At 44.2% G+C, this 143,419-nt stretch overlaps 8 protein-coding genes across 9 annotated transcripts; 5 read left to right on the top strand and 3 right to left on the bottom strand.

Annotated features, from left to right (window-relative positions):
- Nucleotides 1-6,575: 6,575 nt before the first annotated feature.
- LOC133916330 (omega-3 fatty acid desaturase, chloroplastic-like) lies at nt 6,576-9,926 on the bottom strand. Its single transcript, XM_062359952.1, has 8 exons — nt 9,281-9,926; nt 9,085-9,174; nt 8,913-8,979; nt 8,713-8,805; nt 8,419-8,604; nt 8,222-8,302; nt 7,141-7,278; nt 6,576-7,044 (listed from the first exon to the last, which is right to left on the bottom strand). The coding sequence occupies exons 1-8, from the start codon at nt 9,760-9,762 to the stop codon at nt 6,856-6,858; spliced, it is 1,326 nt and encodes a 441-aa protein (XP_062215936.1). The 5' UTR covers nt 9,763-9,926; the 3' UTR covers nt 6,576-6,855.
- Nucleotides 9,927-21,001: 11,075 nt separating this feature from the next.
- LOC133914374 (phosphoinositide phosphatase SAC8-like) lies at nt 21,002-24,769 on the bottom strand. The gene is made up of 12 exons (XM_062357490.1): nt 24,663-24,769; nt 24,054-24,140; nt 23,888-23,965; nt 23,283-23,347; nt 23,047-23,145; nt 22,843-22,915; nt 22,274-22,382; nt 22,122-22,194; nt 21,931-22,024; nt 21,484-21,564; nt 21,267-21,333; nt 21,002-21,126 (listed from the first exon to the last, which is right to left on the bottom strand). The coding sequence occupies exons 1-12, from the start codon at nt 24,759-24,761 to the stop codon at nt 21,002-21,004; spliced, it is 1,050 nt and encodes a 349-aa protein (XP_062213474.1). The 5' UTR covers nt 24,762-24,769.
- Nucleotides 24,770-43,582: 18,813 nt separating this feature from the next.
- LOC133916329 (protein PMR5-like) lies at nt 43,583-45,953 on the top strand. The gene is made up of 5 exons (XM_062359951.1): nt 43,583-44,465; nt 44,568-44,739; nt 44,823-45,001; nt 45,082-45,240; nt 45,407-45,953. The coding sequence occupies exons 1-5, from the start codon at nt 44,137-44,139 to the stop codon at nt 45,735-45,737; spliced, it is 1,170 nt and encodes a 389-aa protein (XP_062215935.1). The 5' UTR covers nt 43,583-44,136; the 3' UTR covers nt 45,738-45,953.
- Nucleotides 45,954-47,520: 1,567 nt separating this feature from the next.
- On the top strand, nt 47,521-50,297 carry LOC133916328 (probable xylan O-acetyltransferase 8). Of its 2 annotated transcripts, none has more exons than XM_062359948.1 (6): nt 47,521-48,041; nt 48,195-48,483; nt 49,138-49,309; nt 49,398-49,597; nt 49,709-49,861; nt 49,964-50,297. In XM_062359948.1, the coding sequence occupies exons 1-6, from the start codon at nt 47,918-47,920 to the stop codon at nt 50,295-50,297; spliced, it is 1,272 nt and encodes a 423-aa protein (XP_062215932.1). In that variant the 5' UTR covers nt 47,521-47,917. The 2 variants fall into 2 exon arrangements, with proteins under 2 accessions (XP_062215932.1, XP_062215934.1); XM_062359950.1 differs by having other exon boundaries at nt 47,915-48,041; nt 48,155-48,483.
- A 23-nt stretch (nt 50,298-50,320) lies between these two features.
- Nucleotides 50,321-54,105, bottom strand: LOC133916327 (asparagine synthetase [glutamine-hydrolyzing] 1). The gene is made up of 13 exons (XM_062359947.1): nt 53,938-54,105; nt 53,394-53,532; nt 53,161-53,259; nt 52,886-53,027; nt 52,472-52,662; nt 52,208-52,369; nt 52,039-52,119; nt 51,618-51,839; nt 51,413-51,547; nt 51,244-51,324; nt 51,069-51,155; nt 50,854-50,961; nt 50,321-50,754 (listed from the first exon to the last, which is right to left on the bottom strand). The coding sequence occupies exons 1-13, from the start codon at nt 54,015-54,017 to the stop codon at nt 50,527-50,529; spliced, it is 1,755 nt and encodes a 584-aa protein (XP_062215931.1). The 5' UTR covers nt 54,018-54,105; the 3' UTR covers nt 50,321-50,526.
- A 34,764-nt stretch (nt 54,106-88,869) lies between these two features.
- LOC133916326 (xylan O-acetyltransferase 6) lies at nt 88,870-94,420 on the top strand. Its single transcript, XM_062359946.1, has 4 exons — nt 88,870-90,108; nt 91,747-92,127; nt 92,206-92,364; nt 93,596-94,420. The coding sequence occupies exons 1-4, from the start codon at nt 89,336-89,338 to the stop codon at nt 93,966-93,968; spliced, it is 1,686 nt and encodes a 561-aa protein (XP_062215930.1). The 5' UTR covers nt 88,870-89,335; the 3' UTR covers nt 93,969-94,420.
- Nucleotides 94,421-111,175: 16,755 nt separating this feature from the next.
- Nucleotides 111,176-113,277, top strand: LOC133916325 (probable protein phosphatase 2C 32). The gene is made up of 3 exons (XM_062359945.1): nt 111,176-111,840; nt 112,018-112,356; nt 112,613-113,277. Exons 1-3 carry the CDS (start codon nt 111,355-111,357, stop codon nt 112,958-112,960), a joined length of 1,173 nt encoding a protein of 390 aa, XP_062215929.1. The 5' UTR covers nt 111,176-111,354; the 3' UTR covers nt 112,961-113,277.
- Nucleotides 113,278-132,577: 19,300 nt separating this feature from the next.
- Nucleotides 132,578-135,172, top strand: LOC133916324 (mitochondrial succinate-fumarate transporter 1-like). The gene is made up of 2 exons (XM_062359943.1): nt 132,578-133,128; nt 134,431-135,172. Exons 1-2 carry the CDS (start codon nt 132,673-132,675, stop codon nt 134,962-134,964), a joined length of 990 nt encoding a protein of 329 aa, XP_062215927.1. The 5' UTR covers nt 132,578-132,672; the 3' UTR covers nt 134,965-135,172.
- The last annotated feature ends 8,247 nt before the right edge of the window (nt 135,173-143,419 follow it).

The raw sequence follows: 143,419 nt of genomic DNA, 5'->3' as shown, positions 1-143,419 counted from the left end.
AAATAATGCACGCGGCTCATTTATTAACTCATGTTAAGGAAAATCTTAACATGCAAACACATATTTTTCTTGTATAGGGCGTTTCTTAAGAGGATGTTTAAAATTAGTTTCATTTCATTTAGAGTTTTATTAATTTATCCATGATTTTTACAAAGTTCACATGCATAAAGTGAATAGGTTAAGAAACATCATGTAATTAATTTTATCATGTCTACTATTATTTTTCCTACATAAAATATAGTATAAGTAAACTAATAAAGGTGGTTTCACTAATTTTGAAGGCGTGATGGGTTAATTATGAATTAATCTAGTTACAATATATTTACACAATCTTGCATGTTACAATAACTATTTCATGAGTTCATACATTGTTAAAAGATATAAGATCATGTTAGAAAACTAACAAAATTAGTTTCATGATTTTTTATTAATAAAAAGTTAACTATGCATTTAACTAGGTTTATCAAATACATTTTCTCATAGAAAATATTCAATTTTTTATGATTATAAATACTTTATCATGTAGATCATGTTATAAGAAAACCAAAAAAAATTTCTTCACTTGATTTGAAGCTCAGATGAATTAGTTATTAATTTTACAAGATTGAGTTATTTTTGTTTATCTTTTTGTTGAACTTCACTGAAATTCGAGAAAACCGTTTAATAAATCGGAAAAATAGAACGGTTACCGATGTATGTGGTTAATATAGAAAAACTAGTCGATAAATCGGTGAATTCGTTCGATTATCGGTGTAATTCGACGGGTTACCGAATGTTGATTCAGTCGATTTTTCTCTAACTCTTAAATTTGACCGAATAAATTTTGTACAAATTCTTACTAAATTTTAAACAGTTCTAATGATAACCGTGACCAGTTTTTAGGTGCAAACGATATTGTAAAACCTTGGTCATGGCCGGTGCATCATACCTCAGTGCGTGCATAATAGACGCACGCACGGCACGGGGATGGAAATGGCGTCTCCTATCGACCGTTTCTGTGTGCACACGGGAAAGGTCCACTTTTGGCAAGCAACGTCCATATATGGCAGCAACAAGCTCGCTCGCTCGCTCGCTCGTACTGGCCTGTCCTGCGCACTGACGTACGTCTTACGCCGCTCGTGCATCGGCGCAACGTGACTGGCCGCCCGGTTGGTGCCGCCTCCCTTTCATGCCCGCCCACGCGCCCCGCCCGGCTGTCTCCGCCCGATTCAGGTGCGCGGTGCCACAGCGTAGCTAGAACCGCAAGGAACGTGCGCGCACCCGCGCCCGCGCCGCGTACGTGATTTGTATACATGCCGATCGATCGATCGCAATATCAGTCGGTGATGTGACGCGATGCGCGCCGCTGGCTCCGTCGCTCGCCACTCGCGCACATAGGCAGCAAAGCAAACGTGCGGCGATCCAGCGGCCACTCCACCGACCGGCTGCCGGACTGGCGGACTCTCCCCGTCTCGCTCCCGTGCCCGGATGGGTGGGGACCCCCGCCCTGTCCCGCCCTGTCCGATCCAAGATAGAGTCAGATACGACGTTCCGATCGAGGCCGAAGCCACCACAGTCTCAAACACCACGGTGATTAAGGGACCAGTGCAGTGCTACAGCTAGCGCCACTGCCGCCACAGCGTTACATGGCTAAGAGTAAGGGCAAATGTATAACGTCCAAATGGATAGTAGGTGGGGTCATTATGTCAGTAAGTAATAGTTATTATAATTGGCATAATATACATAGTTTTAAGTTAGATTTTAAGATAAAATAAAAAACATCAGCGCATCTACGATTCCGGAGTGAGTATGAGAAAGAGGGTGAAATAGTGGGAGAGAGAAATAACATTTTATTTTTTGTTATTGGGTCATAAGCTTATTACCGACAGTAAATATTTTTTATTTACTATTGAGTTCTACAATATTTTTAACCGAATAGTAAGATCTTACTTTCTGTTTTTTCTTCACATTGTGCATGCCCTAAGGGACTACTTCGTGCTACAAAAGATTGTCAGTGTTACACCAGCAGATCCTTCAAATTTACAGATTCGGATACTACAGTGTTACGGTACTGTAGCGTTGCTGTAGCAGTATGGTTCACAGAGGATCATATTGGGACCGGAGGGAGGAAACACCGTTGGTACTATTGCAGTACTGTTTATAGAGTCTGACAGCGGGACCAGAGAGAAAATGAGATAGCTGTTGGGTATGAAGAAATAAGGGATGCTATAATAGTGGTAGGGAATACTGTAATAATATTTTTGAGAATAAAAATTTGAAATAGCTACTGGAGATAACCTTAACACCATCTTCAGCAGCTACGGTGCGACTGTAGCACCGAATAGAGTAGGGGCTGGAGACCGATTTCCAATGATACAGTACTTTGCGGGGCACTGTAGCACTGAATAACTCCTCTGAAGTTGGCCTTAGGGGTTCATTTTCCCAGTGGGTCGACAGACAACTCTAAGACACAGACATCACGATGTGATGCGTGTGTTTTTTTTTTCCGTCAGTGACATGTTCATACGCACAAAGGGAGATAAATCTTGAGATAGACAAGCATCTGGTTCTGACTATACAGTTTTCTTTCTTTCCCTTTTTAGTTTAAGGAAGAGCCATACAGGCCAACCTTTGGTCGAAGATGGCCAGGTAGCAACTTTGACATAAGAAAGTACGTTGGGCCCCGTTTGAGCCCAGGTTAGTGGATACTGGATAACAGGCCTGGTGCGTGCGAACTAGTAGTATTTAGTCTATAGTATGTCCCTCGATTATTACTCGAGTATGTTTATCTCTCCCGATCTGTAAAATCAAATATTCCAGCTCCTTTAACTATTTAAATCAATATAATTTATTTTTTAACTGATTTTTGATGATAATTTCATCCTACGTGGTAACAACTCAGCTTGTCATGTTTTGCTGATGTGGCATCAAAAACTTCAAAAAAAATCATAAAAAATATATAAAAATCTAAAAATACTAGAGACAATTCCAACACCTTTTGTTAAAATAAATTAAAAATAATTTTCTTTGCATCATATTTCATGGTGAGGAACCTTGGGAAAAAAAGAAAAAATGTACTTTAAAAAGCGTGTAGCTCATTTATTAACTCACGTCAAGAAAAATATTAATATGTGAACACATTTTTTTTTATGTAGGGTGTACTTTAAGAGGATATACATAATTAGTTGAACTTTATTTAGAGCTTTATTAATGTCTCCATGATTTTTAAAAAGTTCACAAGCATAAAGTGATTTTGTTGGTTTTTTTAAAATCGATAACTAATTCATCTGAGCTTCAAATCAAGTGAAAAAAAAATTCCTTGTAACACGACTTACATGATAAAAGTATTTATACTCATAAAAAAGTTATATATTTTCTGTGAGAAAATGTATTTGCTAAACCTGGTTAAATATATAGTTAAATATTTGTTAATTCAAAAATTATGAAACTAATTTTTTAGTCTTCTTTCATGATTCTATATCTTCTAAAAATACATGAAATCATGAAATAGTTATTATAACATGCATGATGGAGTAAATATGTTGTAACTAGGTTAATTCATAACTAATCCATCACACCTAAAATTAGTGAAACCACTTTTATTAGTTTACTTAAATAATGCTTTGTGTAGGAAAAATATTGATAGACATGATAAAGTTAATTGCAGTGCTTTTTATTAACATGTTCACTTTATGCTTATGAACTTTGTAAAAATTATAGAGAAAAATTAATAAAACTCTAAATAAAGTGAAACTAATTTTATAGATTCTCTTAAGGTACATCCTACACATAAAAATATGTGTTTGTATGTTAATATTTGTCTTGACGTAGGAATTAATAAATGAGTTGCACGCTTTTTAAAACATGCTTTTTCTTTTTGCGAAGCTTCCTCTCCATAAAATATAATGCAAATGGCATTATTTTTTAATTTTTTTACATAAGATCCTAGGATTGTCTCTAGTATTTTTAGAAATTTTTATAATTTTTTTATGTTACGTTAGCGAAACGTTGCCAACATGATATATTGAGTTAGTGAGTTATCACCATATAAGATGAAATCAGTTAAGAAGATAAATTATATTAGTTTAAATAGTTAGATAAGATAGGATATCGGGTTTGGCAGTTTGAAGAGACAACCAGCCTCGATCAATAGTTGAGGACAGTACTGTAGAGTCCGATTGAAACGATCAATTTTACAGGTTTAGGGCCTGTTTGTTTCCAGCTACTTCTGGCTTCTGCTTCTGTCAGAAGCCCAGAAGCCAGAAGCCAGAACAAACGGGTTTGCTGAGAAGTGACTTCTGAAAAAACCAAAAGCTGCTTCTGAGGAAAATGAACAAACGGGTTTGCTGAGAAGCTCGCTGAGAGTAGCTTTTTTGAGAAGTTATGTGCTGAGAAGCCAAAAATTTATTGTAAAAGCCAACAGCATATTTCCAAAAACAGCTTTTAAAAAAACCAAAAAACACAGCTTTTCAAAAAAACCAAAAGCAGAAGCTCAAACAAACAGACCCTTAGTCCTTTGGGAAAGCCCAATAGAAACGGCACAGGCTGAGACTTCAGAGCTGCCCGGTTGTGCTGTGCCGCTGGGTCCGTGGGTCGCCCTGCTGGGCCCCGAAAATTACCTCAGGACCTCCTCGGCGACGTGGCAAGGCAGCTAGTTGGTCTTGATCGCTCTCGCGCGCCGTCCTTAAAGAGGCGGAATCCTCAACTGGCAAGGGATGAGAAGGCCGTCGTCGCTTCCATTTATAGTTATAATTGAGTAGCTGGCACATTTCAGTGTGTGTACCTAAAGCTCGTCAGAGATTGACACGAATAGGAATCCATATGTACCGAGCACAATGAGAGAGAGAAAAAAGGGACAAAGCAGGCGAGAGAGTTTTGCCGTGCCCCGCACGCTGCGTGATCGTGTTGTGTACTTGCGTTCTGCTTCATGTATTACCCAGGCTAGGCTTCGTCGCCGCAGGCCTCAGCAATGAACATGCACCAGGAGAGGCTAAACAATAGGGCGGTACGCTGCGCGCTCGTGTAACCTGGTCCACGGAAGGAAACAGTAAGGAAGATTGCCATGCTTCCAGCACTGGAGTTCTGGTGCGGAAAAGGGCTTTGTGTATAGACGTACTCTGTTCTGACGTCTCAAATCTAACCTGATGTAAACGGGATACGGGTCATGAGGAAATGGGATTACGAGAAGGACGGACTGTGGGAGAAGCGAGGAGACATGGCTTTTGAAAATCGGAGGAAAAGGGAAAAGTTCCAATGGCAAGGACCAAAGGTTTCCACGGCCGGCAAGAAAGGCAGCGATACTAAGTAAAATGTTCACGAGGATTTTATATTAATTGGAGAGGAGCAGAAAGAATTTATTGAGATCCATAATAGAGTCGTGCCACGATTAGATTCAGCTGATAAGAGTTTTAGGATTAAAACACGAGAAAACTCACTGAGATTCTTAGAATTGGATCTAAGACAAACCATCATTTTAATTGTCTTTTTATGATATTAATTAGGACAAAACATGATATAGGATTACTATCCTAAGAGGTCTCAAAGTGTATAAAATCTCGTGTCCTACTCTTTGATACGCACAGTTGATGACCATATGTCCATATTTTAAACAAGTTTTTGCGTAATCCATTTTATCCATCGCCGACAGATGTAATTCTGAAGTTTTTGCTTTGAATTCTTCACACAACACTTTACAATGCTTGAGAAAGGAAATGGGAAAAAATAATTCAAGGCAGTCGCTGTCAAAATTGTTAAACACGAGTTCCATGCAGTGAGACGGTAAGTTCAGAATTCAGAACACAAGTAAGACGAGAAGGTTCAGATCTACTGCCAGTTGCCGTGGTATTATCAGCGCGAACAACACATGTCAGACATAAGATCATGAGACAAGGAAAATTGCAGTGAGAATAACTGCTTTTATATGTGCCTTTCCATGCTAGCATAGTGTTCATTTGCAGAATAAGAAATGATCGGCCCGGCGCTTAAAGCTCACGGCTCCTGACGAAAACCCCCAGACACATGCACGTCATGCAGAAAACTAAACCCATGGACATATTAAACCGGCAAACCAAACCAGTGGCCGACGTAAGAAACGCCAAATATTACGCAAGGCGTGTCCCGCCCAAATGGGTCACCATGCCCTTCAATTCGACAAGCACTTGCACCTCCATGCTTGTTTCGGAGCAGTGTTTCTGGCATAGTGCCTGTTACTCTGAAGTCTGAACGGCAGCCACAAGATGGGAAGATTTTTCAAGATCAAAAAGAGCGCTAGACTGAATCCAAGCCAATCGTGCAAACGACAGGACCCAACTTGGAATGGATCCCACTAGGATTCAACAGGAACCGCAACCATTCAAGTTCAGGAGGACAGCAAAATCGTGACAGCGATGGGGCCTTTCCAACTGCCGACAACGATCGGCCCTTCTCTTCATAGCCATCAGATTTATTTTTAAAAAAAACGATTTTCACGAACCTCTAGCACCTTGAGTATGCCAACGAAAGGCATCTCGCTATCGTATGATCAGAGGTTCATGTCATACTCAGGACAGCTGAAACATCAGAGGCACAGTAGCCTATGTATGTAACGCAGTCAGAACTTCAGGTAAGTAAGCTCTTTTTTCTTGCACTCTTTACTGTAATCTATCTTGTCCAAAGAATCGTATGTTTCTTACATCAGATGTAACATATACCCTATCTTCAATCATTGGAAGGAATTACATATACCCTCTTTTACAATGATTAGACTTTGCCAGTTACATTCTTGCTTCGAGGTTCAATGGACTCGAGAACACCAATCAGAGGTCCCAGGAGGCTGTTCAGGTGTTAAGGCACAGCCTCCTGAGAAGATGAAGAGTAAGCTGCACGCTATCGTGTATGTCAATCAGAATTTTGTGCAGAGGTGTTCGTTTTCGAGTCAGTTTGGTAGTAGACAACATCTCCGGTATCGCTAACATAGTGGTCTTGCTTTAAGCTTTGTGCTAGCACCCTAAATAGGTGGAATGGGAGAGGACCTGACTTCTTTGGCTCTTTGTAGTACTTGCCAAGCACAGGTTTTGCTGCCTCAGTCTGCAGGTTAGATCCAAAACATGACTTGGTATGGTTGTTCTAGCCAAAAACACTTAGAAAGGCAAGATAGGGGGGGGGGGGGGGGGAGACTCTTACCGCCTCAATGAGATGGTAATGCGGGATTTGAGGGAAAAGATGATGGATGACATGAGTTCCAATGTCATGATGTATATTGTTGATCAATCCATAGTCCCGATCGAGCGTCGTCAGTCCTCCACGCAGATAACTCCATTCCTAATAGAGCAAAAGACAATGTGGTATCAATAAGCAATCTGTTTTCAAAAAGAAAATCAAGATAAGTAACTATAAATGAACAGCATTTGACAACCTGAAAACGAAGTGAAAAGTATTTAATAGGCTGAGCTAGCATTATATCCGGTAGGCGACAAAAAAGGAAGTTGCATCTTTTCCCCTCAAAAAGACAAAAGAAATCTATTTCTTTGTTCTATACTACTATAGCATCCTCCAATTCCAGAAGGTGACGAAAAAGGCTAGACCTTTGATTTGTAACATCCACCACTAGGGTTTCTCTGATTTGAGGTTTCATGGACACATTTGCCATTTGTGCATAAAGTGATTCCACATCTTGAATAATTACCACATTTGTATATATCAGCAAAAGCAGATAGGCTAGGAAGCTGCAGTAAAATGGTGTTATGGACAACAGCTGGTTATATCCGATATAAGTCAAAAGGAGAGTAAGTCATTTCACATCTAATATTTGTGGCAGGGTGTGTTCTAACGTATCTTTCATTTTTAGGGAAGGATGTATTATGATTCTGCAATTCGCCGACATTTGTTGGTTGTATTAATCGTCACTACACCTATTATCTTTTCAAGCAAGACAGAGAATTTGCATCATCGCTAACATTTGCAAGGTCCTATACAGAACAAGTAAACCTTATCTTCTGCTATTAATAGCAGCGTGACTTAGTTGAGGTAATACATTTAATAGCTTCCCACCCAACCAAAAATGGACAGTACATTGGTTTTTTGAAGATTACACAAGTCATCCTGAAACATCAAAAATTTGCAAATCTTTTTTTTCTCGAATACGCAGGAGAATTGCGTATCATTTCATTAAAGAAGAAAAAGAACCAAGTACAACACCAACTCCTCCCCTTAACAGTTTAGTAACAAAAATTTGCAAATCTGCTTTATTAATAATGATACTCACCTTTCCACGGTACCAGGGAAGCTTGTCTTCGTGGCCATGATGGTGCAAGTATGTGACCATATCCAGCCACATAACGAATACCTGCACAAGGGTTCACCAGAGGCAACCACATAAATTCTCCAGTACAACACACCCCACCTATACAAATTATCATTTTGCAGGAAGTGAGCATGTTATAGAAGAAACATCACTCTTACCAAGTATGGGATGGCATAGAGCTTTAGCATCTGAAGAGGCCCCATCACAAAGGTCAGACCAGCTAGAATACCAACCATGGCCAGCCAGGATGCTGTTGATGTTACTATGTCCTTCTTTTCATTAGGTTGGAACAGATCACTGCTCGGGTTGAAATGTGATCCTGACTTTCCTGGACTCCTTGCGAACTGGACAAACACACATGAACCCGCAGACAGGAATTTAGTACTGCTACCACATTACAGGATAAAAACATCAAATTCATATGTCATTGACAGATATGCACTTAGCCTCACCAAGTATAACGGGAATGCGAGCAAGGGGAACGGCATGGTGAACCGCAATTTCCGGGTCATAAAGTCCAGGCTGTTGTACAGCCTCTCTGGTAGCTGCAAGTTATCACAATACAAGAAAACATCAATCCCAATTCATCAACATGCATCATCTGCATAATTCCCAATGAACCCACACAAAGACAAAGTAACAGAACAATTACCGGGTGCCAGGACTCGTCCTTCTCGACGTGGCCGTGGTTCTGATGATGCGTCCTGTGGCTAATCCTCCTGCAATTCCATTCAAAGACAGCGCCTTTCTTAGCATCAACGATATTTCGTAACAGAAACTAAGAGTCTAAGAAGCATAGGAAACATAGGTAGTAATCATCATACCATCCGTGGTATGGGACAAGAATGGAGGAGTGGAGTATGTGGCCGACCACGCTGTTCAGCTTGGAGTTGTTTGAGAAGCTCCCATGTCCACTGCAAACACGAAACGCACGTATCTGGCAGGGTCAAAAACCCGATCTTGAAGCTAAAACTCGCATAAAAATCTAATCTTCGGCATGGCATGGTGTTCGAACTGTACCAGTCGTGCCCGAGAACGAAGAGCGCCCAGAACATGGTGCCCTGCGCGGCCCAGTAAAGCGGCCAGACGAGCCAGCTGTCCAGGCGCGCGGCGGCTGCGGCGAGGCCCAGCACGACGACAACGTCGCGCAGCACGTAGCTCATGGAGCGCCAGGGGTCCTTGACCCAGCAGTGCTTGGGTATGGCCGCGCGGATCTCCGCGAGCCCGAACGGCGGCGGCACCCCGGGATCGAAGTCACCCTCGGCGCCGTTGGCCGCCACCACCTCCTTCTCCTCTCCCTGGGGGGAGCTCCTCTTGTCCTCCTCAACGGCGGAGACGAGGCGGGTGGGCGCGGAGACGCGGAGCGCCCACTCGCGGTGGATGGCCGCCGCCGCGGGCCTGCGCGGCACCGCGGCGAGCGAGGGGGGAGCCGGCGCCGCAATGGCGCCGCGAAGGCGGAGCGGCGCAAGGCCGCAGCACTCGGAGAGCATGAGCCGAGCCATTGGCGACGGCTCCGGCGGCAGCAGCAGGCAGCGAGACGGGTATACGGATGGGTGGAAGGCTATTGTCTAATCTAGTCCACCACCGTCGCCGCCGCAAGCTCGCACGGGATCTTTTGCGTTCGGGATGGGGTTGGCTTGCGGTGGCCGGGCTTGGCAGGCTGAGCCAGGTTTTTTATACCGGCGCGCGAGGGAGGCGGCCTCACCCGTGCCGTGTAACGCGTCTTGGGGCGTCATGATGGAGCATGGAGCACGCGGTGTGGTGGACTCGGACCGGGACCAGTGCCGAGGCTGGATGGGTCGGACGCGAGCCGAGCACAGAGACGGCCGGGGGTTGGCAGACACGTGTGAATCGTTGCGGTGTGGACATGGCAAGGGGGCTTCGACGCTGGACGCCCTGATTTTTAATTAATCCGTGTTGACTCGTTTAGTGATGGGAATTAGTTCGACTAAAAAGTGGTCGTGCAAAAGCCGTGCGCTCGTGTGGAAATTGAACCATGGCGATGCGTATTTCATTCCACCACTAATAACTTAAAGAGCCATGTACTATTAATTTGGCTGCTGGCTTCGTCTCTATATGTAAGCATGCTTGCCTCGTTACTTCGTTACAGCGTGATGTCACGCAGAGGCAGTCAAGGGAATTGTTCCAACTCACTGTTGTCGACCGACCTAATCGTCTTTTTTTCGTTTTAAGTCTCCTCGTATCATCAGAAGAAATTTAAAGAACTCGAAACGTAGCACATGCGGAACTATAGAAAGTGTCCGACTTAGCCCATGCTACCAGTCCAAGTCTCTGTAGTCTGTACCAGTAGTATTAGTGCTTGCATTAATGTTTAACGAAAATATTAAAGCTATACGACCTGTATAAATTATAATGCATGTGACTATGTGAGGTCGTATGTGCAGGCCCCTGCTGGAACCGTGGAGGCGTGGAGCAGGCGCGCCCACGTAACCGGACGTGCTTGGCGCTCCTGGCTCGTGGGCTCGTGACCCCCGCAGCGCCGTCGATCAACTGATGGACGGTGCCACGCTTAGATATTTCCGCTCCCAAGTGTCCCAAGTGGTGGTCGTCGGCGCGCGGTGCGGCCAGTGGCTCAGTGCCGCGAGGGCAAGGCTGACCAGCCGGGCCCGTGACGAAGGGGAATCTCGGGCAGATCGGGGCCTTTTTCGGCGTGATGTGGGCCTGTGGGCTCGGACCCGGATCCTAGTCGGTGGCCGCTAGGGTCCATCGGCCGCCGACTCCTCCTCCTATCCCTGCATTGCGCATGCGTTCGTGGTAGTCTGGCAGAGGTGCGGTGAAAGTTCACTGACCGCGACGACGACAACCTCGGTTAGGATATCGACTTTGCGCTGTGCACTTGTGCTGTAGCCCAGGCTAGTGGCAGCAGTGCACGGCACCGTAGCAACAGCAGAGCAGAAGACGACGCCCGCGCTCTCAGCTTCGCGTGGTCGGTGGTGGAACACGACATGCCCTGGCCTGGCCACCGGGGAACGGGTGCAGCACTGCAGCTCCATGTGGGCCGTAGCGACCACCCCAGAGATGGATGCAGTGGAGGCGCCGGATTTCGTTCGGATGGGGCTCGCAGCTCGTCATTTCGCCAGGATTCAATTCCATGTCCAAACAGGAAAGGAAATTCTATATAATCCTTCATAAAAAAGACTTTCATAAGATCCTAATCATATCGTTTTTTTATCTAACAGCTGACGCGTGCAGATGAGAGAAGAAAAAGGACACATGTTATACTTGAGGTAAAAAATCTTTTAAAAGATCGTGTCTTATAGAATTTTCTTCCTTCAAACAAGATACAAACAAGATACATGGGATAGTGAAAATACTAATGTTACCCAACAGTGCGGGGGTGATCCAAGTGCTGAGAGTTGGGATGTCAAGTACCGAAGTGCCAAACTCTTCCAAAGTATCTCTCTTTTTATTTATTTGAGGGCTAACTCTTCCAAGGTGTTGGGGGTGTATGACTGTTGGACGTAGTGCTGTCGCGTTCGTCGGGCTGAAAATTACAGTTGTTCAAAAACTAGTTCTGCCATGAAACATCTTTGTTCATTCTGTTTCTTTTGTTTCAATCTAACTAGCACGTATCGATCCTGTCGAGCGAAAGAAAACTAGCATGGCACAAGCTAAGCAGCAGGAGTGCAGGACCATCGACCATTTCGATTAGGAAATTGTCGTTTCTTTGGTAGCTTGGCTCTCTGTGGAAGATCTTTTCTACTAAACCAAAGAGAACCGTGAGGGTTCAACAGCCCAGATGCATGCACACTATTGTAGCACTAGTAAGTAGTAACATCGCATGCACGAAATATGGTTTTCAATTAGGTGGCATGATGGTGATTATGGTCACACTAGTGGCGTCAGTATTACTAACTGCTGGAGGAAGGTGGATATAGAATTAAAAGCGCGCCAACGGCAGACGCCGCAAGAACGCCAACGGGAGTGCACTCAAAAATTTTCCACCTCTGCGCCAACGGCAGACATCGCAAGGACCATATCCACTTCTGTTAGACGTATAATATTATTTCCGTTTTCAACTTCATCCAAACAACGGAAGGTCTTGCTGTTAGCCATGAGGAGAAGGCCGCTGAAATCTTTCGACACTTCTGGACCATCCTAAGTACCCCGCAGATGGCACTTTAGGCTTTATTTGGGATGCCATAGGCCTTCCAAGCCTGATCTCTCATCGCTCAAGTCTTCCTTATTGGAGGAAGAGATATGATCAACCTTTAAAGCTTCTCCATTAGACAAAGCCTCTGGACCAGACGGATACACGGGTTGTTTTTATCGGCAGTGTTGGGACCTTATCAAAGAAGATGTCATGGCTGTAGTTCACTATTTTTACAGCATGCACTCTCATCACTTTGATCGCATCAATGGGGCTTTTATCTCTCTGTTGTCGAAAAAAGAAGGAGCATCTGAAGTGGGGGACTACCGACCGATCAGCCTAATTAGCACCTTTGTGAAGCTCATCTCCAAAGCTTTATCTCTCCGATTGGCCCCTTTCTTAGACAAGCTTGTCTCCATGGCCCAGAGTGCATTTATCAAGAAGAAGTGTATCCAAGACAATTTTCTATATGTCAAAAATTTAGCGCGGGCTTTACATCGCAAGCACAAACCGTCACTTCTGCTCAAGTTGGATATTTCTAAGGCCTTCGACATGGTCTCTTGGTCCTATCTCCTGGATCTCCTTCAAGCACGTGGTTTCAGACCCCGTTAGCGGGAATGGATGTCTATCTTCGCCACGGCTTCGTCCAATGTGCTCCTTAATGGTTCCCCTGGACAGACTCTCCACCACCGCATGGGCCTACAACAGGGTGATCCACTTTCCTCTTTCTTGTTCATCATTGCCATCGACCCGTTACAACGCCTTTTTGAGATAGCAATAAGGATTGGCTTATTGTCTCTGATTAATCATCGAGCTGCAAGGATGCAGCTCTCTCCCCACGCCGATGATATGGCCATCTTTTTGGCCCCCATCAAGGAAGAGCTGGAACTAACTGGTCAGGTTTTGGAGCTCTTCGGCCAAGTCACTAGCCTGCGAGCAAACTTATCCAAGAATTTTGTTGCAGCTATTCAATGTGATGAGATAGACCTACAAGACATCCTGGCAGCAATCCAAGTCCCCCTAGTATCTCTTCCTTTCAAATACCTCAGGATGACACTATCTTTACGTAAACTGTGATAGGTGGAGCTTCAGCCGCTACTCGACCCTGCCGCGGGTAGGGTGGCAGGCTGGAAAGGCTGCTTTTTTAACCCTGCCGAGAGGGTGACTCTGGCAAAATCTATGCTCACTGCTCTACCAATCTACATCATGACTATCCACCATCTGCTAGTCTATGTTCGGAAGCGACTGGCGAAAATAATACGTACTTTGGTGTGGGCCAGTGCAGAGGAGGCTAATGGTGCCAAATGTAGAGTTTCATGGGATCATGTTTGCCGGCCGAAGGATTTAGGCGGACTGGGTATCCTCAACCTAGAGAACTTCGGTTGTGCCCTCCAACTTCGTTGGCTGTGCTTTACATGGACAACTCTAGAGAAGCCTTGGGTCGAACTTGAAATCCCTATGATGACATGAACTAGGCGCTCTTCAACACTCTCACAACTATTTTCAGTAGGCGATGGATGTACAGCTGACTTTTGGAACAGTTACTGGCTACAAGGTTCCTCTCCCCGGAACATTGCGTCGGACCTCTATATGGAGACCCGGCCATGACACCGCACTGTTAGCGTGGCATTGACCAACAACCAATGGATCGAGGACATCAGAGATCGCATCACACCTAATACATTGCCAGACTATGTCAGGCTATGGCAAGCCTTGAGGGGACTCATGCTAACCTCTACTTCGGACACCATTGTTTGGCGGGGTCGATGATAGGATCCTATTCTATACTCGATCTGCTTATCTAAGTCAGTTTGAAGGAAGCTCCTCGGTCGACTTTGTTCCTTTGGTATGGGAGCCATGAGCACCCCCATGAATCAAATTCTTCGCCTGGCTCCTAATCAACCGACGGGTTTACACGACAGATCGACTGCTTCATCGAGGATGGCCAAATTCATATTTATGTCCCCTTTGCGTTCGTAACCTAGAGACCATCGACCATCTTTTCATGGACTACCCCTTCACGACTGACGTGTGGCATGCCATGGGTGATTGGTCCAACCTACCAACCCTCGCACATGGTGCTGCGCACAACTTCCAACGATGGTGGGAACAATGCGTCCTTTCTACGCCTCAAGCTTCCTGGCGCAAGCTCAAAAGCCTCATCCTCCTCACTCTGTGGTAGCTGTGGAAGGAAAGAAATCGCCGCATCTTCAAAGACAAATGCACAGCCCCAAACGCCATCAGATGTCTAATCAAGAAGGAGTTCAATCTCTGGGCCTTGATTGGCACTCGACTCTTTTAGTTGGGTGGATCACCTTATATATCTTGTATAGTTAGATAGATAGAGAATTTTCCTTTTGTTTTGTTTCTTGTTTTCCTTTAGGTCCTTGTACCTGGCCTTTTTTCCCTCTAATGGATGAAAACACAGCTCTTCTGCTTTTTTGTCAAAAAAAACACAACAAGTTCCTTTTTTATATTTGTGTATAGGTAAGAAGTGACTAGATTGCATGAATCGATCAACTACTAGTAGCAGGAATAGTGTACGGACACTTCCTGTCATGAACCAACTGGATGCACTAATCTTGGAAGAAAATTAGGCGTAGATAGCATAGATTTGAGGGAGTAGATCGGATCTAAATTAATCTAGGATTGAAGTCGTCAAGTATCTCCTATGCTAGGGTCTTGGTGCTTGCGTCGAGCTGCGTATACGTTGATCTAGCTTGACTTCTCCTCTCTAAGGGTCTAGGTCCCTACCTTATATAGGACTGATATACCGCCTCCTATCTAGCTATAATTGATATAGAGAGTCCTTCACCTTGTTCATCAAGACAAAACAGATAGATCCGCTCGAGATACTAGTTGTACTTGGGTTGGGTAACCAATCGAGACCTTCATAGTATACACCTTCTAGATTTTTGGATGCATTAGGTACCGCTGATTTGGTTCTAAAATATCCAGAGTTGTTAAGTATGCGTGCGGTGTACCCTTTTCCATATACGATGTGTTCCTTATGCGTATATACCCTATAGTTAGATATTCAACACCCTCCCCCATCAAATTGCAGGAAATAGAGACATGGTGTGGGTGAACTGTGATACCCCCCGCCCAGAACGCGTGCCAAATTCCTGATGAATAGAAAAGAATGGCGCATTAGCGAAGTGGGGCATACCCTTGACTGGAGGTGGATTGGGGAACAACGATTCTCCTAAATCCTTCCCCTGATGTGATGAATCGAAGCCATGGCCGATTGGCCCCAGATCGCCCGCCTCGCGCGCTAATTGAGGATCATCTAAGTGCTTGATGTGGGGTGGCAACTGAAGAAGAGGTGGTCAATTATCCGATTGCGAGCCTCCCTTGCCACCAATGATGAACAACTGCACTTGTTCACACAGTTCCATCACCTTGCCCTGCAAATCGTCCACTGCCGCCTCCATCTCTGGCTTCCAACCACGAGGAGCTTCACCGTAGGGTTCATGTCCTCCACCGTCTTCAAGATCGCCGTATTGGAAGCCTTCAACTCTGCCAGCACCTTTGCAATCTCATTCACCTACTGCTCCATCTCGCCTTCTTCTTCCGCTCGCGCGTCAGATAATGCGGATGAGCGAGGTATTTTGGTTGATCCGCTAGGATCGAAATAGCTCTGGTACCAAATATCACAAACCAACTTGATTCACTAGTCTTGGAAGAGAAGTTAGGGTAGATAGCATAGATTTGAGGAAGAAAAAGCAAGAACCGTCACCAGAGAGCTTTTGGATTTAGAGAGGGAATAAAGAGTTCAGGTTTTCCACACTTTTCTTCTCTCCCTCGTCAAGTCTCTTAAATCTCTCATTGGGTTACATCTTTTGGCCCAACTCGGGCTAGCCAACCAAGCACTGGGCTTAAGGACCCGGTTCGATGTCCGCTGATCTGTCTGTCGTCACGGTCCACAGGCCCGGTAGTAGCTCCGTGACACTTCCGTCCATCATTGTACTAAGTCCTAACATTAAGGTCAGTACGAGTGAAGGCCAGAGCGCCTACCCAGTTGTGTACTAGCTAACTGCTTCTAGTGAGGTGATAGCTAATATCCCTAGCTTGCTTACCGCCACCGCTCTCCCTAATCTATCCCTAGAGAACATTGCCCCACGGTCATTTATATTTTGTGGACGGAGAAGGGGGTTAGTTGGGGTGGTAGCATCACCATCACCATCACCATGGCCGGTGCTGCGCCATGCGCTTCCTGCTTTGGTTGGTTTGGTCATGCTCATGCATTTGTCCTTTCCGCTCGGATGGGGACCTGCACCAGAGGCCATTAGATCCACTAAACATGGGCTAATAAGAAAACTTAATTTGCTCGCAAACCGCAGCTGTGGCCGGCAGCAGGGCACGAGATCCTCGTGGCCAGGCCAGCGTCTAGTCTGAATCAATTTTGGTCCCCTTCACGTTAGACCAGCTGCTGCTGCTGATGCTAATCTAATACTAGGAGCTAACCAACCCACAGAATAAAGGAGATCGCGTCGCCATTCTGCCTAATTCACCTCGTGCTAATAGTAATGATCTTAGTTTTTTACGCAGGTTGCAGGTCGTTTTTAAGACCAAATTGGTCCCTTTTTCCTACTTATTTGGACTTTTGGGTTAGGTCTTGGTCTTCTTCACATATAATATCGCTCCAGCCTATAAGCGTTTGCGCATGTTTATCAGACTCGTCCTTCTTCGCTGCACTGAGAGTTATCGTTTGCCTGCTTATGTTTGTTCAGATGAAACCTGGGCTGCCGACCGGGATGAGAACGAATAGTGGACATTAATTCTGCAGACGAAAGCTGTGCTGCCCATGACGAGACTGGGCTGGCCCAGATACTCCGTACTCTCCGGGACCCATGTCGTACCAACGAACAATCTGCATCGGACTGAGATCCTCTATATTGGAGAAGCCAATGCAGAGAGGCTACGGTCCTCTGCATTAAGTGAACGCGCACAGTCCGATCAAAAAGCAGGAAGCCCAGATCATGCGCTACAGTAACCTGTGAACAACAGATTATGCCGGTACAGTAGATCCTAACACTGTTGCTACAACATTTACTACAGTAATATTGATAAATTAATGCAGGGTACTGTAGTTATTGACTCATTACATTGTTCATACAGTGATTCTCTGCATTAATCGTAATTAAGACAGAGGATCCGTGTCCATCTGCATCCAAGTCTGAGAGCGTATGCAGACGAGATTTGCTCCATTGCCCCTATCGTGTCCTCTCTTAGCGCCACCCATTCTGGACAAGGCTAATTCATGGACGCTCGGTGTAGAATTAGCAACTTTTGAAATAGCTCCTCTCACATTTCCGTTTTTAAGAAAAATTTTCTATCCTGTGTCTTTTTATTTTTGAAAAAAATTCTGAATAAGTTATTAACAAGTTTTCCGAATAAATTAACGAGAAAATTTTTGAGTAAAAGGTTATAAAAAAAGTTTGCTCAGAAAATTTTTTAAAGAAATTTTTTTAATTTTTTTTTCTAAAAATCAGAAACGGGCTCACCGAGGAGGCGCGAGCAGAGCACAGCAAGCGAAACAGAAATTGCGCATACTACAGGCAGTTTCACACTTTCACGTACCGTCTCCTCCTAGTTTCGCAGTACTACTGTTTAGTTATGCTTCCCTCTCCCGGAGCATCGGAAAGCTCCGGCAAGTGAGATAGACCGGGCAGACGTCAACCATCCAAGTCATGCATGCTGAATACATACATACACACCAGGTCATGCAACCTCTTAAATGCAGGGTCGGCAGTAGTATGATCGATCAGGGTAGTAGTGTATCTATCGTTTGATCGATCATTCACAATGCTAGCGGTGGTGGGGTGCAGTGAAATCAACTGACGGGCAAGACGAGCAGATGATCAGTGGGGTGCTCTGACTCTTCATGGCTTCGTGGGCTGCGCAGGGTACGTACGTTGAACAGGCCAAGCGACGTCCAGTGTCCACACGCGCGCACAGATACCGCGGAAGGATCATCGCTTCCACCATTTCTTCTCCATGTTTCTCGAGATCTGCTGAGCAAGGGAGGCGAAGTTTTCTGCTTCGCTCTCCAGCTCGGCGGATTGCTCGGTTATTTCTCTGGTGAGACACAGAGGGGAGGATGACCATCAGTCGCAATGGCTGCTGGTGGGTGCTCGTAATTGAACATGGGGAAGACATGCGCTACTGCTTAATGAAAAGGATGTGAGTTCTGAAGTCAAAGAACACATAAACTGAGTTCATTTACCGCGAGTTTCTCCTGCCGCTGCACGAGCTTATCTTCCGCTGCAGCCGCTGCTGCAGCAGCGTCCTGCAATGCAATGCTGATCAAGTTCGGTAAATCAACACAAAATGAGCAATTTAAAATATTGGTGAGACTGTAAGAAGGAAAAATTCCCCTTCGAATTTGTATTTGGTGAGGATCTCTTGCGTGCTTTTCTTCCTTGGCGTCTGAACGTCACTTGTTCAGTTGTTCCTTCAAATAGTCTCCCTCTCTCCAACTCTAGCAGATAGCAGACACTGTGGTTAGTAAAAGGGGAGCCGTAACATATCCTTCAACTGCTTGAAACTGTTGCACAACCTGTCTTGCTCTTCTTGTTCAAAGTAGATGTGGATGATGATGTTGGTTTTGATGGTGCTTCGTCGTCAATCTTGATGTCATCTGCATTGGATTATGCTTGGCTAAGTATGCGCCACAGACACACACAGAGAGGGAAAGAGAGAGAAAGAGAACCAACTGTCAATTCTTGTGTTGGTCTTGGTCCCTTGTTTCCCATTGCCAATTCAAGAAGATAGCGCCCTGGGATGTTAGCTTAGTTTTGCCCAGTGAAACTTTCTTTCAATTATGCGTTTCCTTTCTGATCCTGTTATGACATGCCCAAGAACTCCAGCTGCCATATCCTGCGTTACAATTTCCATGTGAAGCCAAGATAGAGAGTTGATGCAGGGGAAAAGAAAAAAAAAACAGAGAAGACCAAATCATCAAATAAAGCTCAACCTTCCACCTCATCTTGTTTTTTCTTATCCATAAGATCACTGCGTTATTAAATTTGTAATTGGTTTTAACTCAAAACTACTATTTGCTTGAAACATAATGGATCCACATCGTCCAAAAGACCAGCGGTGGCAGAAATCATTATAAAAGAGGAAGAATGCACATTCAGATCCGATTACCTGCAACGGAGGATGGACACGAGGCAATAAGAGAAAGACAGCTTTGTTCCGAATTGTAAAATGCAACAAAAACAAAGGTCAGCTTGAGTTCCTAATGAGGGATAGCAGGCAAAGAGATGAAAAAAATAGGGGTATTTTTTTAGCTGGTCACCACATTTAACCACCTTGAAGTGTGGCTTGCCACAAGGGGTTGGCGCCCTTATTTTTGGGCAGCGGGATTCTGGCCTTTTTTTATTTGAAACAAAATATAAAATCAGAAGGAGTCGAACATAGAATTGCACGCTGAAAGAGGGACGAAAGTTGGATGTTAGTTTCAGATCAGCAAATATTCGGAGCTCAAATTTCACTGTGACTGTCATCATTCGGTATTGAGGTAAAGAAAAAGGAAAACCATAGCTGATTAGAATCGAGCACAAATATTTGGACAGTACCAATATCGTCAATCATAGGAAAGTCTGCCTGAATAATCATAGCTGCTGCCCTACGAGCAGCCGGATCACAGTGGCAATCATCATGCTAAGAGATTCACTAATGATGTGTTTAGTTGTCTGAATTTACTCTAGTTTGATTCGACGAATATATACAATCTCAGGCAAAAGTGTATTTAGTTACCAATATCTATTGTTCCAGTTTGATTCGACGGATGTAAATATACATCTTCAGTCTGGCCTAAGAGTATCCACAGTCTGACTCGACGAATGCAGACTCTGCATCCGCTCATATAGACGAATCCACTTGTCAATATCAGTAAATCATCTTCATACGAGAAACCAATCACAATCTTAATTTTTGCATTCGCTTATACAGCCTTAGATTCGGTCATCCAAACAAAAATTCAACTCAGCCTGTCCAGACAGATATGAGCATGTATTCGCTCATATAGGCGGAACCACTTATCAATATTATAAAACCATCTTTATACGAGTAACCAATCACACTCTCAACTCTTGCATGCGCTCATATGGTGTCAGGTTCAGTCAAACAAATAGAAACTCAACTCAGCCTGTCCAGACATATACAACTGACCAAATACATTCATTTTCAACAAATATAACCCCGCTCTATCTGCTTATACGATGCAGCTTTACAAAATCTCGTTTAAGTAATCAACCACACCCTAACACAGGTTCGGGATTATGCAGGAGCCAGCTGTGAACTCCTGGCCTCTAGGCTGTGCAAGCAAGGTAGCAGTACAAATTTGTGAGGTGTAGTTTTGTATTCACGGATATCTATTGAAGACGAATAAACTCTGGTCAATCTGGGGTTTCAATGTAACTTCAGTTTACCGGACAAGAACGTCAAGCTACCAAGAGGTCAAGGAAACTGGACTGTTAGTTAACTGTTTACAGGACCGGCAGGCCAACCTGCCTATTTATTTAATCTACTCTGGCAACGAGTAAATTTACTTTCCATTTTTTAACCTTCAGTTTCTAACATAAAGATTGATATTAAGAGGAAAAAAAAAAGATCAGGTATTAGATCAGACTACACAAACGGGGCCTAGAGCAAAACTGTTTTTCATTGGCTTTCACCAAGGCTACTACTCCAGCTGTCAAGCCCGCACAGATAATGGAGATGAAGTATTGTGCGTTCCGTTCTACTACAGATGAGATGTGACCATGAATATAAGATTCCCGATTTGTGCGATTTAGTTTTTCTGAGAGCATACAAGCACTACTCATGCAAGAAGTACACTATCGACAACTTCTGAACTCTGGTGACAACTATCAGCAGGAAGACCTTGGCTAAGAGTGAAAGTTGTTGCAGTAATCCCTCCAACAATGGTTGCTGAAGCCACAGGAAGGTACTGCAATCCGTTTTCCCAAAAATTGCAGAAAGGTGAGAACAGAAGCGATTACATGCCAAAGCAGAGTTGTTTAACCATACAAGAGTGGCAATCGCCATCAGAGAAATGAGAAGGTCCAAAACTAAGACAGGCAAAATATTTGTTAATTACCGAAGCAGATTCAAATCCACCAATTTGAAAAGGTCTGCCTTGGCTGACTGTATAATAATCGCTAATAAGGTCTAGAGCATCCTGAAGATGAATAATGAAGCAAAAAGAGGCACAACCTAAGCATAAATTCGTAGAATGGAAACTGCAAGATTGAACAGAAGGGTGTTGGCAGGAATGATCTTAGAATGAAGCACAGGGAGAGAATTATATTATTAATTGAAATGGATATAAAGTTGTATCTGAATCAATAGATCTCACGGTACATCCTTAAACATGGAAAAGAGAAATGATGCAATGCGCACTTGCTACATCGTGTGAAGTTTAGTTAGCGCTCCAACGACTGAAGTGCGACAGAAGGTCAACAAGAAACACACTTAAGAGGATTGATCACTGATAGGAGTAGATCAAATACTGAGAGTAATATAAGAACTTCAAGTTACCACTTACCTGTCTCATTCCGTCATGAAAATTATTCAAATAATATCGTGAAAGAGCACTCGTACCATCTTTAATTAATCCAGGTAATGTCTGCCTTCCGTATCTGTGTTATCTCCGGCAGTTGTAATGGAAGTTAGCCAAGTTACACACATAGTACAGTTGATTCACGAATTATTGAGGTAGGAAATGCTAGAAATTACCTCACTAGATCCCTTTTCAAAGCATAAGAACCAGCATACTCCAAGCTTAGCTCATCACCGTGCTCAACCCATACTGTCAGGCATGTAACACAAGATATGTAGAGAACTTCCTAATTATCGACAGTAAACATTTCACCATAAAATTAGCTTACATTTTTTTAATGTATCATTAATGTTTTCAGAGAGAGAAATGCTTTCAGATGATGATAATGCTCCCATCCGCAGCAACTGTGAATCCAATGATTTTCTTGCAAGGAAACTCTGTAAAGCAGAAGAAAAGGTGTTCCAAAGGAATTAATAACAATGATACAAAATGATAAATGCCATTTTTCATTGGTACATTCTGAAAACACCATCATTAGCATTACATCCAGCTGCATGCTCTGTTTAGACCCGAGAAACTATTGAGCACAGGCTACATCATTCCCCTGCTGGCTGCTTGCCGCCTTGTTATGCAAAGTATTGTTATGTAGAGATGCTCGTAAGGCAGAACTATTATGTTAGGACATAGTGGCATAACCATTACTAACATGTAACTGAACGAAATAAATTTAGTATGGAACTTTGCCCACTAAGAGATCATCATGGTAGCCCAACAATACTGAAATTCAAATTAACAAGAGCCATACACATCGGCAAATTAGCAAGTTGGATTGTCAAGATAGAAGTACAGAGCTACATTATTTATCAAATTGAATCGCAGAAATAAGATGGAATAAACATGTGTGCAATTGGACCTAACTACACCGATTTGCTCCAACAAAATCTCTCGTTTGGAGTTCATAAGAAAATATCTGCTCAGCTGGCCCAGAAAAGAATCAAGATCAAATTACTTGCCACAGTTAAACCTTTGGTTGGAATAAATCTTGAAGTAGTACGATCAGGGACAAAAAGTAAGCATGAAATGTTGGACATATAAAAATACCCTTGTTTCTGAATAACTCCCTCATTTTGAATGTAGAGGGCTTGCAAATTATCAAAGTTCCCTCCACGACAAACATGATGGAAATCAAAATGCACATACCTGCAATAGAAGGGCCACATCCAGCATATAACTAATAAGTTTTATGAAAATTCTAGTCACAGGGAGATGGTAATCATTTCATCACTTGTAATATCAGAAGTCAATAGAAGTAAGCATTTCCAAGAAACACAAGTAACCTGACACCAGGAATTTTGTCCATTTCAGCAGCAAATGCATTGCTTAAATTTCCTTCATCACCTCGCTACAAGCAACCATGAATTAGATGAACTGTCGTCTGTCCTCAATGGCAAAAAAGAACTGTTTACGGCAGGAAAACAACCTCCAGCCCAAAGTGCACTATGCTACGAGTACAGGCTTCCCTACATTTCGGTTCAAACAGAACTTTGCTCTGTTGCACTTTTTAGTTTTTTCAAAGAAAAAAAATCACACATATGACATATCCGCTTTTCCAGGAAGGAAAGATATTGCTTTAAACAAATTATCTTTTGTTTCAATGTTCATTTACTAATCTTGCCTGAAATCAAGCTAACATAGAGTTGAATGCCATAGCAGTTACCAGTTAGTGCAAACTCAATTCTTCCCATTGAACAAAACTAAAAGACCACATAGACTGTGCTTGATGCTATGCAAGTTTGTTAGATAGTTCATATTTTAGCCAAACTGCAAAGTTGAAACTAATTAACATGCCATAAATAAATATGTTTTGCTTCACAAAACCTCATAATACTCATTTGTTTAATCAAATAATAGTGCATTACATCAACATGTATTGAAAACTTACTTTATCAGTCAAATCAATAACAACTGTATCGCCATATCGTTGTGAAAGATCAAAAAAGTGGCGTTGAACAACTTTCGGCTGTGGGTAATAGTAGTTAGAGAGAAGTCAGCAGACTGTTTCAGTATGTGAGCCACAACAGATGTAAATAATGACAAGAAGTTCCTACAGTTCCTTCATGTTCAATAATGCTGAGCCGTAGTTTATAGCTCAAATCCACTATTTGCTCCCAGAGAAGTGGAATGGAGCCTGGAACCTAACATGGGAATGAGTAAGCTTGTAAAGCATTGGAAATGGAACACATTATAACTAAATGACATTCTAAGACTTACATGGATAATTTAATGCTTATCTATGATATGTGCTACACATTATGCATAATATCAATGAAAGAAATAATAACTACCACGCATATGGACCAATTTCATACTTAATCAAACTAGATGGACACCCACGGCAATTTCTAAAAGTCCATTTGAACATAAAGTGGAAAAACTATTGTGTCATACTGAATTAAGGGAGAGGAACGGTCCTTTCATGGCCGTAACTATTAAGAAAAAAATGTGACCAAAATTCATTCTTGATCAGTTTGACTAGCTACGATTATTTTAATGATGTGGTCTGATGCCATTCTTCCTCTTGGGATCGACTTTCTAAGTTTGTATGACATAGCATTGATAAAAAGAAAATCGGTTTCAAAACTAATAATAGGCTGTATTTTGAACGTATCATGATCATCCAGCAACAAAAAGTTTCATTCATTATATCATGAAGCCACCTGTATAAATGAGGATGTGAGACCTTCGTCCTCAACCAACTGTTCTGTTTCTACAAAATTTGCTGTGGCACCTTCAAGATTTGCACCCCTTCTCCACATTCTTGTACCTGGCTACCTGCAATGAGTAAATGATGATGCATTACAATCTGGAAGTATCACTGGGTTCTTTAAGTTACTTATGTTTCAAGATGTGTCAGCAAAAAGAAAAGAAAAAAAGGAAAAAAGAAAAAAGTACAACCTAGACGCCTGTTGCATCTCCTTGAGAACAATGTTATTCTGACAGGTGTGTCCTTCAAGGCAAAATGCGCTCACTGAAAACGTAAAATAGTTAAGGATACACCAACTTCCTTAACTAGACATATGAGTTTTATCGCTACTAACAGCTTCTGATGTATTTATAAAGCATCTAAATCATACTTTAGGAGAGTCAGCCCATATATATACTAACAGCAAAAAGATTAAACTACACACAAGGATTACATTAACACATTGCAATTTTTAAAAAGTTATATATCGTAACAATTCGGATAGCAAAATAAAGAAGCTAACATTATACATGGAAAGCAAGTATACAGTACACACCATTAAACAATAATTTTTGGATATTTCCTTGTATCAGTGTGATGATGAACTCATCAAGCTGCAACAAAATATCCCAAAAAACAAGTAAGAACGTGAACAAGGAGAAAAAAAATCACAAATACATATTTCCAATCCCTTCATATATGATTACCTTAGCTTCAATAAGCTCCTCTTAACAAAGTTTTATTCCAAATAAAACGTGGATCAGCCTGAAAAATAAGGTGAAAGAATAGTGAGAATGAAATATTACTTTTGGTATACTGCATGATTCATTATCTGAAAACTGTTAGAAATATCAACTTGTATTCCCGGAAGACACTAGGCTAGTATATATACACATGTATAGGTAGCAATGTGCAAGAAACCTCTTATAGTCTGGGGATATTACACAAAGCAATATATATATTTAACACCCCTCCCCCCTCTCAAACTCATGGGGGATCAACCACACTGAGTTTGGAGAGATAGAATCTGTGTTGACTTGTACTCTGTGCCTTTATGAAGAAATTGGCCAATTGAAGCTCGGAAGGAACATACTGAAGAGCAATCACCTCATCATGTATCTGTGTCCGTGTAAGAAGCATCCAACGAGCAACAGGGTCCCAACACCTATAGCTTTTATGATCAACACTGTAACCAAGAAAGACACTCAACAGATTAAACGATCAACTTGGTATGTTCATGGGGGACGAGAAGAACGTAACAAACATAGTCAAAAAGACGAAGAGATGAGTAGTTAGGAAGACATCCACATAGACGCTCAAAAGGAATCCTGTCTTTGAGAGTTGAGGAGGGTTAGATATTGACCAAGTATGTGACAATGGAGACCACTTTAGCTAAAAAAATGAGACGAAACAGAAGAGGCAATCATAAGCACATAAGCTGTCTGAAGGAGATGACGATGCTTGCGCTCAGCAACCCAATTATGAGCATGAACTCCAAAACAGAAGAACTGAAACAACGTACTCTGTTTAGCAAGAAAGGAACGAATATGCCCAGAAAAAAATTCTGCCAGCAGAGTCAACATGAAAAACACGAATAGGAGTGTTAAACTTAGTGTGAATCATAGTGGCAAAGCACTTACATATAGATACCACCTCACTATGAGAAGACATGAAATAAATCCAGGTGTGACGACAGAAATCATCTATAAAGATAATATAGTAGCTATGATCCTCTTTCGAAACGAAGGGAGCCAGACCCCATACATCTAAGTGAACAATATCAAAAGGATGTTGAGACATTGACTCACTATGAGGATAAGGAAGCTAAATCTGTTTACCAAACTTACAACTCTGACAATCCAAGGACACATCTCCTAAGACAGACCCTAAAAGACCACAACGAACTAATGAAGATAGAAGCGATCCACAAATATGACCAAGATGATGATACCATTGCTGGAAGGAGCCAATAGTTGAGGAAGCAGAAAGACTAATGACGATAGCAGGAGAAAGATGAAGCAAGTCAAGCTTCCATAGACGCTGAGAATCATGGCGCTGGGTGTTAGTACCAACCAGAGTACCCGTGCGACGATTCTGAACACAGCAAGAGTAAGAATCTAGGATAACACAACAACCATGATCAGTAAGATGACCAGCAGACATGGGTTGCATGGTGAGTTGAAGAACATGAGCAACAAAAGAAACGCTAAAAGAAGATGTGCTAAGGGTGCCCCGACCAGGAACAGAAAGAGAAGTACCATTAGCGGTAATGGTATGAATAGGAGAAACAAGAGGGTGAAGCGAAGACATACTAGAAGAATCAGAAGTCATATGAAAAGATGCTCCTGAGTCAATAATCCAAGGAGAAGTGCCTGACTGTGTATAAGGTGGTCTCTCAGTGATGAAAGTGCCTAGAGGGGGGGGGGGTGAATAGGCTTTTCTGAAAATTAAAACTAAAACAACGGATTAATTCTGCCGGATACTCCGGTGAAGGTCGGATACTCCGGTCTGGTCCGGAGTATCCGGTCTAGTCCGGAGTCTCCGGTCTATACAGGAAATCTAGAACAACTACGAATTAAAGCAAGTAGCTAGAATCAATAGTTGAAGCTAGGTCTACTGGATATCACAGAGCTAAAATAACAATTAACACTAGCTAGATGATCACTAGAGCAATTTGTATGAAGAATCACAAATTCACACGATTAAGCAAATTGCACAAATAACAACGCAAGATTTTATCCCGGAGTTCGGCCACCTCACAAAGAAGTGCCTACGTCTCCGTTGAGGAGCTCACAAAGAGCCGGGTCTTTTCCAACCCTATCCTCTTCTAGCGACCACCAAGATCAAGCTACAATTTCTTACTCAATTCGAGGATGATTACAAACTTTCCGTGGCACTCCACAAAGTTTGGGTGCTCTACGGGCGATGCCTTGCCATCTAGAAGCACGAAGCTTCAAGAGAAATGATCGCAGCGAATGCTCGAGGAAGAACTCAATGCTCAAGTGGCTTTAACTCTCTCCAAACACAAACTCATTAAATTTTGCAAACTTTGCACTAGAGGTGGTTGGAGGGTCTTTGAATGCTCTTAAAGTGCTCAAAGAGTCTAGAGTTCACCAGCAACAGCAAGCCATAAATGCCATGGGGTGTGAGAGTATTTATAGCCCTCTCTCAAAAACTAGCCGTTAATATTCTGTCAGAACTGACCGCAGTATCCGGTGAACACCGGAGTATCCGGCCCTAAATCCAAAAACGGCGTCAGAACGTGTCAGAACTAGCCGTTACAATTATGTTAAGTTACCGGAGTCTCCGGTGAACACCGGAGTCTCCGTTCCTGATAGGGCTTTCAAAAAGACTAAGTCCGGAGACTAGTTGGACCCTCCGGCCTCTCCAGGTACTGGAGTATCCGGTGAACACCGGAGACTCCGGTCTTTTTATCAAAAAGATTAAAAGCTAACCGAGACACCCCTGCTGGAGTCTCTCTCGGAGACTCCGGTTAAAACTTATCCTCTTACCGGAGTATCCGGTGAACACCGGAGACTCCGGTCTTTTTCAATTAAAATAAAGACTTAACCGAGACTCTCTGGCGGAGTCTCCCTCAGAGACTCCGGTCTAAAAACCCATAAATTACCGGAGTGTCCGATGAACACCAGAGACTCTGATCTTTTTCCAATAAAAATAAATCGGAACCGAGACTCTCTGCCGGAGTCTACCTCGGAGACTCCGGACTAAATACTGAGTACCGGAGTATCCGGTGAACACCGGAGTATTCGGACTCAGTAAACTTTTGCAGAACTAACTCGGTGTCCGTGGGTGAGTGTGCCTCTCAACTAGTTGGTTCTAAGGGATATTTTGAGCATTGAGATACTAACCAAGCAATCAAATGCAACCCTCTTAATAGAGCGGCTATCGTAGACTCAATTTCAAAAATAAAAGAATTTAAATCCTATTGAGTAGTCTTCGTTGATTCTCCTTTTGTTTCGACGGGCGTCAAATGTCAACTATCTTTTCAACTAATACTTAAACCTGTTCATAACTTAGATAAACATATTAGTTCCTTAATCGTTTTGTCATCAATAAGCCAAAACCCACTTAGGGGGCCTAGATGCACTTTCAATCTCCCCCTTTTTGGTGATTGATGACAACACGATTAAAGCTTACAAAAAGATACATGAAATAGGATTTTGAATTCTAAAAGATATGGTGAGCTCCCCCTAAATATGTGCATTGGTTTAAGCTTGAGTTATACACAAATGCACATATTCAAGATTTAAATTCGCAAGAGCTCCCCCTATATCCTAGAATCCGTGGGATACAATCTTAAGTAGACAAAAATGCTTATGGCAAGATATTGATCACACTTAACTTAAGAGAGTACAACAATCATTACACTAACATAAAAGTCTTACAAATTTAAATGAGCACAAAGTTCATCACAAACAATAGTCCAATTATCCAACAACGATTAAGGATTAAACAGAGTCCAAAGCTAGAAAACTAAGGAAACTAGGAAACTATGAAATGGATAACTCTCTCTCCCCCTTTGGCATCAAGCACCAAAAAGAGAGAGAACCTAATCACTGCTGCCATCTTCATCATCTTCGGCGTTGTTATCATCATCTTCTTCATCATCACTTCCCTCAGAGTCGTTGCCAAGAGTGGCGTCGGAGGAGTCATCTTGCGCTTGATGTTGAGAGCTCTCTGCAGCTGCTTGGGCTTCATCATACCATGCCCAAGGGTTTTCAAACTCAACTGGTGCACTCTCCGCTTCATCCGAAGCGATGGGTGAACAAGGTGGCTGAAGGTTCATGGAGGTGTACATCTCTTTCTGACGCTTCTTCATTTTCTTTAAATGAACACCTTGCTCCTTGATTTGAGTAGCATTGTGAGTGCACACTCTGAAAATTGCTTTGAGAGCGCTTTTGATGAACGATGACCCTCGAGGAGGAGCACGTCTCGAGGCAAACTGTCTTGAGCTGGGAGGAGCACGAGGAGGTGATGGCGATGGAGAAGGAGCTCGGATGTTCAAGGGTCTCATCCAATAGGGTTCATGCTTCACTTCCTTCACAAAAGTCTTCCTGGACACTCTCTCAATGATAGACATAAGGTAGGGGGCGTATCCACAGCTTTTGATTGGCGACTTGGATGTAAACACAATCTCTTCCCAAAGGAAGTACGCCACACTGAAGGGAGCATGGTCATTAGACATAGCGGCGAGGAGGTTTCTGGAAATACTCTGCACAGTTGTTGCATCCCCACTCTTAGGTGCCAAGGTGAGTCGAAACAGGGAGTTTAAGCAACGATAGAATGGTCTCATCCCTGTAAGCTTTTCAAACTCGACTCGTCCATGATTTAGATACATGAACCACATTTCTTCCAAAGTCAGTTGATTCTCATTATGGATTTGATCTTTGGATGTATCTCGAGTATCAAGATGGAAGTGATGAGTGAATCCTCTGAAGCTAATTCTGTACTTAACTTCTTCTGTCATCCAATGCATGACGGGATTCTCAGATCCCTCAAACCACACTGTAGCATAAAACTGTGCGATAACTTCCTCGCACCAATCATACCTGAAAGCCATTATATTTTGACTTTCTTGCTCTCACAAGCTGCAATGACCTCATTGAACACGGGATCATCTTTCTAAGCCATATAGTTCTAGTCAATCCATTGCATGGGAGTAATTGTCTTCTTCTTGGCCAAGATCACCGTTTCATAGAAATCTGCCTGAAAATCATTCCAAAACCGATGATCTGCAACATTTTTCTCATAATCATATGGGTTGTTCAACCTCTCACTGACAACCCTGGATACATGCTTTATGTAGTTCATCGTTTGTTTTGGAGTGTCGAAGATGCTAGCAGTTCTCAGAGGCCTATGGAGCTTTAGTGGTCCAATAACTTCATCAGCCTGCTCTTCTTCCTCATTATCCTCGGACTCAGACGAGTTTTCTGTAGCAATGCCTTTGCCTCTCTCTTCTCTAGAAGGCATTCCTCCTCTTCCCCTTCCCGCTGTCACTTTAGCTAAACCCTTTCCCCTAGCACTTTCTCGACCTCTCATAGCTTGACTTTTGGTCCGACATAAAGTCACAACATCTCTTTCATATTGTTCAGTGGATCCCTCTTCTTCAATGTGAATACCTCTGCCTGAGGCCACTTTGCGGACTCTTTCACTGCTTGCGTGCCCACTTCCACTATCTTCGGAATGTGCCGGTGCTCTTGCCTCTTGAGTGCGAGGGTCACTCTTTTGTTTCTTCTTCCTCTCGAAAGTGTGACCCTTCACAAAACGATCTTTGGCCATTGCAAATAACCTGAGAGATATAGAATGAATTGTGGATATGAGGGATACTGATTAAAGGGGTGCCGCTGAAAATCAGGCAGATACTACTCCGGTCAGTCCGAGAAATCTCCCAAAACCTAGGGTTTTGGAAGATTCGGCCGACAAGAGTTGAAACTGGTTTAGGGATGAGTCCTAGGAAGTTCATAGAGCTATTCTACCAAGGAAAAACGATCCTAGACAAGGGCATTGATAGATCGGAAAGATTTGGGGAAAAAGTATCTTTTGAGCAAAAAATCCTCCGGGGACTTTGATGAATAGGGATTTCCGGAGATTCCGGCCTTGAATCCAAGTGAGAAACTATGCAAATCTTGAAGCTCCTTGGTTGTTTCTCAAAAATCGCCGGAGAGAGAGCTTTTGGGAGAGAGGAGTTGAGAATAGATGAAAAAGAGGAACTGTTCAGGCAGGGGGTTATTAAGGAGATCTGGAGACACCGGAGACTCTGGTGAAGACCGGAGACTCCGGTCCTGATACTATACCGGAGACTCTGGTGGAGACCGGAGACTCCGGTGAAGACCGGACTATCCGGTAACTGGAACCAGGATAGGAATCAGCTTGAGCAGTGAACAGTGTCAGGTCCGGATACTCCGGTGAACACTGGACATCCCGGCACCTGGGACTGTGACAGAATAGATTGAAAGCTGAGATTTGGGGAGGAGTTTTTCGAGGAGAGAATCGATGGACATAAGGACTAATTTTCTAAATGTGATCAGCCAACAAGCATCATTACATAACTATGATCACAAATTGCAAATCATGATTCAAAGATCAAAGAGCCAAATAATTTTGAGAAAATCACTCAAAAATGCAGTTTTCGCAAACTCCTGGCTAAGAAAGCTACAAATCTATAACAAGCAAATGTATGCAACAGTTCAAGCAACTTTTCGAGAATCTAGGATATTTAATTCACTTCTCAACTCGCAAAACCTTTGCTCATCTAGTGGCTTAGTGAGGATATCGGCTAGTTGTCTTTTGGTTCTTACATGGCGAATATCGATATCCCCTTTTGTTGCATGATCTCTCAAGAAATGATGTCTAATGTCATTGTGTTTGGTTCTTGAGTGTTGTACGGGATTGTTGGCTATTTTGATGGCACTCTCATTATCACACAAAAGTGGAATTTTGGATGTTTTGTGGTCATAGTCTCTTAGAGTTTGCCTCATCCATAGGAGTTGAGCACAACAAGCTCCCGCGGCAACATATTCGGCTTCGGCGGTAGATAGAGCTACAGAATTTTGTTTCTTGGATGACCATGACACTAAGGACCTATCCAAGATTTGGCAAGTTCCCGAAGTGCTTTTTCTATCTACCTTGCAACCGGCATAATCGGAGTCCGAATAGCCGATAAGGTCGAAGGATGACCCTTTAGGATACCATAAGCCAAGGTATGGTGTATGAACTAAATATCAAAGAATCCTTTTAACGGCCATTAAATGATACTCTTTAGGAGCGGCTTGAAATCTTGCACACATGCACACACTAAGCATGATATCAGGCCTAGATGCACATAAATAAAGCAAAGAACTTATCATGGAATGATATACCTTTTGATCCACGCTTTTGCCTTCTCCATTGAGATCAAGATGTCCATTAGTTTGTATGGGTGTCTTGATTGGTTTGGCATTCTTCATGTCAAACTTCTTGAGCATGTCTTTGATATACTTGGTTTGGCAAATGAAGGTTCCTTCCTTGAGTTGTTTGATTTGAAATCCAAGAAACAACTTCAATTCCCTCTTCGTGTCATGATCCTACTAAAATCTTCACAAAATTGTTGATTAGTAGAACCAAATATAATATCATCGACATATATTTGGCAAACAAATAAATCATTATCAACGTTCTTGGTAAAAAGAGTAGAGTCGGCTTTGCCTATTTCAAAGCCCTTTTTGACAAGAAAGTTCCTAAGGCATTCATACCATGCTCTAGGAGCTTGCTTTAGCCCATAGAGCACCTTATGGAGTTTGTAAATATGTCCGGGATGCTTGGGATCTTCAAAGCTGGGCGGTTGCTCCACATATACCAATTCGGAGATTGGTCCATTGAGAAATGCACTCTTCACATCCATTTGATATAGCTTGAAATCATGGTGAGTAGCATAGGCTAATAAAATACGAATTGACTCGAGCCTAGCTACGGGAGCATAAGTCTCACCAAAATCTAAACCTTCGATTTGAGTGAACCCTTGAGCAACCAAGCGAGCTTTATTCCTTGTTACTATCCCATTTTCATCTTGTTTGTTGCGGAAGACCCATTTCGTCCCAATCACATTTTGCTTTGGCCTTTCCACCAAAGGCCAAACTTCATTTCTTTTGAAGTTGTTCAATTCTTCTTGCATAGCCATCACCCAATCCGGATCATCAAGAGCTTCTTCTACCTTCAAAGGCTCCAAAGAGGAAACACAAGAGTAAAACTCACAAAAATTTGCAATTCTTGAACGAGTAGTTACCCCCTTTTGTATATCACAAAGTATGTTATCCACGGGGTGATCTCTTTGGATGGTTTGATGAACGCGTGGGTGTGGCACTTGAGATTGGTGTTGAATGTCTTCCACTTCATCATTCAAAAAGTTATTTGGGTCTTCAAAGTCTTGATTTTGGTCTTGTGGTCTTTTGTCGTCTTGATCTTGAGTTGATGTTGATGGTTCCACTTGCATTGATGAAGATGGTTGATCTTGATTAATTTGAGCCTCTTGAACCTTTTGTTGCTCTAAAGGCTTGATTTTGCCAATTGCCATTTTCTTGATTGCTTCGCTTGGTAATTCTTCGTCACCTAGCATATTAGGATGAACTTGCTCCACTTGGGAGCCATTAGATTCATCAAATGTTACGTCTCTCACAATTTCAACGCAACCGGTGGTTTTGTTGAAAATACGGTAGGCGTAGGCATTTGATCCATAACCAAGCATAAAACCTTCATCTACTTTTGGAGCAAATTTTGAACTTCTAGCTTTCTTGTTTAAAATAAAGCATTTGCTACCAAAAACCTTAAAGTAGGAAACGTTTGGTTTGGTACCGGTTAGAAGCTCATATACGGTGTTGTTCAATATCTTGTGTAGATACAACCGGTTGATGGCATGGCATACGGTGTTGATTGCTTCTGCTCAAAATTGATCCGATACCTTGTATTCATCAAGCATTGTTCTTGCGGACTCAATTAGAGTCATATTCTTCCTCTCGACCACTCCATTTTGTTGAGGGGAGTAGGGAGCCGAGAATTCATGCTTAATTCCCTCTTCATCAAGAAACTCTTCAACTTGTATATTCTTGAACTCACTTCCGTTGTCGCTTCTCACTCTCTTGATCTTCACTTCGAACTCATTTTGGACTCTTCTTACAAACTTCTTGAAAATAGCTTGTGTTTCACTTTTATCATTCAAGAAGAATACCCAAGTGAAACGTGAAAAGTCATCAACAATAACTAAACCATATTTGTTACCTTCAATATTTATGTAGGTAATCGGCCCAAATAAGTCCATGTGGAGGAGTTCCAATGGTCTTGTAGTTGTCATCACATTTTTCACGGGATGAGATGCTCCAACTTGTTTTCCCGCTTGACAAGCACTACAAATTCTATTTTTCTCAAAAGAAACATTTGTTAGTCTTAGGATGTGTTCACCCTTTTGAAGTTTAGACAAATTCCTCATGCCAACATGAGCAAGTCGGCGATGCCAAAGCCAACCCATGCTAGACTTAGCCATCAAGCAAGTTTTAGGCTTCACTTCATCCGTTGAAAAATCAACAAGATAAAGTTTACCCTTCAACTTAAAGGTGAAAGCTATTGAGGCGTCTTCCCTTCTAGAGACAATCACACCCTCATTTGTAAAAAGACAATTATAACCTCATTTGTAAAAAGACAATTATAACCTATCTCACATAATTGGGATACAGATAATAAATTATAATTAAGAGATTTGACTAACAAGACATTTGAAATAGAATGATCATTTGAGATGACGATTTTACCTAGGCCTATTACCTCTCCTTTTCCATTATCACCAAAAATGATGTTTTAATGAGGTGCTCTATTTTCTTCAAAAGAAGAAAACATACTCTTTTCTCCGGTCATGTGATTTGTACATCCACTATCAATGACCCAATTTGATCCACCGGAGGAGTATGCCTACAAAACAAAGTTATACCTTTATTTTAGGTACCCAAATTTATTTGGGTCCTTTAGCGTTAGTCACAACCACTTTTGGCACCCATACATTCCTTTTAACAATTCTATCTCTTATGCGGGGACCAACATAGAGAGCAACCACTTTACCACGGTGGTCTCTCTTGAGCATATATGAGGCATAGAATGAACATTGAGGTGCATGAGCCTTTGGTTGTCTCGTTTGAGCCGTGTGATTAACTTGCTTGCCTCCTTTGACAAACTTGAGGCATTCCACTCCATTCAATAGCACACGACCATTTGGCTTGCTCGTGTATTGGTCAAATCCAAGACCTCTCTTTTGCTTGTTGTCCTTGGCTTGGATGGTCTTGTAAAGTGCATCTTTTGATTTATAAGTTTTGATGCATCCATATTTGACCAAGGCATTTAGCCTCTCATTCTCCTTTTGTAACGCTTGCAAGAATTCAACATTAGTTGTACAAGCATTTATATCAAAGTTGAAACAACGAGAGCATCCATTGCTAGTAGATGCACTATATAGTAAATTTTCTTCACTAGAGTTGGATGAGCCTTTCTTAAGAATATCAATTTGTGTTTCAAGAGTTTATAATTTTCATCTAAACAAGATAATTTCTCTTGAAGCAAGAAATTGTTACTCTTAAGGTCGGTAATTGAGGAATTGGCTAAATCATAATCATTAGACAATTTCTCAACTTTTTCCTTCTTTTTAGCAAAGAGCTCCTCGAGTTCAAGGTTTCTCTCCTTTTCAAGGATGAGCAAGTCCTCTTATCTCTCGAGGGTCTCTTTATGACTATCTATTGCATCCATTAGCTCCTTTATTTTAGCCATAATATTTTTATTCAAACCTTTGAACAAGTTTTCACAATCACTATCATATTCACTATCACTATCTAAAAACTTGGATTGAGATTTACTTTGCGGCTTTTAGCCATGAAGCACTTTGGGGAGTCGTCATCATTATTACTCATTAAGAGTGATTTTCTTGGTGTAGGCTCATGAATGGTAATGGTGGTGACTCCTTCATCATCGGAGTCAGAGTCGGAGTTTGAATCCCACTCTTCTCCAATGTGTGCTTGGCCCGAATATTTCTTCTTGTGCATCTTGTTCTTGTCCTTCTTGTATGGCTTGATTTTATTGTCTTCTTTGTCCTTTCCTTTCTTCTTGTTCGGACAATCGGCTATGAATTTTTTGAATCTTTTCACAAAGAAGGCCATTTCTTCATCTTCGGAGCTTTCGTCTTCACTTGTACTTGATTCTTGAGCTTGCTTGCTTTTGCTTGCCTTGAATGCAACTTCCTTGTTCTTTGAGGTTGAGCTTTGTTTTGCATGAATCTTCACTTTATTTGCTTCTTTTTCCATAAGCTCATGAGCAACTTGAAGAGTATCCCAAATTTGCTTGGCTTCTTCAAGTCTATCCATTTTATTGAATTCTTCTGGACTCAAAGCACTAAGCAACACACTTGTGGTTTGAGCGTTGCGATGCATATTTTGTTCTTCACTTGAGGTGAGCTCTTAATCTTCCTCCGGCAACTCAAATACTATGCAAACAATCTTTCAAATACTAGGATGAAGAGAGATTAAATGCATTTTTATTTTGTGCCTCCAAGCGGCATAATGTGTACCATCGAAGAATGGTGCACGCCCGGAAGGCACAGAAATATAATTGCTTGAAGAATTTAAACAATCATAATTGAAAGGAATTTCACTTCCCTTTCCTTTACCATTCCCGTCGTCACTCTTTGATGGATCATCTTTAAAACCCCTCGGACTTTCGGATGTCAACATAATAATTTCCTCCAAACGGTGAAGTCTTATAGGAGGTTAGGCTCTGATACCAATTGAAAGTGTCTAGATGGGGGTGAATAAGCTTTTCTGAAAATTAAAACTAAAATAGCGGATTAATTCTGTCGGATACTCCGGTGAAGGTCGGATACTCCGGTCTGGTCCGGAGTATCCGGTCTAGTCCGGAGTCTCTGGTCTATACTGGAAATCTAGAACAACTATGAATTAAAGCAAGTAGCTAGAATCTATAGTTGAAGCTAGGTCTACTGGATATCACAGAGCTAAAATAACAATTAACACTAGCTAGATGATCACTAGAGCAATTTGTATGAAGAATCACAAATTCACACGATTAAGCAAATTGCACAAATAACAACGCAAGATTTTATCCCGGAGTTCGGCCACCTCACAAAGAAGTGCCTACGTCTCCGTTGAGGAGCTCACAAAGAGCCGGGTCTTTTCCAACCCTATCCTCTTCTAGCGACCACCAAGATCAAGCTAGAATTTCTTACTCAATTCGAGGATGATTACAAACTTCCCGTGGCACTCCATAAAGTTTGGATGCTCTACGGGCGACGCCTTGCCGTCTAGAAGCACGAAGCTTCAAGAGAAATGATCACAGCGAATGCTCGAGGAAGAACTCAATGCTCAAGTGGCTTTAACTCTCTCCAAACACAAACTCACTAAATTTTGCAAACTTTTCACTAGAGGTGGTTGGAGGGTTTTTGAATGCTCTTAAAGTGCTCAAAGAGTCTAGAGTTCACCAGCAACAGCAAGCCATAAATGCCATAGGGTGTGAGAGTATTTATAGCCCTCTCTCAAAAACTAGCCGTTACTGTTCTTTTAGAACTGACCGGAGTATCCGGCCCTAAATCCAAAAACTGCGTCAGAACGTGTCAGAACTAGCCGTTACAATTCTGTTAAGTTACCAGAGTCTCCGGTGAACACCGAAGTCTCCGGTCCTGATAGAGCTTTCAAAAAGACTAAATCCGGAGACTAGTCAGACCCTCCGGCCTCTCCAGGTACCGGAGTATCCGGTGTTCACCGGATACTCTGGTCTTTTTATCAAAAAGATTAAAAGCTAACCGAGACACCCCTGCCGGAGTCTCTCTCGGAGACTCCGGTTCAAACTTATCCTCTTACCGGAGTATCCAGTGAACACCGGAGACTCCGATCTTTTTCAATTAAAATAAAGACTTAACCGAGACTCTCTGGCGGAGTCTCCCTCAGAGACTCCGGTCTAAAAACCCATAAATTACCGGAGTGTCCGGTGAACACCGGAGACTCCGATCTTTTTCCAATAAAAATAAATCGGAACCGAGACTCTCTGCCGGAGTCTACCTCGGAGACTCCGGACTAAATACTGAGTACCGGAGTATCCGGTGAACACCGGAGTATCCGGACTCAGTAAACTTTTGCAGAACTAACTCGGTGTCCGTGGGTGAGTGTGCCTCTCAACTAGTTGGTTCTAAGGGATATTTTGAGCATTGAGACACTAACCAAGCAATCAAATGCAACCCTCTTAATAGAGCGGCTATCGTAGACTCAATTTCAAAAATAAAAGAATTTAAATCCTATTGAGTACTCTTCGTTGATTCTCCTTTTGTTTCGACGGGCGTCAAACGTCAACTGTCTTCTCAACTAATACTTAAACCTGTTCATAACTTAGATAAACATATTAGTTCCTTAATCGTTTTGTCATCAATAAACCAAAACCCACTTAGGGGGCCTAGATGCACTTTCAAGTGACACAAAAGAGAGTAGCAGAATCAGTAGAACCTATCGATGCAAAGCCATAGATAACAATCAGGCGACGAAGCAGCGTCACAATCTCCGGCTGAGTGTCAGTCGAAGAGGTAATCGAGGTAGAATCACTAAATGAATGTCAAAGATGCTTCTTCTTCCAGTAGCAATTCGGCTCAACATGGCCCTCCTTACTGCAGTAGGCATAGCGAGGGCGACTAGCACCACTTGAAGAGGGCGTAGGTGGTGAATGAATCGCACGAGGAGCAAGTGGCGGTGTAGTCATAGGCGTAGCAAGTGGACAAGCAGCCGACACTAAAGGAAGTGGCAGTAGTCCAAAACCACACAGACGAGTCTTCTCCGAGTGCAGCTCTGTAAGAGCATCCACAAGCATGACACGAGGATGTCGAGCAAGCAGCTAAGCTCGACGCTGCTCAAAATCCGGACGAAGGCGAGTCAAGAACTCGTAGAAGTGTCAAAAATCACGTTTAGCACGCAGATCCAAGCAGCACTGACAAGAGTGACAACTAGCAACAGAAAGAGAGTCCAACTGATGCCACACATCCGACATCTGAGCATAGAATGAATCAATTGTGGCATCACCCTGCTGAAGAGACTAGTCCTGACAAAAAAAAGACAAATAGAGAGTATCCCAACGATGAGTCCACATCTAAAATACAGTAGATAACTCAACAATCTTAGAAGAAAGCATGTGCTCCACACAAACAATCAGAATATACGATACACGAGCATCATCATCCATCCACTTAGCACAGTCAAACAAACGATCATGGTACAGCTCCAAAGTTTCCTGATAGGCAGAGACAACCTTCTAATAGGCAATTGTGGTGACGTCAAAAGCTTCTTTGTCTCCTGTGTCAATAGTCAGCTATATGAGCCCTGTCGGAAAGGAATGTTGCCACATAGAACACCCCAAAGATGAAGCCCGCGCATGTGGACGTGCATATGCTACACGAAGTCCTGGTAGTTGGCACCATCATAGATCACCGAGCACCGAGAAATTGAAATGATGCTCGACAACATCCTGAAGAGGTGACGAACGACAGTGATAGCGCAAAGGAGAAGCGGCGGTTGACGGCGAGGGCGCAAAGGTAGTGGCGCGTAACAGCAAGTAGCAACAAACGATGGCGATAGCTCAAAGAAAAGTGGCGAGCTGTTGTAAAAAAATTGCCTTTTTTTGCTTTTTTTTGGTTCGGGCTATGTTACAAAAGCATGGCTCGTTTCAGAGCCGCTCAAACACAACCGAGAGACAGCGACGTGCAACGGGCTCCTAGCGGAAGATACGCGGGGGGGGGGGGGGGCTCAGAGTACGGGCTCCTGACGGGAGCTGGTAGGAGAGGAACTGATGGTCCAGTGGAAGAGGCGGTTTCATAGGCGAAGGCGGATCCACCAAATTGATGGCCAGGTCAGGACAAAGTTGGTGCAAATCAGAGTGAAGCGACGTGGATGGCGACTTGGCACGTGCAGATCCACCGCAGTTGACAGCAGGACAGCACGGCAGACAAGCTGATCGGCTGGTGAATAGAGGCAGCAAATGAAGGAGCCGGCGGGAGGGAGATAAGTCGATGGTAGGAAACAAACTATATTTTTGGGCGAGTTACTACGTCCTTGAGGAAACATAGCTCTAATACCTTGTTAGGAATAGCAACTTGTAAATGAACTAATGGATGAGTTGGCCAATGCTAAGTGGTTTAGCAAGTTGGATCTTAGAGCAGGATTTCACCAAACCTTGCTTCAGCTAGGTGAGGAATACAAAACTGCCTTCCAAACCCATAAAGGCCATTTTGAATTCAAGATCATGGCCTTTAGTTTGACTGGTGCTCCAGCCACCTTCCAAGGAGCTATGAATGCTACCTTAGATTCCCTATTAAGAAAATGTGCATTAGTGTTTTTTGATGACATCTTAGTTTATAGTCCTACACTTGAAGACTATCTGCCTCACTTAAGGTAGGTCCTCCAAATACTGAGCTAAGATTAGTGGAAGATCAAATTGTCCAAATGTGTTTTTGTCCAGAACCATATCACATATCTTGGCCATGTTATCACACCAGATGGTGTTTTTACAGACACTACAAAGATCCAACCTATCCAAACATGGCCAACACGAGCTAATGTCAAGGAATTGAGAGTCTTCTTAGGCCTTGTTGGCTATTACAGGCGATTTGTTAAGCACTTTGGTATTATTAGCCATCCCTTAACTGACCTGTTGAGCAAAAATATATTGTTTGTTTGGACTCCTTATCCTGATCACGACTTTCACACTTTACAAGCTGCCCTTGCTTCTTAGCATTACAATATTTTAGCATGCCATTTTGTGTTGAAACGATGCCAGTTCTACTAGAGTTGGGTAGTGTTGATGCAATCAGGACATCCATTGGCTTATCTCAGTAAGGCTTTGGGTCCTGGCAACCAAGGGTTATCAACCTACGAGAAGGAATGTTTGGCAACCATTCTTGTTGTTGCCCAGTGGAGGTCTTACCTCCAACTTGGTGAGTTCATTATCTCTACTGACCATAAAAGTATGTCCCAGTTAATTGAGCAACATCTTCACACTCCCTGGCAACAAAAGGTTTTCTCCAATTTTATTGGGTTGCAATATCGCATTATATACAAGAAAGGTTCTAAGAACCGTGATGTTGATGCCCTTTCTAGGAGACCACACATGGAACTTCATTCTTTGGCTCTATCATCTGCAAAAGCTAATTGGTTGGAAGATGTTGTCCTCAGTACAAAATAGACGATGCAACACTTGTAGTGATCGTTCAACTGGTTGTATCCCCAACATCCTTACCCCATTTCAGCCTTAAGGATGGATTACTCCGCTATAAAGGTAAAATATGGTTGGGTTCTAATGTGATTGCAGCCTTGCACACTAGCATTGTGGGAGGGCACTCGAGCATTCAAGTCACCTACAAATAATTGAAGCAGCTGTTCTATTGGCTTGGCATGAAAAACGCCATCCACAATGTGAGATTTGTCAGCAAGCTAAGCCCGAACGTGTTGCTTATCTAGGTCTCCTCCAACCCCTTCCAATTCCTACCCAATCCTGGCAAATTATCTCTCTAGATTTCGTGGAAGGACTTTCTGCATCAGGATCTTATAATTGCATTCTTGTTGTCGTTGAAAAATTTAGTCATTATGCGCATTTACTCTCATTGCGGCATCCATTTTCTGCTGCACATGTGGCTACAGTATTCTTAGACAACATCTATCACCTCCATGGTATGCTGCAATCCATCATATCCGACCGAGACAAAAATATTCACTAGTTGTTTTTGGAAGGAACTATTCCATCTGACAAACACACAGTTGCGGATGAGCACATCTTACCACCCGCAATCCGACAGGCAAACGAAACACGTGAACCAATGTCTCTTCATTGTTTCATCCATGCCTGTCCTAAACAATGGAAAAATTAGTTGTCTCAAGCTGAATTCTAGTATAACACTAGTGACCACTCTGCACTCGAGCATTTACCGTTTGAAGTTCTTTATGGCCACCCACCCAGGTTCCTCGACCTTGACCCATCATTCTCAAGCACTGCCAGTGACCTGGAATCATGGTTGAAGGAACGTGAACTCATGAACAAATTGATTTACCAGCACCTACTCAGAGCTCAACAATGGATGAAGCTTCAGGCAGATAAAAAACGCTCTAAAGGCGTTTTTGCAGTGAACGATTGGGTCTATTTGAAGCTCCAACCGTAAGTGCAATCTTCAGTGGCAACTCGTTCCAGTCACAAGTTGTCTTTCAAGTATTTTGGCCCTTTTCGAGTGCTGGCTCGCATTGGATCAGTGGCTTACTGTCTGGAGCTGCGGCCTCAAGCTCCATCCATCTAGTGTTCCACATTTCACAATTAAAGCATGCAGTCGGTTACAAGCCTCAGGTAATTGCATGTTACCACCTGATGATTCTGCCATATGGATTTCTTTATAGGTTCTGCAATGTCGGTTCATCACTCGCGATGGAGCATTTGTTCCCCAAGTCAAGGTCTGTTGGTTGGGGCTGGACGACACACTTGCTACATGGGAAGACACAACAGCACTCAAGCAATGATTTCTCTTTGCTCCTACTTGGGGACAAGCAGGTCTTCAAAGGAAGGGACTGTCATCACTCCTTTGTCACCGCCAGTAGCAGATGCTGACACAGAGACTGATACTGAAGATGGCGGGAAGGATCGAAGCAGTTCGCGCGCTCGTCGACCAAATGCTCGTGTCGCTGGGCTGAAAAGGGTTTAGGACAGGTCATGTGTGTCGGCTTAATCCGTGTAAGAGGTGAGTATATGTAGTCAAGTTAGAGTGGAGAAGGAGACATCAAAAAACAGATATAACAACTATCTTCTAAACCTTATTCCTCACTTGAAATACAATCCTCCTCCTGTTCCTGCCCAATTCTTCTCCTCCTCCGATCCAGAGATGGTCAAATGGGTCACTCGGGCCGGGTCGGCATGGGCCCAGCTCGGCACGGCTCGGCTACTATAACGGGCAGTACTATGCCGGCCCACGTGCCTCTCTCTCGGCCCATGGCATGGCCCGTTGGTCACCATGCCATGCCGGGCCGGACCGGGCATGATTGTGGTCCGACGGCATGGCCGGCCCGACGAGCAGGGGCGGCCCGTCGGCACATTCAGGCTGATAAAATAAAAATATAGAAAATATATAGAAAATAGATAAAAATATGATAAAACATAGAAAATAGATAAAAAATAGCTACAAAATTAAAAATATAGAAAATAGAAAATAGCAGGGCTCATTCGTGCCGGGTCGGATCGTGCATGGCTGGGTCGTGCCCGTATCGGCCCGGACTGAGCCGTGTCCGTGCCGATCCAATCCATCTCGGCTCAGACCATGCAGTGTCTAAGCCGTACCTATAGTGTCGTGCCTCGAGCTGTCCAGAATGCACCACGTATATAGACATCTTTACTCCGATCCTCCTCCTGCTCATACCGATCCAGCAGCTAACAATCCCGTCCTGTTTTGGAAGGTCTCAGAGACCAAGACATGCTGCCTGCCTCGAACAGACAAACAAGACCATCCTATAACCGAAGCTGCGTGCGAATATAAAGATCCTATATCTATAAACGCACGACTTCCAAGGCTGAAAGTCTTTCCATGTACCTACGACGGCGTACACCAAAGGGCAAACCGGCAAAGGCAACGAATCCGTAGATTTCATCCCTTACGCGAACTCCAGTCGGTCGGCAAATCTTACCCTCACATGTACCCCATCGATCGGTCTCTTGATAATACTCTTCACCTCCACGAGGAGCCGCGTAATCCATTGCATTATCCGCACAGCAGGTCGAATAATTAGCGCAGCTAGATTGCTTGCGGCGGCGGAGGATTACTCGTAGCTGTCCTCCTGATTACTCGACCTGGTCCATCGATTGATTGAAAACGCGCCTTTGCCTCCGCTTTCCTTCTCGTTGCCATGATACTGCCCTTGTGCAGGAAGAGTGCCGTCCTCGCCGTTGTGTTGTCTTCCTCCGTCCTCCTGCTGCACGCCTTCTCGCTGCGCGCCTCGGCGCTCCCCGTCGGGCTAGCGCGGCGCCACCGGCGTGACGCCACGCCCGGCCCGGCGGGTTGCGACGTCTTCAGCGGGAGCTGGGTCCTCGACAACGACGACGGCTCGGCGGCGTCAGCGTACACAGGGTACAACTGCCCGATGATCGACACGGAGTTCAACTGCCAGCTCTACGGCCGGCCGGACTCCAAGTACCTCCGGTACAGGTGGAAGCCGGCGGGCTGCGAGCTCCCGAGGTACGTACGTCAGCGTGGACCGTGCCATGGCGACACGCGTGCATGCCTGCAGCTCCAGAATTTTATGCATGTGTTGTGATAGTAACTTGGTAATTCCACTAGGTTTGATGGAGCGGGCTTCTTGACGCGGATGAAGGGGAAGACGGTGATGTTCGTGGGGGACTCGCTGGGCCGCAACCAGTGGGAGTCGCTCATCTGCCTGCTCCACGCCGCCGCGCCACAGTCGCCGGCGCAGCTCGTCTCCGCGGACCCTCTCTACACCTACAAGTTCCTGGTATGCATGTATATATATTCAAATTACGTCAAAAGGTTTCATCACGCATTGTTATAGAATTTCCCTCACATACGTGCGAGGAGGAGTACGAGGTGACGTTATCCTTTTACCGCGCGCCGTACCTGGTGGACATCGACGTGGTCCAGGGGAAACGGGTCCTGATGCTCGACGACGTCTCCGAGAACGCCGAGGCGTGGCGCGACGCCGACGTGCTCTCCTTCAACTCCGGCCACTGGTGGACGCACACCGGCACACTGCAGGGGTACGCACATACGTGTTCGCCCAGTTGGTAGAATCGATGCTCGGCAATTTGCTCTGCATTGAGAATCTGCGTGCGTGCAGGTGGGATTACATGGGGGAGTCTGGGCGATACTACGAGGACATGGAGCGGATGGTGGCGTTCCAGCGCGGCCTCACCACCTGGGCCAACTGGGTGGACCTCAACGTCGATCCAGCCAAGACCCGTGTCTTCTTCCAGTCCGTGTCGCCCACACACTACAGGTATCTCTGGCTGCCTATTCTGCACCGATCTCGTTCACTCACCCGTGACTCCGTGGAACGTGTCTCTCTGAGCACTGCACTCTCACGTGTGCGCGCGTCGTTGTTTTTCTGACATATAATTGATTAATTTTGTTTGTTTGGGCTATTCTGCCGTGGGCTCGATCAGCTCGAAGGAGTGGCCCAAGCCGGTGTCCAAGAACTGCTACGGCGAAACGGCCCCGGTGGCTGGGCTCAACTCGACCTCCAGCCAGGCCTCCGGCCAGGACCAGGTGATCCAGGCCGTGCTGCGGGGCATGAAGAGCCCCGTCCGTCTCCTCGACATCACGACGCTGTCGGCGCTGCGCAAGGACGCGCACCCGTCGGTGTACAGCGGTGACTTCTCGCCGGCGCAGCGCGCCAACCCCGGCGCCGGGTCGGTGGACTGCAGCCACTGGTGCCTCCCCGGCCTCCCGGACACCTGGAACCAGCTCTTCTACACCCTCCTCTTCTACAAATAGTTAGCTAGCTACTGTTGGAATGCCAACTTTATTTTATTTTTTCGGTGCGTGTAAACTATCTTTAGTGTGACGTGATGATCATGGGCGTTTACAAGTGGCTGGGGAAAATGTGTATGTCTGTTGATATTGAAATGCCAAATTGTGGAGCTCACGTTATACACTATATGATTTGTTGCAAATGGGTGGATCAGTTTGTGATAAATGTGGTTCTTTTTAGTCCATTGTTTTAAAAGACTTCTTTTGGGAGTTAAAGAACGTTATATATGCACTACTTCTATTCACCTTAACTGGTGATCATCGAGGAGTTGACCTATTTAAGCGGTTGTAACATGGCAATTTAAGGTGCATTAATTTTTGTTGTTACCGACAGAATACTCTTGTTATTCGGTTAGCTTTAGTGATTAGTGGTTTGCCTTCGATTTGAAGCGGGTACGTACCAAATGCGACAGATTATTGCGGCTGGCGTTGTTTATGACATCACGATCGGCTCTTCTTTTTTTTTTTTTTTTTTTGCGGAAACGGCTGATCTGCTGAACTTTTGCAGTGCTCAACTGATAAATGCAGAAAGGGGCACACGTTGTTTTCTTTTGCCGGAGTAACAGGGTAATTGATTCTTTAATTAGGTGCCGAGCAGTTCTAATTTCCTTGTCGTGATCATCGCTTGCTTTCTATGGAAGTAGTATTCATGTGCAATCTAGTCCTAGGTTTCCATAATTCTCTCAACCTACCTCTCGTTCAAATATTGCGTGACTGACATCATTTAAAGAATCTCGTCAGCGATTTGCCCACATGGTCCGATCAAGCATATTCCTGCACCCATTTCACCGCTGACATGTGCCCAGATCATATTATTCGGAGTTCTGATGCATGATACATGCAGGTTGTCCAGCATTAAAGATTTTTGAAAGAAAAAAATGGATGCATGTAGCAATCTTCATGGGAATGGCAACTGTGCATAATCTGGTTGCAGCCTAAAATATTACTCCTGTACATACTACATCAGTTTCTCCGTATTGAAGTTTGTAATGATGAACCCGAATTGCTTGGCAGTGAAGTGTTGTTGTCCGGACTTCGGTTTGCCAAGAATCCCATGAAAGAAGAACTTACCGACGTGATGCGCCATCTGTCATATTATAATGCTCCATCATAAGATCGACGGAATGTAGAATGGGCCCTCTCAGTAAAGCATCGAAACAAACAGCACACCAAGATCTCACCAACAAACTGGTCAAACATCTTATCAAAACTACATGTATTCAGTATTCTTTTCTAGTTTTCTATCTCCTGCTCATGCATGTTGCAACTGTCAGTCGAGCTTACAAATAATACACTGTACTTCTCGAGTATGACCTTTGCCTTGCTCTCAAATTGGAGTCTACGAAAATGAGTAACCTCTCGATTAACTTAAGCTCAGCGAAGTGTACAAAAGACTACATGCTAATTACGAGTTAAGTACATGCATGCAGGCTGTTGCCCCTGTCTGGTTAAGCCTACACAGGACAGACGATGCTACCCAAATACGGGCAGTATCTGTTGCCTTCTGTAGCAATGATACTACTGAAGGAGTACATGCAAGATTCGATGAGCTGAGCTGTAACTTTCGCAGCATTCCATCTGAAATGATGCTGCCCACTGAAAAAGCCAGACACCCAGAAGGCCAAAAGGCAGTTTATGTTGCAAGTGTGGAGCACACAATTTGTTGGAACAGTATCTAGCTTCAGCAGCTCTTTCTTTTAAATGGATACCCATAGAGCCTTTCCTGAAGGAAACCGTGAAGGGAGCACACAATTTGTTGGGCATGATCTAAGTGTGGAGCACACAATTTGTTGGTACAGTATCTAGCTTCAGCAGCTCTTCCTTTTAAATGGATACCCATGGAGCCTGCCCTATATTAGCTTCAGCACTTTTGGCAATGCAAAGTGAACAAAAATGCTCAGGTTGGCCGCCTCAGCTCAACCCCCAAACGTTGCTTTTGCTTCACGCCTACTCAAGTTAGCAGACGAAACAGTTAAAAATCAAGTGCCAAATGCACCTGCCCTGCCCCCACAGCGCAACTGCATCCGCCGCTACTGCAACTATACTAGAAACAGCTGCAGCGGCAATAACTTAACATCTCACTCCAGTCACCCTGCAGTCTGCAACGAGCACTGCTGCCCTGTCTGCATGCTCGTAGGGACGTCATGGTTCAGATACCTGCGATGAAGCGGGTGAAGGGGCGGGCCCCGCTATCAGTGGTGGTGGCGATCATCGGCGGGCTGGCTCTGGCGGGCATCATCTTCACCGAGGACCTCCGGTCACTCACTGGTACATGTGTTCTAGGACGCTTTTTCTCTTGCTAGCTGCAGCTCCTGAACTGCGTTGCACTGCACATATGCACTTGCGCCTGAGCCTACCATCATCGACACTTGGTGAAACAGTGTAAGCGTTTGAGCTTTGAATGGTGCATGCTCTCTTCAGAGGTCATGGAGAAGGAGAAGGAGAAGAAGAGGACGTCTCTGCTGGCCGTGGCGAGGTCGACGTTGACGGGGCCTGAGAAGGTGCCGCCACCGCCGGCCAAGATGGCGTTCGACCCGAGCCGGTGCAGCGTGACGGAGGGGTACTGGGCGTACAACAGGTCCAAGAAGCTGCCTTACACGGACCAGACGTGCCCGTACATCGACAGGCAGGACTCCTGCCAGAGGAACGGCAGGCCTGACAGTGACTACCTGTACTGGGATTGGCATCTTGACGGCTGCAGTCTCCCAAGGTCAGCGACCACGTACTCAATTTTCAGTCACGCATTAAAGTCTTGAAGGGTGTTCTTGGCTTTCAAAAAGTAGTGAAGTGTAAGCTGCCAAATTTGCAGCTTAATTAGCTTGGCACCGGGCAGGAATAATTCATCGGTAGGTTGGGCTTGTACCTTATTTTTCTGCACAGTTAGATATATTCCGGTTGAAAGTAACAAATGAAACAATGTAGTATATAATTTCATGTCCGAAAAGATTTGGTTGTCCTGTGATCAAGGCATGATGCTAATGCAAAGAGACTGAGCTAACTCACAGACACAAGCGTTTATAAAAGAGAAATTTTGAGTTTTAGGGCATCGGTCGACGCTGTTGTTTATACTAACACTGATTAAGTTTCAGTGTTTAACCTCTCTAGTAACGTTGACCTAAAATGTATGGAGAATGTATCGACTTTGTTGCTGGCTATGTATGTTTTTTTAATACATTTTTTGACGGAGTGTGTTGGATCTTTATGGGCGACTATGAGGAAGTGGGCTGAATTTAACTCTGTTGTAGGTTATCCCTTCCTTACTAAAGCGTCCTTCTTTTTTGGAAATGGATCGGGCTACTTTTAATCTTGCCCACATTTGCAATTCACCACGACCGCTAATAACCGTTGGGCTGAAATTTTGCAGGTTTGACCCGGTGACCGTGCTGGAGAAGCTGCGGGGGAAGCGGATGATGTTCGTGGGCGACTCGTTGCTGCTGGGCCAATGGCTCTCCTTCGTTTGCCTCGTCAACTCCGTCGTGCCCCACACCGCCCGGTCCATGGAGCGGAGCCCCACCCTAAACGTCTACACCGCCGAAGTAAGCACGTAACCAACCAGCCGAAGCGTGTCGCAGGCACCCGTGCTTAACACAAAACGGCCCATGCATGACAACTTACTTTGTGCAGGAGTACAACGCGACGATCGAGTTCTACTGGGCGCCGTTCCTGGTGGAGTCCAACTCCGACCGCAACATCCGGCTGGGGGCCGACGGCCGGGTCCTGCACGTTGACGCAATCGAGGCGCATGCCAAGCGCTGGAAGGGCGCCAGCATCCTCATCTTCGACAGCTACGTCTGGTGGATGACCGGCAGCAGGATCAAGACAGTGTGAGTGCTGAGTTCACCGGCTCGCATGCGGCGTCTACACACCTAAGTACTAATTAATCCAATCGGCCGGTGTGATCGCTGTCATTCTCTGATTAAGTAATTGACTTTCAGGTGGGGCTCGTTTGGGGACGACGGGTACGAGGAGCTGGATGCCTGGGTCGCGTTCCGGTTAGGCCTCAAGACATGGGCTAACTGGGTCGATTCCAACATCGATCCCAATGCCACCAGGGTCTTCTTCATGTCCATCTCCACCACGCACATGAGGCACGTGCAGCATGCTCATCTCGACCATCGACTCCATTCCTGATCCAACTGCTCATCAATTAGTTTGACACGCATGCATCTACGACTTGTGAAAAATTTCAGGAGCGAAGACTGGGGCAGGGAGAGTGGCATCCGGTGCTACAACGAGACGTGGCCGATCACGCAGAAGGGGTACTGGGGCAGCGGCTCGGACCGACGGATGATGGAGGTGATGTCCAGTGTGCTGGGCCGGATGAAGGTGCCCGTGGCCATGCTCAACATCACGCAACTCACGGAGCACCGTGTCGACGCCCACGTCTCCATCTACACTGAGACCGGCGGTGAACTGCTCACCGACGCGCAAAGGGCCGACCCGCGGACGTACACGGATTGCATCCACTGGTGTGTGCCTGGTGTGCCGGACACATGGAACCAGATCCTCTACGCGCACTTGTAGTTGTATCTCGCAGCAGTAACAAAGAAATTAAAGGGAGTATTTTTAGAACGATCCATAGCTCAATTCATCAAGATGGAGTTCAAGTCATCACTCCGGCACACATGCCTGCTCGCAGTCTCGTTCGCTCACACACATACGCTAGTGACATACTGTACAACACGTAAGAAATAGCACGTGCCACCGCGCCATGGCTGCAACACCTTACTGGTCTTAGTTCTTATCCTTTAGTTTACACCGCAACTGCGACTGCAACCTCGGTACCGTTTACCTTCCCGTTCGCCACCGCCACCCCCTTGCCGTTGGCGTGGTTACCGCCGGCGTGGTTGGAGTCGTTGTGGGAGGAGATGAACCGACCGGAAGGGTCGTTGGAGGCCTTCCACTGCGCCACCCACTCGATGGCCGCCGGCGTGCTGCACGCGATGCTTGGGCCCCACGGCACGGTCTCCCTCGCCGAGTCCTGCAACAAGATTCGCGCTGCGCATCAGCACATCGTTCCAAATCAACTAGTAAACTGCAGGATCAGTTCAGCTCAGCGCTCGGCATCCTGCTGGATCACCTGAGGGAAAAGCCTCTCAAATATCATCCTGTAGTAGTATGCTTCCTTGTTAATTGGTGTGTTGTACGGGTACACTTGGGCAGCGTTCTTCATCATGTCATCCGTGACCTAAACGGACAACCAAACGTCGGTGTATTGAGGAACAGAGAGTTAACTGGCCTATACTGCTGATTAAGAAGCTGCTACACAACTGCTGAAATGATCTATTGCATTACCTGCTGGTCTGTGAAAGCCTTCAGGCCATCAATCCAGCTGTAGCCAACACCATCACTGAATTGCTCTTTCTGCCTGTACAGAATATGCTGTTGATGGAAACGTTGCACAAGTCTTAGGTCAGAACAGAGGATAAGCAAGGCGTATCGGAAAATCTCCAGAAACTGGCGTATGTACCTTTGGCAAATAAGGCTGCCTCTCGTCGTCGAATGCCTTCCTCAAAACCCACTTCTCCATGCGCCCAAGCTCATTGTTGTACTGCGCGCCAACAGGAGAACATCAGCAAACTAAGAGCAGCACAGATCAGTGATCATTTCTCCTTGACGGCAGCAGAGTTGAAATATACCATTTTCCATTCAGGGTCCATGCTCATGGCGACGTTGATGAACTCCTTGTCGAGGAACGGCACGCGGACCTCCAGCCCCCAGGCCGACGTCGCCTTGTTGGCACGCAAGCAGTCGTACTGGTGCAGCGCTTTCACCTGCGGATTGCGTCGGAATCAGAAACAGTCCCGTGCCAGATTCAAAAGGAATTGGCAAGTGTGTATATACCTTGCGGCAGGTCTCCTTGTGGAACTCGTCCTTGTTGGGGGCGAAGTGGAAGTAGAGGTAGCCGCCGAGGAGCTCGTCGGAGCCTTCCCCCGACAGCACCATCTTGACCCCCAGCGACTTGATCTTGCGCGCCATGAGGAACATTGGGGTGCTGGCCCGAATCGTCGTAACGTCGTAGGTCTCGTCGTGATAGATGACCTCCTCGATCGCGTCGATACCGTCCTAGGAAAAAGGCCAAATTATTCGTCAGTGCTCATCAGTATCCCGAGTCCTGACCTGGCCAGTTCGTGGCCAAAAGCGTTACGACTTCAGGTTTTAATGTCACATTTCTGGGGTTTAATACGTGGTGATTTTGTGTGAACTGTTCTGTTAAGGCTGGTCTGAACAAGCCGGTCATTGTCTGTACATTCCTGTGATTTACCTGGACGGTGAAATGGAACTCGTGATGGATGGTTCCGAGGTAGTCAGCCACCTCTCTTGCAGCCTTCAGGTCAGGGGAGCCCTGAAACGTTCAGGCAAGAACCAAAAGCGTCAGCGTCCCATGCTTCTCGGAGAAGGCGATAAAACGTCTGCAAATGAACGAGCAAAACCTTGAGGCCGACGACAAAGGAGTGGAGCTCGGTCCCAAACTTCTCGGCGGCTTCGGTCTCAACCAGGTGGCGCTTGGTCACCGAGGCTACCAGGGAGGAGTCGAGGCCGCCGGAGAGAAGAACCCCGAACGGCACGTCAGTCATGAGCCTCTTGATGACCGCCTGGAAACGGAGCACCGCACATGCACATGGCCAGGTCAGTGTCAGTAACGGCCGTGCCACCACTCACAACCGAACAAGACAGTCCTGTCGTAGTACACGCACCTTCTCAAAGGCCTCTCTGAGGACGAGCGGCTGGTACGGCGTCGCCGGGACCTGCTCCAGGAACCAGTGCGGGTTGTACCACCGCCGTAACCCGCCGGCGGCGCTCGAGTAGAGGTGACCCGGCGGGAAGATCTCGAACCTCACGCAGTCCTCGTTCAGCGCCTTCATCTCGGACGATATCCAGACGGAGCCTGCAGTGAAATCACCCAGGGAAGGAAGACAAGGACAAGATCGATCAATCATCAACGTGTCACGCCTTCCATATGTTACGATGCTTGGCAAACGCACTGCGAGTCTGCCACGCTCTGAATCTGATCGCACGCACATGCGGACGACGGATACAGAAACGTGAACGGATAGTGCGCAGAGATCAGGGAAGAACCAAGCGGTTTGGCACATGCATGACCTACATACCGTCGCTGCCCCAGCCGATGTAGAGCGGGTTGACGCCGATGGCGTCGCGTGCCGCCATGAACGTCCTTCTGCGGGTGTCGTAAAGCACGAAGGCGAACACGCCGTCCAGCATGTCGACGAAGTTCTCCCCGTACTCCTCGTACTAGAGACGATCGACGACAGCAACAAAAACAGAGAAGGTCAGCATCATCTTGGCAGTCTTGCAGCGTTAATTTGTTGTTCTATGAAAACGTATTGCAATGCTAAATTTTGCTGAGGGAACCAATCCGTCTCACCAGAGGGATGATGACTTCGCAGTCACTGCCGGTGCTGAAGGTGTGCTTGCCCGCGAACTGCTTCCGAATTTTCTTGTGGTTGTAGATCTCCCCATTGGCCTTTTTTTTCAGACAGCACAGAAAATCAGCAAACGAATATCGATCGATTATAGCATAAGAACGTGCCGGCCGTCGAAACGTGACAGCTTCAGCCGTAGGCGTGCGTTAACTGATCGTTCATGCATGTTTCTTACCACGACGACGACGGTGCGGTCCTCGTTGAACAGCGGCTGGTCGCCGGACAGCGGGGAGACGATGGCGAGCCGCTGCTGCGCGAGGAAGTTGCCCTCGTGCTGGTACAGCCCCGACCAATCCGGCCCCCTGTGCTTCAGCCTGCACCACATGGATCACGTCCGCCGGTCAGGAATCAACCCGACTCGTCGCACCAATAGAATAACCAATAACAAATAAACACATGGGGTTTAGTGAACAACGAAGATTCCCGGGTTACTTTTTCAGATCTGCCCTTAGTGTTGCCCCTACCGTTCGATTCTTTATGATTCCTATGAGAACCCCGGCAAAGGGTCAAAGCACCCAACAATGACAAAACAGCAACGCCAACTACCCGTCCTTAATTCCCATGGCTCTTTCCGGCAATTTCAAGAACAGTAGCTAACAAACACGTTCTCAGATTTAACGACATGTTTAACACCCATAAACCTCATGATCACTCCGATGAAGGAATTTACAACACAAATGGCACTACAATTGTAAGTGCTTAGTGCAATGGATGCTTGCCTTCTGGAGCAGGCGAAGATGCGAGTCCTCATGGCCTGCGACCAGTCGGCACATCCTAGGACGGCTAGGATCCCACACATGGTGCCACGAACTGGGGGAGACGGGAAACGAGAGCAAGCTATAGCGCGCGGGAGGGAGGGAGCGAGCGAGACGGTGAGTGCTCGAGTTGTGATGGGGGAACCAGAGGCAGATGGGCCCTCCTTTTATAGCCGGCGCGCGCGGCTCCGGGGCCTCGCGTCTGCGACCCAGCGGCGCGCTCCCGTGCGGCTCGCGGGACACGCGGCGGGTGCCGGTTCGGCGGGTTCCGTGCGCGGCGGGAGCTTATCCACTCGGGATGAAGCGCGGCCGAGTCAGCGTGGGGCTCACAGTTGCGTCAGCACCGACCCTGGCCGTCGGATCACTGATCGACGGCTTGGTGAAGCGCGTGCGGTGGACCCGGGTGACTGGGTGGTGGGGCTGAGCTGACGGGACCCACCGGATTCACCAATGGCCGACCGGGTGCTTCGCTGCGAGATGCGACGTTAGTTTAAGCTTATTTTCCTTCGTGGAGATTTTGTCGCGGATCGTGACGCAAACGACGCCATTATTGTGAGCATCTTGGATACGATTAATATGCTCCGAGACGTAAGCTCAGATGCTGGGGAGATTCAATGAATCCGCCTGGTAATTTTTATTCTTCAGCGATGATAATTGGAATTATGCTTTGCTAAAAAATCAGACATTCCTCGGATCTTTATTGAAGATTTGCAGTGTTTGGTTCAATGAACAGGACAGTGGTGGATCATCCAATGCTGGCATCGTATACAAGCAACGGAAAAGATCAATGTCGTGTAGAGGTTGCCTACAGCGGCCTTGGACACAGCCACGACACCAACAGGCAACTAATATTACTACAGAAAACTCTACTAGTGTTGATTTATAACTGATATTATTATCAATTTTTAACTGGCACTATGAAATCGGCACCAATAATTGTTAATTATTGAACCGACAGTGATAATTAGTCCTCAAATTTTATATTTTCAACGCTAAAAAAATTAAAAAAGATTTCACCCAGACCACTCCCCTGTGCTAGGTAGACAGTCGCATTTTTCACACAAAATATACACATGTGCGGTTTGGGGAGTCGAACCAATGACCTATCACCTCGCTTGAAACCTCCTTACCATCTTATATATCACTAATTGCTAAGAACAATGTGATATTTTTTTCTTTTGACCGTTGATGTCCAAAACTTTTGATGATTACTTAGGCATCAAAATGATTCAAATGGAAAAATTATTAACTGCAAAGTTGCAGTTCTCACTGATAGCTACAATTTTTATATAAATATTTTTCATCCAACTCCATATGAATATTTTATGAATTTTTAAATATCTCATTAAAAACATGCAAACCGACACTTGTTTTTCTCCGCTTCAACATGAAAAAACTTAAGGGTTGCATATATTATCATTTCACTATTTAATTACTACCATTAGAGATGATTACTTGCCTAGGTTATTGATGAGGATATATAATCAGTATTATATATTCTATAAATACCGTATATCTATAAGGGATGTGACGATCCCTGATATCTTACTCGATTAGGTACTATTTATAATCATCATGGAGAAATATATGAAGATAAAATACATGGTAAGTAATCCTACCAAATACAGATGCTATCCTCTATTCGAAAAAGGTCTCCTAGATATCTGGGATATCATCTATTTGGAGCGATTTCACCTGGAGGAGTTTGGGTAAGATATGCTCGAGTTACCTTGACTATAAAAGGAGAAGATGGGGTACATCCAAAACAAGCCTTTCTATAATGCCACGAGACCCCGATTAAGTCTAGTCAGGTAGAACCATCAACAACTATCGAAATTCCACGACAGAAGCAACCATCATCCGACTGGGGCTTTATCAGTAGGAACACAGTGAAATTAGTCTAGTTTTTTAGGAGTAGATCTATACACACCTCTTATTATAAACTCTGATCTTGAGATTAATCAAGACAAGACAAGACATATGTTGTTATCCACTCGGAGGCCCAAACCTATATGAAAACTCGTGACCCTCTTTGTAATATTCTTCTAGGACCACACAAGTAGCCCTATATTTACATTACATATAATAGGCAGTCGTGTACAATTCCTTGTCAATTATATTTTTGCATCATTTCATATTTCATTCAACTTGGAACTGTGTTGGCCCACATGTATGTCAAAGAAGAACATTGCATATACAATATATTATTATCATTTCACCATATTATTATTAATTTCGTCATTTTTCATCTAGTTTAGGAATGCTAGGTATTCTCATGAGTGAACCATGACGAAATGAGTCCAACTCAATAAGTTACAAATGCCAAAATAGTTGTGGACCATATTTGGATATCTAGATGGCTTCAAATGAAAAAAAAAATCAACTACAAAGTTGTAAAAAAATATATCCATCCGACTCTGTATGAAAAGTTATGAATTTCCCAAGATGAGCTGCAAACCATTATCATTGCCGATTCATAACATGAATTGATAATGATACTCCCTCTATTATCACTATCAATTCTTAGTGATAATGGTTTTTCATTACTGGTTCTCTTTGGATGTACTATCACTATCGATTTTCTAGAAACTGACAGTGATAGAGGGTCGCAGATTGGTATTTTTGTCGTAGTGTAAGTAACTTGGTATTTTTGTCGTAGTGTAAGTAACAGGCTTGATACTTCATTTCTTTCACAATTTTTTCTATCCCACCTGCTTGATGTCGCTTTGGAGGTAAAGGCAAAACTAATGTAAGCTCATATGTATCTTGGCACTTGGTATCTGGCAAGAGGTGCATTTTCTCATATCGTAGTATTTGTTTTTCTTATTGTTGTTGGTTGAGCTATCTCTAAATCTTTCTACCTCTAAAGAAGATAAGGATTAGGAGTTGTCTATTGGATTTCATGTTTTGACAAGAGAGTTTGGACATAAAAAAGTTTGATCTTAACGCACAAAAAAGTACAATACTTTTGCTTTGTATTTTCATTATTTTAGTTAATTTATTGTTTTATTTCCATTAGGGTTTACGTGCTTTTTGGGAATATGTTTTAGGACTTAATACACATCCACACCCCCCTCTTCTGTAGTAGCGATGGAGGGGGAGGGGCTAATGTTATGCAATGGCGCATTGTTGACTAGGGGCAATGATGCGAGCACATCTAGGAGCGCTAGAAGCCACAATTGGACTGAGTTCAGGTAGCTAAGGCATGGAGATAGGCAACGGTAAGAAAATGGTGAAGGTATAGGCTGGTAGGTAGCTAGCACCCTATTATATCCATTAATTATGTCTATTTCTGGATGCATGTTTACGCATGTCTTCCCCACTTGACTCTAAGAAAGACAATTCATCGAGATGATAGAAATACGGTTTTTGAGCTACCAAAGACGATTGTAGTTTTCTATTATGCGACAATATAAGCAAACTATGTACGAGAGTACAAAGATGAAAAAATATACATACATAGAACCAAGGTAAATGCATCATATGATGCACGTAGCCCTTATTCATTATCACATCGGAAAGTTGATCACAATAAAAGCATAAATATCAAAACACGTGATGAAACAATATTATCCACCACATAGCCTATTATAAAATCACCATCCATTCTCGATGAAGAAGTACATATATGGCCATAAACTCCAATGCTTGGCATGCCATGCATATGTCCTCCCTCTATTCCTCTTTTTTTTTAGCAATATCCAGAATCTCAACTAGTAGATGCTTCTGAACAATGTTGCGCTCCTTCCTAAGGTGTAGTTTAATCCTATTATTCATTATTGCAGAATGAGAGAATGCTCAAGGTGTGCATTTGATCATAGAGGTGGTGTACATATATAGTGTGTATAGGCTTTGATCGTGCAAAACTAATCTCTAGTCAATAGCAACTATTGCCTATTCTACAGCTGATAAGCAGGGGGAGTGGATCGTTGCCGGTAGAATAGGTGAACGCAAACATACCTCATGCATGGCGGCCAAAACAGGCGGTGTACGTTAACACCCCCCCTCCCCTTGGCAGTCCGTGCGTCATCTGAGATGCATAGACTAGAGCCGAAGGCGTTGAACAATGATGATGGAAGGCCTTTCATCATAATGTTGGCAAATTGTTAGTTGCTCGAGACATGGAGGACGTGAAGTTCACCGAGAGCGACTCTTTCAAGAATGAAATGCACGCCAAGCTCAATATGTTTGGTGCATCGATGGTGGACCAGGTTACCAATAGGTTACTAATCAACTAAAGAATACCAAATCAAACTATGCAGTCATCATCAGAAGTCTGGTCATCAACAATAAGTTAACTACGGAACACCACCTAATTTAATCACATCCAATTTTAACACTAACGAATGCATCAGTTGACGTTTCGGCCAATCCAATCATAGCATAGCGAGGTTGAGGACCTCAGATCCCATAGGTGAAGCTTAAGACTTCGATCGATGCGTCTGCTACTTAACAATCTCTACTACATTAAAAATCGCAGTTGGTAGTGGTATGGTGGTGATCGTGGTCATCCGTCCACCCTCCTCTCACTTGGTTCCACCCGACAAGTGGGCCATGTCTCATAGCTCGTAAACCTTGACCCCTCCCATTCCATGTCCTCGTCCCAAGAGGAAAGAAGGTGCCTTGTGGTCGTCCTTGCTGGATTTGGACCACAACTTCCATTCTCCGGCCACCCCCTCTCCCGCCAGCTAGATCCTGGTGCCCCTCCCCATATCCAGCCAGATCCTAGGTGAAGACCAGTCCTTCCTCCTCCCTCTCCTCCGTCACCGTTGTTCAACGCCGTCACCGGTTGCGTCTCCGTCAACAAGCACGACCATGCCATGGATTTGCGCTGCCTCCAGGAGTTCGTCGCCAGACGACTGAAGACACGGGATGCGGCACTCGTGTGAGGCGCTCTCCTTCTTCTTCTGTGCGCCGCCCAAATCTGGGCTCGACATGTCTCCCTCGATCGATCCCCTCCAGATCCAGGTGAATCCGCGTGCAGGCTTGAAGTGGGCAAGGACAGCCCCAATTGCCTTGCCATTCTACGACGCACAAGCCTCCACATCACTGTCCTCCTCCCCACTCTCGGATGCAAGACTCCAGGTGGAGGGTGCCGGTGATGGAGGGTTCAACGAGGAGGAACGATGGGGAGAAGAACCACGCTGTCTCGGTTCCTCAATGGATGGAGAACAACGAGGTGGAGGAAGATGGTCAGCGTGGAAGCAGAGGGGACCTGTGGCTGGGCATTGAAGTGGCTGTGATACCCAGGTGGCACGGAGCAGCAACGGTGGATGGAGGACGAAAGGAAGAAGAGCCACGTCGTCTCGGTGGATGGAGGATGACGGGGATGAGGAAGGCGGCGGCTAGGAGGTATGACGCACTACTACTACCACCCTTCCCCAACCTCCATCATGTGCACCCGCTCCCAAAATTCAAAATTTTGGACACCAAAATTAAAATCCGCCACACGCGCTGGCGACACCTCCTAGGAACTACTCCTATTGCTCAGTACAAATCAAGGTGTGGGTGAGCAACTCACTGCGAGTGAAAGTACACGCAGGATCTGCTCCACACCTGCGACTGCGATCACAACAGCTGTGTCAGCTATGACAACTTCCGCCTCTACACGGACGACAAGGAGCTCGAGCTCCACCACATCTTCCAGGTCATCAATGTCAGCACAACGGCTGCATCCTCCCCGAGGAGCTCTGGGATGCACTCGTCAAGGCTGGTATGTGTTTCCTAGGTCACACCTCGCCTCCCAGCCTCGTCCTTGTGCTGATTTGGTCACCTCCATGTTGTGCTGCCGCACGCAATGCCCAGATTCTGACACGTTGTGCGTAATGTAGTTGTTGTGGCGTGTTAATGTTTGGTCGTTGCTGGATGCTTCAGATGAGTTAGTACCCCCAATATTTAGACTTTGTTAGTTGTTTTGCCTTATTTTGTTTACCAAGTTAGTAGTTGATGGAAGTGAGTGTTGTCAGCTGTGGAGATGGAAGTGTTCTCTGCAACTGACTTGGTATCGACACTGATGCGGGAATTTGCAGGTCCTAATGGCATCTACTAGAACTCTGCAAGCATTCAGTAGTATATGCTATTAGCAAAGTCTGAGCTCTAAGCTATTGCACAAATGGCCTCAAGCTCACAATTAAAACTGATGTTGTATGTGTGAATTTTTGGATTCGGTTTTGCACCTCGATGGTGATATACTTAAGTACATGTTTAATTAAGTGCCTTATGATAGTTAGGTATATGTTATTATGTGGATCATCTACTTACCTTTGTGTTACCCTTTGTCAGCTTCATTTTTCTTTCCTTTGAAAACCACGATCACCTATTATGCATATTGTAAAATGACGTGCGTTGATTAACTGCTATTACATGTAGAAAATGACGGCCCAACGTTGCATGCTACGACCAATTGGCCACCACAATGTTCCTATTGGTTGTACTTTAACATTACTACTGCTACCATATTGAGAATGCAGATTAAGTTAAGTTTCCCGTGATATGATGAGCGTGACCAAATTGTATGACTACCAATACCATGATCACTTTGTGTGAGATAAAATGTTCATGTTGGATGCACGACCTTTATGCATACGGGCTCCTCTATTATGTAAGCATTGTACCGTCATGATTGCACAAGTAATTGCTGGACATTCATTAATTTTGTTGGATCCATGTATTTCTTTTACAACAGCCACAAAAAATATATATGCAATTATTAATTTTCTCTACTTTTTTTGTTAGCTTACATAGTCATTAATGCTCTTATCTTTCTGTTATCATGTGAATTTGAAACGGTACTGCAAAATATCCAGAGGAAGTGCGGTGAGTAAGTAATCTATGCTTTTACAACCTCATATATAACTCTATTGTTAAATATTTACTATTTGTTTTCTGTTCAGTTGTGGATGAGTTTTGTTGGTTTTGCTGGCACCTTAAGAAAATTACAGTCCACTCTAGGAATTTACATTGTGGTCATAGTGTTTGGTTTAAATCGAACAACTCTAATATGGAGTAGGGCTAACCAAATTGTTTGTTGTGGACTATACATTTGAATGGTTAAATGTTGGTTAATTTTCCATTAAAATTATAAATTAGTGAGTTTGCCATGATAATTCTTTTTTTTTTTGCTCATTAAGACTATTTTCTACCATCTAGTTCCACTTTCATTTTCACAAATGGATCCAACAAAGAACTTGAGATCCAAAATGTAGGAATACTATTGACTAACCAAACATAATTAATTGACAAAATAGCACACTTAACTACATAAAGCAGGTATGAATGTGCAATTGTCGTTCCACAATTGCATACCTCAAAGAACAAGTGTAGGAAGAAAAAAAACTAATATGCCAACGAAGTATGTTGGTTGAATTAGAAAGTAGTGTTTTTTTCCTCCTAGATTTTTATCTTAGTTAATCTATTGTCATATAAAAGTTTTAGGCTGATGTTGTGAAGATTTTACGATGCTGATGTTGTTCAATGTTCAATATGGTTAGGCAGTATTTTTTCTTCTTCATGATGCTGACTTTAGTCAAAAATGCGCATTTGGTGCATTACATCCATAAATTATGTGCCCCTGACATAGATCTTGTGCAAAATTACAGATGATCACAAACAGTTCACTGAATCTTGAGAATTACCTGTGTCTGTACCCTTATCTTGGTCCATGAACTTTTTTGCTTTTAGCTAGTGTTTCATTCTTATTCAATGTGTCTACCAGGCTGTGTTTTCCTATCAACTTATCTTTGAACCAAATTATTAGGAGAATGAAATATTTATAGCACATATATGTATGCCTTGATATGCTTGTTACAAGGTTAACAAAATTTTCCTTGCACTTGACATTGAGTTGAGGTCGCTGTCAGGTACAACGAGAAGTTTTTTATTCTTGTGCAGTGATTTGTTCCAATGGCGGGCATATTATGTGTGGCGTATGTCCATAGAACCAATTATTAGACATTAGGACTATATGGTCGCAGATAATCACTTTGTTTGTTGTTTCACCTCAGTGACAGAAATTAATGAGTTAAGAAATATGAATGAGCAGTTGATCCCATTATTTCACTCTTTTATATCTTTTGACAAAGTTTGAGAGTTCACTTTGGATAATGATACATATGTTGGTAAGTGCTTACATTTCTTTTTACAATCTTTCAAATGTTATTTGTAACAGAAGTCCTATTAATTCTTTTCTGTCCAAATGTTAGATGTTATTGGCATAGTTTTGCATGTAAGCTCTATGGGATACAAGAATAGTTTCTATCATCGAATGGTTCCAATGAGAAATATAGTTCTGATGGATGACACGTATGTATACGTAGTGGCTTATAAAACTTAATATCTACTTCAAATTCTTATATTCTCTTCTAATATCTTAATTGTTTTGTAGCTTTAATATTGTGAAGTTAGTCATATGGGACAAGTTAGTGACCGATAATATAAGTACTTGGGAGAAAATTGATGAGGCGTATGCAATTGTTGTGGCCATGATGTTACGTGCAAAACACATTGGTAAGATCTTAGGTGTATGTGTTGTTCTATGCCTTATCGATAATACAAATAATTTCTAATACAATGTTATGACTTCTAAGTATTAGGCAATTGCCTGCAAACTACGGACTATAATAGATTGCACTTCGATCCCGATATCATGGTTGTGCGTGAATTAATGCGAAGGTACTTTGAAGTTTGATTTAGGTATATTAGTATTTATTTTATTTGCTATGTCATTTACATAAATATATTCTTTTAGAATCACTAATAAATTCAGTGGACGACCTTCTTTATGAGTCGAAAAGAGATGAAGAAATATAGTCATGTAGAAGAACCAGAGTCTTATCTAGCATAGTTCTACTATGCTTAGAGCGTTAGTGCCTTTTGAATGTTTTAGGCTGTTATGGTGTGACTCCCTTTTATTGTGGTGGCGCTTTTGTTTGAACATGTGGTGATGTTGTTTTTGTCCAATTAGATGTGTAAGATCTATTAGTAACTAGACAATTATACTTGTAAAATGTGATGAAGATATTATGGTTGGAATTGAAGGCTTATCGTGGAGGATGTGCTCACTTGCTATATTTATTAATTAGAACTTTATTCTCTATAATGATAAATATACATACAATAATATGTTATAATGTGGAAACTTTTTTTCCATGCATGGCAACTCGATCAACATCCAACTAGTCATTAAGAAACCGTACGCGGCGATGACAACCGGGCCTCTAGCTCGTCTACTTGCCCCCATTGTAGCCTGGTCCTCATCACGAAACATGTATAGCTGATTCTAGGTAGAGCATTATTTTAGGCCGGCCTTCGCCATCACTGTTAGCTTGTACCGCAGAACAGACCTTGGCCTCACACATGTTGGTGATTGACGATTCTCCGAGGGGGACGGTAACCGGCGTTTGTGTTTCACGGTGGTGCCCCGGATGAGGTCTACGTCGGGTCATGTGCACTCTCGGTCAGCATCGACGGCGACGTCTCAAGCCACGCCATGCCGATCTTTGGTGAGGACAAGGGCGGCTGAGCTGAGCATGCCAATGGGTCTGAAGAGGACGGAGTTGACGGTTATGCAGGAAGGAAGGAGAAGCTGGCCAGGCAAGTCCTGTAACTTACACCGATCAAGATGGATATAAAAAAAAACAGCTTGCTCGGCTGAGGAAAACTAACTAAAAATAAACTAGTACGTAGTGTCGACATCTGAGAAATTTCGAATAGTTAAGCACCTTTCGTTTTCATGCGAAAAGCTAGTTCTTCTCCATTTGCACCTCCAGAGTCTGATCCCTAAAAAAACGAATCCATCCGGATAGACTTGCTCAGCGTATAGCTAAGGAAGAATAGATGGCATAACGTCTATCTAACCGGCTAGTCTGTTTCGTCAAGCAGTTGGCACAAACCAAACAAAATGACGAAACTGTGAAGCTTGCGTCCATCCTACTTTGGAGCCCTAGCTAGCACAACGCATGATCACTGAGCAATGATCGATGGTCCATGCACATTGGCAGAGAATAATTGAGTCCCCATCCCTTCCTGCTGATAAGGAATATACTATTGAATCAAGAATCTATATATGAATCACGATCGAATTGTACATAGTACATTGGCCGTTACAAACTTGTATTGCTAGTAAATGGCAAGAATATCACTGGCTTGATCTACACGCCTATAGGTACTCGGTACCCGATACCATGACAAACGAAAAAAAAACTATGTAGCGGTGCTACAGACATCTTCTCCTGCAGCACAAATTAGATGACTGTCATCTGTCTTAACACGATCTCAAAACGGTGAACAAGATCTATTCAACATTAATCATATATGTTAAGTAATGAGCATACAAAATAATTTTCTATTTAAACAAAATCTATCGCTTTGAGATCAATGTTATCAACAGATGATGATCATCCAAATGTTACAGAGGAGGCGCCTTAAGCACCGTTGCATAATTTTTTTTCCATGGCAAACGCATTGCTGCATTGTCCCTTTTGTTCTCTCTACCGCCGTATCCAAGTATATATATATCCCACACTTCATGTGCAATCAATTTAATTCCAGATTATCTCAAGCCACAATACAATTCTAAGATAAAACCAAAATTTATGTACCCGATTGTCAAAAGGGGGGAAAGGAGAGAGAGGAAGGGTTAATTTATTTGACTCCAGGAAGCGCGTGTACACGGCAGGGCCAGAGTTCATCGTTTTCCTGACCTGGCAGCAGCTGGTTCCTTCACGTAACCATACTCCGCTCCAGTATGACGCGGACTCGGAGCCCTGCGGCGAACCAACGTCGTCTAGTCTACCTGGCCCGCCCAATCCCAGAGGCCCGTCCAACTCATCATCCATCTCTCCCAATAATTTGTGCTACCACGGGGGCGAGTTGAGTAGGTGGTGCCAAACTGACCACAAATATTCGAATTTCAAAAGGCGTTTCAATGGAAGCAGCGATCAATGTGTCTTAGTCTCTACAGTATAAAATATAAGTTAGTTTCTACGTTAACTCTTTCCATCACTCTCCTTTTATTTAATAAAAATATCTAAAATTCGAATAATTTATTTATTTTTATTATCCACATTTGTCCTCCAGTCTTCTCACCTCGTTACTGGTTACAAATATGAGACTCATTTTACTAATAAAAATATTAGGGAATGATCTTGGACGCCCCTTCAAATCCTAAGGCGAAGTCTAATGGTGCGTGTTCAATGACGAATAATACAATTGTGTTTTAGGGAGCGCAAGCGAAGCATCTGGCGGACCTTCGCATGGAGATCGAAGGTCGACCCGCGGCACCAAGTATCAGTGCAGGCGAAGCCTTTGGTGGACCTTCGCATAGAGACCAAAGGTCGACTCGCAGCGCCAAGTATCAGTGCAGGCGAAGCCTCTGGCAGAACTTCGGGCGGAAACTGAAGGGTGACGTGAGACATAGCACCGAGGCTGGTCGAAGGTTCCTTGAGGCCCCGTGTGCGGCTGGCTTTAAGGGGACCCAAGCGAAGGCGTGCGTATATCAAAGCCCGTGTAGTGGTCTGAGGTATAATTGTAAATGTGCACATGTACTAATGATACCAAAATACCCCCAAATATGCCAAGAATGTGATAGTTAGAGGGGTAACACTGTAAATTATGATATGGAGTGGTTGAGTACGGGCTATAAATAGGTCGACACTATAACTGATAGGACAGAGAAAATTAGTTTACTCATCTCCCCATAAACATGTGTTGTGTCTCGCCGTCTTTGGCTCTTTCTCTCTTTGGGTCGAAGGCTTTCCCTGATTTGGTGACTTCGTAACCAATGAAAAATAAATAAAGAAATTAAAAGAGAAATTAGCAGATAATCTTTTCCTCATTTTCGGATCCATATAAAATCAAACTACGACATCGCTTCTAACGTATTCGTTCGACAATGGTCCCATGATATATCCACATCTACATAACTTGAGCTTATGCTTAATGTTATCATGTAAATAATTGTATTTTCGTTATAATGCGCGAGCACTTAGCTAGTTCTTATGGAGTTAGCACTTAAATTTCGAACGGGTGAAAATTCAAGATTGAAATTATAGCGTTCTGTTAAAAAAAGTTTAACGAAAACGACCGAACTATATTACTCAACCCTAGTTCCATGTGATACATGCTGTACTTTACAGCGTACACCTCAATAGTGACAAAGAAACACACGGTGCGCATCAAAATTGAATTGATCAAACTATGGTGGGTGCGTGTCAGCGTGCGGGCATTACTTGAATACTTGGAGCGAGGTTCTTTGACCATCAGAGAAATTTTAAACTAGCCAGTGGCAATGTGGCATGCCCCTATAAGCGATATGATGGTCAATAATCTCGATCTCCTATCACATGTTTAATCGTCCACAAATGGCGTATGTGTTTATCAATTATCACGGCTAAAAGATGTGGTTGCTGGCCTGCCTGCCGTGTATTTATCCTATCAGGTATCAACTGATGCGTTCACCGATCAGATAATCATTAGCACGAGGATCAACTATGTGTAACATAATTGTGTACTATTATACAGAGCATATCGACCACACAATCATCAACCAATAATGCGTCACGATCTATTGATTCGACTAATCTTTTGCTTGAATTGTCAGAAAAGACCTACTGATTCTCCATTGGCCAGAGCAGAGCTGCGCCTTATCCACTTCAAGAATGCTCGATATATAGCCAGTCTTCGTGGCAACTTCACTTCCCTATCATTATTCATCACTTCACTAGCATACTTCAAGTGATGATCTACGGGGAACAAAAATGCTACAAGCAAAAATATCTTCTTCTTCTTTGCCGGGATCTCTGCTTGGTTGAGCATATGTAATGTGGGATATTCGTATTCTCAGCTGCCACTTGATATCTCCGTTTGGAAGCCACCAAGTTGTGTGTTGTGACTGGTGACCGTTCCTTCTAAGCTAACCATTCAATTCAGGCAAAGGGCAAGTGCATAATCTCTGAATGACAGACACTTCGATCACTTACTGCACGAAAGAAAGAAAGTTCAGATCAGCTCAACAGTATAACCTAATACTACTAATTATGAGTTGCACAAGCAAAGTGCAGAGTTGCTTCCGATTGGTATATATAGCGAATTGATGACATCGCAGATGGAGGGAATCGGTCGAGCTAGCCGTGTTTGTCTCTTTCTGATCGACACCACCCATGTTACTAACCTCCTAGCTTGGCTCTCGTTGGCACCGCACTACGCTAATTAATTACTTCCAGTTCCACAGATTTAATAATGGAAGGGGGAACATTACAAGTCAAGAAAAATCAGCTCAGCTTGTACGAATAAGCATCATCTGAAAATGGACATGCGTGCGGTGTCGCGTCAGACTGACGACAGAAGAGCAAGCTCTGGTAGGTGTGAGAGGTTAATGACTGAAATTGATTGATTTGTATTAGAGGGCAGAAGCCGCAATATATAGACAATACATGAGCGTCCATGCGCTGAGTACAGGAGAGGGTTGTTACAGATCCTATAAGCTAGCTACGGGACCGGGTGAAGCGCTGGAGCGATGGAAGCGGTCTTGAGGCCGTTATTGATGCTGATCTGTTGATGTGGGCCTAGTAGAATTAGTCTGGACAGGCTTGAACGTGAAGACTACGGCGGAAGTCGTGGAAGAGCAGCGACGGTAAGCCCTTGGTAAGTAGATCAGCGAACTGCAAGGAGGAGGGAACATGCAATACTTTGATTTCGCCAAGCGACACCTTGTCCCGAAGCAAATGCAAATCAATCTTGATGTACTTTGTTCGTTGATGTTGCACAAGGTTGGTTGCCAGGTAGACGGCGCTGACATCGTCACAATAGACAATCGTGGCTTGGCGAGGAGGTTGATATAGTTCGCAAAGGAGTTGTCGAAGTCAGCACATGTCCACGATAGCATTGACGACGGCTCGATATTCTGCCTCGGCTATGGATCTTTATAAGGAATTATCTAAGTAGTATTCTAATTAATTATTAAGTTGATCATTTAAATAATCATATCTATAATGATTAACCAAAATAGCATTTTAATAGTCCAAGCAGTTGTTTTGTACTTAAGATCGAAACACATGTCTTTACAAAATGTTACATCACAACAAAACTTAAGAAAGATTGAGTAATTAAATTATATTATAAGGTTTTAGAAGATTATCATTTACAATAATTTACAAAGATACTACATAGAGATAAAGTAACATATATGAACAACAACAATTAGGTAAAGCCATATACCCTTAGGCTTTACCCAAAAGCACGCCACTTAAGTAGATAACACTACTCTTGCCCGCCATCAGCATCCGCGGATATGAAGTAAACAGAAACTAACCTTTCATCGTCTGCAAACCTGAAAGAGCAGCATGAGTACGAAAGTACTCACAAGAATTAATCTATATTGGGTACATATAAAAACCTGACTTCAAAAATTATGCAATTGAGCCATTAGTAAGGAGTATGCCATAAGATTAAGTAAATTCATATATGTAAGCAATCTTAACAAATAGGTGTGAGCATCTATATTAAATCACAACTAACTTTCTACCCTGTAACCAACCACTTCCATAGAAAAGTAAGTAGAACCATCTCATATAAATAACTATCATCACTCATCATAACCAACATACCATACCAAAACTTCAAAGTTGGAACTCTACGACCGATGCAGGTAGATAGAAGCTTTCTCAATAACCTAGAACGCGGCAATTCTAATTGATTTTACACCCTGCAGAGGTACCCCTGCACCCACACGACACGAGACCACCGCCCACACAGCCCGTCAGCTGCGAGTGGTGATTCGCGTACCAACTGTTCACGTACCCACCCCGAATCTTTGTCCTTATGCCCGATGTATGTGGAGGCTACCGAGACCCCGAACGTATTATGATTTATCGGCGCTTCTCGGTGCCTCTACAAGCCCTTGCTCACACCCCGGACGCATAGGTCAAATGAACACGGTGACTTATGGTACTTGGCTTACCAGTCCCATATCTAAGTATGTGGTAAGTAAAGAAAAATGCTAGAGCCAACAACACCGACAGACGGTGCTTAACCGATGCAAACGGTCTATGACATTCAGGCTCCTCTCCCGAACTACCCCTAACACCGTCCACATCTCGCCTCATCCTCACATCTCATACTACCCAACATCATAATTAGTGTGAACATTAAGCAACCCCTATACTCGCGAACAACGGTTGCACCGTTGCTCGACTTATACCGATGATCTAAGCATTGCTAAGCATTTCGATTAACCTCTGAAGTTAGACATTAACAAAACTATACCTGGGTTACAAGGATAAGGAATTATCAATAATTTAAGTTAGAGACAATGCATCAACATAGGTTCTACCCATATCACCCGACATCGACTCACAAATCATGCAAACATACCTAAGCAGTAACTCATCAATTTAGATTCCACTTGATTCAAATCAAAAGAGTGCAATATGCTTAGATGCTTGCCTTGCTGCTCCAAGTGCTTCGCTCATATTCAGAACCAGTTCAACGTCGATCTCGACCACGAAGAATGGCAACGCATCACTTTCTAAACAAAATGCAAATGCATCAAATAAATAATCAAACAATGAAAACATGTGCATATGATGTATGCTTGAACAATAATAGAGCATCGTGTTTTGAAACCTTGACAACGAAAAGCACCAAAGTACTCCATAATACTAGGACAACGTTTTCTATGATTGTTTGGACGATATGCACGATCCGAACACGTAAAACCCCAAGAATAAGATCTAGATCTAGGATATACTCGGGTTTCTTGGTTCAAATCCAAACGGCGGACGACTAGAGCTAAAAAACGACGAAAAGATGGCATAGGAAGATTCACCTCTGTGTAGAGAAACTTTCTATTGGATTGGACTCCCAAAGAGGTTGAGGGAGCTTCGGGAGGAAGAACGTGCCTTCGGCGAGCGAGAAAAAGGGGAAAGCCTTGGGGAAGTCTTTGGGAAGCTCAGGAAAGGTTCCTCCATCGATCTTCGGTCGTCAAAGCTGTCGAGGTGATCTCTTCTTCTCTCTCTAGGGCTTGAGTGAGGGAGAGAGTGAAAGAGCAAAAGAAAGAGAGAGAGCGAGAGAGTGTGATCGATCCCCTTAATGGGCGCTCTGTGTACTGATGGTCAGACCGTGAGGAGCCCCGGATAGACCGCAAGAGTGGTTTAGTGCTGAAAGTCTCATTCTTTTTCCTTTTCCTTATTCCTTTTCTTTTCTAATATCTATGGGGTTTCTCCTAATTAGCATCTAAGTCATTTTTACTCTCAAATACTCATGTGCATGTGGGGGAAATATGTGAAAGTTCAAAATGCATAACTTTTGAAACACGCTTAAACACAAATTGATAATAAATCGCACAAAACATAATGCAATTATGATTAGTCATGACTAATTGCATAATTAACATTTTGGGACGTGATAATCTTGAGACAGTGATCTATCGTTTTGACGACCAAGACACAAGATTATTTCTGATAAACATGTAGTATCCCGTCGTAGAGCGCCTCGTGTCTGGGCAACCAGCCCAATCGAAGTCTGAATAGGTAGTGAGATCACATGAGGTGGAGCGATAGAGCTGGAGACCATAGTGGAATGTGCCTTTGATGTATCTGAGGACATGTTTTAGTAGTTTGAGGTGAGGCTATCGGTCCTAGGATAAGAAATGGCTATCGGAATTGCGATGGACTTGGATGCCAAGAAAGTGATTGAGGGGTCCTAAATCGGTCATGGAGAATTCATGTCATCAACCTAAAGCAATAGGTAGGCTATGTGGTTGTTGTAGACGAATAAGGAGGAGTCTGCTTTGGAGGATTTGAACCCAAGTAAGGTGAGAAAGGAAGTGAAACAGTTGAACCACGTGCGGGGTGCTTGTTTTAAACCATAAAGAGACTTGTTAAGTTGGCAGGCATGAGATGGATCGACAAAACCCGAAGGTTGTTGACAATAGATTGTTTCGGAAAGATTACCATTTAGAAAGGCGTTTTTAACATCTAGTTGATGAAGTGGCCATGAATTGGATGTAGAGATGCTCGAGACGGCACGGATGGTGGAGAGCTTGATGACGAGACTGAAACTCTCATCATAATCAATACTCGATTGTCGAGAGAATCCACTGACCACCCAATGAGCTTTGTAATGCACCAAAAATCCATCTGGATTGAATTTGCGTCTAAAGATCCATTTTCCATTGGCAAGATTTGCTCCTGTAGGCAATGGAACATATGAATCTGTGTCCAAAGATCCATATGTGTGTATATATATCTGTATGCATGTATGTGTATGTGTGTGTGTATATATACATACATACATACATACATACATGTATGTATGTGTGTATATATACATATATATGTGTATGTATCTATGTGCATATGTATGTATGTGTATGTATATATGTACATATATATACATACACATACATGTGCAGTAGGACAAAGTATGTGTATGATATATGTATATGTTGTGTGCGTGTGATTGTTGTGCGCACATGCATGATGTGGATTGCAGGCTGATTAGAGTACTCGTAACGAGTAAACTAGCAGGGATCATGTGTAGTAGGACAAAGTAGGGATTTATTATATTATTTGAGTGGTAAAAAGGAGTCATTACATTTATTCTTAAAATCAAAAAATTATCATGTTAATCTAAAAAAAAATTATGCTCTATTGAATGTTATGATAATCTAACAAGCTAGATTAAACTAAAACGTTCATACCAATTATGATTAATAAATGCTAAATTCGAAATTAAAAATTATGAAGAAGTAACAATTTGATTTTTATATAGTTTAAGAAGCAAAATATCTAATAACGAGTCCAAATAAAATAAAACTAATAATAATTGAAATTAGGATTATAATAGAAAAAGAAAAGAGTCATGCCGCATGACGGCACACGCAGAGCACGAGGAAACTCGTGTAATGGTGGGCACGATGTGTGGCATGCACACGCAACAACCCTTATCTATTCGGGAAAAAAAAAATCTATATCAAATATAATTCTAAAAAAATCAAATTATTATAAAAATCAAATAGTTCATGTAAAATGCAATTGATCAATAGCTAAAATTTATAATAAAAATATTGAAAATTTTAAAATTCTTACTAAGATAATTGATTAAGAAGCACCGTGTAGCTGAATGTCGTTGCATCAAGCAGGCAGTAGGTAAGACAAAGCTATTCTGATTTTGATTGAGTTGCCTATACTTAACGTGCGATTTTGACAGTTGAATAAAATATATACAAATTAAACCAATATGTGTATATGATTCAGTACAAGTTTGAGCATAAATAATTTTCTCTTTCACTAACAAAATTTTATCTTTTTTTTATTTTATATGTTTTGTAACTAAATGGTACTAACTTCGTGTAAAAGCAAAAGAGACTAATTTTCAATCAAAAATTATTATAATAAAACTAGCCACACTATCAGCATATGCCATCTTGTTAGTTCATATTAATTCAACTTAACCGTGGACGCGGTGAAGTGCCAACTTTGTGGCAGCGAAAGGCCAGTTTGTTAACGGTGGACGCAGTGACGGTGCTTGCCAACAATTGAAGAGGGGCCGCCAACTATGAAGATGAAATATCGTTTTGAGAAGCAAAGCTTTGAGCCTGCAAAATCATAGATTTCAGAGGCCTAGATTACTGGTTTTTAGCTTCTGAGTTAAGACATGCAAAAACGTGGGGGGGGGGGGGGCTGCATGAAGCTCCGTCCCTGGGTGGACGTAAGAAGGAGAGCCTGAGCCTGACACTTGAACGCGCAAGTGGCCACGAAGACTTGGAAGCGCTCAAACGTCGTCGAAGCCTTAGCAGCTTAGCTCTCGCACGTTTTTCTCCATTATCTTTTTGTGGCGAAAGGTAAAGGAGAGGAGTTTCCGTTTTCACATTCGCAAAATCGATGCGTCGGAGAAGGCGAGCATATCCGCAGTGGATTCTTCGTTGCTGGCGGCGGATGACAAAGAGTTTTCTGAAGCTGCTTTGACTTGAAATCCTGTTCACGTACTGTTGTTTCCCTGACATAGTCTCTCTCAATGGAGCGCGCAACCGCGGCGTTATGGCGTGCAACTTGCACATGCACCGCGTTCTCCCGGCCCGTAGGCCGCACAAAGACACACCCCACAGGCATGGAAAGTGCGTCTTGCTTGCGGCCTGCCTCTCTAGTCTCCACTGCGTTACAGCAGCACGGCGTGGGCGACCGACACGGCCGGCTGTCCCCGCAACTTCCTCACCAGGCGGCCCGAGGAGGCGAGACTGCCTCGGTCAGCCGAGAGCCTACACGGCCTGGGCCGTCACGGCATAATCTCCATCGTCGCCTCCTGCAAAAGCAGGCAAGCAGCCCGCCACGGCCGTCCGCTTAGGATGTGTTTGGTTATGGGCATGCATGGAGACACGGTTATTCCGATTTTCAGGGTATTTGGTTAGATAGATTAGTAGATGGGGTAGTCAGCTATGGAGAATATGCATGGTATTTTGGATGAAGGGAACGTGCAAAAAGAGCTGGACCGAGCTATCTTGCTCACGCTCGTCTCTCAACCCTTGGGCCATTTGTTGACGCAACAACGCAGGGCCTAGCCCATCCTAGTAACCGATGCACATAGCCACATGCAGCAGTGCAGCAGGCTCGAGCGTCCGGCCTCTGCAGTCCGTGTAGCTGCACGCCCGCACGAGGCCTTACCCCGGCGACAGTTTTTCCTGCTTCGCTCCGCGGATCCTCCGACCCGGTGACAAGGCGGCCCTCTCACTCGGTGCAGATTCAGCCGTAGGGACGGGATCCAGCCGATGTGAACAAAATGCTTAGCTTTTTTCGAGTTTTTTGGATGGGCATGTTTATGTGAATTGGTAAAGCCAAGCACATCAAAGCAAAAGAACTGTTAGGATCCAAATCATATACCGCAAGGTCATTTCATTGGATTGTGCAACTAGCTAAAAGAAATACTGAACATCTATGCTGTTTGTTATGGTCAATTAGTGCCAGTATAAATATAAATGTGCATAATTCCAAGATACAATGATCACTTGTTAGTTCTGAAAATCTAGATCAGATGGAATCATGGGTATATATAAATCTTACTCTGTTTATGTGAATTATGCTATGCGATGGATGCTCTGTGATGAACTATTCTCTATTTTGAGATGAGCAATAGACAGTAAGTGACAATTAGCTGTGATGTGTTGTCTATAGCTGCTAGTTTGTTTTCCCCATTTCTGATTTTGGGGCATTGAGATGGGCAAGTCCACCAGTGCTGTCTGTGTGCAACAGTTTAGGTTTTTTTTATATGTAATGTTCTATTCACTAGGTTCTGAGGTTATATTTCTCATATTTATGATTTATATTTGATTGTGGTATTGTAGATTGACAAGACGATGAAGCTTTTTTTTTTAAGGGGTAAGTTCACTTAAAAAGTCATCACAATCACTTAGTGCATGACATCTATTCAACCAAACAGAAAATTATCTCACCATATCCACTCTAATCTAACCCCATCAAATAGAAAATTAGATTATCTTATCCAAAAATAAAAATAACCGTATCCTAATCCAACCGTACCCTAAAACAAACACACCCATGTTACTGTCTAGCAAGGCCGGACCGACATATTACAATGCTTCGATCTGTCTCTCCTATTGTAACAACTCTTGATATATGCACCCCTTGTGTAGTAGCAGCCTGGTACAAACTCCTCTAAAAAAGAAAAAAGAAAAGAAAACTATAGATAACGCATCTAGCCGGTGCAGAGAACCCTAAACCAGTCAGGCAACAGTGTTGCGGATTCGTTGGGTTCCATCACGACTGCATCCTTACACAAACGCCAGCTTCTCTGCTCCGGGGTCCAAGTCTCCTTTTACGATGTTGTTATCTACGCAGCGCCAAATCTGGTCGTTGATGGTCGTAGATAAAAGGCAGTACTGGCGGTAGGGCCATGACACCTGCTGTTGGAGTGGAGACCCTCCTCGCTCTACAAGCGCACCTGCAACTAGCGGGATTAGGTTACAGCTTTCGTTGGGAGTGCAGCAGATGTGGCAGTTGCGGCTTGACTTGCACATCTCAGCTTCGCAGTCCCCACGTTGAACTAGAGCTACTGCTGGCTTCCACCAGCCAGTTATGCTGACGTTTTTTATTCTCCTCCACAATGACGGAGCCAGCGGAGGCTCGAGGGGGGGAGGTGCTAATCTCCTTCATCCAAACAAGTTCCAAACAAGGGGTGCTGATTCTCTTCTTCTTCCATCTCCTCCTACATCATCTTCTCTCTCTAAAGAAGCTATATGACAAGTTGTAAGCTGGTAGGGGGTGCTGCAGCACGCCCAGCACCCCTCCTGGATCCGCCCCTGCTCCTCCAGGATCGGCATTTGCTGCTATAGAAGCGCTACAGGAATACAGGCGGAAGGAGTCGACGGTAAACTTGTGGATAGAAAGAGCACCTCGTAATACTGTTTACAGTGGTTGACTGTGGCTTTGAAAGGAAAGGACGAGTAATAAAAGTTAGAAAATAGGATAGCTACTGAAGATGAAAAAAATAGAGAATGTTATAATAATGTTCAGGGATGCTGTAATAAGATTATAATGGATGAATTTTTAAAATATATGTTAGAGATGATGTTAACGTGCTTAAGTTTATGCTTTCGATAAGGGTTTGTGTTCAGTAAAACTAATCGTTCGGTCTCTGCATCCCAACCTCTCCGAGTATTTCTGTTCCAGTCGTTTGATACTACATGCAAGCTAGGTCTATACTTGCAACATGCTGAAAAACTTCATTTCCCGAGATATTGCACATCCGAGATCCGAGACAAAGGCATGGGATAGTCTAACAAGAACCATGCGTGCAACGAGGGTGATTATTTTGGATCCTCTACTCTTCTCTGAAAACAAGATGCCATCTTTCTGCGTTTAGTTCGGCCGTTGCAGCACACCATTGATTCTGTCAGCAACGTTTGCCCCGCTGCAAACCGGGACGTCCGTCCGTCCGTCCTCTGCAAACCGCCAAGAAATCCGGGACACACTGTGCATTTGACGAGCGATCCGAGCGTTCTTTTCAGTATCCGGACACACACATTTCGCAGTGCTTTCTGCACCTACGTATGCCCGGACCGACGACAACTACCGCAGCAAAGGCTTGTCATCAGCTTGTGCAAATATAGCCTGCCAGGCGTGTGTTCGCAGCAACTGTACCGTCGTAGCCTTGCGAGCCAAGCGGCAATACAGTGCTTGGTCCTTGGAACAATCTCAATGTACCAATGGGTATGCCTCTACTGAATACTGACCATGTACTCTCCAAGCTCACCCTCGACCTAAACAATGTCTCACCTCGCCCATATGTTTGACCGGCTAGATAGTGGATCCGGAGTTTGTTGTGCCTACGACAACTGATCAGACGCATGCACGCACGCCTGACAATTAAATAGTTAGTACTGCAAAGAGTCATTAGCATGCGATACTCTTCCATCAACTGTTCTCAAAGGGTCGCCATCATGCACGGCGTTGCAGTGAGAGCGTATCCGACCCTTCTGCGCCACAGCAAAACGGACCGGACGACGTTTCATACCACACATTATTATCGTCCGTCTCTCTCCCTGTACTGGATTCTCCTCGTTGCTTAGTTAGTCCTTACGGCCTCTCACAGCTCGGCATGCACTCTCTCTCTCATCTATCTCTGGCTAGTGAGAGAAAGCTACCCGCGAGCTAATGTTTAGTAAGGACCTTGGAATTGGGATTGCTCTCACTTGAAGAGAAAACGATCTCTCCCCGGCACTTGGTCCGGCTCTTCCTCCTAATAAGGAGCTTCTCCCTCACTCCCATGTCCCAACTTTCCCTCTCTCTTTTATCCTCTGCAATGTTCGAAGGAAGCTAAGATATATAGGTTGCTTACATCCCACTTTGTTAAAACCTTAAGCCACGTATATGTGTGTCCCTTACATATGTAACTTTACATCATCCATCCGTCCATCAATATATAAAGTTCGATCAACTCATCGATCAGACTGATACTGGCTACCATCGACATGTGACATTCTGGCTGCCTGACAAGATTGGTTGATGCTGTAACACACACTGCGGTTGGACCATACACTATGAAGGAGCCTGGAGCTTACATAGTACGCATGAGCAACGCATCGGAAACACAAAATTACATACATGATACATCAGCACCACTTGTTGCAGGTACCGATTTTGGGTACAGGCAAGTAGGCAACTGTCTTGATATCAATGACTATGTGATAGAAACTAATTGAAAATGGCTACCAGACCGAGCAATGGTTGTGTGTGCGTGTGTTGGGGGTGGGGATGGAACTAGCGGAAAGGAAAGTTGGCGATTGCCTACCAAGTTTTGCAAGCAAAAGTGGAGAAGTTGATCAAAATCAAATGTTCATGTGTCGATTCTCGCAAAAAGAAGTCCATGTCAAGTCACCAAAAAAGTTCATCGAAATACAAAATCATTCCTGACGAAACTGCCGGGCCGTTGTACGTACGAACTAGCTGAAAGAGGCGCACACCGAACGCTCTGAATAATTGTTTCTGTTGACTCGTGGGTTGCCAAAAGGTGCGCGCGTTTCAAAACCTTGATTGGGAAGATTATTAGTTAGAGCCTTTCTTTGAAAAAGGTTTAAAAGTAACGGGCGAGATGCTTTTCAATTCACAGTGGGTCGGGTGAGCTTTTCAATTTGTTCAGAAGCAGCATTTTCACAAACATATATATTGATCGATATGTTAGTTCCAGAAAGCATCTAGTATGTCTTTCAGAATTTTTTTTTAGGTTGTTATGATCTTTACATTCGGTACAGCAGCTCAAACATGTCCATAGAATCCAACCAATATTGCAGGTAAGGTGTGAGTACCCTAGCTACATGTCGCTAGGATAGCTGAGTGATTGGGGGTCACATTGTATGGTTCTGTTCAACTGTAGACATGCCAGTAAAAGGGAGAAGCACCTAATCCATCCACTTGTAGTTAAACCAAAGAACACATTATTAGGAGTATAGACAAATCGTCATAGTTTCTATCCTACGATTTGAAAAAGAGACTCACCAATTCACGTTTGGGGACTGCTCATCGATTTGGATCGTGCAGTTATCAGGATTAGGCGCACTGGAACCAAACAATTCGCATGCATCAATCATTAACTCCTGAAACTCGCCATGCCGCTATTGGAGAGAAGTTCCATCCTGATAACCAAGAAAGGATAACCAATAACACATTCAGCAGTAACTGAATTGCTGTGCAGCATCCAAACGCCGCAGGTTAATTATTGAGAACCTTTACAGTACACCATGATACTAAATAGTGGAGAGTATTATTGTTGTGATCCAACCGTCCATTTTAGTAGGTATTATTGTAATTATCTTGGTACTCTTAGGGGTAATTACGTCATTGACTGACCGGACTTCGGACCTTCGTCACCCATACTAACCGACGGAGGGTGAAAACCCTAATAAATGAAATGAACAGAACAAATGAAAGCTTATCCGAGGAATAAACTAACATTTTAACCTTCCCTAATTAAACATATAATTTACAAGTTTATCATAGTTTTTTTGTTTCCAATCCTACTCTTATGATACCCATGATACTCTTTAATGATACCTATGATATTGGTGGGCGATAGAGTATCATTGGGTCAATCTAAACCACCGGATGAAGGAAATGGATGACAGGCACTCATTTAGGTGTACCGTAAAAGTTTTCTAATTATTTTGTGTCGCGTGCTCACATGGCCCTCGATGTTGAAGTATCGGGACGCATCAGACCTTGTAGGTTCTCAGGCTTGACGACGGAAGAAAATACGCGGTTGCGGAGAGGAACATGTATGAGGGTTATTGGGCAATCATCTGCTTCTGTTCTGTTTCATGTTCGTTGAGCTCGTGATTCAGGAGGTGATCACTTCTATTTTTGTTGAGTATTTACCAGACCCGGATGCCTAAGCTATGTACATCTTGATCATGCAAAGACTGGAAGCAAGCTCTTAAGCAGCTGTATCTCTTTATTATGATGATAAAAATTAATAAAGTTTCGATTATATAAAAAAAAACATGTCCCGGGATGCAATTGTTAAGACGCACGCGCACTCAAGAGATTTAGCCCGCAAACGTTTTTGTCATTAGCTGTCCAAAGACCAAAACAGGAAAGCGCCCTCCCATCCTAATCTCTCCCTGTCGCTCGCGATTTGAGCTCGGATCGTCGCCGACCGCACACCGCGACTCAGTCTGACCACACGTCTCCGCCGGAGCGCCGCACGCCACCGCGCGGTCGCCGGATCCCTGGCGACCTAGCCGGAGCCCCCTTGCGCCGCCACCAGATCCCCCATTTGTGCGTGCCGCTGCCGGATCTCGCGCCGGCCACCAGAGCCGCGTCCGATCCATGGCCGGAGCGCCCTTGCGCTGTCGCCAAAGGCCCGGCGTCGTCTTTTAACCCTAGCTTTTTCTTGTTTTTGTTTCTGTTTTCAATTTTTCAAGTTGAAACTTGTTGACTTGAAATTTCTTAGAGTTTTTTTAGTTGGAATTTTTTTTGTACTTGATTTTTTTGGACTTGAAACTTTTTAGAGTTGAAACTTAAATCTTTCTTAAAAAGAAAATGTGAGGGAAGAAGGAGTCGATTGCTAGCTAAATGCCTAGCAAATGTTTTGTGAACTAGTCGCGCTCTTCATGATGCAAGCGATGGATCATGTAACCCTGCTTGTTCGCACTTGTACCCGAACTTCTCTAAGAAGATGTTCCTAGCCGTTGATGCACTTGATGGACAGTTGAGATCATCCCTCCCATAAATGTGGATCTGGTCGTCCCCGTGTTGGCCCCAATGCCAGGTTAACCTGAACCACCCTCCAAACTAGGTAGCAGCAACTCTTTGTACCTTTTGCTTCTTCTTTTTTTGGGCGAACAACTCTTTGTAGCTTGATGACGTGCTTAAAAATCATTTCAGATTAGAGCTATAACAACAGTGATAATCGTCCGCACAGAACTTTGATACTGTTATTTCGCAAAAGGAAAAAAAAAAAAACAGAAAGAGAACTAAAAAAATTATGGATAGACGCTGTAATTTACTCATGTTCATCATGTTGATCAGTAGTAATCAAATACTAGGACAATTCATTACGCTGCTGGTCCTGGTCTTGCTCCTGGACGAAATTATAACCAAATCATAGTACTAGTACTTCAGCAATGCTCCCCTTCACTTCCATGCGAAGTTCAGTATGACTTCGGCTTCATGCAAGTATATTTGGGCCCAGAATATCTTCACAAGCTAGAGGCCAGAACGGGATCTCCATGATTACATGACTGTTTTTTGTTTACTTTTTTACTGCTGGCACACACGAGAGAGTTTGAGGACGTTGAAATCCTTGAGAACCTGCCAGCTGGTGAGTAATTTCTGGACAGTGCAATATACGGATCACAGATGTGTGCATGTGTTATTCTGAGGGAGGAAATGTAGCTTCTGCTCATTTCTAAACTCACACAGTTTGCTAAGGCAATTTTGTGTTTGTGAAACTAAATTAAAATATATCTTAATTTATTTATAATGAGTGATTGATAAGTTTTTTAAGTTGGTTTGATGATTCTTGAGGTTGTATGAGTATGTTTATGTATTGCAATGATGATCATGATTAATAAAAGTTGCATAGAAAATGTAGTTGATGTTTTTTCTATGAGTCTAGAAAAATTGCACACGCCGACTGATCTGACGCTAGAGATTTTATACATGCCAGATGGTCTGGCATTCAGAGGGCTTCATGCGAAGTATTTCAACTCATAAGCAAAAATTTGAAGTGCATATCGGATGGTCCGACGATGAAGTGAAATGAACGCCAGACTATTTCTTGCAGAGATATTGCAAAATAGGTTCTGATAAGAATGTACATACTGAATGGTCCGACAATGAGGTGAAATGGATGCCGGACTAATTTTTTAGAGAGGTTGCAAATGAGTAGTCTGGTGAGAATGTACACGCCGGATGGTCTAGCGGTAAGGTCTGTGAACGCCAGAGAGTTCACTGGAGTATTTCTTGTATAGAGGTTGCAAAATGGTCAGTTTGGTGCATTGAATAGTCTGATGCTTAGTAGGCGTATACACTGGATCATCAAGCGTTCACAATTTGTCTGGGATGAGTTCTTCAACAGAGAAATTTGATTTTAACTAATCTATAATAGTGTCAGAGATGCATGTTTGCTTGTCTAATGTTATGCAGGTGATGGATGCAACTTGGAGATCAACGACGAGATGATCGGGGCTAAGCGGGGTGCTTGGTGCCAGACGATCAAGGAGGCTAGGTGGAGTCAAAGGTGATTCTAGCTATGCACGTGGAGGTCAAGCAAAATATGTGAAGATGGATGAAGACGGTGTGTTAACAAAGTCAAGCGAAAGGGATGCTGGTGCAAGTGAAAGGCGGTCCGAGGGATCGGGAGCGAGAGAGACTTGCCAGCGGTCAAGATTACAAGACGGAGTACATGTGTCGATATCGGGATGCTTACTTAAGACGTAAGCAAGTGGCAGTGAGTCACGCTTTGAGAAGCGTGCTAAGTGGTTTCACGGTTTGACTTAAAACCGTGGAAGGATGGGGTGCACGTGGCATTATCGCGTCGAGGCGAAGCTAAGTCATGAAGAAGCCACGACCGTTTGATGAACGGAGTGAAAATAGACTAAAATACACTGATGATAGGTAGAAGGCTATTGGAAGTGAGGGGTATTTTGGAAAAAGAAAAGTTAAGGGCTAAACTATCTCCCTAAGCCTATAAATAGAGGGGTAAAACTGTGTAAGAGGTTTGAGCCAGTCATTTATGTTTAGGTAGCGTTGATGTGGGGAAATCACTATTGACAAGCTGGGCTATTGTTGAAAGTACATATAGCCCTTATGTGTGGTTTTGGTAATTAATGACAATATCTATGGACTAACAATGATGTTGAGTGTGTTAGTAGGTTATTCTATAGGTAATGCATTGAGAGATATGCATGGGCTATAAGTGAATGGGGAGATTAAAAATGCATCAAGATAAATGAGCTCTAGTTTATTTCATAGGAGATGTATAAGTGATGAATCATGGATTTCCTGAGAAATACCATGAGAACAAAAGAAATGCATCTTTGTCAATGAGCTCTTAGTGATGCTCATAAGGAGAAAGAAAAGCTCAAAAAGATTGGCAATAAACTTGAAGACTAAGTTACTTATGGAGATCAAGTAACTAAAGGTATGATATTGTCAATAGAGTTTTATAGACTAACTCATTTGCTATGTGCTTAAGAGTGCGTTGGGGTTAGGATCCATAAGTAGGCATAAGTTGAATTGAAATCATATATGTCAAGAGTGAAGAACAAGAGTGGACTCCATATTTGATAAAGTTAATTCCTTGAAGATGTCGAATACAAAGTGGTTTTCTATGGCAAGACGGTGAAGAACAAGCAAGACTCGGCTGCGATGGACCATCCGTGGTGAAGGACAAGCAAATGGCTTGGCGCCGAAGGACCAAGGTGGTGGTGAAGGGCGAGTGAAGGCTTTGCGCCAATGGACCGTGTGAGGCTATGGAAAGCTATGAGTAATTCGCATCAATCATATGAAGAATCAAGAAAAGATGGAGTGAAGAATATATGAAATTTGGCAACCCTCAAGGTTTGAATGAAAGAAGTGGTACTTGAAAGTATTCAAATGCTCAAAGTGGTTCAAATGAGTTTTATCTTTAAATTTGAGTATAGGTATGCCGCACTATTAAGAGGGATGCAACGTGAGCTAATTGTCGTATCTCAGTGCTCAAGAGTTTCTAACCAAACCTAAGTAAGAGTTCTTTTTAGAAATCAGGGTATGGAAAGTGTAGAAGTGTCCGAATTTGATTTTAGAGTGTTCCTAATTTGATCCAATGTGTTTTAGTCATGAATTCAGTTGGGATGTGCAGCCCTCTGAATAAGCTTTCCATAGAGTCCAAAATCGTCAAAAATCAGACTTTGAGATCAAAAGTTATCGTCGTTTTTCAGTAGGTAGTTCTGTTGAATCGGGATACTCCGGGTTGACTCGGATATTCCTGGTTGTCTGGAGTCTCCGGGTGAGGCTCCGCCAGAGAGTCTCGGGTTGGGTTGTTTTAGTTGATCTAGATACTCCGGATCAGGCCAGAAAAATCTCTAACGGCTAATTTTTGGGAGGTGGGTATTTAAACTCCCTCAATCCCCCTCCCTTGGGGGTGGCTGGAGCACAAAAAAGAACACTTCTGAGAGTCAAAAGAACTCCCTCCCACTCTAATTTAGTGAGAGATTTGAGAATAAAAGTGAGTTGGGTTGTGAGATTGGAAGATTGAGTGCAAGTGAGTTAAATCCAATCTTGAGTACTTGAGTTCATCGGTAAGAAGTTTGATTGTGTTTGTTACTCTTGGAGCTTTGAGCTCCAAGCTGGTTAGGTGTTGCCCGGTGAGCTCTCGTAAGTATGGTGAGCCGTGGGAAAGTTTGTGAAGGTCGATCTCACCTCCGAAAGGGAAGAGATAAAACTAGTGGATCGAAGAAAGCAGTTGAAAGAGATCCGACTCGTTGGAGCTTCCTCAACGGAGACGTAAGATTCATGGTGGTGAATCCAAACTTTGGGAAACAAATCCTTGTGTCTCCACTTCGGTTTTTTAACGTTTGAGTTCTTGCTTAATATTTGTGTATATTACCCGATCTACTTATTTGTGTGTTTTTGATTGTAGGTTCTTCGTGAATTTACCTGTAATCATCACTTGAAACACACAATATCACTTGATTTGAGTTAGAACTTTTTAGTCATGTAGTGATGTTGATGTTTTAGTGGTTCATTATTAAAAAAATCTCATTGGTGAAGAAATGATGTTAGTCATGCTCGAGAGATGATATTATAACTTTAATCATCAGAATTAATATATCCGGGACAAAGTGGAGGTAGCGTTGCAAAATTTCAAAAATGTTTCTTTCTATCATAGTCTGCTGTCCTGTTTCCACAGGCCAACACATTATTTTTCAATTTTGGTCAGTGTTATCTGTCGATGCTTAAATATCTCCAAACTTCTCAAGCCAGCTCTTCTTACTTGATACGCAAATCCAGATCCCATGACTTCTGAAATTGCTGTCGATATCCATGGTTAAGTATGTGTGATACTAGAAAATCTAATAAAAATAAAAACATCCGACCTTCTATTTTATGGGTCCCAAATATCCATAAACGATCTACGGTTAATATTCCTGATCCGAATAAACTATATCTTTTATTTAGTTGTGTATTTAAACGAGAAACAAAGAAATCCAGCATTCCAGCCGAAACATGTATCGGACCATGTTAGTTTGGTTAAACCCCGGATTGCATTGAGCATCTGGATTGGATTGCACATGCCCAAATAGTAGAAGGCAAGTTAATTAACAATTTGTGGGTTTGATCTAGACCATGAATCTGCTGCCTAAACTATATACAACGGTTATGATTGATGCACCGTGCAGTACGTGTCATGGATTGAACGCACCAGCCAACACGAATACAAATCAAATGATCCGGTCGTGACTAACTTGGATGCTGGGATAAAGAATTATATTCCGGCCGAAGTGATGCATGCATGAAACTGGATCGGACTTGGTTTGGGAAAAGGACTGCTATATCGTAGTAGCTACATGCAGTTGCTATGTCGTTACATAAACTAATCTGGATTGAACATCTCCATGCGTACGAATCGAGACATACACTAGGAATTAAAAAACAAAAGTAAACTAAGCATCTGATTCTGACCGATAGATCTTACTAGACTACATAATATACAATTGTGTGTGGCATGGCGACAAGCAAGGAATCCTGTCAAACTAAAATGGTTTAGATTTGTTAACAATACTTGCGCTTTCTCTCTCTCACACACACGGTACACATCGCCATTGGACTCTGGGTCCGAACTGGCACAACACTTATTCACATTCTGGACTCCACTGCTCGGTTTCGTCTTCGAATTGGGAAAGGTCCCTTACGTACGTCGCCATGCATATATAGGGAAGTAAAATTTGGATAAGGACACCTAGAAGCTGGTATATGTTATATTCCATACATGGGACAGTAGGAAAGAAAAAGTGAGTCGAATACTTCTCTGACACACATATTGGACACAGGCTATTTAACGTGTGCTATTAAATATTATTTAACATGATGGACAATCCAACTCGTCAAATCAGCTTACATTGGAAAAAACCCACATGTTGAAGAGCTACGTATCATTGTATTAAGAAGAAAGAGTGATCTAATTTGTAAAGAAAATCGGACCTGAAAACCGTAACATGAGTTGCAGTACAACCCGCAAAGTCTGGCTCACGAGCGAGAAAAAAGGAACAAACAAAGAAACCTCGAACCCCAAAACAACCGAACGACGACGGTACAGAGAGCAGCTACAACCTAACAGCTACATAACAGACAGAGCCCACACCAAACAACGCTAAACCACAAGCAACTATACCCTGCTAGCACCTTGAACAGGACACCCCGACAACTCAACAGGCGGAGCCCTGCTCCCACACTCGACTATCAGACTCGGTTGGCAACCCCCACGCCAAACCGCAAGCAAAGAGGGGGCCTGAGACGTCGGAGCATAGATACTATCATGAAGTGTCGAAAGGTGACGGGAGTCCAACCGACCAGGAGAGGGTCAGAGCAACAATGGAGGATGGTGTGCCATGTAAGGAGTGTTGCCCGATGCAGCACGAAATAGCAAAGGGATTCTCCAACACGACGCCTTCAAAAAGTTAGCAGCGAAAGAGCTATCGTCACTCGTTCGGGAAGCCGGACAGAGTTTTCACCCGGAGAGATCCTAGGGGAAGCTCGGCCTCGACGCCTCTAGGGAGGTTATGACGCCCGCAGGCGCCACCGCCGACAACATTGGCAAGATGCCTCTTAGGGCTTTTGCCATTAGCTCCCCCTAACCGTGGCATGACCCAAGAAGCCAGAGGCTCGGCAGGATGACCAGACCAACCACCCGCAAGAGAACAGGTAGCAACACAGGAGCACAAACCATCCGCCAAGAAAAGACGATCGGGGGCGAAGCCCCCGCCCATAACAACGCAAAACTGGTCGCCAGGGTAGCACCAACATCGTCTTAAACAATGGCCAACCACCGCGAGGAACACCAGGGGTCACAAAAGGCCTGATCGGGTTAACGACGCGGCAAGGCCATGTGGATGCCGAGGGGAGGGCAGAGCTCATCGACACCCCCGAGGCAGTCGGGCAAGGCAACCAGTCGAAAATCGATGGCCAGCAGGGGACTAGCAGCAGCAGAGAGGCATGACCCACAACGACCCCAACCCACCCAAGTGGCAGGCCGCTGTTGCCAGAGATGCCCGACAGGAAGCAAGCACAAGCCGCAGCTACGACATCGTCGCCCCCCCCCCCTCCCCCCCCAAAGCAGATCTGTCACCGTCGGTGGTAGATCCAGCCTATGGACACACAGATCTAGCTGGCCGGAGACATAGACCGCCAGAGAGAAGCCCCAGAGGAGCAGTCGGTGGGAGGGGAGGAGGGGGTGGGGGTAGGGGAGGAAGGAGAGAGCGGCGGGGGAGAGAGGAAGCTCGACTGCGATATCTCAGCTTTGGGTAGTCACTGGTCGCCGCCGTAGGCATCCGCCTGTTGGCGGCGGTGGCCGAATCTAACTCGCTTTTGGGGGGTGGTTGGGTGTACGGTGGAGGTGCCCCGAGTCGCCAGAGCGGACTAACCACACTTTTTTCTTTTATAGAAAAAAATGCATTCCTTGTTCAAATAAAAAAAACCATTCTAAGACTAGAAAAGCGGACAAAAAAAACCTTTTCAGGATGGGAAAAACTCTTTCTGAGACCGAAAAATCCTAGATAAAAAGAAAACATCTCATGATCAGAAAAAACTCATTCCGAGATCGAAGAAACTTGTCATGACCATAAAAATAGTGTAGTCTATAAAAAATGATTTTACAGGTTGTGGGATCTTTCTTAAGGTTGCGACGTGGATTGTTTGGTTTGGTGGCCATCATATTAAATAGCTTATTTAATGTGTTGGAAGTTAAATAATAGTTATATATGTATAAAAACTCCATGTCTAATAAAATTGTTATGATTTAATTATCACTAATTGAGATAGGAGAGCACATAGAAGTGTAGATAATTGGTAAAACATAGTGAAATCTGCAAGGGCCGTATGCTGACTAGGAAGCATCTAAAGGTGTAGTGTGTTGAAAGAAAAAGGAGAAGTGAGTGATATGAGAAGATGAAGCAATTTATATTTAGTTGTGGCCAACTTTAAAAGTGTTGAAGGGGCTAAACTCTACATGGAAAGAAAACATAAATCTTAACACTTTATTTATGTTGTTGTGACGTGTATCTAATAACCCACCAGTTACTATTCCCTTCGTTTAGAAATAGTAGACGTATTTTTTTAAAATCAAATTTTGTATATTTTGATTAACATTTAATTAAATTATAAAAATATCTAGTGTATAAAAATTATACAAGTAGGTTCACAATTCAAAATAATTTCACACACAATATATATATATATATATATATATATATATATATATATATATATATATTGTAGCTATAAATAATATATTTTGTAAAAAAATCTTAGTCAAAATTTAACTTCAAAGATAAAGTCTAAAAAAATACGTCTACTATTTCTGAACGGATGGAGTACCATTTCAACTATTGATAAATCGATTATGTAAATACTTATTTAAAGTAGAAATACTATTGTGCATATTGAAGAGAAGGACACACGATTTAGATTTTATACAGTTCCATGCCTCCTTTAGAAAAATAGCTATACGTCATGTTCTGTCTTGATTAATCTTAGAAAAAGATCATTACAACAGAAGTGTGTCTAGATCTAGTCCTAAGGATCTCGGTGAGTTCTCTCGTATTATAAATACTGAAGTTCTTGTTGGATAAATTTAATTGTTGTACGGATCTGTTGTGGATCTCAATAAGTTATTTTTGCTTCTATCTAACTAGGCTTGCTTTCTATTACTTGTCTGACTTCTGTCTTGTCTTCTTCCCCGACTCAATCGATCTCCTCTTTGGATGTACCCTCTCCCCTTCTTATATAGTTGGGTCGGGAAGACGTAACATACTCGAAGTATCTGAATGTAATATTCTCGTATTATATTATTTTCGAATATTTGAGGGCTTTTTCTTAATTTGATGATGATTTTTATGTAGAATATGATGAACTGACTAAAATATCGACACATGTCATGTTTATCTCATTCGGTAGATATCTATCTTCAATATATACTGTATTTCTAGTAAGTTCTTTATTATCAAATCTTCATCACTATGTTTCCAAAATTAATTATAAATTTGCTGGATATCTAATTTTTCTAAATCCTAAATTGTCAACATACGCATTTTTTTTCACGAGCTTCTACTATTCATGTGATTTAAAAAAGACTACATAACATAATATTGCTACTGCACGGGTTTATGAGCTATTACATACTAAGTAGTGGGCACATGATATATCTTCGTGCGTGGTGACACAGCAAAATACCTCAGTATCTTACTAAAAAAGAAAAGAAAAATGAAAGGGGCAGTGACGCAGCCGCCGCCTCCAGGTGGACCTTCCTAGTCTACTTCAGTTGCCATTGCTTCCCCATCTCGCCATCTAGGCTCGCTCCCACCCCAGACGAGACAGCCACAGTCTACCCACTCCATCCATCCATAAACAAATGCTCGCGACCATACAATACAGCCATGCTGGCCCCTGCATCCCGTACCGAAAACGAAAAGGAAAAAAAATGAATGAAGAACAAGCAACAACTGAAACTAGAATACATACGTACACACCAAGAAGGCAAGAACGAGAAGAGGATGGATGAATACGCACTGACACACATTGCTGCGTACATGTACAACAGCAGCTTAACCTCCAAACCCCACATGGAAGCTTTACAAGCTTGCATGTTACTCATTTGACCTACCTCTATGACCTCTTTCTCTCTGCACATAAGAAGGAGAAGGTGAAGGGGAGCCAAATCCTAGTATTGATAGAAAATAGAGTTAGAATTGTTGGTGGAGAGGAGAGATCCGGCAACCATAAAAGAAGAAAGCAGGCGAACCAAACCAAACATACCAGGGAAGCAAAGGAAAGGCACGCTTCCAACAAAAGGGCACCAAACCCGTGAAGGGATCGACGACATATATAGAGAGAGCCAGGCGAGAAGGACAGGGGAGACACGCAGACGCAGCAAGCAAGAGCTGCGATAAGCGAAGCTAGCTCCATTTCTTCTCTCAATCTCTCTCACGGAGAGGGAAGGGAGAAGGGGAAATCAGAGCAAAGAAGCTTTTTTTTTTTTTTACTCTCAATCTTTCGTGTGTGCGTGCGCCACCCCGAAAAGGCTCCGGTGGCGGCGGCGGGGAGTGGTAAGTTTCTTTAAAGCGCGGGCGCGGGAGGCCACCCGGAGAGCTCCGGAGATGCAGCAGCGGCGCAAGTCGGTGTTCGCGTCGGCGCCGTTCGCGATGAAGCAGGCGGCGCTGGGTGCCGGCGTGGCCGCGCGCAAGAACGGCGCGCCGCTGTCGCTTGCCGCGGTGGTGTTTGCGCTCTTCGTCTTCGCGACGTTCCTGTACAACGAGGACATCAAGTCCATCACGGACTTCCAGTTCAGCGCCGGCGCAATCCGCGCCAAGGCGCCCGACCTACACCTGCTGCAGGAGGCCGAGGCCGCCGCGCACGCCGCCGTCAACACCCTCGCCAAGCGCGGGGAGGAGGTCATCGTCCGGGTCCTCGACGCGCACGGCTCCGGGGCACTGCAGCCGGCTGGCGGCGCCGGGAACGGCACTGGCACGGTGGAGGCTGCGGCCGCCAAGACCAATGCCAATGCCAACAATGCCAACGCGGGCGCGGACAAGGTGGACGAGGGGCTGGAGAAGGACCGGGACGTGACGCTACCGACTGTGACGGGAGGCGGCGCGGACGAGGCGAAGCAGCGGGAGGACGAGGAGGCGGCCGAGAAGGCGTCCTCGGCGAAGGCCGCCGCGGCGACGGCGGCGCTGCGGACCGTGGTGAGCTTGCCGGAGACGTGCGACCTGTACCGCGGCAACTGGGTGTACGACGAGGTGAACGCGCCCGTGTACAAGGAAGGGGAGTGCGAGTTCCTGACGGAGCAGGTCACCTGCATGCGCAACGGCCGCCGCGACGACTCGTACCAGAAGTGGCGGTGGCAGCCGACCGACTGCGACCTCCCGCGGTACGATTTTCCTTCTTCTCTCTGATCGTTTCGTCCTTCATTTTCTCGAGCGATTCGTGCTCTGTTTTGAGGTTTTTTGTTTGCCGGAGCGCGAGGCGAAATGCCTCGTTTCCAAGCGCGCGCATTGATGCGCGCCGCCCGGAGATCATCGTCGGTTTCAGAAACTCCACCCCCCCCCCCCCCTGTTCTCTGGAAACTGATGCGGGTTTTTACCGTTTTCTGCACACGTCACTTCCATACGGTCAACGACAAGCAGCAGTAAACATACGGTACCAGCAGATTCTTTTTCAGAAAAAAAGAATCTGCTTATAAGGACACGAAAAAAATAAAGGTCATCTTGTCAGATACATGATCAAAATCCAAAATTAGATAATATACTCGATTGTATTTATTGAAATAGATAATATATTATTATATTTACAATTTTAATATCCGTATTCGGTACCTTATTTACCAAAAACTTACTTTTGGTACACCGTATGTCGAAAAAATACGAGTCCAACTATATTCGGCACATGAGGTATCTCGTATCCTGAATATGGCCGGACCCGTATTTTTGGCGTATGTATAATGAAAGTCAGTTTTCGATAAATAAAGTACCGAATACAGATGCTAAAATTATAAATACCACTGTATGTTATCTATTTCGATAAATATAATCGCATATGTTATCTAATTTTAAATTTTAGCGCAGACACATTGATGCAGTAGTACGTAGATGAACGTTCGAGATTTGCGCAGGCAGAATGGAGTGGGAATAGCATCACTGTACCAGTGTGTGTGTTAAGTTGCGAGACAGGAATGTGGGGTTATGTGCACGCCAATATATTTGCTTTTCCAACCTGGAAAGAGCTGCACCACAATATTTTTTAAAAAACGAGGAACCCCTTTTCCATTACCGTGTAATGGAATCATACCAATTTGTTACGACTTACACCCCATACAGACAGGATAGAGCGAGAGTTCATCAGCGATTATAGCACATAGACTAAGCCTAATAGAGACTAGTTTAAGCTTCCATAGAAGTATAACCAGAACATCTTAACCAAACTTCACGCAAAAGACTGAACAGAGAGCAATAGAAACTCAGCTGTTCATATCTTCATCCTCAGCAGAGAGGCACCCACATCAACAGTAGCGTCAGATATCGTCACACTGTAACTCGGAAGCAACCTCACAGAGGACACTTGATTTTGTTGAGAACCAAAATGTTCATCATAGTATTAAGCAGACATTGTACATCCTTCATCGATTTCTCTTTGTCCATACCCTTCAGAAGGTCTGTCTAGATTTTCAAAAATGAAAAATATGAAATATAATTTCACTAGATTACGAATAAGTTTTTTCTCAAAGGAAGTTTTGTTTCTGGCTTTCTAAATAGGCTAGTAAATTGTTGTAAGACCAACCACCTGAAAACCTTTCCCTGCCATAGCCAAGACTGAATTCATATATAGTATTGATGAACAGAATTTGGAATTGTGTCAGCCCCAAGAAAGCTGCACCACAACTTAACGTGACTAGAAGATACTTAGTGCTCTGTTTCGGCTCTGTTGTCAGTGAGTAGCAAATAAACTGAGCCAGGCCATCCGTGGATTTGGAGCTGATGAAAAGTCTAACGAAAGGCAGGCGTGCATGCAGGTTCGACGCGCGGTTGCTGCTGGAGCGGCTGCGCAACAAGCGGCTGATGTTCGTGGGGGACTCGCTGAACCGGAACCAGTGGGAGTCGATGGTGTGCCTGGTCCAGTCCGTGATCCCCAAGGGCCAGAAGACGCTCACCAAGTTCGTCAACGGCGGCTCCAGCAACGTGTTTTACGCGCACGAGTACAACGCGACGGTAGAGTTCTACTGGGCGCCCTTCCTGGTGGAGTCTAACTCCGACAACCCCAAGGTGCACAGCGTCCCCGACCGCATCATCCAGTGGCACTCCATTGCCAAGCACGCCCGGAACTGGGTCGGCGTCGACTACCTCGTCTTCAACACCTACATCTGGTGGCTCAACACCCTCGACATGAAAGTCCTGTCAGTACTGCACCACTGCTGCTGTTCATTCATCCTGCTTGCATGTCACTGGCTGACACTGGGTGACGGAATTGGCAGGAAGGGTTCGTTCGACCAGGGCTCGACGGAGTACGTGGAGGTGGATCGGCCCATGGCGTACAAGGAGGTGCTCAAGACGTGGGCGAAATGGGTCGACAGGAACATTGACCCCAACAGGACGACCGTCTTCTTCATGGGCATGTCGCCCAACCACATCACGTAAGCCATTCCCAGCCTGCCACTGCTATTTAGCAACTTCTTTCTGGAGTACTTGCTAGTGCTTTGTTTAAATCGTAAGCATGGTTCCTTGAGCATTGGTTTACCAAGAGGGAGATCGATCGAAACCTGAAACCGCACAGTGACTTCCCTGTCAATTAGGTGCTGCATGAGCGATCAGCGCTGCCTTTGCGAGCGGAAAACTGACGACAGTGATGGTGAATTAGATCCTACTCCTTGCTAGCAAGGACACCTGCTTTGCCTAATTAGGTGATGAGAAAGACCATTCAGCCTTCAGAGATGTAGTACAAGCCGCCTTCACTCGTGTCCTAGTAGTAGCAGCATGGTCTCCGATCACATGGCCAGCCTATTGCTCATACTGCTCATTACGGCATTGGAGGTGTCAACGCTGCGCACAGTACGCTGCTGTATTTGCCTAGACAATTCCTGTCCAAGGACTCATTGGGTTGGGTTCCATGTCAGGGTAAAAGGAGCTGTGCACAGTAGATTTATCAAATAACTTCCTGAACTTTAATTCAGGTTATATGCCCGTCAGAAAGATGGTTGACGCCGGTGTATAATCAGTTGAAATGTGATCAATCCATACCTAACAAACAGATAAGGAAATGCATCATGACATTATAGACATCATTACACCCCAATCACTATGGGAATAGGCCAGGATAAGCCTGCATTTTTTTTTCAGAGAAAAGCCCTTTCAAATGGAGTTGCTAGTACGTACATGTGGAGACTGGAAGATACGGTGATGCAGGTGGACCATATAAAATTCTAGGCCCACCCGTAGGCATGCATCTCGACGTGGACCCACCTACCTAAAACCAAGAGCAAGCGATCGATACTCCTGCCCGGTTTACTAATTGAGCCCCAGAAAGACGAACATTAGAACAGCCTTGCAGCTGGCATCCTTTTCCAATATTTTTGGGTGCGCAAAGAGATTCTTGTAGTGCTCAATCTGCAAAGTTATTCTGATCGCCGTGGAATACCGATAAAGAAAGCCTCGCATGCAGTAATAATGGCACCAATACGTATGTTGTTGTTGCATGCATCATCAGAGTATCTCAGCAGTCAGGACGACCGACTCTAGGACGTGCAAGTGAGACCGCCCTTTGAGCACGGATGATGGCGCTTTTAACTTTCATGAAGCCGCACTTCTATTGGCCGGTGCCGGGTCACTCACTCACTCGCTTTCTGCATCCCGATCTGAATGGAGCAGGCCGGAGGCGTGGGGCAACCACGGCGGGATCAAGTGTGCGATGGAGACGCTGCCGATCACGAACCGCAGCACGTCGCTGGACGTGGGCACGGACTGGCGCCTCTACGCCGGCGCGCAGGAGGTGCTCCCGACGCTGCGCCGCGTGCCCACCCACTTCGTCGACATCACGGCGCTGTCGGAGCTGCGCAAGGACGCGCACACGTCGGTGCACACGCTCCGGCAGGGGAAGCTCCTCACCCCCGAGCAGCAGGCGGACCCCAAGACGTACGCCGACTGCATCCACTGGTGCCTCCCTGGGCTGCCCGACACGTGGAACCAGTTCCTCTACGCGCGCATCGCCTCCAGCCCCTGGCCCGCCGACGCAGACCAGTAGGATTCCGGTAGCTGACGACGGGCCTCCGACGAGGCTCCGCTGTTACTGCCATGCAGGAAGAGCCAAGGACAACGTTGGCAAAAGGATGCTCGCCACCTTTCTTTTTTTCACTTTTTTTTTTACCGATTTTCCTTTGGTCGCGTAATTCTGTTCTATGTTGTTAACTAGTAGTTCTTTTATTGAAAGAAGAACTGGAGGGTGTAGGATAACAAAAATTCGTGGCGAGCTGGTGTTCAGTAGTAGCTCGCTCATTTCTTCTCCTGCTGAGGATGGCTAGGAGAAAGGAAAAAGTTCTGCATGAGATGCAAGAGGGAAAGCAAGCAAAGGAGGGTTACATGTAAAGAAGGTTTTTTTTTTTGTGTTTTACACTATGCTGGGTGCACCCAAGGTTAAGAGAGGTATAAATGCCTAGGAGGTGCATCTGTTCTTCAATCATGACGATTCTGGAGCCCCTTGTCTTTTCCCTTTTTAACCTCCAAGCGACAACTATGTAAGTCTAAGGTCTTATTTGGTAGAGCTCTCGGAGCTAATTCCACGCTGGAATCGCTCCCAGCGTTGCCAAACGGATTGGTCGGGGAGTGATTCTGCGTGGGAATCACTTCCCGTTTTGTATAGCGAGATGGGAGCTGAAAAAACTAGCTTCTACCTGATTCCCGATTGATTCTTCTTGATTTCAACACAATCTTATCTCAGGAATCACTTCCATTACTAGCATATCAAACGATTTTATAAATAGAATCACTTCCACCACAGAATCACTTTCACCCTACTTCCACCATAGAATCACTCTCACCACGGAATCAGAACTCTACGAAACGGCCCCTAATTGTTCTAGAACTACTGTATAATACTTCATCCGTTTAGAAAATATTAGTCATATTTTATTTTGAAAAAATTAAACATTATATACTCTGATTAACATTTAATCAAATTATAAAACATGGCTCGGGTAGATCATGGTGTAGTGCAATCAGGTAGCACGTGGATGCGTGGTTGATGTTGTGGACATCGATGTGATGAAGAGGTCGCCGACTTGGTGTAGCTGATTGACGTGATGTCGTGGATGAAATGGCGATGGTGATCTTCACCCTGTAGGCGACATTCTGAGGATCGGTTAGGGTTTTAGGGGGCAGCTAAGGTTTTCATGAACCGGTCGTCCCGAGTGCCAGACAACGATTCTCTTTTATAGCAGTCGCACGGGATGTGACTGCTACCAAGCTAAGGTTGGTTGGGCCCCCGATCAGGACGCATAGGTGGGGACAGACTCCCCCTAAATCTCTTAGTTTAGTTGGGAACGTTAGGAAGCCAAGGTCAATATCCAACAAGAGACTCCGAGTATGACATGTCTCCCCAACCTGACTATATAAGGAGGAGAGGGGTACATCTAAAAGGAGGAGAAAAAAAAGGAAGAGAAATGGAAGCGAGGTTGGAAGCTAGAAGTCAGGAAAGCAATATGAAACAAACCTAGTCAGATAGAAGCAGAATGTGAGAGCCATCCAAATCACATTCGGCTTAATTGAACGTGCCAACTGGCTATAAAGATGAGAGCTAGCACACGTCCGATAACCGACGTGCCATGTGCTCACACATATCTAAATCACCTATCGCATCAATCTAAATATAAAATTAAACATTGATGCATTAATTTAAACAAGATTAACATTATTAATGATCATATTAATATATTTTATACTAATTACAAAAAAGCTATCGTCATGTAGACAACAACGCAAAAATCCTAACGCGTGCGAAAACCCGCGCGCGTTGTCTAACTGCGTGGTCGAGTTGAAACTTGACCCACGAACGGAAGTCCACGACCTCGTCGCCGTCGTAGTCATCGTCATCCTCATCCTTGTCGTTGTTGTTGGCTTCCTCCTCGTCCTCCTCCTCCGACAACGACGATGATGAGGAGCTTGTCCGGGCCTTCTTGGCCCTCAGCGACTCATCGATGAATGTGTCCCACACCTCGTCGTCCGACAAGGGGAATCCCAACAAAATGCCAAAATCAGAGGTGGGAGGTGCTGCCTCGTCCGACATGGCCTCCTCCTCCCTGGATGAAGACGCGGGTGTGGGAAGCATCCTCAGAGAAGGGGGTGAAAGTGGTAGCGGATCCATGTGGATCACGTGAGAGGTGGAGGGGGGTGATAGTGGGCGAGGGAGAGAGAACATTTAAAGTCGCTAGGAATACGATCGAGCAGCCCAGCGCGTGAAGCCTGGTAGTCACACGTGGAAGACGTACGGATTTTAAGTATCACTCTCGATTCGTAAACACAACTCGAAGTGACAGCCATTATCACTGCCGGTTATAAAAGGCACATCTTTTGATGAGCCAATATCACTGTCGGTTTGTATTCATCACTGGCAGTTCATGTTACTAACACACAGAGTTAATCACTATCACTATTGGTTCTTGTTGCCTCGGCTTTTTATGTGTGGCTGGAGCTTTCAAGCCGACAGTGATATGTTGTCACTACCTGTAATTTTTGAATTGGCAGTGATAAGGGGGTGCGGATGACCCTTTCTATGGTGGTGTGCCAGGGTTAGTCTCATATCATTTGGCTCTACTCTTGACCATCACCGGCATCGGCATGGTAAAATTAGCCAAACACCGGCTCGTCCTTGCGTGCAACAAAAACTCAACAATAGCACCGTGAGTACGAAAGTACTCGTAAGACTTACATATATGGGTATATATATTCCCGACTTGAAGGATAATGTATTTGGATGGTGGCAAGAAAACTAAGTCATAAGCTAACGCATTTGCTCAAACGCCGTTTTAATCATGTTTATATGTAGGCACCTAAGTATGAAGACTTAAGCGACTCAACACTAACATGACCCTAATTTCTCAAATCCTACACATAACCATAATGAGTAACCTTAAATAGGGGATCAACCCGAATGGATCATATTAACCTTTCCTCATCACACTCATCTACAATGAGCATGACCATTATCTCAAGATCATCACGTGGCTCTACAACAAAATGTCAGGACACCAAGCATGCTTATAACCGAGAGCACGACAATTTTAATTATTCTTACACACTGTAAGGGGTACAACTTTACCCACATGATATGAATTCATCCTCTCGGCACCCATGACAACCTTTTTCATACGCGTTGCATCATACCAGACCGTGCCTACATTGTTGAGGATACCTAGTTTTCATTGGGGCTCTTCCCCATTGGACATCCTTAGGGTCCTTGCCATCCCAATATAAACTGCTCCATCTAATAATTTTTCTTGACACACCTCAAGACAACAGGTTAGTCGATGCACATGATATAAGATATTCAGCTTATCTGTCCCGTACACGGATATGTGGTAAGCATGGTAAGTGTTGGGCACATGCAAACATCGGAATGATCCTTAATCAACTTAAGTAGGGCTATGACATCCGAGACTCCTTTATCATTTGTCCTTATCACCCGCTCAAGTCTCGTAATCCAACATTACTTTACTACATTGACTTAGCTTTCATCGTATAGATTGTATTACATATTCTACAACAAGCGAACGATGACAAAATTCATCGCTCGACTTCTACCGGTACGCTAAGTATAGCTAAGCATATATCAAACACTAGACTTGATTCAATTCATTACCCATAGTTACAAGGAAATGGTAACATCAATCACAAGAAAGGTAATGCAACAAGATAGGACTTACCCATTAGACATCCCTAACTGAAAACTTACTTAATGCAACTAACTCATACAATAATAGCAAGTTCATCCACATGACCATTGTAAAATAAGGGTCTAGTATGATAGATGCTTGCCTCATTGTTCGGTGCTTCACTCACATACACCTCCAGTTGGATCTCGGTCTCAACCTCTTGACCCGTTGAAATGTCACTCTCTAATCAATGGAACAACATATCAAATGAATAAAAGAACGAGCTAAGAGGTATGCTTTATGATGCATGATCGTAAACGAGATGCAACGTGTCATGTCATGAAAATATTTGCAAAAGAACACTTGATTTTATTGGGCTAGACAAGATTTAAGCAATGCCTTGGACAAACTAAGCTTACTGGGTTCTGAGTAACTGGCGATCAGACCGGGGTGGGTGGGGTGGGGTGATGGTCAGACCGTGAGGGTCGAATAGAGAAGAAATGCTACTAAGTAGCTATGGCAGTCAGACTTGACCGATGGCGGTCAAACCAGGGGGTCTAGCGGTCAGACCGGTCATAATGGCGGTTTGACTCATAACTATGGAGTATGAGACTAAATCTAATCGGCCAAGTTCTAACCCGACGGTCAGACCGGCCCAGGTGGCAGTCAGACCGCTGGGCCTGGCCAGCAGCACCTTGGTGACAACTTTGGCAATGCCTTCGACCAAGGGTGGTTCCAAAACACTCTACAAGACTAGGAGAGCTCATTTTGTGTTGTTTGGGTAACATGCATGGGTCCAAACTCTAGGGCGACATGGATGACATCCATGGCTAGGGGTGGAGCTCGGTCCTAAGTAAATAGGGATAGGTTGGAGCTCATGGATGATGGGGAAACGATCGGGGAAGTCTCAGCTTGGTGTGGCAAAGTTACTTAGGGGTTTGTCCGGCTCCGATGAGGCTTCGATTTGGAGGTCGGGCTCCGGGGTGGTGATCGGCTAGGGCTAGATAACAAGCCAGCTCAACTCGTTATGGCTTGGCTCGTTTAGATAATGAGTTGGCTCGGCTCGGCTCTTTTGGCTCACGAGCCAGCTCGTTTGGCTGACAGAGGACTACCAGTGACATGAACAGAGGTCCGCGATGGCACCGAGCAGTCGAGGTGGATGGGGATCTGGGTCGCCGAAGGCACGGGCATTATGGGCGGGGGACTGAGGACTGCTATGGACGGAGGATGGTGTTGCCAATTCACCACTCACCGAGTCACCGGCAGCTGGCGGCTCGGCGCCTGGGCCTCGCAGCCCTTACGCCCATGCGGTCGATCCCTCATCCCTTAAGCACCAGTTGCGGCAGCTACATGAGAATATAAATGGGATGCTGAGTTAGGGTTCCTAGGAGTATGGGTATATATTTGGTTATGCAAATGGGCTACTAGGTTGCACAATGTTGTATGGGCTGCCTCCTGACTCATTTGGCTTGCAAGCAGCTCGCGAGCTAGCTCATTATATAAATGAGCTAAAACTTTTGCTCGGCTCGTTAGATTTTGGAACGAGCTAGACACGAGCTGAGCTAGCTTGCGAGCTTCAAGCTTTTCGCCCAATTTTATGCTCAGCCTTAAGGTGGAAGATAACACGTGGAAAGCTTCACCAGTGAGGATGATGACGAGGAGGAGCTCGGGAGGCTTCGTGAAGCTTGGGGAAGGCCTTCTTCGTCGATCTCTGGCCATCATGGTGGTCAAGGTGGGTACTCCCTTGTCTCTCTATTGGGTTTGGATCAAGGTGGAAATGAGTGAGGGAGAGAGTAAGAAGTGGTCAATGGGCTTTACATAGGCATTCTAAGCCCTGGTGGTCAGATCGCGAGATAGACCCATGTGTAGTAAACTCTTTCTCTTTTATCTTTTTCTACCATTTTTTCTCCTTCCTTCCTAAATGTTTTTGGGCTATCTAAACTATTCTAAAAGTAATTCTCACTCATAAATATATGGTGAAAACTTGAGTTGCTTAACAACGTACTATTTTCAAAAAAAAATTGAACACTTAAAACGAAAGCCAAAAACATTAAACACGATGTCATGATGCATATACGTGCTCTATGACCAGGTTTGTATTTTTGGGGCATGACACGGAAATAATCAATTGAGATCCACAGTAGATTAGAATCACGATTAGATTCGTTCGACAATAGCTTCATTATTTAGAACAGAAGATAACTCATCGAGATACACCCTCACTATAATTGTCTTCTTATAAGATTAATCAAGGCAAAACATGTTGTATCGCTATTATTCTAAGAGATGTCTAAAACTTTTACAAAATCTTATATCTTCCTCTTCATTACGCATATTTGATGATCAAATATTTTTACTTACCGCTAGACTGCACTTCATGAAAGATCAAAGGCGTAGAAAGCTCTTGCTCGGGAGGCATAGCTCCCTTTTAGAACGAGGATCGATAATCAGGCGGCATATAATTTGAGGCGCAAAAGATGTGAAAACAAAGAACCAGTCCAGCTGAACTCATTCGGTCCAGTACTGATTGGATTTAGGGTAAAAACTTGTCAAGAGAGTATCGACAACTCGATAAAACGAGGATCTATATACATGCAGCATATAACTTTGGCACAGAAGATGGTTTCTTTCGAAGGAACCGGCAAAGGCACATATCACGAGAAAAGGCAGAATCATGCATGGATAGTTGGATTCTTGGTTGCAGTCGTGTGATGCTCCGGCAGCTGCGTATGCCTAGAATCCAAGAAAGATGCCTGGACTCCCTGTGTCCAACAGCGTCTTGCCGAGGAGGGGACACTGAACTGGAGGTGGCAGCTGGGCCCAGGAGACCATGCAGAGCACAACCACTACAATGGTGGGCTGCAGACTTCATCAAGGCAACGACATTAGTTATTGGGAACCACTAGTAAGTATAGGACACGCACAAAATTCGCGGATGCGGAATGTGGAGGGCCCCGCCATTTGAGAGTAACATCAGCATCATTTGCAGCTTTACTCCTCAGATCTAATCCGGGTTGCAAAAGGGCTGTGCTACAGTACTGGAGTAACCGCCAACGCTAGAGTCTGTTACACGCATTAAAATTGGCAACTCTTTTTATAGGGACATAAAAATTGGCAACTCAACTGCTGTAGCAGTCCCTTGAATTGCGATTCAAAACCGTTTTCATACGACTGTTGGGCCAAATATCCCCCCCCCCCCCCCCCAACTAAACGAAAAGCGAGCCCAAGAGCCCAAAAACAGCACAGTGCGTATTGGTTGTTGATGTTCATTTTGCTGAAAAAATTAGAATTGCCGAGAGTGAGAGTGAGAGAGGATGGGTAATCAAAACCAGGCACTTCTCTAGTTCGTGCGCCAAGTTTTTGCGTTCCTTCTCGGCCTCTCCAAAACCTGTATACGCTTCTTCAGAAGAAACCCTGGATACGTCGGTCGTTTGCGCAGGCAGCTCCCACTTCTGGTCATGAGTCATCACCGACAACATAACAGGCGGAAGAACGAAGCTAAGGCTTTGTTTGTTTCAGCTGTAGATTGTGAAAAGTAGCTTATGGATTGTGGATTGTAAGAAGCTGAATTGTAAAATCTGGATTGTAAAAGCTGGATTGTGAATTGTTACAATCTGGTGGAAGGCAGATTGCTAGATTGTTACAATCTGTGTGTTGGATTGTAACAATCAAGCTTTTCCAACCAGCTGTTTGTTTCAGCTTTTAAATTATGATCAAAATCCAGCTTTTACAATCTAGCTGTTTATTTCAGCTTTTATAATCTAAAATAAATAGAGCCTAAAGCTACCATGATCCATAGACAAAGCTTGACAGGTTGACCAAGAATAAGATATGATTCTTTCAGTCTCCAGCAGGTCGTGTACAGTTTATACAACAAAGTAAGGAAAGGTAAATCAGTCAAACCGAACATTGACACGCAATACTGAACGTCTAGATACACACGTCTCGCATCTTTGGGTTCTGCGTCGCCGTTTGCTTACCAACTCCCGTCCCGTTCGCGCGTACGTGGATGATTAGATCATCTCTAATTATATTTCTTCTATTTATTTCTTTTCTAGTTTCTATTTCTATTTTTATTTTTATTTCTTTATTTTTTTATCTTTAACAACTTCTTTTTGAAAAATTTTTGTAAATAAGAGGTAGATAAAAAACTCGAAGCTTACAAGCTAACTTACCTCATTGCTAGCACGACTCGATGTATTTTATAGCGAGCTAAGCTAACATATTAACTTGTTTAATTAATGAGCTAGCTCGAGCTAGCTTGTAAACCGTTTACGAGCCTGATCAGCCAAGGCCACATAATATCAGCCGGCCCACCTAAACAGTGCACGATCCATATTCCTACCGGCCTCTTCTCAGTTCCAATATATGTTTCTAGTCTGTCACAAATGCTGTGCACACCCAAGGTCCTATGCCCATGCCGCCGTCAACCATAAGTGCCCTTAATGCGACACCACTCGATGACTCACTAGACCCATCCACACCAACAAAACTCGCTGCCTCGGCCACAAGGCCAAACATGTAGATCTCTCCCGCATGATAGATAAGTCTTGTTGATGCGCCTGTAGTTTTTTTACCGAAAGAGTAATTTATCGAGACAAGCAACTGATAATTAAGTGAGGTTTAAAACTCTAAATCTATGCGGCGCTAACAACCCTAAAAAAAATGGGCAAGACCTATTTTTAGAATAACATATAAATGGTAAAGAAATGGTGATTTCTAATGCGTCTTTTTTTAAAAAGAAAGATGAGCTCCTAAACTGACAATCTCTCTTGGCAGACAGAATTAACCGAGTGGTGTTGAGCAGTTTTAAGTCACATTTGGGTAGGAGTTTTTCTCCATTCGTGCTGAAAATTATGCAATAAACTTTTCAGAACTCCTGAAATTTCTGACAATTCAAAGACACTCATAGCTTCTCTATTAGTAGGATAGTAGAAATAAAAATATATTTTTATTAAAAAGTGTGCCTAACTCGCAAGCTTAACGAACCAAGTTGAGCCAACTTTCTGGCCTATTAACCTAACGGGCCGAGCGGGCTTGGCTCGTTATGATAATGAACTAGAATAAGCCAATTCAGGCAAAGCCGACTCAATATCCAGGTCTAAAAGGAATCAAAAGATAATTCTGTCTTATAGGAAATGAGAGAGAAAATCTTTTTATGAAGGTAAATGTTAGAGGGTAGAAGAAAATGAAAATTCTTTCGGCAGGGGAGTGTGACCAGCGAAAGGATTCCTTAGATGGTCTTACCTACGCGTGCGCGCGGCGGTGCGCACATGCGTGAAGCCCTGAATCCTCATTGGGACATGGCGCCTTTCCAAGGGAGTCATAGCAGCAGCCGATGATTGACATCAGCAGCCAGGTTGGATTGCTTGGGGGCGGGACTGGACTATTGACCGTTGATTGATCAACCACGGGTAGATCTGGATGGCATTGTGCACGTGCATGCATGATTCGGTGAATGCTGGGAGGTGACCAGGTGCATGCATGATTCGGTGAATGCTGGGAGGTGACCAGCTAGCAAGCCGGTCAATTCTTGCTTAACGGCTCGTGAGTCACCAATGTAATTCACTGACCAGTGTTGCGCATCTTCGGCACGAACTGGGGTTTTCTCGGGCCCGGGCCTGGGAAAAATGCGTTGGACTCGGGTTTAACCGGTAGACGCTCCTCCTCAAAAGAGAGAAAAAAAAGTGGGTACGGCCATTCTGGTAAACGCAGCACATGAGGTGGCACCCCGGACAAGATTTAAGCAATGCCTTGGACAAACCTAAGTTTATTGGGTTCTGAGTAACTGTTGGTCAGACTGGGTGAGGGTGGAGTGGGTGACAATCAGATCATGAGGGTCGAATGGAGAAGAAATGCTACTAAGTAGCTATGGCTGTTAGATAGACTGATGAAGATCAAACTAGGGGGTCTATCGGTCAGATCGGTCACAATGAACGGTCTGACTCTAACTATGGAGTATGAAACTAAATCTAATCGGTCAAGTCCTAACCCGACAGTCAGATCGGCCTAGGTGGCGGTCAGACCGCTGGGCCTTGCCAGTAGCACCTTGGTGACAACTCTGGCGACACCTTCGATCAAGGGTGGTTCCAAAACACTCTACAAGACTAGGAAAATACATTTTGTGTTGTTTGGGTAACATGCACGGGTCCAAACTCTAGGGCACCATGGATGACTTCCATGGCTAGGGGTGGAGCTCGGGTCTAAGTAAATAGGGATAGGTTGGAGCTCGTGGCTGATGGGGAAATGGTCAGGGAAGTCTCACCTTGGTGTGGCAAAGTCTCTTAGGGGTTTGGCCGGCTCCGATGAGGCTTCGATTTGGAGATCGCGCTCCGAGGTGGTGATCGGCTAGGGCTGGATAACGAGCCAGCTCAACTCTTTATAGCTTGGCTCGTTTGGCTCGTTTAGATTATGAGTTGTCTTAGCTCGGCTTGGCTCGTTGAAATAACAAGCAGAAATGCCAGTTGGCTCAGCTCATTTGGCTCACGAGCCAGCTCGTTTGGCTGATGGAGGACTACCGGTGACATGAATAGAGGTCCGCCATGACACCGAGCAGTCGAGGTGGATGAGGATCTGGGTGGCTGAAGGCACGGGCGTTCTGGATAGGGGACTGAGAACTGCTATGGACGGAGGATGGTGTTGCCAATTCACCACTCACCGGGTCGCTGACAGCTGGTGGCTCAGTGCCTGGGCCTCGCAGCCCATGCCTCGAGCGGTCGATCCCTCATCCCTTGAGCACCGGTTGCAACGGTTATGGGAGAATAGAAATGGGATGCTACGTTAGAGTTTCTAAGAGTGGGGTATATATTTGGTTATGCAAATGGGCTACTGGGTTGCACAATGTTGTATGGGCTGCCTCCTAGCTCGTTTGGCTTGCGAGCAGCTCACGAGCTGGCTCGTTATATAAATGAGCTAAAACTCTGGCTCAGCTCGTTAGATTTTGGAACGAGCTAGACACGAGCTGAGCTAGCTTGCGAGCTTTGAGCTTTTCGTCCAACTCTAAGCTCAGCCTTAAGGTGGAAGAGAACACGTGGAAAGCTTCACTAGCGAGGATGATGGTGGGGAGGAGCTCAGGGAGGCTTGGTGAAGCTTGGGGAAGGTCCTCTTTGTCGATCTCTTGCCATCGTGGTGGCAAAGGTGGGTACTCCCTTGTCTCTTTATTGGGTTTGGATCGAGGTGGAAATGACTGAGGGAGAGAGTGAGAAGTGGTCAATGGGCTTGAAGTAGGCATTGTGAGCCCTGGTGGTCAAACCGCAGGCTAGACCCATGTGTAGTAAGTTCATTTTTTTTCTTTTTTTCTACCATTTCTTTTCCCCTTCCTTCATACATGTTTTTAGGCTATCTAAACTATTACAAAAGTAATTCTCACTGTTAATGGCGAGGTTCAAAAGAGGAAAGGCTTGCGGTGGATACCTAGGCACCCAGAGATGAGGAAGGGCGTAGCAAGCGACAAAATGCTTCGGGAGTTGAAAGTTGTATCGACCCAGTCGCTCACTAATTGATCTTCACGGTGCTTTCTCCATCAATTTGAGACTTTATCCATAGAGTAGTAGTATAGGCTCTACTTTCTTCTTATTTTGATTCTCATGAAGTGTCCTTCCTTCCTATAGCTGATAGGGCAAAATCGTTGTTTTGACGATCCCTATGTAGAAAGCCCTTTTTTCTAGTATTTACTAGAAAATTTCTTCCTTTCTTTTCTTCTTTCTATAGTGGAGATAGGTCTTGGTGAAATAATGTCAGGTGAATTAGTCGAATTTGCAGAAGGGACTAGAGGTATTGCTCTGAATTTGGAATCCAAAAATGTTGGGATTGTATTAGTGGGCGATGGGTTGATGATACAAGATAGAAGTTTTGTAAAAGCAACAGGAAGAATTGCTCAGATACCAGTGAGCGAGGTTCTTCATGTATTTTTCTAATCAGGAAAAATAAAAAATTATGTCAGTTATTTTGAAGTTATTCGAATCTTGTACACACAAAAATTTGCAATTATTCATCTACTGCTGATAAATATATGGTGAAAACTCTAGTTGCTTAACAGCGTACTATTTTCAAAATATTTTGAAAACTTAAAATGAAAGCCAAAAACATTAAACATGATGTCATGATGCATATACGTGCTCTATGACCAGGTTAGTATTTTAGGGGCGTGACACAGAAATAACCAATTAAGATCTGCATCAGATTCGAACCACGATTAGATTCATCCAATAATAGCTTCATTATTTAGAACAGAAGAGAACTCATCGAGACACACTCTCATTATAATTGTCTTCTTATAAGATTAATCAAGACAGAACATTGCGTATCAATATTATTCTAAAGAAGGTCTGAAACTTTAATAAAATTTTATATCTTTCTCTTCGTTATGCATATTTGATGATCAAATATTTTTACTTTAACCGCTAGACTGCACTTCATGAAAGATCAAAGGCGTAGAAAGCTCTTGCTCGGGAGGCATAGCTCCCTTTTAGAACGAGGATCGAAATACAGGCGGCATATAATTTTAGTCACAAGATGTGAAAACAAAGAACCAGTCCGGCTGAACTCATTCGATCCGGAACTGATTAGATTTAGGGTAAAAATTTCTCGAGAGAGTATCTGACAGCTCGATAGGCATAGCTCCCTTTTAGAATGAGGATCGAAATACAGGCGGCATATAATTTGAAGCACAAGATGTGAAAACAAAGAACCAGTCCGGCTGAACTCATTCGATCCAGTACTGATTAGATTTAGGGTAAAAATTTCTCGAGAGAGTATCTGACAGCTCGATAGGCATAGCTCCCTTTTAGAACGAGGATCGAAATACAGGCGGCATATAATTTGAGGCACAAGATGTGAAAACAAAAAACCAGTCCGGCTGAACTCATTCGATCCAGTACTGATTAGATTTAGGGTAAAAATTTCTCGAGAGAGTATCTGACAGCTCGATAAAACGGGGATCTAAGATACATGCAGCATATAACTTTGGCACAGAAGATGGTCTCTTTCGAAGGAACCGGCAAAGGCACATATCACGAGAAAAGGCAGAATCATGCATGGATAGCTGGATTCTTGGTTGCAGGCGTGTGATGCTCCGGCAGCTGTGTATGCCAAGAATCCAAGAAAGATGCCTGGACTCCCTGTGTCCAACAGCATCTTGCCGAGGAGGGGACACTGAACTGGAGCTAGCAGCTGGGCCCAGGAGACCATGCAGAGCACAACAACTACAATGGTGGGCTGCAGACTTCATCAAGGCAACGACATTAGTTATTGGGAACCACTAGTAAGTATAGGACACGCACAAAATTCGCGGATGCGGAATGTGGAGGGGCCCGCCATTTGAGAGTAACATCAGCATCATTTGCAGCTTTACTCCTCAGATCTAATCCGGGTTGCAAAAGAGCTTGCTACTGTACTGGAGTAACCGCCAACGCTAGAGTCTGTTGCACGCATAAAAATTGGCAACTCTTTTTTTTAGGACATAAAAATTGGAAACTCAACTGTTGTAGCAGTCCCTTGAATTGCGATTCAAAACCTTTTTCGACTGTTGGGCCAAATATCCTAGCAACTGAACGAAAAGCAAGCCCAAGAGCCCGAAAACAGCACAGTGCGTATTGGTTGTTGACATTCATTTTGCTGAAAAAGTTAGAATTGCCGAGAGTGAGAGTGAGAGAGGATGGGTAATTAAAACCAGGCACTTTTCTAGTTCGTGGACAAAGTTTTTGCGTTCCTTCTCGGCCTCTCCAAAATCTGTATACGCTTCTTCAGAAGAAACCCTGGATACGTCGGTCGTTTGCGCAGGCGGCCCCCACTTCTGGTCATGAGTCATCACCGACAACATAACAGGCGGAAGAACGAAGCTAAAGCTACCATGATCCAATGGACAAAGCTTGACAGGTTGACCAAGAATAAGATACGATTCTTTCAGTCTCCAGCAGCTCGTGTACAGTTTATACAACAAAGTAAGGAAAGGTAAAGCAGTCAAACCGAACATTGACACGCAATACTGAACGTCTAGATACACACGTCTCGCATCTTTGGGTTCTGCATCGCCGTTTGCTTACCAGCTCCCGTCCCGTTCGCGCGTTTGTGGACGATTACACCATCTTTAATTATATTTCTTTTATTTATTTCTTTTCTGTCCTCTTCTAATTTCTCTTCCTATTTTTTTCTCTTCAATAGTTTTTTTAAAGTATTTGTTAAAAGAACTAGAGGTAGAAAAAAAACTCGAAGCTTACGAGCTGACTCAGCTTGTTGCTGGCATGACTCGATGTATTTTATAGCGAGCCAAGCTAACATATTAACTTGTTTAATTAATGAGCCAGTTCTAGCTAGCTTGTAAGCCGTTTGCGAGCTTGATAAGCCAAGGCCCTATAATATCAGTCGGCCCACTTAAACAGTACACAGCCTATGTTCCTACCGGCCTCTTCACAGTTCTAACGTATGTTTCTAGTCTCCTAGGTCACAAATGCTGCGCACACCCAAGATCCTATGCCCTGGCCGCCGTCAACCATAAGTGCCCTTAATGCGATATCGCCTGGTGACTCACTAGACCCACCCACACCAACAAGACTTGTTGCCTCGGCTACGAGGCCAAGCTTGTAGATCTCTTCCAAAGGATAGACAAGTCTTGTTGATGCGTCATTAGTTTTTTTAACAAGAGTAATTTATCCAGGCAAACAGCTGATAATTAAATGAGGTTTAAAACTCTAAATCTAGGTGGCGCTAGCAACCCTAAAAAAATGGACAAGACCTATCTTTCAGAATAACATATAAATGGTGAAGAAATGGTGAATTTCTAATATGTCTTTTTTTTAAAGAAAGATGAGCTTTAGACTGACAATTTCTCTTGACAAGCAGAATTAACCGAGTAGTGTTGAGCAGTTTTAAGTCGCATTTGGATAGAATTTTTCTCCATTCGTGCTGAAAATTATGCAACAAATTTTTTAGAACTCCTGAAATTTCTGACAATTTAAAGAGATTCATAGCTTCTCTATTAGTAGGATAGTAGAAAAAATGTATTTTTTATTTAAAAAGTGTGCCGGACTCGTGAGCTTAACAAACCGAGTCGAGTCAACTTTCTGACCCATTAACCTAACGAGCCGAGCCGAGCCAGCTCGTTATGATAACGAACTAGAATGAGCCATATCGGGCTAAGCCGACTCAGTATCCAGGTCTAAAGGAAATGGAAAGAGAATCTTATTTTAGAGAAAATGAGAGAAAATCTTTTTATGAAGGTAAATCGTTAGAGCTAGAAGAAAATGAAAATCCTTTCGGCAGGGGAGTGTGACCAGCGAAAGGATTCCTTAGATGGTCTTACCTACGCGCGCGCACGGCGGTGCGCACATGCGTGAAGCCCCGAATCCTCATTGGTACACGGCGCCTTTCCAAGGGAGTCATAGCAGCAGCCGACGATTGACATCAGCATCCAGGTTGGATTGCTTGGGGGCAGGGACTGGACTATTGACCGTTGATTGATCAACCACGGGTAGATCTGGATGACATTGTGCACGTGCATGTATGATTCGGTGCATGCTGGAAGGTGACCAGCTAGCAAGCCGGTCAATTCTTGCTTAAAGGCTCCCGAGTCACGACTGTAATTCACTGACCAATGCTGCGCATCTTTGGCACGAACTGGGGTTTTCTCGGGCCCGGGCCCGGGCTCGGGAAAGAATGCTATAGACTCGGGTTTAACCGGTAGACGCTCCTCCTCAAAAGAGAGAAACAAGATGGGTACGGCCATACTGGTAAACGCAGCACCTGAGGTGGCACCTCGGACTCGAGCAGACCCCGCAGGCTTCCCCGGCTCGCCCGTTCCATACGCCAGGCGACCAGTTCCAGCGAAGCGAAACGTGTCACACATGAGAGCCACTCCGCCGTCCGATAGAGTGAACATCGCCGCCGCTGGCGGCCCCACCGCTCTGCGTGAGCTCAATGCACCGTTTCGTTGGCTGAAGGTGATGCCACGCATCGGTCCAACCGCCCCTCCGTGCAAACGGCTAGTACATTTTCTGCGCCTCGTGGGCCTCGTTCCCTCTCTACCCATTCCACTCCAGGAACACAGCCTCTTCCACCCAGAACCCGCACCGGACTCCGACAAGCTGGACCGGGGCAAAATCGCCCATTGCCAAAGACAAATTCTACTACTGCGCCACAGCTCGTTGTCAAAGATGGTTCTGCAAAAGTACATCCCCCAAACGTGCCTGTCTGACGCGATGCAAACTGCCATACGTCGAGCGGGCGCGTGGCTTATGTAAGCGGAGAAGTACGTGGCGGTGAGGTTTGCTTAGCCGAGTCCGAGTGTGTGTACGCAGCACGCGACGGCGCGATAGGGTTCTGTTTTCCTCAAAAGTAGTTTTTGCTAAAATGTTTCTTTTGCCAAAAGCTAGCGACGCGATAGGGTTCTGTTTTCCTAAAAAGTAGTTTTTGCTAAAAAAAATAACTTTTGCCAAAAGTTTTTTATAGCTTTTGGTTATTAATTTTTATAAGAAATTTTTAGATTTTTAACACACCAAAAACTAAAAAAATTACTTTTAAACTAACTTTTCAGTTTTTCAAGAGATAACAACAAATCAGTCTCGGAAGCTAAAAGCTGAAATACAGAGTCATGGTCGCCTTCTTCCAACGTTCGTATAGTACGGTCCACTCGGAGCCGGTCAGCGTCGCGTCGCATCACGCTCCCCAAGTCTTCGAGACCACAGAATACAGATCCCCCGCCCGCTGCTTCCGGGCACGTTCCCGCTGCAGCTCCCATCCCATCAGGGCAACGGCACCGCGACACGGATCCGGCGCCCAACGAGGCCGCCCCACGCGCCCGTTGACGGCTCCTCGTGGCGGAGGGCCGCTGGCCGGTATCCGTGTGTGGTGCCTCGGAACGAGAAAGGGATGCGTGGGTGGTGCGCGTCGGCCGCCCGGACGGGGCTCGAAACAGGTCGGTTTGATCCGTAGTGACCGCGTCTTGCGGCGAGAGAGCGGCGTTCACAGGTCGCAGCGACGGCTCTGCTCGGCTGTCCTCTTGCTCCTCACACGGGATTAACTTAGCTTTGACTCGCGCGCCGTTTCACTCTCCCCGTTAAGCAACCCGCTCCACCGCCTCGCTTTGCTTCCTTGGCCTTGTCGTTTGGCTGCCCGTGTTGTTTTTCCTTGGACTCGCCCGTGTGAAAAAACTGCGGCCGAGAAGACAGAGTGTACCAAGTTTGTGGTGTTCGCTGAAAGAATTGGCCATTGGCCACATTGAATTTAGGAGACTTTACAGGCGATACGTAATTAAATGATAGTTAAACGTAGCAAGGAAACCAAGTGTGTTTTTTTAGACGTAAAATAAAAAGTATGCCGGTGGTGTAATGGGTTCATGCACGTCTAAAACAAATAAAAGGTAATAAAATTGCAAATCTTTTTTAAAAAACAATTTGCTAATCTGTTAGACTTTTGCAAGTTTGTACTGCCCGTGAATTTTTCTGTACCACTAAATTCCCCTGTTTTATTTGAAAAAAGCTATTTATTAAAGCATGTCTTCTTCAGGGAAAAGGTTTGTTCTATAAAAACAAAAAATAAATTTGGAACAGAAAACATTTTAAAGGAGCCTGTTGGCTGTTGGCCTCTTGGTCTGTTCTTATCCTAGTCCACCACGACAACGCGTCCTGTACCCCGTATAAAAGTCCTTTCAAACGGCCATCTCCGCAGACTCATCCAAACAGAAGCACAAACAAGACCAACAACGAGAAGGGTGCGGAGCGCAGGGCAGCAAAAAGAGAGCGCCACAAAACCCTAGCTCACCGTCGCCTTATGATGTCTTGCACGGTGGCCATCCCGAACTCGCCGGTGTTCTCGCCCTCGCGCCGCCCGCTCTCCTGCAAGGCTGCCTCCGCCTCGCCGGAGCCCGTCCCCGCATCCGTCTCCTCTCCCGCGCCCGCGTCCACGCCCACCGCCGGCTCGCCGCTGCGCCCCTTCGCGCTCCGCGCGCTGCTCCGCGAGGAGGCATCCCCGTCGTCGTCGCCCCAGCCGGCCTCCACCGCGGCGGTGGCCTCCGCACCTGCAGGGCCGGTCCTGAAGAGGCGGCGCCCGGCGCCGCTCGTGGTGCCGGTGACCGGCGCGGCGGCGGCGGCGGCGGCTGCGGCCGCCGTGGCGGCAGTAGAGTCGGATCCGCGGAACGAGGTTGAGGAGGAGGGGGAGGAGTTCGCGGCGTACTGCCGGAGGGGGAAAGGGAGGAGAAGGGTGGAGATGGAGGACCGGCATGTGGCCAAGGTTGCCCTTGGCGGAGATCCCCAAGTGGTAAGCTCGATAAAAATAAAATTTCCTTACGATTTGCATATTTTTCGGCGTGATTTGTAAAAACAAGCCGGAATTCTGCCTCAATCCTGGTTATTTGGGGCTCTTGGATGAATTTTCAGTTGTTTCCCATGATATTGTTAAAAGGACTGACCTTCATTTTCCCACCGAACTGTCCAGGCGTTGTTTGGTGTTTTCGATGGCCACGGCGGGAAGAATGCAGCAGAGTTCGCTGCCGAGAACATGCCCAAGTTCATGGCCGAGGAGATGAAGAAGGTAGACGGCGGTGATATCGTGGGGGCGGTGAAGAGGGGCTACCTTAAGACGGACGAGGAGTTCCTCAAGAGGGAGGAGAGCGGGGGCGCGTGCTGCGTCACCGCCGTGCTTCAAAAGGGTGGCATGGTCGTGTCCAATGCAGGAGACTGCCGCGCAGTGCTCAGCCGAGCGGGGAGGGCAGAGGCACTCACCTCCGACCACCGGGCGTCCCGGGAGGATGAGAAGGAGAGAATTGAGAGCCTGGTAAGTATAGGCCGTCCTAGTCTTCTCCTTTCGTGCACAACTTTTTTTGTGTGATGCAGTTTGAAGAATGCATCATAGTAAAATGAAGTACAGACAAACGCATCCTACTCTTCATGCAAATAAGAAATTTGGACTAGCTAATTCCTTGAAAATCAAGCAATTCTTAACAACTGAGCATACATCATGAACTCATACTTCAATTATGTATTCAATTGTTCTTCAATGTGGCTTATGTGCCTGCTCCTATACATTTCAGGGTGGATTCCTGGTGAATCACCGCGGAACATGGCGAATCCAGGGCACTCTGGCAGTGTCCAGAGGCATTGGGGATACACACCTGAAGCAGTGGGTTGTGGCTGACCCGGACACCAGGACCCTCCTAGTCGACCAACAATGCGAGTTCTTGATACTTGCTTCTGATGGCCTCTGGGATAAGATGGATAATCAGGAGGCGGTAGACCTTGCACGGCCTCTCTGCATCAGTAACGACAAGGCTTCTCGCATGGCTGCCTGCAGGAGGCTTGCCGAGACATCGATCTCCAGGGGCTCAACTGACGATGTCAGCGTCCTGATCATACAATTGCGGAATTTTTCAAGTTTGTAACTTAATTATGGGAGAAACTGGATTTAGACACTAGCCAGTAGCACTAACAGACTGATAAGTAGACACATAAGAATGTTACTTCGCAAGCAAAAGTTTTCATGTGCTTGCGCTATTTTGTGGGTATTTTAATATTCATTCTTTGTCGTAGTACTATTCTTTTCTGTAGAAATTTTCTTTATGTACTTAATCTATTTGATTCATTCTTTGATAGTGCCATAATAATGCGGGTGATACTCTCGCCTCATACTGTAAATGGCTAGTTGCCTATGTACATGCTTATATGTCTATTAGCTTCATTTGATATTCCTTTGATTGAATTTATACGGGTTGGATCCAAAAGAGTTCATAAATAATTTTAAGCTTTGTGACATATTGCGAAAAATCTTTTTGTGATATCTAACTGCAAGGTAACATAAACTTTTTTTAGATGCAAGGTAACTTAATTTTTTTAAGTGTTAAGTACATTTTTATCCACTGCATCAACGTCCAACCAAGCAACAAATCAAATCGATATACACATCCAATGTTAATCTATTTTGTTTTGAGAAGAATCCTGTATTTTTAAGGGCATAGGAATAGGATTCCCCCATCAGTTTAGCCTCAAAGGCACTGGGCATATGTGAATTAAGAAGTGATGACTGATAATCATGTGTGAAAGATTGACATGGAACGGCCTGATGATCAGTCCTCGCTAAGAAGCCAACCGCGGCTTCGATAATCACCCATTGAGATCGAAGTAAATGCCCGTGTTCTTGTCATTTTTCTTCTTTTTAGCTACAGAATGAAACGCGTGTTCAGGAGTACAACGAATGAAACCACGTAGAATACGGTAGAGCTACCGATCGAGCAAGTTACTATTTTTTGACGAACGAAATCAGGTAACTAACTATTAGTATCACTCTCCCGAAGTCAACTAACATTTCAAAACGCTTGTTGAATTATGATCCATTTCTTTTTCTCCCAGTCGATTTCACTTGGCCATGTGTTTTAAGACCAGAGATGACAGTCAAGTCATTTTCTTATAAAGCATTCCAGTCAAGGTTTCTGATCAGTAGTATCTGCATAGGTCATTAGCTTTAGAAAAACATCTCTTCTGAACTTTTGTCGCGTTTGGACTGAAGAATATCCCTACGATGCGTGTTGATGCTGTGAACCTACCTCGTTTCGATTTATTTTGACCAAAGTTTCTTACAGGATTTTACTTCTATTATAACATACATGTATCCGGGCGGTGTCCTCACATTACTGGTTACTACAAACAAGGTGGCTCGGCAGGCATCGCGGTAGTTTGCTGGAGTCCTTGGAAGATGACAAACAAGGCAGGATTGCAGGTGGAAGGCAAGGATGTCAAGAGATTAGAAAGTGGCTGAAGCACTGGATTCTGCACTGACGAGTGATGTCAGTTGCTCTGTTTAGTTGTAGTTTCTTCGGTCTGTTTGTCTGGCAGCATACTCTGCTCAAGCTTTGGCTCTGTTTTTCAGTATGATCCATCTATGTCTTATTAGCATATAGCAGATTTATGTTTTATGATTTCGGTATATGAAATAGGGAGTCAGTGTGGCAACCCGCGGTGGTACCTGCGCTCCGTGTCGTCGCCTTTTAGCTGCCGGCGTGCCTCCGCTGCCGCCATCTTCGTCGCGGGAGGCCGCGGCTGCTCCTCATTTTTGTAGCAGAAAAAGTTTTTTTTTTATTGGCTGTAGGAGAAGAGTTAGGAGGAAGTAAGAAGGGGGAGTAGAGAAGGGCCGTCGCCACATCGGCGTGCTGTTTAATTTGGACTGTGTGGGGCCGGATAGGCCCATGACTAGAGATGAAAACGGAAATGATATATATCGGTTTTCTAGGGTTCGTTTTCGAAGAGTTCTGATCGTAGCAGTCGGAAATGATATACCGAAGAAATGGAAATGGAAATGATATTACGTCCCGAAAATGGAAGAGGAAATAATTTTGAGCTCTTCCGATCGTTTCCGGATTTTTCCATATTTGGTCGGTATTATCGTATTTTAGGCCCGGTAATTACCATTTTCTACCCTATATCTGAAGGCCCACATCCATAAGTAGTCCAACCCATACAAATCTATATTAAGTTTGAACTATTATATGTCTATGTCAAGTCTGAACTAAAAACTATATGTAATATATCTATCTCGTTGGATGTTAGCATGTTGGCATGTTTTGGTGTCTGGTTGTGTACTTCAGAACTTGTGTGCTTGTTTGGCATGTGATAAGTCGAACATGTATGGTATTATTACTTAAGTTAAATATTTGATATTATCCTTATATTGTGTTTGTGTGTAATCATCGATAAAATGACTTGATCCTATACATGGTGCATGAACGTGGTTGCGACTAGTGTTACGTTAGTGTTTATCGTTCTATAATTTCAGTTCCCGATCGATACTGGCTTGTATCCGTTCCGACAATATCGTTATCGATGTTCCCGTAATATCGACTCCGTATTCGTTTCCGGTACTCTTGTTTTTTATTTCTCTTCCGAGAAAAAAAATGTGAAAGTGGAAATGGTGGAGGCTTCTTCCGATCGTTTTCGACCATTTTCATCCCTACCCATGACCAAACGCTCGTCGTGCTGCCTTCTCACCTAGCCCGGCCCAGGTGTCTGTGCCATGAAGACCCAGCTTGAGGTGCTGCCGTGCAGTGTCGTGGGCTACCCCGAAGTACTATTCTACACCCGGGCCAGCCTAGCCGTGCCAGCCGCACGCACGGTCTTAGCCACACCCACGCACCCGTCTAGCCGCGCTAGTCACACTATTTGAGCCCACATGCGCCACGTAACCGCCCAGCTCGCTCGCTCCTGCCACATGTCGCTCATCCTATATCACCTGCTCAGTAGTTGTCTAGTAACTGTCATCCAGTAATTCTTCAGTAGTTGTCCAGTAGTTGTCACCCAGTAATTTTTCAATAATTGTCCGGTAGCTGTCATCTAGTAATTCTCTAGTAGTTGTTTAGTAGATATCATCTAATAATTCTCCAATAGTTATTCAGTAGCTGTCGTCCAGTAATTCTTTATTAATTTTGCTATGGATTTGATATTTTTTAAGTACAATTATGAAAATTTACTATGATTCAGATGTTTCAGTAGTTATCAATAATATACAAATTTACTATGACTCGGATGTTTCATAGTTGTCAATAGTGTGAGAATATAATATGATTAGTAATTCTTCAGTAGTTGTCCAGTAGCTGTCATCCAATAATTTTTCAGTAGTTATCTAGTAGCTGTCATCCAGTAATTCTTTATTAATTTTACTATAGATTGGATGTTTTTAGAGGACAATTATAAAATTTTACTATGATTTGGATGCTTCGGTAGTTATCAGTAGTGCGAGAATTTACTATGACTCGGATTCTTCAGTAATTTTGCTATAAGTTGGATGCTTTCAAATACATGTGAAAATTTACTATGACTTGAATTCTTTAGTAGAAATTTACTATGATTCAAATGCTTTAGTAATTTTATTCAGTAGTTACGTTAGTAGTTGTTCAGCAGTTTCAAGTCATAGAAAAATTGTTTAGTAACGTCATTAGTTCAATATCCAGGAGTTCCAAGTCAATATAAAATTGTTCAGTAGTGTGTCACTAGTTGTTAGTGGTTGCCACTAGTGTTAGAAGTTTTGGTCATTAGTTTGTTCAATAGTTGCCAATAGTTTGTGTTAGTAGTTATCAGTAGTTGCTCGTAGTATCAATAGTTTGTTCAGTAATGTAAGTAGTATTTTTCAGTAGTTCTCAGTAGCTATTCACATTTTTAGTGGTCAGTAGTTGAGTACGGGGGGCGTAGGCGAGGACACGTGGTGTGCGCAGGGGGATCCGAGCACAAGGGTGGGGGCACGTGGCACACACGAGCAGGCGCGAGCGTAGAGGGTGTGGAGCGCAGGGTGAGCAGGAGCACGTGGCTCGAGCGCGGGGCACTAGGCCCGAGCGGGCACAGTGGCGCGCACTGAGAGCTGGGCCAGTGTCCTACTATGGGTGGGTGGGCTGGGCGGGGTGGGGTGTACGCACTACTATGCAAATAGGGACCCCTCAACATAATTGTTCGTGTTTATATTTTACAGAAACGTGAAATCAATGTTGTCAATAAAAGTCGGAAGACACGACAATAAGGGGATCATATCCAAAATTTTTCCTAGGCAAGATATGCCCTATTTGCAAGATGGAATGCCCATTGATACGATCTTCAATCCCGTATAAATACCCTCATGAATGAATGTGGAACAAATATTTGAAAGCTCGCTCGGATTAGTAGGGATCTGGTAAAGAAATATTATAGAATAGCTCTCTTTGATAAGAGATATGAGCAAGAGGTTTCAAGAAAACTTATGTTTTCAAAATTATATGAAGCCAATAATATATATATATATATATATATATATAATATTTGCATAATTAAATGCCCATTTCAAAATTTAGTAAGAATAGACTACTATCGCCTATTTATCGGGTGAGAGCAAGGTCTCCCCTTATGAATGGATGATACCTTGACGTGGTAGGTCAGTGTGGCTAATCACTGACACGGCATAGAAGGTGTTGCCCATTTATGGGGTGAGACCTTGCTCTCGCCTGGTGAATGGGTGACTCCTTGGTCTCGCCCAATCATAGGGCAGCAACAAGGTGTCACCAATAAATGGGAGACACATTAGTGTGCCCTAATTCAATTTTGTTTGTGGCAGAATAGGCGTCCGTGTGCTGTTATTTTTATTATCGATTTGTCTAGTGCTATTAGATGTTCGTGTGATATTTTGAATACCAGGAGTTGACAGAAATGGAAGGTTGAACACAATGATTTTAATGGGAGTTGCGACGTACACAGTGGCATGTAGCGAGTTTAAACCTAACATACCTTAGAGAATGTAAACAACATTGAGTATATTGAGTGCAACGTGGGTACTTTTTCTTCCTCGTCGCTTCTGGTCCTGCGTCACGCGCCCGACATGTCCTCTCGCACTTCCTCTGCCTCTCCGCATCACGGGATTCCGCCATCAAGCAGTTATGCTCATCCCTCATCTTCTGTTGCTCCTTCTGAATGTGCTTATGCGTGGCCTCCCTCCTTTCGTTGGCTTCCATCTCATGCAAGCATCTCCAAGAGGCGCAGTGCTGTGTGTGAAAGAGAAACACATCCGCTTTCGACTGTTTAGTATCTAGCAACTGTAAGAAGTCATAGTGGTGGCGACAACTGCAAGGAAGACCAAAATGTTAAGTGGTAAATCTTAGTTGTGTTTGGAGCAGTTTGGCCAGAAGTTATTACCTGGCAACGGAAGGCAACATTAGTGCTTCCTTGAGGTGGATCGTACTCGTACTTTCGGCACATGAATAACCTCCCTCCATAGGTGTAGGAGAACTCAGAGGATTTCATCACCCTACAAGGGTCTTCACTCCAGCACATAAGCACTTCGACCCCATCATGTGTAGTATCTGACATGTATTTCTTGGGAAAAGGATCAAACACCATTTTTGTTGGAGTTGTGGAGGTTGAGGCTATTGTTTTGGTTCTACATGTGGCCAGGAGATTACCGATTTATACAACGGATTCATGCTGGTGCTTGGACTAAGTCCACAGAAATTGGCTCTAGGAAAGCAGTTGATTCTTCAGGAAGGATCGGTCATATCAACTGAAAAGTTTACTTCTGAAAAGCCTACTTCTGAAAAGTGTATATCTAAAAAGGTTATTTCTGAAAAGCCTACTTCTGAAAGTTCTACTTTTGGAAAGTCTACATCTGAAAAGGCTACGTCTAAAAAAGCTAGGTCTGAAAAGGCAATGTCTGAAAAGGCTAGGTCTCAAAAGGCTTCTGATGAGAAGACTAATTCTGAAAATGCTACTTTTGAAAAGGTTAGGTCTGAAAGGTTTCTGATGAGAAGACTAAGTCTAAAAATGCTACTTCTGAAAAGGGCAAGTTTGAAATGGCTAGGTCTAAAATAGCTAGGTCTGAAAAGTCTAAGTCTGAAAATGAAGTACCTGTTTAATAATGTGACTAGTTCTAGTAAAAGACATCAATTTTGTTATCACGGTTGCATGTCTACGAGTAACACAAAGTTGACAATAATATTACGTTGATGCAGATAGGAAACCCCTTCCACTAGGTGGACCGGGGATGTCTCCCTCTTTGTTGATGTTCTGCTTCGTGCTCAGCCTCTTCTTGCCAGGCAGGAGTGCTTCACGCCTTTGTAGGTCTTCCTCACTCCTTTGAAGATCGACCTCATGCCTCAGAATGTTCTGTCGAAGACGATGTTCCTCCTCACTCCTTTGAAGTTCATCTGCCTGTCACTTGTGCTCTTGTTATCGGTGTTGATGTTCTTGTTGGCCTCCTACTGCAGTTGTGCTTCCTCCATGCTAATCTTGTACTCATGTTTGGTTTTAGGCTCTCTAATGTAGCCGCCACTGTACGGTGGTACAACAAGGTTGATCCATTCCTTGAAACGAGAAGGCTTATGGCAATTAACTTAGAGTTAGTATTGATATACTCAATGTATAGTTGGGATGTGTAGATGAAGGCAGAGAGAGAGAGAGAGAGAGAGAGAGAGAGAGAGAGAGAGAGAGAGAGAGAGAGAGAGAGAGAGAGAGAGAGAGAGAGAGAGAGAGAGATGCACCATGAAATCGTTGTCAAGCGCCGGACACATGAAGAACCCCTACCAAAAGTCTCAACCTTGAAGGATGTCGATATTCGAGCTCGGTCGCCACACCTGCACAATGGACACTCATGCCATTGTGGCAGTCCCATCGGATGGTTCCTCCAGGAATCCATGATGACCTGTTTGAGGTGGCTAGATTAGACAAATATGAAGTGAAATGATGGATTATGCGATACCAAAAATAGTTGCAGTATGCGAAGCCCTTTCGGACAAAAGACAACTTTTATATGGTGCAATGAAAACAATTATGTCACGGTAAAAGGAGCTATGGTACTACCACATCTATAAAAATGTTGAAGTATCTTGAAACTATAGCCACAACGTTCAATGGAGGCTAGGGGCGGGAGGGGGCGAGGTAGAAGGGGGAGGGGGTGGTCAGCGGTGAGATGGGAGGGTTCGTTTGGTCCAATTGAGTACGACGAGCCTCTCTATAACTTCCCTTTGCAGGATAAAAAATGATTTTCATCCTCCAATTCACTTTAGGATTTACAATCACCCGAATGAGCCCTGGCCCAAGTGCTCCTATGGCTACGACTGCATCATTCAGATGTATGATGGAAGCATTCATGAGGGGCATCAATTCTTCCAATGTCCTCTTGGGAGGGTGAGAACTAGATCACCATGACAGTCCTTATCTTTTTTAAACATTATACATTGTGACCTTCACATTTCCGCAGGCCTCCGGCAATAACACCTACAACTACCAATACATGAGATGTGTCTATCCTCCTATTCTGCAGCATATCTAAGATTACATCCAACACCTGTGAGACTAAATCCTCAACTTGTAGAGGGAGGTGGAGAATATGCCAAGTTCTCCTATCATATACTTGGATGACCCATTTGTATGCATTGATCCATGATGCCCCTGCTCGTGCCACAATAGGGACGCTCCTCCTCCACCTCATCGTGCTCCTCCTCCTCCTCTATCAGCGCAATATGGTGGTGGAGATTATTGGGGCTCAAAAACCTCATCACAGTTCACTCTAAGTCAATGCAATTAGAACCACTATCAGGATGGCGTTACTATTTGTGTATCGTACCATCGATCTTCGCCTTTTTACATTCCCTAAGCTATGTTAGGAGAAACTCCAGTACACCACTAGGGGTATCATGCATACCATTATACATTAGGTTGACGTGTTTATTGTGAATATTATGGAATGCTCGAGGTACGACTCTATGATCTAAATAGAATCACTAAACAAAAACACGATACAAGAAAGATATTATGACATTGAAACTAACATAGTAGCATGAAGATAGTACCATTACATTGACATTAACATAGTACCATAACAGCGATAATAACATAGCACCATAAAACTAACAATAACATAGTACAATAATGCAACATTTATTAAAAACATGGTCCAACAGTTAATCTACATTGTAACAAAATACTTCTGGGTCGCTACATCAAACACCTCTAAATCATACATCTATTATCTAAGCTATGTCAACACTATGTCTAAATCCTACATCTAATACCTAATATACGTTTAAATACTACATCTAATTGCTAAAATGTGCGTACAAATAAGATCTAATTGCTAAACTATGTTTAACCATAATTCTAAATCTAGATCTACATTCTAATGGTTATACTATCAGGTTTGCAAAAAGAAATCTAGATCTAACCTCTAACCAATATCAAAACATAGTACTATTGGCTATCCTACCAGGTTTATAAAAAAATCAGATAAAAAAATATACCTTCTTCCTCCGGCAGGGTGTCGCCTCCAATGTCCCCATCATCCTCTCTCTCTCTCTCTCTCTCTCTCTCTCTCTCTCTCTCTCTCTCTCCTCTCTCTCTCTCTCTCTCTCTGCTGGGGTGAGTGAAAAATGATGCGCTAACGTCAGCCGAGGTGGTGCAGGCGCATTATATACCCAAAAGTTCTCACCCAAACAAGGGGCGACACCTTTTGGGTGGGTCCGCCGACGGCGCTGCGAGGGAGATCTTATCCGTTCACCGGGTCAGAGCAAGGTCTTGTCCGATGAGCGAGTGAGACGTCTACGTGGTCGCTAGGTCATCGACAATATTAAATTCTGGCTAGAGATTCCGTGGGGCCTACAAGGTGTCGCCCGTTTATGGGGCGAGATGTTGCTCTTGGCCAATGAATAGACGCCAGTCACCTATCCTTGCTAATTTTTTAAACGAAAATAAAATTTTGCAAATATTATATATATATATATATAAAATAGAAATTCACCCCAAAGAAGCCTGGGCAACTCCAGGTCTCCAACTTTGCCAGGCTGCCTACGTGATTCTTTCGCAATTTTTTAATTTTTATATTTCAAAAATGAAAAAATTGCAAAAATAAACGTGAGTTTGAAAAAATTGCAAATTAGGATAGACACATGTCGCCTTTCTAACGGATGATAGATTTTAAAAAATAAACATGTCGCCCATTTTTTTAAAAAAAATTATGGTACAGAGGATTATATAATCGAACTCTCTAAAAATTTTCAATTCAAACAGTTACTTTTAGAATGAGAAAAAAAGAAAATTTTCATTAAATACAGTGTGATAGACTATGTATAATGAAATTTGTATTTTTATTTCTCATTGTATATATCATATTTTTTCTGAAATTTTTTGGAGCTACAGACTGTGTTTAATGAAATTTGTCTTTTTTTCTTCCCTTTGTACAAATCATATTTTTTCTGAATTTTTTAAGGCTAGATCATAATATTCTTATACCACCAATTTTTTTCAAAAAAAATCATGGCAATTTTGATAGTGTTTTGAATTTTGAGAGTGTCGATGATTTGTGAACTGCTGATCTAATGAACTTGTTGAAGAAATATGAGATTCTTTGAGTCGACGAATTATGAGGGAACACACAAGGGTTTTTATACAGGTTTGAGCCTTTGAGAGGATCATAACCCTAATGTTTGACTTGTATTGATCTAATCTTGTTACAAGTGTGTTTATGGTTAGCCTAGATGAATATAAACCTAGTCAGTAACTTCCTTGCTTGACTTCTGTTAGCTTGTATTCAACTTGTTTGGGCTTTTATCTCTTCATTTTTGGCGTGTCCTCCGTAGGCCTTCTGTTTCTGTATATATATATATATATATATATATATATATATATATATATATATAGGGGTGTCATGTATCATCTGGACTACTTATTCCTATTCTTGGAAATAAACTTTCTCAGGTATGAGACGCCTTGTGTACCTACGAGTAGCTTCCTTTCATTCAGTAATCCCATTCCTAGAGATAGTGATATGCCCCGGGAATTACTCGAAACCCTGGGGTGCCCGGATATGGTAATTATCCATTATTCATCATCTAGCCCCCATCAGTACGCAAAATGAGGCTTTGACGGATAAAATATATGGCCAGTAAAGATAAGGTTTTGTCCGACCATGTCATCGAGTAGGACTCGACTCCCTGACTAGGATGAAGCTCTAACCGGGTTTTCGGACTCTCAAATTACCTACTTAGGATTACAAACACCTCCAAGTTCTTATGCAAGTCCTCGAAAAGGTGTTACATCCAGGTAGATTTTCTAGTTGGTCCATACATATCATCTCGTCCTTGCAAAGGTACGAGGAAGATAAGACTCATCATCGGTCAGGCTCGGAAGTTGAATTGTTGCAGCAGAATTTTTTTGTATTGGTGAAAAGATCTGCTGTCATGAGCGCGAAAGAGTTGTTATATCGTCTTTTCAGCTATACCTTGTGCACTAAAAAGTCCAGCAGATAAACGAGTGCACCGACGACCACCTTATGTTTGTGTGAGCCTGCTGAGAAGATGTAGCCTTAATGACAATGTGTCTCTTAGGTGCCAGCGGCTCATAATGTACCTTCGTCTAGAATTATTGTTTGGGAGATAAAACGATTCATCTCTTGACCCGTTGGTCTATATAAACCCCTGGATGCCATAGCTTGGCTGCATGAAACCAAAACTCGATCATAGAACCTCCTCGTTTTCCTAAATATACTCCATGATCTGCTGACTATTCCTATCCTCCCCTGAGTACTCACCCTTTACCCTGTCGTTGTCTCCCACTAAGTCTGGTTCGATGGTGGAGGTTATCGACATCTCCTCTGACGAGGAGGTCGAAGATAAAGCAGCGACTCATGGTGTCCCTGTTAAATATGGCAAGCTCCCAACGTCTCCAATCCAAGATAAGGTGGACTGGGATCTTTTGGAAGCGGAAAATAGAGGAGTAAGAAGTGGCAGCTAAGGTGGAGAAATTGGAGGTGTCCGGCAGCATCTTCGTTAAATACGGCAAGAAACTGGCCGCTTCATCCCCTTCATCCTCATGTTATTCCAAAGCAGTGACACCAACAATGTGGGTGGAGAGCCAATGCCTCTACCAAACCCTATCATCGTTGGAGACGTCAATGATCGGGCAGTGACACCGGTGAGTTTGACATAGGGCCAGAGCGTCAATGACCCTTCCTCTCCATTGGCACTGGTGGTTGGGGAGAAACAAGGAAGTCCCACCTTCCTCTTCATCGAGTAGATCTTTTAGGACTTCTGGTAATCCTCTTTCCCTTAGCTTATCTGTAAAAAAAGTTCAAAAATCTTCTTAAATGAAATGTTCATATTTGTATTGCAATGCATATGTTTGACTGTGAATCTTCCCGTGACTAAAAGGAAATTTCAAACAAGCATTCGGCCTTTGTTCCTTCCAAGTAGGTTAGGAAGATTTTGGGGTTTCTTATCGTAATGTCATCACGATCACCTTAGGTCAGACTCTGAGTGGAAAACATCTTAGCTTTCAGGCACTTCGGGGACAAGATAAGATTTTATGCGGTTCCTAAAGACACTTTTCCCCTTCTTGATAGAAATGTGGTGCACACGACAAGTTTTGTAGCCCTAGTGTGTGTGAAGCCCTTGTCTAGTTATCAGGGAAGGATTCTCGGATTGGCAGTCTTAGAATCCCGAGTGCGCGTATGGGTATAATCGCCTGAATAGCGACTTATCTCAGTTTTCTTTCTCTTTTTAAAGGCATTGTCTCGAAATAGGTGAAAGACGTATATTGATAATATGACAACTAATATTTATAGAATATATTCTAAATACTTACACATATAACTTGCAAAGTTGATCAATATTCCAATAATTTTTAAGGACTTGACCATCCTCCATAGCTAACCTATATGACTTTGGTCAGTTAGTTTCGACCACTCTATAGGGACTGTCCCACTTCAAAGATAGTGTGTGGTTGTTTTTCTAGCTTTGTACAAGTCGTAGAATCAGATCCTCGAGTTTGAAAGATCTATTGTGAATCTTCTGGTCGTGGTAGCGCCGGAGAGCGTGTTGGTACCACGCTGATCCTATCAAGACTCGTGTCATTTTTTCTTCGAGAACATTGATGTCATCCTGTTCTGTTGGGATTTTGTTCTTGTTGGCATATACAACTTGGAAGATTTGATTTTTAGTTCACAGGGCAGCATTGGTTCGACCACATAGACTAGAAAGAAAGGTGTTTCACATGTCGCCCTGTTGGACGTTGTTCGAAGTGCTCAGAGTACATTAGGAAATTTGAAGGCCAAGACTTTTGCATAGGCGGACAAGCGGTTGAAGAGGTGGGTTTTGATTCCTTGAAGTACTATACCATTTGCCAGCTCCACCTGTCCATTACATTGTGGATGTGCCATGGACGCAAAGTAAACTACAATGCCTAGTTCCTCACAGTAATCAATGAACATTGCGCTGGAGAACTGAGTACCGTTATCAGTTATAATCCTACTCGGGATGCCGAATCTTGTCATGAAGCTTTTTCATGGTAAACTTCTTTGTAGCCGCCAACGCGATGTTTCTGACTGGTTTAGCTTCAATCTACTTGGTGAAGGTATCAATTGCGATGAATAGAAACTTGAAGCCCCCAGGCGCTACCAGGAAGGGCCTCCAGAATATCCAGCCCCCAAGTCAAGGATGACCAGGACAAGGGGATTGTCTGTAGAGCTTGAGCGAGTTGATGTACTCTTCTGCTATGAAATTGATAGCTCGTACACTTTTTCCTAACTCACTCGCATCATGGAGAGTCGTAGGCCAATAGAAAACTTGTATAAATACCTTTCTGATCAGGGTTCGAAAGGAAACATCATGGAGCGATTAGCACAGGGGGAGAAGAAAGATACCTCTTCAAATTGTTGAATGTCTCATCTGTTTCTTTTGACCATTCAAATTTATCATATTGTCTTAATAACTTGAAATAGGAAAGTCCTCGATCTCCTAGCCGGGAAATAAACCGGCTGAGGGTTGTCATGCACCGGTTAGTCTTTGAATTTCTCGCACCAACTTAAGAGGTTGTATCTCTTCAATAGCTTTGATCTTCTCAGGATTGAATTCTATTCTCCAGTATGACACTAGGTAACCAAGCAGTTTCCCCGCGTTAACTCCAAACATGCACTTCTCTAGGTTAAGCAAGACTCGATTCTTACATAGGTTGTTGAGGTTTCTTGTAGGTCGAAGATGGGATCTTCCTTTTTTGGGTTTTGATGATGAGATCATCGACATAGGACTAGACGTTTCGGCTAATCTGATCATGGAGTTTTATCTGCATTCCTTGTTAGTATGTGGCACCGACATTTTTTAATCTGAATGGCATTTTAACATAGCAACAAACTCCGAACAGAGTAATAAAGGTGGTCTCTCCTCATCCTCTGGATGCATGCTAATTTGATGATTTTCGGAGTAGGCATAGAGAAGGCATAGATAGTCACAGCCGGAGGTCGAGTCAACTACATGATCTATTCATGGTAGAGAAAATGCGTCCTTAGGACAGACTTTGTTGAGATCAGTGCAGTCAACACACATTCGCTATTTGATGTTCGATTAATTGACAATGACAAGGTTTGCGAGCCACTCGAGATGATCCACCTCTCGAATAAAACATACCTTAATGAGTCTTTCAATTTCTCTTTAATGTCTTCTTTATGGTCGGGTGTGAACCATCAAAGTTTCTGTTTGACCGATTTTGTGTTGGGCCAAATAGCTATTTTTTGCTCAATCACCTCCCTAGGGATCTTGGACATGTCTGATGGTTTTGAGGCGAACACGTGGGCTTTTATCTGTGGGAAGGTGATGAGTGCGAGTTCCTATTTAGGATCCAGGTTTGAGCCAATTAGAACGGTCTTGGATGGCTCTTTTGGGTCTAGAGGAACTACTTCGACTTCACCATAGGACTTCACAAAGGCCTTAGGCCTCAAGTTTTTTTGTCTTCTTGTTGGGTTGATGATGTGTGACCATGTCTAGACTCCGTTTGTCACGACGTAGGCTTACTTTTGTGCAGCCCTAGACGGTAATGAATCCCTCGGGTCCTGGGATCTTCATGCACCGATAAGCATAACGTATGGCTACCATGAACTTGGCGAGAGTAGGTCTTCCCAAGATGGCATTATATGACGCCTCAAAGTCGACCACATCGAACGAAATTTTTTCTGTATGAAAATTGTCATGCTTCCCGAAAGTAACGAGTAGCAATATCTGGCCGATGAGAGTGGTCGAAGATCTGGGTACTATACCATGGAAGGCTTGAATGATCGGCTTGGTAGCACACCAGGAGATCTGCATCCCTTCGAGTATATTTATTAAGAGGATCTTTGGGGAACTCCCTCCATCAATGGAAACTTAGGTAACCCTGTAATTATTTATCATAGGCTCGACCGCTATCGAGAAGTGGCCTAGCTATACGAAATTATCAAGGCAGTCTTCTTAACCAAAGGAGATTTCAGTTTTTGACCCCAAAACGGCCTGACGACCCTTGGGGATGGCATCTAGAACTTCTCAGGCCACTGTCGTGTACTACCATTTGGACTTATCAAATGTGGAACCATTGAACATGTGGTCAATCGTCCTCTCATCTAGCTAAAAAGACATCAGATCTATGTTGTCATCACTGCCGCTGGAGCTGGAATCCCAACTCGGGGACAACTGGATCTTCTTTCCGCTTTTTTTACCTCCACTTTGAACATCTTCTTCTAGAGGTAGCACTCGTGGAGGTTGTGGTTGTCGGTTTGGTGGAGATCGTACCAGGGCTTATCGTCGCATTCGTCGGAGCCTAGTGTAGAGTTCTTGCCTCGGAAGGAACCAGGACCCTTGTTGAGATGGATGTTAGGCAAATCTGCAAAAACTTGCTCATAATTATTTTTCTTGCCCCTACCTTCCTTGGCGTTCTTCTTGAGCTTGGCCTTTGCCTTGTCATCCTTGAGCTCGGGTTGAGGGCGTTTGATGCTTTGAGTCTCTCCTTAACGAAGATAAACGTGTCTTTAGTCTTAGCAGACTCATTGACAATCTTTATGAGATCCTTAACCATCTCAGGCCCTCGGATAGAGATATCTTCAACGCATCTCCAACTCCTGGCCCCTCGGGTGAATGCTTGTATGACGTCCTAGTCGTTGATCTTAGGGATGTTCTTCCGGATACTGCTGGAGCGGCATATTAACTTGCGCAAGGTTTTGCTTCCCGTCTACTCACGATGGTACAGATCATTGTTCATGCCGTAGAGAATGTATGTACCTTGGAAATTGGCTTGGAATACATCACAACGCTGCTCTCACGAATAGATTGTTATGGTAGTAAATTGGTCAACCACGTCATGGCTGCCCCTTCAAGGGCAGTAGGGATGTAATTTTTCATTACCTTCTTGTCCCCACCAGCCGCTTGGATGACCGTGGTATAGATTTAGAGAAACTCAATGGAGTTTGTGCATCCATTATATTTCTTGATCGTCCCAGGGTAGAACCTTGCCAGCCAATTTACGTTTCGTGGATCTGGAGAGAGGGCCAGACATCCGTTGATGGCGCTTTACTTGGTTCCAGTATCCTTAAGGGTCTTTCCCACGGAGAACGGAGATTGGTCCCGATTTGATCGATGTCGAGACATTACACGACTAGATCGATGAGTGGTAGACGATGCCTCTTTAGAAGCCTACATGCGCCTTTGTTTCAGAAGCCCACAGGCGTCTTCGCTGGTCGTTGATGACCTCACGCAAATCATTGATTCGATGACCTTTGAATGGTGAGGTCCGGTGGCGGTTGTTCACCTGATTGTCATCCCAAGAAGCTTTGTTCCTAGGATTGCACTTCTCTGAGTCCAATGCATCTCGCGACGGGGGATTGCCTGGTCTTCCCTGATTAGTGTTTCCTCTAGCTGCAACTAGATGAGAGTTCTTGGTTTGGATGATGATCTCCTTTATTAAGTCGACCGTCGAGTTCATCCAATTCTTACTGGCTGAGGTAGCTAGATCTGTGATTGGAGGGCGTATGAGGGCCTTTTGTAGAAGAAGAATCCTCTTAGAAGTTGCGGATTAAAATGGTCATCCCCTGCTGATGTTCGGGACAAGGTAAGACCGGGGCTCTGTTAAGGTCCGAGAGTGGTGTGCTCGTCTGAAGTTGACCATTGCTCGCACTTGAAGCCGAAGGACCTTGTCTGTTTGTAGGATCATCATCATGATTACCCAGAGCATCACCCCTGTCTCCGATAGCGAAAACTTCTCAAGGGTAACCTCCGGTGGAGGTGTCCAGATCCATTATCGATGTTTTATTGGATTGCTCCGGGTTGGTGTCTTGACAATATATGTTGTCAGAAGTTGCGTGGTTTAATCATGACCTGCTGTGAATCGAATATTCACATTTGCCTTGGCAGACGAGTGGTTCGAACTCAATGTTGTAATCCTTAGTGCATTACTCCATAAATCGACTTACCTCGTCACTTGAATCATCGCTATAAAGTTCATCGTCAAAATTCACCCAATTGATCACCAGTTCGTTAGAAAGAGGGGTAAAATTGTCGTAGAATCCCTCATCCAAAAAACCGGTTCTCAGCGAAGCTTTAGGCGATGTCGACGACATCTTCTCCATAGTTTCTTCAACGCCTTTTGTCATGATCCCCATAGACGGTGCTAGCTGTTGATGATTTGTAAACCGACGGTCTAACAAATTTGTTAAAAAAAATAGGGGATGCTTTGAGTAGACGAATTACGAGGGAATACACAGGGATTTTTATACAGGTTCAGACCTCTGAGAGGATAATAACCCTATATCCTATTTGACTTATTGATCTAAGCCTATTACAAGGGTGTGGTTGTCGGTGTATCAGGAACCGGGGGTCCCTGAGTCCCGAGGTCAGGCCAGCCGTCCGCCACGTGTCACCATCCCGAGAGGTCCCTCCCGCGGGATGAGGAAAATCTAAGTTCCGGGAGAGGGTGCTCGAGGCCACAGCCTCTGGTCCCCGAGCACCCCAGTTCCCCGATGACCCGCCGAGTCCAAGTACTGGGAAGAAAGTGCTCAGGGAGGTGCCCGATCACCCCTGAGAACCCTAGTCCCCCGACGATCAGAAGAGCTGAGTTCCGGGAAAGAGTGCTCGGGGGCCGCGTGCGGCAGCCTCCGAGCGCTCGGTTCCCCAAGGGTCAGTACAAAAGTGTCCGAGAGAGAGTGCTCGGGGTTGCACGTGGCAGCCCCCGAGCACTCGGTTCCCTGAAGGTTCGTGCGAGAGTGCTCGGGGAGGTAAACAGTACCCCCGAGCACTCGGTGCCCCGACGACACAGAGGGGCCCGCCGATGAGGTGTCAGCCCGTCAGAGGTCCGAGACCGTATTTAATGGGCGTGCGCGGCCTGACATCCCCAACTGCTCCTGCCGCAGCGTCAGTCCCTGCCATGCTTTGGCAGAGAGGCGTGGGGCCATTAATTGCACGGGTCGCGTCCCGTATCATCCGGCATATCTCGGGATAACGTTGCCAGGACCAAGACGTTTCGCCTGCCGCCCTGCCGTTGCAGAGGAACAAGATAGGGCGGGCACGCCGGGTGCCTCTGTGGCTGCCCGGTGGGCCCTCTCAACAGCGCCCGTTGCCAGGGCGTCCACAGTGACGAGCGACCGGACGCGCGCCGCATTTTTCCATCGCCCCTGCCACTTCGCCCAGAGGAAATGATGACGCCTTTCTCAGTCGCGGCGTCTTAAAACTTGTGCCCCTTCCTTCCCATTCGGGGTATGTCATGGCCGGCGAGTGCATAAAAGAGTCGGCACACCGGAGGGATAAGGAAGGGGAGAAAAAAGAAGAAGAAGAGAGTCAACCGAGACACCCAGATGAAGAAGACGAACCACGCAACGAACCAAGCCAACAGGCGAAGTCATCACAAGCAAGCCTGAGCAGAGCTCCGGCCGAAGAACAAGGAGCCTCAAGCTCTTAGTTAGACACTATACTCTTGTAACCAGATACGCCCTCAGGGGACCCCCCTCGGGACAGTTATTGCATCCATACAGGAGTAGGGTATTACGCCCCCATGCGGCCCGAACCTATCTAAACTCCGGTGCATTTACTTCCCTTTGCACTAGATCGAGCATCCCCGACCACCGGCCGTTGCATTTTACTTCCACTTCCATTTATTTCTCCGACGAACTTATTCAGGATCATCCCCCCGGCCGAATCTCTAAAAAGGGGTCTCTCGGGATCCCTGCGACAGGAGTTAATCCTCCGACATTAGTTAGCCTAAATAAATCTAAACCTAGTCGGCGGCTTTCTTGCTCGATTTTTGTTAGTTTGTATTTGACTTATTTAGGCTTTTGTCTCTTCGTTTTGGGCGTGTCCTCTACAAGGCCTCTTGGTTCCGTATATATATGGGGTGTCGTATGCTCTTTGGACTCCTACTTTTTGTTCTTAGAGATAATCCTTTTTAATCACGAGACGCCTTGAGTACCAATGACTAATTTAATTTCATTCAGGAATCCCCTTTCTAAAGATAGAGATATATCCTGAAAATTACAGAAAACCATAGGTTACCCAGATACAGTAACTCTCTATTATTCATCGTTAGAGAGAAATGTAACGCAATATTTTTTTAATTTTTTAACATGTCACACGTTAAAAGAGTGATAAATTTATTGTTTTAAACCTACGATCAATTGCAATTTTTTGAAACGAATACCTATTTTTGTAATTTTTATTTGCAAAATATAAAAATAGAAAGCTCATCCTTTTACTTACCAACATGACAAGCAAGACCATAGCGTAATATCCGCCTACGTAACTCCACGAGCACACGAGCGCCAAGGCATACCATGGTAGGTACCACTAGAGGTGGGACTTGGGCTGGATCGGGCCAGCCCAACCCGCCCCCTTCGGATCTCGAGCCTTTTGGGCCATGCTAGGACGGCCCAAGGAACTGTTCGTGCCGGGCCAGGCTGGCCTAAGCCATCTTTAGCTAGGCCTAGGCCTGGCACGAAGGCACGATGGGCCTCATCGGGCAGGGCTGGAACGGGCCCAGCATCGCTCGTCCACCGCGCTGGAGGGCGCGTGAGGGCACGTCAGCACAGGCGCGGCATCACATGTTAGTGCAGGCCTTTTTCGTGTCGGGCCAGCCTAGGCACGGCCTATTTTTCGTGCCAAGTTAGACCACCCATTGGGTCCCATATCAAGGTCCGACCTAACCCATAAATCGTGTCGGGCCAGCCCAGCCCATCAATACTCATACCGAGTTGAGCTTAAACTGGATCGGATCGTGCCGTGTTTGAACCGGCCAAAAAAGTACAGTTCAAAGTCCTAGCTCTAGTACCACTAGACCTGTTTAAAGGCTAGGTCGAGTCAATCTTTGGATCGAGCTTTCAAAAGTCCGATAGGAAAACTAAAATCCTGAGCCCAGCGATGGGTTGCGCTCCTATACCCAAGCCCAGTCCGACATCAGATTTTTTTTTTCTGGTTTTAGACAGATTTTTAAGCCGGAGCCCGTCCGTATACTGGTCGGGTCGAGTATGCTAGATTGGGCTACCTATGATTAAGTCTAGGTACCGTACGGCTCTCAAGAATTGGAGCTGAGCTGGAAGAGCAGCCTACTCCGCGCGCTACAGTGCCACTTGCAAGTGGGCCCCGCAGAAACGTCCGAGCCTCTCTCCGCCACGTCCACACGCTTCTACTGTCACGCGGGCCCTAGGTCGCGCGTAGCACATTCGCACCATGACGGCGCAGCGCGCGACGCACCTGACGGCTGACGCCGATCCATATAACTTTCGCCGCCACATTTCGGGTCCTTCGCTGCTGAGATGCGGTGAAAGTGGAAGGATCCGACCCGCTTTTCTGCCACGCCCGCTAAGGGAGCAGCCGCTTCCCGGATGGCCTCCGCCGCCTCCTCTTCCTCGCCGCCACCGTCGTCGCCCGGGATGACGGCGGCGGCCGAGGATCCCCGCGGAGCCGGAGGCCGGCCCCCGGTCCCTCCGTACGTGAAGGCGGCGGCGGGGTCCCTCGGCGGCGTCATGGAGGCGTGCTGCCTGCAGCCGATCGACGTCGTCAAGACGCGGCTGCAGCTCGACCGCGCGGGGGCCTACCGGGGCATCGCGCACTGCGGCGCCAGCGTCGCGCGCGCCGAGGGCGTGCGGGCGCTATGGAAAGGGCTCACGCCCTTCGCCACCCACCTCACGCTCAAGTACGCGCTTCGGCTCGGCTCCAACGCCGTGCTGCAGTCCGCGTTCAAGGACCCCGACACCGGCAAGGTCTCCGCGCAGGGGCGCCTCGCCTCCGGGTTCGGCGCCGGCGTCATCGAGGCGCTCCTCATCGTCACCCCCTTCGAGGCAAGATTGCGCAGCTCTGTTCCTGAATCGTTCTTGAATTCTTGCCTTGACTGCGATGTGCATGCTCTAGTTTATACGGAACGCACAGGAATTGTTCACCGCGACAACACAAATCGTTTCCTTCTTAATTTTCGATCTTTTCTAGGTGTTTATTGCCGAAAGTAGAACTTGCGAGAGCTTACCACGGTAAAAGCTGCATCTTACTGTATAGAAAAAGAACGAGTGCAGTTTTTAATTTTGTGTGAGCATGATGTCAGATGCGTCTTTGCCAACTTGGAATTTGGGATTAAAGAAATGAAAGCTATGTACTTTGCAGCCAAACTGTAGTTTGCTAGTACCATGACCATTGACCAAGACAATGAACAAGCAAAATGGGGATCAGTTAAAACCCTGAGTGATCCAGTCAAACGCATTTGACCAACAAGTTGTTGTCAATCACCTGCTTCTTCTTTAATGTTGACTTTGTATTGATTCTACTTTTTGTCTGCCTCAAAATGAAGTAATTGTTCTTCTAAGTATAATCATGTTGTTTTTGTGTTCAATGGAAACGCCAACATTTTTAAATTAGTATCTCTCTAGTCCTTGTTAACATCATAGTGGTTATTAACATAACAAAGAGAGGACAACTATAAGAAAAAGACCAGATGCCAAGGGAGCCACAAGGTAGTAGGATCTTAATTTTGTATGACTGTCTGAAGAAACATGTTTTGTTTATATCTTTGTGACCTTCCAGTGAAGGAACGGGAGCTTGATTTGGTCAATGAGAACTTAACTATTGCATTGTGAATATTGTTTGGAGCTTCCTACTGTGTTGTTCTTATAGAAGGTTCGTCAAAGTTCAACTAAATCCTGTCCAGCTTGTCCATCTTCAGAAAGTTGGTATTATGTGTTGTGTCCCAATGATTTTTTATTGCTGTATGGAAGGATTAAGGATGTACTAATCATTAGACGTTTCTGGAAAAAATCACATTTTATTACTTTCCTAACAAAATTGGGTTTCTGTAACGCTGACTGGGAATACGATGTTCTGCAAACTGTTACGTCGATGTGATCTGAAACTTAATCACACCAAGGCAACCAAGCATTGAGTGCAATTCCATATTCTTTGGGGGCAAGGTTGGGAACTAGAACAAATAGTACCCTTACAGTGTACATAAACTTTACAGCTTTTGGCGTAGTTTGTTGTCATACCTGTGGGAGGCAAGCAATTTACATTTTTGTCTCTGGCATTCTGCTCATTTAAAGCTTGAACTCGGTGGAGGAACTTTTGTAGACTGTAATGTTTGTTTATGGTGGATGCAGGTAGTAAAGATCAGATTGCAGCAACAGAAAGGATTAAGCCCTGATTTGCTCCGATATAAAGGGCCTATACACTGTGCAAAGACTATTGTTCGGGAAGAAGGCCTATTTGGTCTGTGGGCCGGAGCATTACCAACTGTCATGCGCAATGGCACAAACCAAGCTGCAATGTTCACAGCGAAGAATACATTCGATATTGTTCTATGGAAGAAGCATGAAGGAGACGGGAAGGTCCTCCAGCCATGGCAATCAATGATCTCAGGGTTCCTTGCAGGAACTGCAGGACCTGTCTGCACAGGACCCTTTGATGTCGTGAAGACTAGGTTGATGGCACAAGGAAAAACTGGTGATATCAAGTACACGGGCATGGTCCATGCGATACGAACAATATACGCCGAAGAGGGGCTGCGAGCCCTGTGGAAAGGCTTGCTTCCCAGGCTCATGAGGATTCCACCTGGACAGGCTATAATGTGGGCAGTGGCTGATCAGGTGATGGGCCTCTATGAGCGAGCTTATCTGCAGCCAGCTCATCTTTGATCATCCTACTTCTGTGCTGCACTGAAATTTTTGGGTTACTTCTCATAATTTTGAATCGGTAGCTAGACGTGGAAATCGTGAATCGAAAGTGGAACCTTCCAGTGCCTGGATATTCTTTTTCATTGCTAAGTTCTGGGTATTGATGGAAGCAATGAACTTTTGTACCATTTTATAGTCAATAATATGAAACCCCTCTTGGATTGAGAGAGTTTTTCTGTTCTGACTTCTGGTGACTGTTATGGATGTTAAACTGCAATAGCGTAAATCATTGAATCTGCATCTGGAAATGTGAAGATCTTGTTCGTAACTGGGCCAGTCAGAAGTGACAATGTAGCCCATGAGCTGAACTACATGCTCGAGAATGAAGGCTTGGGCTTTCTTACGCACTGTCTAGCCTGATAAGTGATACTCCTGTGCAAAATACTCTCCACAGTTCAGACTTCAGACTACCTATCTCTTCTCAAACGGAAGGGGAAAAAAAGGTTCCTGCTGCCTAACCTTTTCTACAGACTGCAGACCACTAGCTTCAAGCATCAAGTTTCAAGTGCTCATTGACGTCAAAGGCCAGCTACTACAGTTGCTTTAAGCACCATATCACCAAGCTAAAAAGCACATGTCAGCTGTTCGTATTTCCTCGCTCAAGACCTCACTTGGGAGTACAGTACAGATGAGGGGCCCTGACTGACCTCCGAATCTGAGACAATATTCTATCAGTGACGTTGCATTCATGCACGGCACGGCTAGCGTTGCATGCCGCTTTGCTCCCGCTTGCGCGCCACCTGAGCTCAACTCGAATGCTTCTCGCCTGATGGCTACATGAGCTTTGAGCCTGCGTCGCAGCGACCCTCTTTTGGTTGCGTTCTCTGACGAAAAGCTCCGAGGATCCGGTTCTTCTACGAAAGATCGAGTATCGGCCTCCGTCGCCACAAATCCTCTCTGAAAAGCCAGAGCCAGGCCACGGTCTACGGTCGCCGAGACTGGCGAGGTTCTGTACGCTTTCTGCAACCGGGGTTGATGTCTCCGTGCAATTCTGTTTCTGAGACGCCCGTCCATCCATGTATGCACGTGATTACAGGGCGCTTCGCATGATAACTGGGCTCTTTTAGGGTGTTCCTCTTACAGCTATGAAGGTAAGAGCGTGGTGAAATCCTACCCATCGATTAATTTCCAAAAAATATTAAGGGTTGTTTAGTAAAGAAGTGAAGGTTAACTTGCAATACGGAATTGTATTAGCACTATCAATACATTTACCATTTTGTCACATTTTCTCCTTTTCTTGTCATCGCTGATATTTTAATGAATGTTAAGAGGTTCTGGTCTTCATGGACTATATTTTGACTGCAATATTGTTTTCTCTAACTTTTAGTGTTCTCAGACCTTTGAACTTCTTAAGCTTGTTTTAAAGAAACTGGAATTGGAAATGTTCCCTCACTCCGCAACACTCCCTCAGATCCTCTATTTTGCGCTTTTATAGGTATCAATACCTGTTTAATTTGTCCTCTGATATTACTAGTACTGTTAATTTATTTCTTCAGAGCATATATCATCTACCAAGAATATGTGGACAATCTAACTATCTTTTTCTTTTGGCAGAGAATCTAATTTCATCATCAATAACTTTTTGTGACATACTTCATTCATATTTTCCCACAACTATATTGTTTATCATATGAAGCACTCTGTTATGTGCATTCATATAGGTAGTAACATTACAATATTTAGTTCATAAGCCTCCACATGAGAGGGTACTAATATTTAGTTCATAAGCCTCCACATGAGAGGGTACGTCACTAGAGGATTGTCTTAGCTCATATCATATAATGTAGTTATAAACTCTTTAATGTTATATAATTCCATCAACGTATTTGTGTTTGTCTGAAGCAATTTTTTATTAAAGCAGGACTACCATCTCCTCTGATCTTTATGATATGGGCATTTAACAAATATTGCATGATACTCCCTCTGCGTATTTTGTTTTGGCTAGACTTTGATCATTGTTTTCTCACAAAATATATAGTTTATGGCTACACAACCAATATAGTGTGAAAGAGTTTTGAAATATGAATCTAGTTGTGTAATTTTTATACACTAAATAAAATACGCCTTCTATGTAGCTTTTGCCTGTGGAGTTGGCAAAATGCTTGAAGGGAGGGACACTTTCACCTTATCATGGAGCAGATACGCATTTAAATGGCAGAGCTGCCAGTATCAAGCAAGCATCGGGTGAGAGGTAGGATTTTTGCCGTCATAGAAGGATGATTCCTGAGTGAGGACCTTCGATGTGAGTAGGACGGGTGATTCACTCTCCACCGTAGATATTGAGCAGAGAACATTTTTCTAGAAGCTACTTTGTTTATTAAGAGCGTGTTCACCCGTACTTGAAATATTGATCCGCAAGGGCACAATATCTGTCTAAAAATTACATATGTTTTCAAGATTGTCATAATCACTTGCCTCATCGAGAGTTTCTGCTGCTTGATCATGTGTGCATTGACGACTCGTTAGATACTAGTAGTTGCTTTTCTATGAGGCCACCTAAAACAGTCCTGCCGCCTTTGTCGTCGATATATAAAGGTTTGACCCTTCATCCTACTCACTCTCCTTCTGATGGTGTGGAAGTCTTGGAAAAATGCCGTATTCCACAAGATGGGCGACTCTTCGAACACCATCCGTCGTTGTTGCCAATGACAAAGATACCACCTTCTGGAGCCACAACCTTCAGGAGTCTGGGTGAAAACGGAAACCGCTAGAGGGGCTATATAACTCTCCAGCAAACTTGTGTAGCTTTTGTGCCCTTGCATCGTTCGCATGTTATGTGGCCCTTGGTCTATTTTCATTGTTGTTCCTGTAAACCTTCAGTATTTGTCACTTGAATTCTTGAACAAATTGACACTGTGATTATGTCTGATTCTTTAGAGACTAGTATCTTGAATCTGAAGATTATCTTATACTGTTTTGAATGGATGTCAGGACTCAAAATCAATTTCCATAAAAATGAGGTTTATATCTTTAGGGTTGACCAAAGAACAAAAAAGAAATATGCCAATATGCTCAATTGAAAGTTAAGGATCCTGCCAATCAAATGTCCAGCTATCCTAATTGATTGATGATCAACGTATTGGTCTGGCTGCTTTTAACCGCTTAGTGTAGGAACTTTAGAAAAGATTAGATCCTTAAAAATGTAAGAACATGTCTTCTAGGAGAAGGCTCATCCTTACTAACATCTGCCTGAGCAATCTCTCTATGTACACTATAGGTTTCTACCTTTTTCACACCGGAACTCATGACAGGATGGACTCTGTTAGAGCCAATTTTTTCTGGAGAGGGGCTCAAGATAATTTCAGATACCATATGATAAAGTAGGAGGCCGCTTGCAAACTAAAAGACCTAGGAGGTCTAGGTATTGTCAATACTAAGATTATGAATCAACGCCTAATGGTGAAATGGATTTGAAAGATCTTAAATGGGGGAGAGGAGCTCTGGTGTAGACTTCTAAGAGCGAAATACATGAGAGAATGGGATTTCTTTGCTTCTAAGAGGAAATGAACCTCTCAATTTTGGCAATGGGTGCACAAAGTCAAACACCTCTTTCAATGGGGGCTATCTATAAGGTAAACAATGGGAAAAAGATTAAGTTTTGGATTGACACATGGATTCATGATACCCCCTCAAGTTGTAATTCCCTGAGCTGTACAAAATGACCTCAGTGGCTACTGCCAAGGTGGCAGACTACTTCGAGGCGGGCACCTTTCAGCATCAATTTCAGAAGGGAGCTGGTACCCTTAGAGTTAGGGAGATATGAGGAGTTGAAGACGTTGATTATCCTCATTGGTTTGGATGATCTAGATGATGAAGTACACTGGGCTCTGGAGAAGTCTAGGAATTTTACCACAAAATCCTTATACCGCTTCATTCTAGATAGGTGGGAGTGAAAAGCAGAATCAGTGGGGAAATTTGGAAATGTAAGTGCCACAGAAGATTAAAATTTTTCTATGATAGATGTTTAATGATCGCCTCCAAACTGCATCCACCTTAAAAAGGTGAGGTTGGAAGGGTAGTGAAGTCTGCTGCCTCTGTGGGAGAAAAGAAAATGTAGATCATATTTTCTTTCAATGCGTTCTTGCTAAATTCACATGGAGTGCTATTAGGGATTGCTTTGGCTGGTCTGAGCAACCATGGACCCTTGACTTTACTCCTGGTTGGTTGACTTAGAAACTGAATCTACCTGCAAAAGTGGGTCTTTTCTGTTTTACAGGGCTTTGCTGGGCGATGTGGAATGTTCGAAACAAGATGACGATTGAAAAGAATTTCCCCAACATACTTATTGATTCTCTTCTTAAAGGTCTTTCCTTCTTACAGAGCTGAAAAATATTGCTCAAGGAGACGATTGAACCGGCTCTTGAGCAACTGATGTGTTGGTGCAATAATTTCCATCCCAATTCTGTCGTCTAGTTAGATTTTTAGAAGTTGTAATCGAGAGTCTGTTATATGTATGTGTTGTCTGTATGCTTATTTTTGATGCTACTAACCTGATCTGATCGGTTTGTTTGTTGTCTTTTCCTTTATTTTAAACTGGTAGCTGTAATATGTTACCTGCTTTCAATAGAAGCAGAGATAGCTCTTAGTTCAAAGAAATCTTGAACAAATTGTATTGAGGCTCACCCCTAGGGCCTTTTTTTGGTAACGCATAACAAGTGGGCTAATTCTTTCGGGCTGACGACCAAAAAGGCACAGTTGTTTTTCCATAGCTGCCTCAGCACTTTGTGAGGAAAAGAGCTAATAGGTTGCTGGCACATACGTCGCATACAAACTTTACACGGTAAGCAGCAGCAGAGTGTGTCGCCACTGGAAATGGAAAGACTAATGTTTATTGGTCATACAGCAAAAGTGACTCGTCCACCACATTATCTACAGTACTAGTACTATGCGAGAGAGAAACAGGGCAATGCTATTCGTGGTGACAAGTTTTGATGTCAACCGATGACTAAATCAACCCTAAACTTTTTGTTAAGTATACTAACGAAAACTGAGTTGGATGTGTTCTTTTTCAGTCTGGTTCTCCACAATATACACAACACAAAAAGACATGTCAAAGTTGGGTTTTCACTTGTGTATTATTCAAAACTGATGTCGTAATCCAGCTAGGTTACATGCTTTCATTCCGTTCAACTTGAACGCAAGTCCTAAAAATCCCATCTTAAGCAGTTCTCCGTTATGATAGTACCCAAAACTTGGCATCCTCAAGGTTGACCTCGTGCTCAATCCAGATCATGGAACTAGCATAGGAGATCATCACCAGCGAGTTAACTGAATATGCAGTAGTAGATGGCAAGCGCTGTTCATCGTAACTGAAAACCAGCTTCTCATTGGCTGCTCGCCTGCTCGGTCCACCAGATGCCCCATAAATTCAGTGCATTCAGGCATTCACCTCGCGTTCGTTTTTCCGTTACGAAGTGCGTTGGAGAGAGAGCATCTGGTTCTTTTTTTTTTTAAGGGATAAAGGGGACGCAAATCACTACCATGTATATCACACTTACACTATACACTCGCACACACGTTTATACACACGCTATAATAGAATTGTAAGTCTTGAGATCTTCAATACGCGAGAACACATATTAGCACTAAATGCGCACACGTATGTACTCTAAACCTAACCTAAGACCAATTAAAAAATAAATCCCCGATTAAGTACCCACGTCAGCCTTAAAGCTCAAAGGCGGGTAAGTCCGTCGCACACCACCAACTTTGCCAAGCAAGCTAATGCTCGGTCTCGAGAGCAACAGGTTCGATCGTCACCCTTTCCCTTCAATTTTTCGATTGCAATTTGTCAGCTTGGAGCAGTTAGTCTTTCGATCCTTTGTTATAGTCGACTACATAGCTGTGCGAACTGTGCAATCGTACTGCTTAAAAACGATCAAGTTGATGCCCGCAACATGGCCGGTCCAATATCTGCATCTCTATCTACATATGTATCATGGCACAGGAATATCTGTAGTGTGATCGTGCCAGTTACTATCAGAAAAGGCGCCGACTTCTGCCGTTTTAATAAAACGGACGACGGAATTCAGGAATGGCGTAGTACGTCGTCGGATGTCATCCGGAGCAATCCATTTCGAGTTGGAGTAGCACATCAACAACAACAAAAAAAAAAAAAATTTACGGTGGTCTAAAATTAATATGAGTCATCTATTTTTGAGTTCAACGGTTCAGATTAATCAGTATACTACTTATTTGTTATCGATAGTATAGGTAGTATATGCAAGTAATTTGCTAGTATTAGGTTATTTTGGAGAGAAAAATATGTAACATGAAAGTAATTAACTGCAGTTATATCTCTAAATAGAGTAATATTTCTTTGCGTTTTAACATTTTAATCTGCATTCGGTATGAGCGATCTGACGGCGTTGATATTTCTATTAGCAAAAGTATGGTGGATAATTTTAACAAAATTATCATAATTACTAAAATATATAATTACGTAGATTATCAAATTAGATTTATCCTACCTCCTACCTCTAGTAGTATGAATCATTATAAAAGAGTAAAAAAATGAAAAAAAAATCTTATTAGTCTAGTACCAGTTCACCAATCGGATGTTCCCGGGGTCCCACTGGCTGCCACTAGCCTAGCCTAATTGCTGAAACATGTTGACGTGACCTGTGTATTTATCGGGCAAAGTGACGGCTCAGATGGCACGGCCGGCTACTAAAGAACACCGCAGCACGATGGTCGATGGGTGTGGGGTGGCCGTGTGGGAGATGATGCGTGAAGGCGAGGCAGGCTGCGCAGCGCTGGACCAGGGGGGATTTGCGGCTGCCCGACCGGTGCGTGCATCTCACCCTGCTCTTTCGGCAGCTTCGGCCTGCCAAGTTGCGGCCCTCTGCCTTTTGGCTCCAGCGTATGCACAGCCCCTCCACGGAAAAGGGTCGGCCGTCACACGGTTCACGGGCAGCGGCAACTTGCGCTGCGGATGTATATCGCGCGCCGCACGCGCCCTCCCTACTGACGGATCGCATCACGTACGGTTGCCGGTATGCGACTATGCGGGAGTCGTTTGGTGCTCCGTTATTCTGGTAGCTGTATAAAACTAACCCCTGTCTAGAGCCTGCCAAGGTGTTCTGGACGGACCTACATGGTTGCACACCCCCACTCTGAGAACGCCTTATGTTCCCAGATGCTCTGTATCGGTTCCTACGCGAAATTACTCGTGCCTCGCTGCCAATCATGTTCAGACGTCATGGCCGGAAACTGATTTTTTTTCCCTCGAAGCAAAAGAAACTGAAAGTTTTGGAGTTCAGTAGTATATAAGTTTACTGTTAGCCATGTTCACTCTGTACATCATTTCTGGGTGTTGTGGTCACGGCCCTTTGGTAAAACCGGGCAGCCATGTGACCTTATTGCCGAGCAGAAGCAACGAAGTAATCACGGGACCATTTCTCGCTCGCCGTAGAGTCATGGTAAAGTAATCGACAAGCTAATGCATTTTTGTGCGGCACTGATGGTTAAAGTTGCAACTTGGATGGTACCATTCCTGGATCGTTTACGGCATGAGTTTTGGCATGACTTAAAACATGATATGGTATGAAATATTTTAAGTTAGATCGGTACGATACAAACATAGTGTCTAGTATCTTAGTATGATAGGTGTACCGATATGACACGCTAGTATGGTAAAAAAAGGGCATGATATAATCTGTATAACTCTTTTTTCGTGTTTATTCTCTAATCCCTCTGATACAAGGCGTGAGACACTAAGAGATATGTAAGTATAAGAGGTATAAGTGTGAGATAGTAAGAGATAAATATATAAGTATTGTCAGACGATACAGAACATATGTAAATATAAAAGACATAAGTGTAAAATTATAAAAGATAATATATATATATATATATATATATATATATATATATTGTTAAAAGATATAGAGCAGAATCATACCTTGATCAACACAACATGATGTACCGAGCACCATGCTTGAGAATAGCTAAAGTTGATACGGCACGATACGATAGACCGATGTAACTAGTGAGCATGATACTATATGGCAAAGGCATGATAGGGAGGCAGGGTCCGGCACGACAAGTCCCGGTACTAATGATGGTGACAGTTTGCGCATCGTTATCAGAACATGGGTGGAGACAGAGGTCTGAAATCCCAACCCCAAACACGGCACAGGAGGGATCTTGCTTTCACCATTGAGCTTTGCACGTGATGGCAACACTAATAAAATCCGGCGCACGGTCCACGAACGGCGCGCGGTTGCGGCCGCACATGCCGTCCCGGCGTCAGCGGCTCAGCACAAAAATGGTGGTCAGCGGCACATGCCGTCCCTACGTCCATTTAAAAGAAATGCTAAAATAGGCGAATGTCCATTGATTTTTTTACAGAGATAAATTATATCATCCTCTACAACATTTTTTTTCAGATTTTTTATAAATATGTCGTTTTTTA

This window comes from Phragmites australis, chromosome 4 (assembly GCF_958298935.1).
Source record: "Phragmites australis chromosome 4, lpPhrAust1.1, whole genome shotgun sequence".
In the NCBI taxonomy this organism is placed as follows: domain Eukaryota; kingdom Viridiplantae; phylum Streptophyta; class Magnoliopsida; order Poales; family Poaceae; genus Phragmites; species Phragmites australis.
Note: the sequence above shows the minus strand (reverse complement) of the source record. Positions and strands in the feature narration are given on the sequence as shown.

Bases quoted from the DNA above. Each gene is read 5' to 3' on its own strand.
- LOC133916326 (XM_062359946.1), top strand. From the start codon at position 89,336: ATGCAGCAGCGGCGCAAGTCGGTGTTCGCGTCGGCGCCGTTCGCGATG. The intron at 90,109-91,746 runs GTACGATTTTCC...GCGTGCATGCAG, and splicing joins ACCGACTGCGACCTCCCGCG to GTTCGACGCGCGGTTGCTGC. The intron at 92,128-92,205 runs GTCAGTACTGCA...CGGAATTGGCAG, and splicing joins ACCCTCGACATGAAAGTCCT to GAAGGGTTCGTTCGACCAGG.
- LOC133916324 (XM_062359943.1), top strand. From the start codon at position 132,673: ATGGCCTCCGCCGCCTCCTCTTCCTCGCCGCCACCGTCGTCGCCCGGG. The intron at 133,129-134,430 runs GCAAGATTGCGC...TGGTGGATGCAG, and splicing joins TCATCGTCACCCCCTTCGAG to GTAGTAAAGATCAGATTGCA.
- LOC133916330 (XM_062359952.1), bottom strand. From the start codon at position 9,762: ATGGCTCGGCTCATGCTCTCCGAGTGCTGCGGCCTTGCGCCGCTCCGC. The intron at 8,303-8,418 runs GTAAGAGTGATG...ACCCTTGTGCAG, and splicing joins TCTATGCCATCCCATACTTG to GTATTCGTTATGTGGCTGGA. The intron at 7,279-8,221 runs GTGAGTATCATT...TTGCTCTATTAG, and splicing joins TTCCCTGGTACCGTGGAAAG to GAATGGAGTTATCTGCGTGG.
- LOC133916327 (XM_062359947.1), bottom strand. From the start codon at position 54,017: ATGTGTGGGATCCTAGCCGTCCTAGGATGTGCCGACTGGTCGCAGGCC. The intron at 51,325-51,412 runs GTATATTTCAAC...GTTGGCGCGCAG, and splicing joins TGGACCCTGAATGGAAAATG to TACAACAATGAGCTTGGGCG. The intron at 51,156-51,243 runs GTACATACGCCA...TTCCATCAACAG, and splicing joins GGCAGCCTTATTTGCCAAAG to CATATTCTGTACAGGCAGAA.
- LOC133916325 (XM_062359945.1), top strand. From the start codon at position 111,355: ATGATGTCTTGCACGGTGGCCATCCCGAACTCGCCGGTGTTCTCGCCC. The intron at 111,841-112,017 runs GTAAGCTCGATA...CGAACTGTCCAG, and splicing joins TTGGCGGAGATCCCCAAGTG to GCGTTGTTTGGTGTTTTCGA. The intron at 112,357-112,612 runs GTAAGTATAGGC...TATACATTTCAG, and splicing joins AGGAGAGAATTGAGAGCCTG to GGTGGATTCCTGGTGAATCA.
- LOC133916329 (XM_062359951.1), top strand. From the start codon at position 44,137: ATGATACTGCCCTTGTGCAGGAAGAGTGCCGTCCTCGCCGTTGTGTTG. The intron at 44,466-44,567 runs GTACGTACGTCA...TAATTCCACTAG, and splicing joins GCGGGCTGCGAGCTCCCGAG to GTTTGATGGAGCGGGCTTCT. The intron at 45,241-45,406 runs GTATCTCTGGCT...GGGCTCGATCAG, and splicing joins GTGTCGCCCACACACTACAG to CTCGAAGGAGTGGCCCAAGC.
- LOC133916328 (XM_062359948.1), top strand. From the start codon at position 47,918: ATGGTTCAGATACCTGCGATGAAGCGGGTGAAGGGGCGGGCCCCGCTA. The intron at 49,310-49,397 runs GTAAGCACGTAA...TACTTTGTGCAG, and splicing joins TAAACGTCTACACCGCCGAA to GAGTACAACGCGACGATCGA. The intron at 49,862-49,963 runs GCACGTGCAGCA...GAAAAATTTCAG, and splicing joins ATCTCCACCACGCACATGAG to GAGCGAAGACTGGGGCAGGG.
- LOC133914374 (XM_062357490.1), bottom strand. From the start codon at position 24,761: ATGTGGAGAAGGGGTGCAAATCTTGAAGGTGCCACAGCAAATTTTGTA. The intron at 22,195-22,273 runs GTAAGCTAATTT...CATGCCTGACAG, and splicing joins TAATGATACATTAAAAAAAT to TATGGGTTGAGCACGGTGAT. The intron at 21,334-21,483 runs GTAATTAACAAA...AACGGATTGCAG, and splicing joins GTGGATTTGAATCTGCTTCG to TACCTTCCTGTGGCTTCAGC.